This window comes from Rattus norvegicus, chromosome 1, assembly GCF_036323735.1.
Source record: "Rattus norvegicus strain BN/NHsdMcwi chromosome 1, GRCr8, whole genome shotgun sequence".
NCBI classification, from domain to species: domain Eukaryota; kingdom Metazoa; phylum Chordata; class Mammalia; order Rodentia; family Muridae; genus Rattus; species Rattus norvegicus.
Window position 1 is genome coordinate 162268697 of NC_086019.1, and position 144179 is coordinate 162412875.

A 144179-nucleotide genomic window follows, 5' to 3' on the forward strand; every position below is an offset into this window, starting at 1 on the left:
CTCTGGTGACTCAAGGGACACCCTAGCTCCCCTGGGGTGAACCTGGCTGCACACTAGTCCTGTAATGAGCTACACTATGATGCAGAGTGACGATGCTCCCACCTCCATACTCCGGTTTAACCAGGCTGGGCGGCACAGGCACTGGGGATTTTGGTAAACTCTGGTGAATCTGTCCTGCAGGCAGACATGACCGTCTGTGTGCCCAGTCTGTGGGTACTTCATTTTGTTGCCTCATCAGCAAGTCCTAGCCTGACTGGCAAAGCTGCCAGCATCTGCCCAGATCCAGACTGCTCCGATGGAGCCAGGTGAAGGCAGACAAGGTAACAAAGGATCGTTTGTCCCTGATCCTCCACCCAGAGGTGGAGCCTGTAGGCCTGGGCTGGCCGTGGACAGGGAAGGGCTGTAGGAATTTCCCAGGCACCTTTCCCAGGGTCGCATCAGGAAGTCCTCACAGATCAGTCTGTCACACAGAAGAGATGGGCGTTTGAGCCTTGGGATTCTTTTATTGCAATCTTTAAAAGCATCTATTGCTTTTTTATTTATGTGCACGTGTGTGCGCCTTTGTCGGTTTTATGTGCACCATGTGGATGAAGAGAGTGTAAGTACCTAGCGCTGGAGAACTGGAGTTAGCGGCGGTGGTATGGGCGCTGGGAACTGAACCTCAATCATGGGTGAGAGCAGTAAGTTCTCTTAACTGCTGAGCCATCTCGGTCCCAGCCCCACGATCCTAAGGTAAATCTGAAAGAGGTCAAAGAATAAGATGTCTCAAGGAAGGACAGGGCAGGTAGTCAGAAGGAAGCAAGAAAGAACAGCACCTGTTGGTAGAGAAATCTCTTCCTACTGTATGGATGTCACACCTGTCAATCAAAGCTGATTGGCCTGTAGCTGAGACAGGAAATAGAAGATGGGACATCTGATAGGCAGAGAGAGTTCTGGGATAGAGCGGTGTGTGGGAAGATTGCGTCAAGGGAATGGGAAGGAGGACACATGTGGAACCTGAGCTGAGGTAAGCTACCACGTGGTAAAACTTAGTCTAGAATAAATGGGATATTTAGTTATGATCTTACTGGGGGGGCAGCCAAAGCTATGGGGTAGGTATTTGTAAACAAATTTGGGTCTCTGAGTCGTTATTTCTGGGAACGGGGGCATGGGAGGAAAAACATATCCCTGTCACCTGTCAGCAATATGTTCTTAGGCAAGCGATGTAACTTCTCTAAACCTCACTTTCCACATCTGCGAAATGGGAATTGTAGAGCCAACACCATATTGTGTGCCTGTGCATATTTATATATGTGGTGGTGTGGTGGGTGGCCTGTGAGAAGCCACATCAGGGCTGGCCAGCATGGCACCGTGCTTCCTTCCATTTCCATCCATCCATCCACATGAGGTGAGATCAGTCCGTTCCACATCTCCTTCATCCCTTACCGGGCTGCACACACCACACTCCTGCCCCAGACCAGACCACCTGTACGTAGTTTTGCACCCGTCTTCTGTCCTCTAGACAGAGGAGCTGGAGGGAGGGGCCTGGGGCCCAGACTCCAGGGTTTGTACAGTCTCCAGCTGTAGGCCCCTTCTGAGAAGCACTGCTGGGCAAAGATAAGTATCTCAGGGGTTCTCGAGAAGTCCCTCGCACAGCGGAGCAGCTTAGGCATGCTTTGTTCCGACAGGTGTTAGGAAGTGCTCACGCTGTGTCGGGTTCTGATCTCCCTCAGACAGGGCAATCTTGGCAGGTAGTAGGCACCAAGTCCCATGCATTCCTGCAATCCCCCCCCCCCCCCGCCATCCCACCTGGTCCTGTACAAAGTCTGGCACAGACAATGCTTTGGTTAAGTGTATGAGTGAGTGAGGCCATGCTGAGAGAACTCATGAGTGTGTGAAAGCAAGCCCGAACCCCAACCCTCAAGGCAGAGAAGCTGGTAGGTAAGTACCCAATAGCATGCCTTGGGCAGCAGTCCCAGAAGCACCAGCCTCTGGCTGGGTGAGTTCAGGAGTCCAGTCAGTGATAGAGACCACCTGGAGACACTGGAAGAAAGTCTCCTTTGAATATTTTCTGTACACCAGAAAGAAGTGGGGAAGGAGTGGTTGGGAACGGACTGGCCAAGGCACACAGCCACTTAGTGGCACAGCAGCCTAGTGCCCAAGTCTCTTGCTCTCTGACCACCAGGGGTCCTGCCCTCAAGGCCAACTTACTCTGACTACTGGGGGAAGGAAGCAGAAGGTTCTGGAAACCATAACCAGGGAGAGCGGTTGGGAAGCTGGAATACAGATCAACATCTGGAGAAAACACAGAGGCTCTATGTATGTCTTCCTTCTTTTATTCATTCATTCATTCATTCATTCATTCACAATTCACTTATTCCTTTCATTCATTCAAAATTCATCTATTCAACAAACTCTCTGAAAAGTCTTCCCAGGTCACACCTAGGGCAGAGCTCCAGGGTGCAGTGCTGAATCTGACCTGCCTGCACCTGCCTCAGAGTAGCTCCCAGAAATAGAAGGCAGGACTGGTGCCAGGCCATAGTGCTGTCTGTGAGTGGAAGCTGAGGTGGGGCTGGGTGGGCAGAGCAAAGAGTCTGGGAACAGCTGCAGAGACATGCCTTCCCTGATTATGGTGGAGCATCTGGGCACCTAGAGCCAACACAGAGACCTATGGCCTCCAGGAATACAGTGAGGAATACAGGCAAAGAGACATTCGCATTCATCTGGAGGCCTGGGAGTATAGCTCGGTTGGTAAAGTGGCTGCCTAGTATGAATGAAACTTGGGTTCCATCCTCAGCACCTCATAAACTGGGCAAGACATCACACAACTGTAGTTCTAGCCCTAAGGAGACAGGGGCAGTTCAAAGTCATCCTTGGCGACATAGCTAGTTTGAGGCAGGCCTCAACTTAAGACCCTGCCTCTAACCAATTAACCAATATGATGTAATTTGATTTACAGAAAAGAAAGTCCATCTAGGACCTGTGGGGCCTGAAGTGTTGGTCAGACATCCAGTAGACTCCAGGCCAAGGACAGAATCTGAGAGGTGTCAGAATAGAGTGTGGTGATGTCCCAGGACCACTGTGACTGCTGGGAAGTGGAGGGCAGAACAGAAAGGAGAGTACAGAGCTGACAGTGTTGATGGAGAGGAAGTTCCTCCTCAGGGGAGCCCAGGCCACTTCCGCCCTCCACTTGGAGCCGGGTGGTGGATAACAGCTGGCCTCAGGCCTGGAGGCCGTGGGGCCTTCCTGCTCAGTCACACAGCACACTAAGGAAATAACTTTATTAGTTAGTGGGTGAAAAACAGGAAATGTACGCTGTGACTCGGGCACCGGCCGGGCCTCACTCACATCTTGTTTCTAGGAAACAGACATGTGGCCTCAGACAAGGTAGGTTTTTCTCAGCCAAATCTTTCTGAAAACACCAGCCTTTTCTTGGGGGGGAAAAAAACAAAAACATGTCCTGTAGGTCCTCCAGACAGTGGGGTAACAGTGACACACATCCCCAACCCAACAGAGAATTTTCTCACACAGCACACTCCAGACAAACTTCTATAAGGCCCAGGGTAACAACGGCTCTTTGTCTGAGCCCCTACTATGTGCTGTGTGGCAGAAAAAACTTGGGTCCATTTCTCACTGCAATAGCAAGAGTAAAACTGTCAAAGTAAGCTTTAAAAAAAAATCAACTTTAAGAACATAGGACAGCTCAAAGTCAAAGAATAAAGCAAAGCCTTCCAGATAGAAACTAATCGGAAGGTTGTTACTAAGTAGAACAGGTGCAGCCATTGCTAGAATGTTTACAGAATGTGGGCCCCATTAACGATTCAGTCAACCATGAAGAAACAAAACTGTTGCATTCCTATAAGACAGTGGCAACAAGGTTTGAGGGACCAAGTAAACAAAGTAGCATCTGTAAGATTTTAGCAACTGCAGAAAGAAAGATCCAAATGCATGAATATAGAGATACAGAAACAGACTGCAATGCCTGGGAAATAAGTGTGTGTGTGTGTGTGTGTGTGTGTGTGTGTGTGTGTGTGTGTGTGTGTGTGTTTATGCGCACAAGAGTACCAGTCCCACACAATCCAGAAGAGGACGTCAGACCTGAAAGGTTCCTGATCCTCCCTTCGGTTGAAAGCACGAACAGTTCACGCTTTTAACACCTGAGCAGTGGCTCCAGCCCATGTAGCCACTTAAATAAAAACACACGAAGATCTCCTCTGCACACTGATGAGGAACTAAGCTGCACCACAAAGCTAAGAAATCCCAAAGATCCAGGGTCGTGCGAATCATGCTCACTGATAAAAAGAATCAAGAGTGGGAAAACTGGAAAACGATAATTTTTAAATTAGGAAAGTAAGGGGAAAAACTATGACCTATGTCCAAACATATATTTTCAGACTTGATTAAAAATTAATATCTGTCCATGAGGATTTATAATTCCCAGCAAGTAATTTTAGAAACTTAAAATTTGATATTCCCACACAACCTCTAAAACCCGTAGCAAACACTTAACTCAATTCTCCCCATGTAGCCCAGGCAGGCCTAGAACACGGGAGCCTCCTGTGTTACTCTGCCGTGTAATGAGATTACAGGTGTGAATCACCATGCCTGCTTAATAGTACTGTTTTTCTAAAACACGAATCAGAGCTGGGAAGATGCATCTGGGGCTAGAGGTGCTTGCTCCCTAGGACCCACATGTGGAGGAGGGAACCGGTGCCTGATGTCCTCTGGCTTCCACATGTGTGGTGACAGGCACATCCACATACATACACACAAACAGATAATAAATAAATGTAGCAATCAGAAAACTAAGAATGTCATGTCTATCAACATCTTATCAGAAGCTCCAGAGAATAATTAGGGAAGAAGGAAAAAAAGTATACATGTTGAAAACCAGAAGGAAGCTAACAGTCATTTTCCAGATGATATGATTTTCTACACAGAAAAGGAAAATAATTTGAAGTCAGTTATCAGACTTAATAAGAGAGTTTAACAATTTATTTGATGTAAAAAATCAATACATAAAAGTCAATTGTGTTCTTAGACAATACCAGGGTTCTTTGTCTTGTTTGTTTTGTTTCACTATAAAAGCTACTTTAAGGAGGAGATTCGATTCTCATTATCAATGAAAATACACTCCTTGGAATAAATCCAACGAAAAGTCTCAGACCCTGAGCAAAGCCTCACTGGAAGGAGACACAGAAGCCATCCTAAATAAGTAGGATGTATACCACATTCATGGAGTTCGCCTTATGCTACCAAAGGCAGCCTTTCTCCCTACAGAGACCTGTGGAGTCTATGCAAACCACATGAGGTTCCCCATAAATCTCACATTGGAAGAAAAACTGAATGTGTGTTTGTTTCTCCAGGATCTGGGTAGAAGAGCAAATGTCCAAAGCAGGCTTCCCCAGCCAAGGACCAGCAATCTGCACATCCATAGGCACGGCAGCTAACAGATTGGTGTATGAACGATTGCATCATAATACAGACAGGAAAACCTTTACCAACCACCTTTGGAGAAGGCCAGAAACTCCTCTTGACAAACCGATGGGTCAAGACGAAGGCCCATTCACTTGCTGTCTCGCTATTTAAAGTAAACCTGGAGGAAAAGAACTCACTCACTCATAGTTGTGGAAAGGAAGTTGTTGTTTTCTTTAAAAAAAAAAAAGGAACTGTAATTAATAAATAAAGAATAGTAGAATCGGAATGTCACCATCTTTATGTTTCCTTAGAAACGTCTGGTTACAGGATGCCAACAGAGAAAGTACAAAGCCAGTTTAGAAAAGCAATGCAAGGCCATTCTCAGGGAGGGGTGGACTTTCTTAAAGGGATGCAGAAGCCAGATTGGAGCCCCTCCCAAGCCCCGCCAAGTTGAGGATGCTCAAAGCAGCACGAGAAATAACAGCGAGAGATTACAACGCCCAGGTAAGGCAGAAAACAGTCGACGCCGATGCTGTAAAAACAAAGGAATGCTTTGAAGAGCTGAGGAGAAAGACCTGTTCTTGCCTAATCTGAGTTCTTGAAACTTTTTCTGACATCTGCCCAATCTTACCAAGAATATTTTGAAAAGGCAGCCAAGGAAATTTGATATATTGGATTTGCGGTTCGATCACATAACCACTATTTATCTGCCTGGAGGGATGTAAGAGCCTTTGTCTTTTGGAGAGAGTTGGTGAAGTGAGTCAATGGTTGCTGAGGTTAAATGAACAGTACAGCACCATTCCCTGTGCTGTTCATCCTACTAGGTCTCCAAAGCACACATAGACCCACTTAGCGTGTGAACAAACTCAGTGACACAGTGTCCCATAAGCCATCATCTCGGACACGAGAAATCAACAGCAGGAGAATCTGAAAATGAATCATTTTTAGCAGCAGATTAAGGGGTTAGCATAGAAAGAGAGCCAACATAGCAAGACTGTGGGAAAACATTCTTGTTTCACCCTTTGCTATGCTTTAACTGAACCATTCAGCTAATTCATTAAATGCATGATGGTTGGTGTCATGAAATATAACGTAGTGGTGGCCAGGGTAAGGAGGTACCTGGAAGGCCCATGCCTAGGTGTCCCCCTGAGAAATCTTCCCATATGACAGACCTGCTAAAGAGAGGTTTATTAGAAAGGGAGGGACATGAGGATCTAGAGGAGGGGTAAAGGGAGACAGACAGACATAGGGCAGAGGACAGACAGAAAGAGAGTCTAGTTGGGAACAGGTGGGAACAGAGTGAGCGAGCGAGCGAGAGACAGAGAGGAGAGAGAGAGAGAGAGAGAGAGAGAGAGAGAGAGAGAGAGAGAGAACGTTGGGGCAATGAGTGGTCCTCTGTTGCTAGGTCCCTGGGAGAAGCCTAGTGGAATTGTCTGTAAGTCGAAAGTTGGTGTCTGTGTCAGTGCTGTCAGTGTGCTATGATGTCGTGGTTGGACTAATGAGCACAACCTTTTTGGAGGATGTTTTAGGGTTTCATTGCTGTGAAGAGACACCATGACCACAGCAACTTTTAGAGAGGAAAACATTTAATTGGGTCTGACTTACAGTAAAGAGGTTTAGTCAATTGTCATCATGGTGGGAATCATGGTGGCATACAGGCAGACGTGGTTCTGTGAGGTAGCGAGGAGACCTACATTTGGATCCACAGCAGGAAGAGACAGTAGACCTGGCTTGAACGTCTGAAAACTCAAAGCCCACACCCAGTGACACACTTCCTCAGATGAGGCCACACCACTACTCCACAAGGCCACACTTCCTAATAGTGCCACTCCCCAGAGATCTATGGGGGCCATTTTTTTTTTTAAGATTTAGTTATTTATCATAAATAAGTACACTGTAGCTGTCTTCAGACACACCAGAAGAGGGCATCAGATCTCATTACAGATGGTTGTGAGCCACCATGTGGTTGCTGGGATTTAAACTCAGGACCTCTGGAAGAGCAGTCAGTGCTCTTAACCACCGAGCCATCTCTCCAGCCCCCCCTTTTTTTTTTAAAGATTTATTTATTTATGGGGGCCATTTTTATTCAACAACGCAGAGGGCATTGAAAACAAAATTTATTTTTAAAATGAGCCACTAGAAACACACCAAAGCAGCTCATCAGGAATTGGTTGAGTGTGTGAGAGTATTTTTCTAAAGTATGAATCTTTGCAAATATCATCTTTAAAAGATAAGGCAGTTATTTTTCCCACCATGCAAATAGATATTTTTCTGTTTGCCAAGTAACGCAAGCTGGCCTTGAACTTGCTATGGTCTTGAACTCCAGATCCTCTTGCCTCTGCCTCCTGAGTGCTGGGTGTGTGGGTATGCATATTTTAAAATGTATCACAAATGGAAAACATTGAAACAGTATGTGAAGAAAGACATCATAGCTAATTACAAATACATTGTGCATACATTGCTGTCTACATTGAATGGAAGCTCTTCACAAAAATACATACTGAACTAGCAATCTCTTTGTTATAGCTTACAAATTTCGAAGTGAATTATTCAAATTAACAGTGATAGTAAGGTGGTACACACCTTTCGTCTAGCACTTGGGAGGATCTGAGTCTGGGGCCAGCCTGATCTACAGTCTGAGTTTCAGGATAGCCAGGGCAACACAGAGAAATCCTGTCTTGAAAAAAAAGTGATATTAATATTATTTTGTGATAAATTTTATGTAAGGAAACTGTTAAGAATTTTTTTAGGGTCGAGAATGTACTTGTCAGTGGTAGAGCACTTGCTTAGTGTGTGGGAGGCCCTGGGTGTGGTCCTTAAAGTGAAGAAAAGAGGGAGGGAGAAAATGACCATATATACACTCATCTAGATATATGTATATAATATATAATACACACATATATAAATATATGTATATATGTATGAATGACGTAACAGAATAGCAAGATGAAGTGAGAGGGCTTTGTTCTTCCAGCTATTAAAGTGGGACTTGGTAAAGCGACTGAACCCCCAGCCATCTAGACTTCAAGGATTGGCTGCGGTGTGGTGGTCATCTGTGATCCAGCTCTTGGGATGAGGCAGGAGGATGGAAAATTCCAGGCCAGCCCTGAAGACAGCTTACCACAGTAAACAGACCCAAACTTACACAAAAATTCACTCCAGCTGAATAAGACATTTGCAAACAGTAGTATTCATTTTTTTAAACAAAAAGATAGGCACCTTTCTTTCAGTGTTGGGGTTAAAAAAGAATAATTTTCAAAACAAAACCAGAAGTTCACAGCATGCATACACCCCAGGAGTTCACAGCATGCATATACCCCAAGAGTTCACAGCATGCATACATCCCAGGGGTTCACAGCATGCATACACCCCAGGAGTTCACAGCATGCATACACCCCAAGAGTTCACAGCATGCATACACCCCAGGAGTTCACAGCATGCATACACCCCAGGAGTTCACAGCATGCATACACCCCAGGAGTTCACAGCATGCATACACCCCAGGGGTTCACAGCATGCATACACCCCAGGGGTTCACAGCATGCATACACCCCAGGAGTTCACAGCATGCATACACCCCAGGAGTTCACAGCATGCATACACCCCAGGAGTTCACAGCATGCATACACCCCAGGAGTTCACAGCATGCATACACCCCAAGAGTTCACAGCATGCATACACCCCAGGAGTTCACAGCATGCATACACCCCAGGAGTTCACAGCATGCATACACCCCAAGACTTCACAGTGTGCATACACCCCAGGCATTCACAGCGTGCATACACCTCTGGAAGTGCTCTGCACTCACTCAGAGGCAGAGCAGACAGACTGAGCTGAGCTGAGCTGAGTCTGCTGCCTGTGCCTCTGTGGGTCCAGCTCTGCCTGCTTCCAGAGAGGCCAGAGACGGCATGTGGCACTCTGCCCTGTGGGTTCCCTAGTTGCAGTAACAGAGTGGCGCACACTGGAAGCCCAGAGCAACAAAATGTGCGGTATCTTCTCTTTACTCTCGGTGATTTGGAGACAGACTTTCGCTGTAACCGCCCAGGCTGTCCTCAAACTTACACAGCTCCATCCACTGCAGCCTGAATGCTGGAATCCCAGTCCGTGCTGCTCACACACCAGACTTCCCTCTCCTAACAAGAGCACAAGATGCTGGGCCTGGGGAGGGGAGGGATGGGATCCGGTTTGGTGGAATGGCGTGGGGTGAGGGGTGGGAATGACTTAGTTTCAAAAGTTTTTATCTTGACTACAAGGATCTGAATTAGTAAAGCTCTTGCCTTAAAACTTTAGGATCTGAATTCAATTCCCCAGAGCCTTCATCGAAGTGCCAAGGGTGCACAGAGGGCTGTGCTCATAATGCCAGAGCAGGGGAGGCAGAGACAGGCAGAGAGATGCCTGGAAGTCCGCTTACTGGTCTAGCCTACTTAACAAGCTCTAGACCAATAAGAAGACTTGTCTCAAAAACAAACAAACAAACAAACAAAAAACCAAGTTAGACAAAGTGACAGAGGCGGAACACGTGCACAAACAAAAACAGCACTACTTCTATGAAGCTGGGGCCCATCCTCGTTAGCTTAACTCACTCACCTCTGAAAAGGCCTTGTTTCCAGATAAGATCACATGCATGGGTGCCAGTGCTTTTGGGGAATATCCACTTTAACCTGCACCTCTAGCTTATTCTTACCTTAGTGACACTGTGCACAAGTGGCCCTGAACTCAGTGACTCGACTTACCAGTCTCCAAGTGGGCATTAGTAAGCCAGCATGGCCACATCATGGTCTTGGAGCTAAGGATGGGAAATGGGTCCTGATGACAAAATCTGAACAAAATCAACCCAGAGACCCCGGGCTCAGAAGTGAAGGCCAAGGGGATGATATCTGTGGAGGTGGCTGGTGTATGGCAGGCTCTCAGGGAAGGGAGACCTCTCACTCCCCAGGGTTCCTGAACCTTCTTGGAGGAGAGAGGAAGCCCAGCGGGGTCTCCCTGTGGCTGGGAAGCCCACAGCTCCAGCCCAAGGCAGACCTAATTCTCCCATGCTCCGTCCCTTCAATCCCCATGCATTGTACTGTCAGCGTCATGATGTCTGAGGAGTATGACCCTGAGGGAAAGGGCAGCTTGACCCCAAGAGCAAGCCAGTGGCCTCTGGGAAACCAGCATGAGTTTCCATACTCAAGTCAGGAAGCAAAGTCATAACCCCAAGAAAGGAACTGAAGGATAAAACCTGGGCTTCTCAGTAGGCGGTCTGCCGGGCCCCAGTCCCTCTTCCCTGTCTCCAGAGCCTGGCCCCATTGAGATGCAGGGATGTTTATTTGTGTGTGTGCGTGCATGTGGGAAAACAGAACAAGATAAAATATGTCGCTGCATCTGGAAAGCTATTTTGAGCCAGGCCAGCTGGGCGGCGCTCCTGGTGATGAACCCGGGCTGACCCAGGCTGGGCCCTTCCTTGCCTTATGGCCTTTCTCTCCCAGAGTTCTGACAGCTACACAGCATGCAGGACTGTAGGTTCCTGATCAAACCAGTGGCTCATTCTGGGGTGATCTTGGGGAAGCCTCTGACGCTCCCTAGACTTGATCTTCCAAAAGGGAGACAGGGGCTTCTGCTTCCCCCTCCTGGGGAAAGTTGGCAGTATGAATGTTCGCATGAACTCTGTGTGAAGACAAGAGGCCTGCCTCACAGCCTGCGCAGTCTAAGATCCCCCGGAGGTGGAATGAATCTCGCCGGGGTCCCTCTGTCTCCCCAGTGGGAGCCTCTTCTCCACTCAATGAACACATTGCCCTTCTGGCCGCAGCTACCCTGACCTGATTTCAGACTCACTTTACCTGCTTCCCGCTGCTCTTAGAAAGAAGTCAAGCTCCCCCCTCAAAGATGTACGTGTGCCAATCTGTACACGCCCCACACACACCCAATCAACCCCACCCGCTACAGTCCCAGCTCAAGCCAGTCTGTGGGCTCTTCTTGAGCCGGACCCCCGCCCTGGTTTCCTTCTTTGGGCTCTGTCCACTCGGCAGACTGCTGATGAGTCAGGTCACCTTGGAGCAGCACATGCTCTATCTGCCCCACCCCCACTGCATGCGGGTGCTTCAAGAGCACCTCCCAGGGCCCAGGGCTGGCCGGAAGTGATGTTTTCCAATGTGCCTGTCACACAATGGACCCTTAATGCTAGTTTCTTCCTTCCTTATGAACACACGCCCTCTTTTCTTTACAGAACTCCAATGGCACACACACAAATCTCACTGTGGCAGCTGCTGATGTGGACAGGCATGGTGGGAGGAGCAGGAAGCAGAGAGAGCTGGGCTCTGAGATGGAGATACCAAAGGCTGTGAGCACCACTCTCTCGCCAGCCTATCAGCATACGAAGCAGGAAGCTGTATGCTGGGCTCCCAGATGCTCAGCAGCTGGGGCTGGCTCCTACTAGAAGCAGTTTGGGAAGGGAGCTGCAGGGGATGGGGAGGATCGCTCAGTCAGTAAAGTGCAAGTTTGAGGATGTGAGATCCCCAAGACCCATATTTAAAAGCCAGGCATGGAAGACAGTGTTTATAATCCCAATGTGAGTGAGAAGGGGACAGGTGGATTTGGGGGACATCATGGCCAGTCAGCCAATGAGAGATTCTGTCTCAAAAAAAAAAAAAATGTTGGATGGCTCCTGAGGAGCAATACCCAAGGGTTATCTCTGCCCTCCACGTACACACTTACATATGTGCACCCACATGTACACATGCACACAATTTTAACACCAACAATAAAAATGATCCAAGCAGAAGGGTGGCCCCCTTGAATCAAGGAGTTTTGATAGACTCCCCAATCCTGAGAGTGAGGCAGGAGGGAGAGAGATCCCCAGAGAATGAAGCCCACGGCTCCCAGTAGTGAGTTTTGAGAACAACAATGGAGCCTGGAATAAGGAAGGGAGGCGTCTCAGAGCCGCATAAGCCACCAAATGCCTCAGCTGGTTCATAAAGCAAGGTATCAGGGCCAGCAGCAGCAGCAGTCTTGGAGCTTGTTAGGAATATAGGCTCAACCTCACCCCAGCCTGCCAGGGAGAATCTGCACATTGACAGGGTGTGAGATCACCGTGCTTTATGGTTAGTGAAGCTCACTCTATCTTGGCACTTGAGGCAGAAAAAAGAGAATCCTCTTTCCTGCTTGCCACTGTGTTAGTGACAGCCCTGAGCCTGGCAGCCCCATCCAGGGGTCCTTGAGCTAGCATAGCTACATCCTGGTGTCCCCCATGCAGGAAGTCATCCTCCCTCCATGGGGTTGTTCACTCCAGAAAAGGGTCTGGAGCCCGGTGGTGGTGCTCTGACCAACTTGATGTACAATGTGAGTTCCCTGAGCCCCAGATTCCTCTGAGGTGGGGTGAGGTAGTGCAATACCATTAGGAAGTGCAATGTTAGTTTTCTCACAGATGCCCGGTGAGGCCAGCAGATGGGATAACCCTGTTTCACAGATGGGGATGGCAAAACCTGTCAGGTAGTGACTAGAAACCCCAGGTCGTGGTCTGCACTAAGCCCAGCCTTCCTCTTTAATGGTTTTGTTAGCTTCTGTTAGCTCTCAAGGCCCCAGCTTGACTGGCTGCTGGCCCTTGGATGCCCACCTTCCAGGATTGTGATGGAGTATACACTGGGGGACCAGGATGGGGGTACCCAGAGCAATGTGCTTGGCTATGAGTCCTGAGGTCTGGCTGTCTGGGGACTATCAGAAAGCTAGAAGCCCTATCACGTCATTGATGGGGCCAGGAGAAACTTAAGTGGAAGAGTTCATCATGGTGGAAATCCAGACCCTAAGACAAGGGCCTCCTACCTCCTACTCAGGCAGGGTGGAAGAGAGGGGTCAGGGTGAACTTAGGTTCACTGGTTGACCAGGGGTCAGTTGTTGAACAGGAATACTAAGAATTCTTGAACTAAAGTCAGACCTGACTGGGGTTTTAATATAAGCTTTGTCATGTGTTAGCTATGTGGTGTGGGGACAAGTCACTGCCCTGTCTGGCCTCAGTACTTCATAGGAAACTAGTGGTGCAACCCTCCTGAGACCAGGATGACACGCATAGGCCTCCTAACAGCCATGAACTTAAAAGTACACCCTTTTAGCTCTCAGGGGCCCCAGCTGGCCTTTGGAAGCCATTAAAACAGTCCATTCTTCTGAATGCATTTGAGCTCACGGCCCGTGCAACACTCCAAAACCCACTCCTCCCACCTACTTCTGCTCTTTGATTTGGTTTCTTTCTCAATCCCCTGGAAAATTCCATCCCCACACTATCCAAACCCTTGTCATCATCTCTCCCAGTTCCTCTCTCCCGCAGTAGGCTATGCTGTGGACAGCTTGGCCTTTCCTCTAGCAGTGAGGAAAGTAGACAGGAAGCTGCAAGATGGGGGCCGACAGCCCTGCATCAGCAGCCACGTCTTATCCCAGTTGTTTCTATTAATTAAAAGACATAGTTTTAAGGTTTTATGTGAGCACACGCACATGGGTGTCCAAGAAGGCCAAAAGAGGGTCTTGGGCATCCTGGAAGTAGGTGGTTGTGAGATTTCTGATGTGGGTGCTGGGAGCCGAACCTGGGCTCTCTGGAAGAGCAGTAAGCACTCTTAACCACTGAGCCATCCCTCCATCCTCCTAAGGGACACAATTTGACCCAACAAAATTATCCAAAGAGGAGGTGTCTTGGCTTCACCAACTCTTCCTTCTTAGTTGTGAATAACTTTCCCTTACGGCAGGTATTGCAATGCCGGGCCAGGGCATCTTTCATTTTGAGGATGGAGAACTGAAAGGGAGAGAGGACAGACTGGAGCCAGGACACAGTGAGGCAGGAGAAGGAAGGACCTGGCAAAGAGGGTAGATGGTTTTCTAAGGACACAGGAAGGGGTTAGCTACCGCTCAGGAAGTAGACAGCTGCCCTTAAGGAAGGGCCAGTGCTACACAGTGCTACTGTCTGAACCTGAAGTGTCTCCCCAGAGCTCATGTGGTAAGAAGTTGGCCTCCTGGCTAATGGTGCCCCTGGGAGGCAATTGAGTCTGAAGGAAATGGAGCCAAGTTAGAGGGAGTAGGACATTGGATGTTGGGTTCACAACTACTTGTAACCCCTGTAACCCCAGTTCCAGGGGGCCCTACACCCTTTCTGACCTTCACAAACACTGCAGGCACATGTATACATGTAGGCAAAATACTCATACATGTGTGTGTGTGTGTGTGTGTGTGTGTGTGTATTGAGACAGGGTTTCTCTGTGTCCCAGAACTCAGTCTTTGGGTCATGCTGGCCTAGAACTCAGATCCACCTGCCTATGCTTCCCAAGTGCTAGGAATAAAGGTATGTGCCACCACCACCCAGCTGATATTTTCCAAAAAGACAATTGCCAATTACTTTCCAGTTAGGAGTGAAACTTTACAAGCCCCTGCCTAATTCCTGCTTGGATTTGGGCTGGTTGACCTTGTGAAGATCTTGTCCCTGCAGTCACAGTTAATGCAAGTCCATGTGTGCAACGGCTTTGTTACTTCAGGTAAATATTGTTTTGCTTTAGTCACTGTGTCCTTCTGTATCCTCTTCCTTAACGAGCCTTGAGGCTGAGGAGGAAGAGGTGTGATATAGAGGTCCCATTTAGAGCTGAGCACTCTGAAGTCTCTTATGACCAGCTGAAGGTCTCAGTATTAATGACCATCTACAGCAAAGAGAAGCTTCTCTGATGAGGGCCTAGAGATGCAGTGATCTGTATGTATAAAGAACTTAGGTGGCAATTCAATACTGTGTCCATTTAGCTCTCTCTCAGCACTTGTGACCTAGCCAGCCATGGACTTCGGACTGACAAATGAAAACAAAAATAAGAAGGGGAGACTTAAACTCACTCTTATCAATAACTGCATTATATATGGGTAGTTTAAATATATAACCAATACAGAGGTTGTCGTATTGGATGAAAAAGCAAGATGTAAGCATGTATTGTGTACAAGAAATACACTTTAGACATAGCAAGACATAGACAGAAGGCTGGGGAGGTAGCTCAGTTGGTAGTGCTTGCCTGCCATACACAACGCCCTGGGTTCCATTCCTAGCACCCCATAGACTGGGTGTGCTGGTGGGGGTGCATGTGTCCTGAATTCCAGCAACCAGGAAGAATAAGGAATTCGGGGTCATCCTGGGCTATACCAAATTCAAGGCCAGCCTGAGCAACAGGAGACCCTGTCTCAAACTAACAAACAAAAAGTAAAATATGAACAGTATCTCATAAAACATCAGCCAAGAGAAAACTCAAGTGCTTTTAAGATTTCCTCTTTATGGTTGGCCTTGAGCTGACTATGAAGTATCTTGGTATAATTTATCAAATCTTTTACTTACCTAACATATCCAATGACACTCCTGCCAGGTGCTTGATTTTGTCACCTCGTGAACAAATGCTTTGTTCATTTAAATAACAAAGAATACTCTTACCTCATTTTGGATAGTTCTTGTTATGCTATTTTGCCTACTAGTCTGAAACCTGCATCTGCTGTTATTTTTATACACAAATGTGGCTTGTATGTTGAGGTCTTCTCCGATGTGTAATTTGGATCTTCCTTTTATTCTGACCACGCCTCTACTTGACTTTCGACATAGCTAAGGCAGTTATGGTGACAGTTCCCATCCTGTTGCCTGCAGCTTTCGCATGTCAGTGCAGTCAGCTTTGATATATTTTTCTCATTGTGTGTGTGTTTTCTTGCTTCTTTGAAAAACGGATATTAAATTTTTATTTTATGTGTTTGATTGTCGTGCCTGCATGGTCTATCAGAAAAGGGCACCGGATTCCTTACACCTGGAGAAATAGACAATTATGATCTGACCTGTGGGAGCTGGGAATCAAACCACGGTTCTTTGGAAGAACAGCCCATCCCCTTAACCACCAAGCCATCTTTCCAACTATTGACAATTTTAAAATTTAATGCTAACAATTATAAATAGCATCTTACTGTGTGTTACACATGTACACACACACACACACACACACACACACACACACACACACACACACTAGAAATTTGGTCTGGGATGGTTACTTGGAAACAGTTCAATTCTTTTGAGATCTGTTTGGCACTTTAGCCCTATGCCTTCTGAAACACGAAGCTTCCTGGCTGACTGGCAGGAAGAAGCATTCTAACCTGGCCAGTTATGATTTTCTCTTACCCTTTGTGGTGTTTCTTCCTTCTTAGCTTTTAAGGAGTCTACCGATCTTAGAAGCTCTGGGTCCCTTGGATTTCTCTGCACTCAGTTCTCTGTTTCATTAATGGGGTCTGTTAGGCTTTGCCTAGGTTCTGGTTCTTGTACAGTGGAGTGAAGCTTTCTCCTATGCTGGTGCAATTATAGGTGTCAAGAATTCTAATTCTAAACCTCTATTGCTTGATGTCCAATGTCTTGGAAACCACTGTGCCACTCATTGTTAGCATGGGCAGAAGAGAAAATCTGTACACCATTGCTCTGCGTTCATCAGAAATGAAGGAGAAGGGTCCAGGGGATTATACTGAGACATGTTTATAAGGTATGGTGGTCTTGAAAGAAGATGGAGAGGAAAAAGGAATGGGGCAGACATCAACAGAGAGAGAGGAGGAGGAGAATGAAAGGGGTGATCAATGCTAAATTGAAAAGGGACCATTTGGTGGCAGAGAGATGGCTCAGTGGTTACAAGTACCTTCAGAAGACCTTAGTTCAGTTTCCAGCATCCAAACAGCAACTCACAACCATCCTTAGCTCCAGGTCCTGGTGATTTGATGCCTTCTTCTGGCTTGTGTGGGCACTGCATGCACATGGTACACAGGCCGACATGCATGGAAACACTGATACACGTAAAAGTGATACATTTTTCTTAAAAGGGACACTGTTGGGAGAAAAGTTCTTGAGCAGGCTGAAGGAATGTGTGGTGCAGAGTGTGATCTTCGCAGATGCTCTTCTTCCATTCAGCTGTAAGGAGTTCAGAGAGACAACAGGTTGACGGGAGTGACCCAGCAGACCTCCAGACAAGTCCAGACAAGCTAGTGTGTTGTTCATTCAGGAAGAGCGCCCGGGAAACACTCTTATGAAAGATGCAAAGCACAGCAGAGAGGAGGCACAAGCTAAGGAAACGTTTCCAGGAGTTACATACCTGAAGCCTGATGTGCTTGAGAAAGTCTGAGCCGGCTGAGCACCAAGGGTACTTCTTCAAGTCCCTCATGTGAAGTATTTTGTCCTAACAATGAGTAAACTAAGATACTGTGTGACTCAAAGGCATATGGAGAGCTACTCATGGTGGCGCGTGCCTGTAAGCATCATGAGGCTGAAGCTGAAGGACTACCTCCAATGTGAGGCAAGCCTGAACTAAACAGTGAGACTGACACCAGCCTGAGCTACTGTATGATACTGTATGATACCCTGTCTGCAAAAAGGAAAAGCAGGCACAGCACATTGAAGCAGGGTTAGGGTCAACCTCCCCTCCCCCCCACTCCTCCAGTCCCTAGGCGGGTCAGCTGCCTCTGCTTTAGGTCGACTATAGTCCAGGTTTTTTTTTCTGGGGATGGCTTTGAATCCTGCCTCCCTCTCATCCCTCTTCCTCCTCCCACAAGGCTGTGCTCTCATCGCTGAGTTAGGATGTTATTAGAACTGTGCTCAGCACAACAGTTCTGAAGAAATACCAGATGATGGACTCACAGGAGAGCATGAGAATGCATTTCTGAAGGTTATGGGCTGTGGTGAAAATGAACAACAACAACAACATCAACAACGTTCTGCTGCTTCGTTTATTTGTGCTGTAGTCACCGGAAAAGTCGTCAAACCCCAAATGACTCATTCCCTGAGATTCTGAATATGATCCTAAAATCACCACCCATGTTCTTCCTGTCCTTTGAAGTGACAGAACAAATGACAGCAGAGATGGGCACTGTCCCCCAGTCCGCAGTGGATGCTACATAAACATCTCACAACAATAACATCCTCATCTAAAAACAACCTGAAATAAGGATGTTATTTCTGCCATTTGCTTGTGCCCCTCGGTTAGGAAGCGCGGGTGCATCTGTAAAAAATCCAAAATCCAAGATGATCTGTGGGGTTTTGTATCGTCAGTTGATAAACTTGTTGGTGCTTCCTTTATGCAGGCCCTACTCTCAGGACAGGAGAGTGCACTCAATTCTCATGGTGAAAGCTGTGGTCCCGGAAGAAAGCAGCCAGAAAGGAGATGTGGATGAGAAGGCTAAGGGGTAAGAGTAGGAAGTGTCTTGGGAGGTGACTTGCAGATTAAAGAGGATTCCATCAACAAGCAGAGGCCGAGTTGGGGAGAGGGTGCCAAGAGCTTGGCATGCAAGCTGAGAACCTATTGGACCCCCAGCACCCATGTGAAAAAGCCCAGTGTGGTGGCCTGCATCTATAACCCTAGCAATGGGGTACAGAGAAAGGAGGACCCTTGGAGTTCACTGGCCTGCCAGCTTAGCTTAGTCAGAGAGCCAAGCCAGTTCCCAGTGAGAGATCTCACCTCATGAAACAAGGATGCATCAGATGAAGAAGAAAAGTGAGGAAAAGGTCCTGTCAGATTCTTCAAGCAAGATAACACCAGCATGATGAAATTAGAACCCCAAACAAGCAGCCCATCCACCATGTTGCTAAATCCAGATTCCTACAATGCTTTGTGGGCAGGTGGGAGTGTGACAGCTTCTAGGTGACTGCTCTAAGCCACTCTCCCTAGGACCTATCTAAGCCCAGTTTCACATCTTACCTTTACATGCCCTGGCTCTAGCACACCTCTGTTCACACAGGAAACAGCATCTGTTGCCTCAGCTCTGGGGGGTGGGGGGGTTCTTCTTCTCGACCCCCCCCCCAAATACCCACCCTTCACCTGAGCACAGATGGGATGTTATGGTAAGAGACTAACAAGAAGTTAGAAGGAAAGTTGATCAAGACAGCTTAAGGCAGAAAGACTTTTAGGATATCAGCTGTGAATACCCCAAGGCAATGGGTTTGCTCCCAGAAATCATCCTGTGTTGTGTTGATCTTACCAGAAAACTGAACCCAATCCATCTACTGAGCAATTTACTAACCCCATACAGCAATCATCTTTGAAAGTCCAGTACCAGCCAGATCCTCTCTGGTCATGCAAGCTCAGCGCATCAGTAGATCTCTCTCACATCAGAAATGCTCCTTGAATGGGGACTGCCAGGAACAATTCCTCACACCAAAACAAGACTGAGAAAAACAATAGAACCAGGGACAGTTTCAGTAGTCTGAGGCTGAGGCAGGAGAATCAATTGAGCCCAAGAGTTCAAAACCAGGCTGGGCAACAGAGTGAGGTCGTATCTCAGAATAAGCAATCACCTCTAAAACAGCTATGTACAGTATGACACACCTCCAACCCTAGCCCTCAAGAGGGTTTATGGGATTATGTATTTGAGATTAGCCTGGGCTAGTGAAACTGTCACTAAATTTGTTCAAAACTTAACTGCACTTCCCCCTCACTCCAAGCTCTATTTTGTTTACAGCACCCATGGAATTGTCTGCATTCCCCGAGGCTCTCCGTTCTCTCACAGACTTTGCCCCCAATTTCATCAGAACTAATTTCCCCAAGGTCACCAATGACTTTCTCGGGGTCAATTCCAAGGATCATTGCATTTGATGTGGCTGCAGAAATTCCTCTAGGGCTGGTGAGATGGCTTAGCTGCTGGTTAAAGTCATCAAGCTTGATGGCCTGTTTGATCCTCAGAACCCACAAGGTAGAAGAGGACCATCTCCTGAAAGCTGTTCTGTTTAAGTATAAAATTAATTTGAAATGAAGTGCATCTTTATCTATGTCCAGGATGCTAGTGCCCAGTTTCCCCTCCCACCCTTCTGGTCATGCCTTCCATCTTCTTTCTGGTTCTGCCTCACCTTGTGTGCTACATTGTCCCAGGGTTGATTCATTGAGACTCTGTCCTTCTGTCCACTTGCATCTCTATTTGATGGCCAGTAAGCATCTTAAGCTTAATGGATGTTGAACTCAGCCAGTCTTTCCCCTTTCAATGGTCATTCTACTCTTCCAAGGTGCTGTTTCAAATACTTTGTTGTTGAGTGACATCGTTAAATGTTCTATGCTCCCATCCCCCAAGAGAAGCATCGGAAACCAAACAGAAAATGTGAGAAGCAGCCTTGTTAAGAGTTCAGGAAAACGGGGCTGGGGATTTAGCTCAGTGGTAGAGTGCTTACCTAGGAAGCGCAAGGCCCTGGGTTCGGTCCCCAGCTCCGAAAAAAAGAACCAAAAAAAAAAAAAAAAAAAAGAGTTCAGGAAAACATTGAGGCTTACAGCAATGGCCAAGTACTCAGTAAAGATGATAACTTCAAGACTTCAGAGTGCTTACCAGGAACTGGTGTGTGCGCACGCGAATGCATGTGTATATGTGTGTAGGTGGGGGTCATGGGAGGGAGACCATTGTGTAAAGGATACAGTTACAGTTGGGTTGCTGGAAAAACTCTAGTGATGGACAGTGGTGGTGGTTGAACACTGTGAATGCACTAAATGCCACTGAATTATATTCTTAAAACAGTTAAAAGGGGGTAATTTCAGATTATATATATTTTGCCATGGTGGTGGTGGGGCTAGGGATAATGGCACTTTGTGACACTGCCTAGCACATGTCCTCACCATGGAATCCTGGTCTCAGCTCTAGAAGCAGCAGAACAGAGGTGCCAGGCAGGCACACTTGTCTGCTTTGTCCTACAGTCAGGAGACTGTCCTACTACACTGTGGACAGCCCACAGATGCCAAGGAGAAGACTGGCTCAGGAATTAACAAAGATCAATCTGAGCTCAGAAGAAAAGGCAGGGGAGTTTCCTGGGGAGACAGATATTCAAAGTGCATCCCAGGAGAGGGAACTTGAAAAAGCTCATCCTAGAAGACCTCAAATTGTCACCCTGAGTGGGTCCCTAGGTCCTGTGGAAGTTTGTTTAGCTCCTGGGACCCAAGAAAATCTGTTAAATATCAGTTGAACACCAGCTAGAAACAAAGACTTCAGTAGCCACAACACAAGGAAGAAAATAAACCATGAGAAGCGCAGAAAAAGAAACTAGACAAATGGATTGTCTACAGCTTTCAACAGCCAACCAGCAAAAACCAAAATCCTGAGTTCGATGTACTCAAGGCCAGCCTAGTCTACATAGTAAGAACCAGTCCCAAAGTGAACAAACACTACTACCCAGAGAAACCCGAGGTCATTTTCAATGACTTGATTTATATGACTTAAAAATTTATACAAATGTATAAAAATGATTATAAATCTGTTATTAGATACACAAAAATATACTTTGTGACAACATAGAGAGGGGAGGCTATATGGGAACAGGAGTTTCATAGGCTTCTGAAGTTACATTGGTAATAATTCAAACTGGACTGCTACATATTTAGAACATTCAACATAATTCCCAGAGTGATAAAAAAGGAAACATTTAAATATTCTAGAAAAAAATGTCTCAATGGGTGAAGGTGCTTCTCTCTAAGACTTACAACCTCAGTTAGGGGTCATTATCAGGAAAATTGAAAAAATCCGAAAATAAGGAGATGAAGCAGTAACCAACAGTAACCTCTTAACCAACAGGTCAAATAGATCACAAAGGACACTCAAAAATACCTACAGACAATGAAATCACAAAATACCAAATTTTATGTGATACAGAAAAAGCCAAGCTTAAAGAATGAAAGTAGAGACACTACTGTAATCCTCCAGAAGCTGAATAGACCAAAACAATACTCGGAACAATCAACAGACCTCTTACAGATCAAACAGGAAAATTCTAGAAACACACAAACTACTGAAATTGATGGGGGGAAGGGAGGTTAAGGAAGCTATAGAGTTTGACTCACTAATCAAACCCCCCCCCCAAAAAAATTTAAGACCAGATGTCATCATTGGTAGATTCTACAAAATACTTAAAGAAAAAAAAAATCCACACTAATTCTTCTCAAGCTGCTCCAAAAACTAACTTCCTAACTCATTTGATGAAGCTCAATTATACTATCAAAGCCAGGTAAAGACACCAAACAAAAAGCTACTGACAGAGACAAAAAGAAAGGAAGAGGAGGAGGAATCCAGCTGAACACTGAGACTGAAGAAAGACTTCCACTGCACAACACAGAAGTAGCAAAATGGCATACAAATCTATAACGCTGGTCATGGCTTTGGCTAAGAGCCCCAAGGGTCAGATTTAAATGACTATTTTAGGGAACCACTGAAGAGGTTTTTAAAATGTGTAAGGAACTGAGAGCAACATCAAGAAATGTCATTTTCTTACACACCAACACAATATTATGACCAAATCAGTTCACTGCCAGCTCTGATAACTTAGGAGTCTTTTGATTTCCCAATCTCTCTCTCTCTCTCTCTCTCTCTCTCTCTCTCTCTCTCTCTCTCTCTCACACACACACACACACACACACACACACACACACTGCCATTAACATAATCCCACCTCCACTTTTTCCTGGATGGCTCCTCCTCTTTGCTTAACTCCTTACTTATCCTTTAGCCGGGTTCCCTGGCTCTGCAGGAGTTTCTGCAGCAGCCCCACTCAGGCACTCAATGTTTCCCCATCATCATTCTTACACTCGCTGCATCAAGCTGTAGTTCTTTGGTTCCCGAGTAACCTTTACTAGCTCGAAACTCCCGAAGTCTGCAGCACCCCCACCCTCAGCTGATATGTCGAAGCTCAACATCTCCAAGGGAGCATGGAAGAGAAAGAAATGGAGGATCCTACAAAGGACCATGGGTGGCAACTTGCATATATGGCAAAGTCTTCTTGAAGGAATCAGGTACTATAGGGCAAGAACTTTAACCTCTGCAGTCTTCATTCTTTTGCAGCTTATCAGGGCTCAAGTCCAGGCTCGCCTGCCTTAAAGAAAAACCATGCAAAGACAGAGTGAGCTTTCCCACAAGTCCAAATCTGTGCCTGTTTCTTTTCTTTGCAATATACGGTTCAACGCAGAAGCTTGCAAACCACCAAAGCAGAGGCAGCCAACTTCTCACTAGCCTTTTCTGGGCAAGGTCTTGCACATACCTCCTCTTCCAGATTTTTAAAACATTAAAAAAAAAAATCAGAAAACCAACAAAAAACACTGAATCAAGGACCTCTGTGGGAATCTGCCTAAGGCTGCTGAAAGTTACATAGCCGTGATCCTCTGCCCTCCCATAGGTCAGTCCTCTTAGGTGGTACAAACGCCCTTCCGGAGAAAGCAATACACTTCCATTTGCATTCAATGTAAGTCCTTTTACCTTTAACTCCTCAGTACCTGTTATCTGGGTCACTAATGGAACAGCATGATTACTCAAAACATCCAACACCTAACTCCTTCCCTGGCATTTTTATGTTACTGTTTGCCCAGCCTTTAAGGGTCCAGAGGTTAGACTTTCTGTTATGGAAATGGAGAGACAATGTGACTGACTCAAGTTCAATAACCAGAAGACCCAAGGGTTAAACGCAGCCCTGTTTTCCTTGTACTTACTGTTTCTTGCTGCCTTCCACCCAAGCAGCCTACTATGGGAACCATAGAGAGCAATGCATTCAAAGAGCAAGCTTTCGATTCTAAGACTGTGCAGCAAAACTGTCAAGCAATGCTGCATCAGAGGAAGAACTAGAGCCGACTCAAAAAAACTTTAATAATGAATAACTTTTCTTCTAATGATAGTAATACCTCTAACACTCTCACTTGAAGTTATAAAACCACTAAAGGGACTGAAGAGATACTTCTCCAAAGACAAACCAATGACCAAGATGCTCATCACTAGCTATCAGGGAAATGTGTCATAACCGCAATGAGGTGCCTCTGTAGATACTAGGGAGACTATTTTAAAAGAGCCAATAGCAAGTGTTAGCAAGAAGCCCTCATGCACAGTTACACTGAATGCAAAACACCTGGTCTCTGTGGCCAACAATCTTGGCAGTTCCTTAAAAGGTCAAAGGTAATTAGTTTATTCAGGAGAATTGAAACCTAAGCATAACCTGTGCACAGAATTTGCAGAAACATAGGCTCATAGTACCCAAGAAGTAAAACAACACGTGTCCATCAGCTGACGACTTTTAAAGTGATGCAGCCATGCATAGAAACAGCCATAAGGAAGCACTGATACCTGCTCCAACAAGGATGAGTCTTGAGACATGACACCAAGTGAAAGCTATCACAAAAGGCCATTTACTGTATTCCATTCATACGAGGCACCCAAAGCAGGAAGTCCAGAGGGACAGAAACATGAATGACACCCTAGGGCTAGAGAAGTGGCTGTGGTGATGCTGTCTGAGGTACTTTCTTTTATTGACTGATGAATATGTTCTAAAACTGATTTTGGTAATAGGTGCTCTATCTGTGAAAAATCCTAGAAACCATTGAGCCGCACACATTACATGTGTAAGTAAGTACATGGCATGAGTACTCAGTAAAACTGGATATCTGTGAGTTCAAGGCCAGCCTGGTCTACATAGTGATTTCCAGGTCAGCCAAAGCTACATGTGTCTCAAAAACAATAAAAAAAAATAAAAGACTTTAAAACTCACCATAAGGTACACCTGCAATAGTAGGTATTTATTAGTTTACTTTAAACCAAATCTCTTTCGAGATAATATGGTAGAGAATGACTATGGCTTCACATTCTCCTGCCTCTACCTCCCAAGAACTGGAATTATAAGCATCTACCTACCGCCTTGCCTAGTTTTTCTGTGGTGCTAAGGATCAAACTCGGGTCTGTGCATTCTAGGCAAGCATTCTAACTGAGCCACATCTCCAACTCAAAACCAAATCATCAATGATCAACAGGATTCTAATGGCTTTGTAGAAGTGCATCATTATGTCTAAATATTCTTCAGAGAGAGCTTACCATTGCTTTTAATTTATGGACTTAAACATAAAACAAAGACATAATGCTACCAACTTCAGCAAAAGCATGTGTAGGGATGGGTGCAGACATGTCCTCACTGTCACTGTCAATCCACCTAGTACAGGGACTGAAGAGATGGCTCAGTAACACGAGTTATCCAGAGCCATGGCAGCTGTTCTAACAGGGCCTGGTTTCAATTCCCAGCACTCACATGGTATCCCACATTGTAACTCCAGTCCCAGGGAATCCATGGGTACTGAATGTGTATGGTGCACCAGACATTATAGTCCAACACTCAAACATGTAAAACAAGGGTTGTGGGGGAACCTGGGGAACGTGGTCAAAGAACATTACAGGCCTACACAAAAATGTCTAAGTGCTTGCCACACAAACACAAAACCCAGCACTCACATGAAAAGCCAGGCCATGACTTGTGCTTATAACCCCAGCGCTGGGGAAGTGGACACAGGCAGCTCCTGGAACTTACTAGTCAGTCAGCAAATTAACGTAGGCAGCAAGTCTATACTAGTCAGCAAGCTCCAGATCCCTGTTTCAAACAAGGTGCGGACTAGCAAGATGTCTCAGTGGGTAAAGCCACCGGCTGCCAGGCCTGACAGCTGAGTCAAATTCCCATGACCCAGCTGGTAAGAGCCGACTCCTGTAAGTTGGCCTCCAGCCTCCACACGTATTTAGACATAATTAATACACATAAGTAAAGTATATAAAAATGTAATTAAAAAACCACCCAGGAACCAGGAAGATGGCTTCCATGCACCAACTCAGGGTTGATCTCTATCCTACACACACACAGACAAAACCACTACATACGCTGAATATGTGCCAATTAAAAAGGAGAAAGAAGTCCAGAATTGCTGTTCCCCACTTCCTTCCCCAACAGAAAGTCCTGTCTGTAAGCTCCATCTATGTGGGATTTTCCATGTCCTCACTGTAATATCCTTGGTGGCCAGAGCCTTACCTGGCCCATAAAAGAGGAACGAGCATTATTTACTCATAGATTCATGCTCTAATTAGCATTAGAGTCATTCAAAGGAAAAAATAACTCTTACTTGATTCTGTGTGTGTGTGTGTGTGTGTGTGTGTGTGTGTGTGTGTGTGTGCGCGCGCGCGCGCGCGCACCACAGTAGACTCCTTTGTCATTTAAGCTGCTGAAGCACAGTAAGACTAAACTCTCAGAGACAGAGCATGGTATGCTGATAGAGGATATGGAGCATAACTTACCCAAGTTTGTTCTGTTTCCTGATCCATGTGTATTCAAAAGATAGTTTATTTAATAAAACTTACAACTGCAAGTAAGGATTGACCATAACAGAAGGCTTAACCTGGGGTACATGGATGGTCTTGGGAGCCCATAAGTCCCTGAAATTGTATGCAAAAATCTTAACACGGGTACTGGCATGTGTATTTTTTTGGTGAGAGAGTTCATAGTTTAATCAGATTCTTAAAGATGTTTATGACCCAAGAGAAGTTAATTTTTTCCTTAGCTAGGACAGTCACAAGGTGGTTGAAATATATTTGTACAGTAAAATGCTATCCAACAGCTCCACCTATGGGTGAGTGACTTTCACCCAGTAGAAATGGAGAGGCCACCAGGAGCAAAGTGTCTCAGGGGTGCTCCTGCTGAGACTTTCAGTGTCACACTAGCTAGTGTGAGTTTATTAACTACAGCATCAGAGCTTCTCCCCGTGTGTAGTTGCCAAAATTAGGACGCTACTGATAAATTCTAATTACAGTACTTCAGCACCAAAAATTGGGCAGTTATGCTGATAAATGTATATACAGTTCAACATTTGTCAGTCTTAAAATGCTTATTTATAGTGAAATTCATATAAAACCGTTAAAAACTTTTTCTATTTACACTTTTTTAAAAATGAAAAGTATAGTTTCCTTTGCCATAGCTTGTCAAAATTCTTACCCTCCCATCCCTTACCCTTCACTCTACTTGTGTCAGCAATCACAAGACCAAACCAGCATGTAAACAAACTGCGCCCTAAAAAAGTAAAGATTAAAAACATTACATTTAGAATTGTAAGTGAACACTTTCATACATTTCAAAGGGATTTAAACCAAAGTGAGTAAGTAAGAGTTGTTTTCAAAGTCTTAGTCCAACATGGATGTGCAACTTCCGTGTTGAGAAAGCATCAAACGAGCAGAGTTCACTTTCATTAACACCACTGAACATTTCCTTTGGGCTAGAAATGTCTTCCCCTCTGCTTCCTGACCAAGCCTTCTCAAATCCGTCGTCTTAAAGGGGAGAAAGGGGAGGTGGCCAGACCCGGCAATCCAGCTTCCCAGAACATGTAGGAGAAGGGATTTTAGCCTGCTTGAAAACATTTACATTAAATAAATAGACAAGTGTGGAACTCCACAATAAATTAGTATACAACCAAGGAGCACATGTACAAGCTACCCCAAATACTTCCTGGTCAACAATCTGATGTTTACCCTCCAGCAAGGACTCTTTAATGCCAGAACTTTCCTAGGTATTCATAAACTAATCATGAACTGAGCAAATGTAAAATGTTAGCCAAATCAACATTTCCAGGGATTTGCAAAAACAAAACACGATTTTTAAAAAACTGTTCAGATACATCATTTCAAAAATACAAACTCTTCACAGTCTCCTTTCTTTTCCTCTTAATGTTCTCTGGTGGCATTTGCTCAGTGGAAAGCAGCCGAGAGCCACTCGCAGGAAGTCTCTTCAGTGCAGACAAACTGTCCACTGCCCAGCACCAACAAGAGACCAGGCCTCCACGGGGTGCATCTCTTCCTTTGCTTTTTTTTTTCTTCTATTTTTTTTTTTTAAAGTACATTCCTCTGTGAGTTTAATCCTGTTAAAATGCTGCTCCTGCAGCAACATCTCAGTGAAACACTGTTTCTAGGTCCCCAGCCTAAGTATGAGCAAAGTGCTTTTTTCTTTTACCATAACAAATTGTAAGTTTCCCTGGACACGTGGTAGGTAACCAAGCAGGCTCTAAAGTGCACTCTGGTGGCATCTGCACACTAGGACCGCTCTACAGCGCTCTGAGAGGGGCTGGGCTCAGTCCCATCCTCCGTGCTGCTGTCTACATCTTGCTCCATAGCTGTCTCATCGTCGTCTAGCTGCTGACTGGTGAAGTTGTTCAATTCAAGAAGCCCGCTGGGCTCCACCACCACGTTGGAGCTGGAGTGACAGGGAATAGCATACTGGGGAATGGCCTGGAACAGAAGATGCACAAGAGAATGCTTACAGTGGAAAAGGCAACAGGAGAAGGTATCCCTCCCACCACAAGCACAGAAAACAGAAGGCTGACATGTACTGGACAACCTCCATGACAAGCACTGTGCTAGCTGTCACATGACATTCTACTGTAGCTATGACAATGCTGGGTGGAAACTATCACTTCCGTGTAACAAGTAAGGAGACAGGAGGTAAGGACAGTCTCAAGGTCACACAGCTGTCAGGGTTAATGCTGGATCCAACCTCAAATCCCACACAACTCAAACTGTGTCTTTCTAATCCCTTAGGAGGCCTCTTCTAACAAAGAAGGCCAAATTCAGAAGGTAGGCTTTTTCCCTTTGGTTCTTGTTTTGTTTTGCTTTGTTTTTGTTAGAGACAGCCGTGGCTGTCTGGTACTCCATCTGTACAACAGGCTGGCCTTGAATGCAGAGATCCACCTGCTACTGCTGGGAATAAAAGCGTACACCATCACACCCAGCCTGAATTGTACTATATTTTTGTTCCTCATCTCTAAGATAAATGATTGGTTGCTGACACACAGTGTATTTTAAGCCCCTTTGGTAGTTTAAAGAAGAAACGATTTCTTTAGTCACAGCACAATCACCTTTATAGCAACAGTGAAGATTTTCAAATGTAAGACAATGCCAAAAGTCGGCCATTTAAACAACAAAAAAATATTACTAGGTGAATATTAGTGCCTCTTGCTAAGACTTATGGTCCTATGAGATTCTTTTTTCCTCAAAACTTTTTTTTGGGGAGGGAGTGTGTCACAGAGACAGGGTTTCATGTATCCCAAGCTGGCCCTTCAACAGACTATGTAGCTGAGATGACCTTACACTTCAGGTTCTCCCTCCTCTACCTCCCACTCCCCAGTGTGGGGGTTACGACATGTACTACCATGGCTACCTTTTAAGAGGGAACATCAGTCAAATGGCACCTCTGCTCCTAATCCTCAACATGAATGAACTACATTTTCATTCCTAATCCAACACAGAAAGATAATTTTCAACTAAGCCACTCCAAATGAGTATGGCAATCTAACCTCCAGCTGGCACAATCCATTTTAGTAAAATCAGTAAGTTACCATATGTTGGACAAACATCGAAGCAGCGTTTATCTGTACTAACCATTACATAGAGTCTGTAAGTCAGGCATAACTCACTCCCACTACTGATGAGGAGGCTGAGAAGAGTGAAGTCAGCAGTCCAGCCAAAGTACTGAATAGCAAATCCCAAACAGCCTAGCCTTCAGGTAAAACACCATCAATCACAACAAAATTCACAAAATTCGCTTTTACAGATGGAAACAAAATACTTGAACAAGTCAATGGCCACTCTGACTTTCATTACGTCCCAGTTGGTTTAACAGCAGTCAATTAGTATTCTCTCATAGCTCGGAATCATTGCGAATGGAAAGCTTATTCTATGACCTCAGCAGGACACAACAGTGGCTCTCTGACAGTTCCACCAGGCCACAGTGGGCATTCAATGAACTAAATGCGCCGCTCCGATCCCTTCCAAACTATGTACTAGTTTGGGGAAAATAAAACGGCTACTACCAAGAAAAAACCCTTAATGTCTTTCATTAAGAGGTAGAAATAAAACACAGCTTTAAAGGGCTGGTCTGTACTCAGTTTTAGTTTTCAACCTTAATTTGTAACACAGATTGACTGGTGGCTTTTAGAACAAAGAAGCTAAAGGTCAAGAAGGTGGGCTGCTGACAAACTGTCCCTTTATCGTGACAACACCTTAACAAGATGATCAAAAACTGACTGACACAGCAGAGTTTAGAAACACACATGAAGAAGGTATTTCTGCAGACATTCCAGTCAACTGAAGTGCCACTGTTCTAGAGACCAGATTCAGATGAGGAGCAAGAACTGTTTACAACGTGTCCCTGAAATTCAGCTGAACAGAAGTGTAAGCAATTATGTTCCAGTCTGTCAGACTGAGGAGTCCAAAACATGAGCCTACGAAATCCCTGATCTTTTGGATGAGCTCACTCAATCAACACACTTCGAGTATGTACAGACATCAAACAAAACTGACACACACAGGCATGGCCCTTATGGTCACATGCTATGCTGTCTGACCTTGTCCACCAAGTTTCTATGATTATTTCAAAACAAAAAGACCACCACCAACAAAAACTAAGTATAAACTTGAGTATTATAATAGTTTTTAAATCTCTGTCCTTTGTTACTACTTTGAAGTGACTAGTCCTGTGACATCCCAAAATGGATCAAGCCCACAGCCCCCCATCTACCCGAGATGTCTCATTTCCTTCCAGTTCTTACCTGGATGATAATTTCTGTTGGGCTCTCTTCAGCTTTCTTTTGGCCTACATTCTGAATACGCATGAACTGGCCTGTCGTAGGCACTCCTGCTGCTTCCACTTTTCTGGTCGTTAGGGGAGGGCCAACAGCAGATGGACTTGAACAGGACTCTCTACATTTCGTCATCCCTGCCACCACCACATGGGTGGAGGGTAGAGCTCCTGCCTCACCAGTGAGCACACTGGTGGCTAGAGCCTTCTTTGGGGGATCCACTACCATATGTTCTACATTTGTATCAATCTGAGCTTCCATCAAAGACATTTGCAAAATGTCTGACACTGCTGTCTTCTCAGAGGCCTGAATGGGAGATATGCTTGTAACTGGTGACGTCAGCTTAGGAACAGAACTGCCACCAGTTATCTTTGTAACTGTGGGAGGCTGGCGCCCCTCAAATGTTATCTTTGTAACAGAGGATCCTTGGGTTATAATTGGCTGCTCCACCTGAAAACAAATTGGGGTTGTGTGTATTATAGCTACATCTGTTTGAGGAAAAACTAATCAAACACTCCAGAAAATATGGTAAAAGAAACATTCGTGCGGTATACTAGGAAGACATTTGAAGCTCGATGTTTTAGTAAGAGGGCTGGATGGGAAGGTTCTGTTTTCTTTTAAGGAACCTAGGGAAAGAGGAGGGGTTGAAAGAACCTTTGTTCAGCCAGCCAAGCTATGAGGCAGTAAAGGAAAAACAAAAACAAAACAAAACAAAAATCACAGCAGCCTAGATTCCCTTTGCAATTTACATCCCTGCACACCTTCAACCCGCTCAAATGATTTCAATATAATCTTTTTAAATTAAAGTAAGTTGGATTTCTTCAGTCTTTTGCTTCAAAGTACACTGTACAAACATATTCTCTATGTGTCTGCAATATACATACACACACATGTATAATCAATCCAGAGTAATAAGTTTTTGTTAGTAAAATTTCCTATGATTACCCATATACTTCCTCTGTTATCTAGATGGTAAGTGTAGAGGGTAAGATCGTCAACTACAGTAAAGATGTATACTAGAAAGGGAGACAGATGGTCAATGACGTTCCTTAAAAGACTGCAGTGTACTGAGCATCACTGCCCAGAGGTAAGTTTATAAGCATGGAGGTATGGAACTGCCATGTTCATGCACTGCTGGTACTGCAGAAAGTGATCCTTTAGAAACTACCTAGAAAGCAGGCTCAGAGCTGTGCTTTCCTCTGCATTAGCAGTGTACCTCTCTCCTGACACCAGTACCCGTGCAATCAGGCTTTTGGGTTCCTCTTGCCGGGAGAAGCACTGCCGACATGTTAGAGCTGTGGTGACAAACCTTTTAAAAAAAAAGAACCTCACCCACCCCCAATCCAAGAACACAGAAGTTAACTTTGCATGCTATCAAAATTCTGTTACCTGGCTTGCAGGCTGTTTCTCTGATGAAGTGGGGAGCGCCATTTGGCTCTGGGGAGCTTGGGGTTGCACGTAGATTTTTGGTTGGTTCGGAGCTTGCTGTAGTTTAGGAAGCTGCTGTGTGGTTTTTACGGCAAGAACCTGTACTACAGTCTGCGGGGGCTGTGCCATTAAGGTAGGAAGCTGCCTGTCTTTGGCCACCACGGTATGCTGTGTGTGCTGTGCATCTGGCTTGGGCTGTGCTTGTTCCTGCTGGAGAGGAGTCAGTTTCTGATGCCTGACGGAGAGCTGAGGCATCTGTGTGAGTTTGTGCTGGAGCTGGTCAGCCTGCAGGTGGATGGTCTGCTTCTGTTTGGTCTGGAAGCACTGCAGGGTTTTCACCTGCAGCTGAGTCTGTTCCAGCTGGGGCTGGCTAAGTTTTTGCTGTTTAGTTGACTGTGACTGCGTCAGGGCAGATCGGTAAAACAGACCTGTCTGAGGATCCAATGTGTCCATCTCCTCAACCTCACCCTCCTCAGTTCCAAGTTCCTCACTGTGTTTGGTAAAAGCAGTGTGACTGCTTAATGCCTAGGTAAGAGAGAGACAGGTAAGAATGAAATGAGAAAAAACACCTATAGAGTCACATCTTTCTTGAATGGAAAACATGGGGTTCATTCCAATGTTTTAGGAATCTAAAAAGATCACAGAGCCTCACAGGTTTTTAATCAAAACTCGTAATTTGAACTCTCAGACAGTAAGTACTTCAAAATCCAGTCTACTCACTGTTGTAGGGAACCCAGAACCTACCAATAGAGGAATAAGGTGACCTTACAGCTCAGAAAGAACAGAAAGGCTCCACTCAGGAGCACTCTAGAGCCTGTGCTTGAGGGATGCTCACCAGTGTAAAGACAGAAGGCAACAACTGAGAAGTAAGGCATCTAGAGCAGAACCAAGAACCTGGGCTGCATGCACGCCCTCAGTCCCAAAGGCCAGATGTACTGTCTGGAGACGTGTCTAACCCAATGCCCACAGCAGGCCTCTCTGAGGAGAGGTTGTGTCACCACAGTGTGTGAGTCTCAGGCTCACCGGACCACAGCTTCCCAAAGACCTGGTTCCTGGAAGGGAGTGAGCCAAGGGACAAGTCATTCCTCTTTGTGGGAAGAGACTGACTGCCTGGGGTCAGCTGAGATAGCACTGGGAGGAGAAATCATTCTAAGTGATACTGTTAAAGAGCCAGCCTGTCTGACCTCTATGTGTCTTGAGAAATATCAATGTCAGGACCTACCAATAAAGGACAGACTGTCACCCAGTGAAATCTTTAGACAGATGGCTTTCTAGCAAGTAAGAGGGATGATGCACCCACTCTTCAGAATCCACTGAATGTACTCACAGCTCAGAGCATGGAGTCTTATGCAAATCAACCTAACAACGAGGCTTTCTTCTTCCTCATTAGTCTTCATACCAGGCATTTCTAGCTGATATTTGTTCATTCCCTTCCTGTTGAGTCTTCTTTTATTGATCACATATAATTAAAGGAGTAAACTATTTATTTCCCTTCTTGTTCATAATGCTCTCATGATAATAGTAATAATGATTTATTATAAAGTATAAAATAAAGACAAAAACAAACTCAGCAGCAAACAAATAAACAAACCAAATATGATTTTGTTTTGAAGATCTTACTCTGTTAGTAAATCTGTATTAACAGTAAGAGACAAACAAACAGTGACCAATTCTGATGAGATTCAACCAGACAACCCCACTCTTCTGAATGCTGTTTCCAGAATGTTAAAGAAAAAAGAAAAAATACCGCTTTCCTGGTGTTTCTATTCATCTCTATTCATCCCCTAATTAAGTCTCTATTCACTCCTCACAGACGGATGAGTTACACACACACTCGACAATTCAGATGTCTTCTTTTTCAGACAGAAGATAAAACTGAACCTTACTTTGGGGATAGAGTATTATGAGTATAAGAAGAGGTACAACCTGCTGCATGATGTGGGTGACGGCTCCAGGGGAAGACGCTGGGATGGACTTGACTACCACTGACGTCTGTGTCGCAGTCTGTGACTGAGCAACATGTTGGAGCAGGGTTCGCTGAGGCTGGGAAGGCTGTTGGGGTTGGGAGCGATGGCTGACTGAAAATAGAAGAGGTGGTGATGTTTCTCCGGAAATCAGTCCAGCAACTGTAACCAGTGGCAGTCATTTTAAGCACCTGTATGAGCTTGTGTCTACAGAATGGTACTACACACTAAGAGGCAGAAGACCAGAGCCTGCATCTAGAAACTGTGGGGCTCTAATGAAAGTCTCTAACGAAACTGCTTCCTCATCTGCAAAACAGGAGCCACAGAGGTATCGTAATGATGAGGGAAATGTGTGGAGAGGCACTGTGAAAACGCCCATCATCCAGGAGGGACACACTCCTTTTGTGAACTGTTGGCTTTTCTCCCTAGACTTTTAGCTCACTGAGGTCACAGGGAAACAATGCATTTCCACAAACCCCACACATGTCATTAAGGAAAGTGGGAAAAACAATGCAGTGCCAACACTAGCAGTGCTTTGTTCACATGAAGAGAAACTGCTCCACAGCCTTAGGGATCCAGAGACAGGACAAAATGATGTGCAGAAGGAATTCTCTCCTGCTCTGCTCCAACTGTTCCAGGGAACGTGAAGCTACTTGTTTCCTACGAAAGCACTAAAGCTCAGAGACTCATTCTGTTTGCCTGTGTTTATGGGACAATAGAAACTTGTTTCTTCTTACAAGAGGCAAATGAAGAAATGGGTTGAAAATGGTCCTTAAATAAATAAAGGGTCAACAGAAAAAATGGTTGTTCTGTCACCTCAGTTTTAACTCAAGGAGACCAGCAAGAGTGAAGTTCTAGAAATCAACCCTATTTCCTCCTCTCCTGCCACAAGACTCATGCAAACTAACCATTCACATAGCTGCCAATCAGTGTCCTCTCTTACCAGCCCTGATTTCAACTTTGAAATATAAACACTTGCCACATCCAAACCTACAGAAACACTCAAATAACGTTAGCTACTGGGAAGAAAACCCATCAATCAAAGATAGGTAAAAACAAAACCAAATGTGTAAATGAGCTAAGGGCTTTGAGATTCTGAAAACTCCTCCAATGTCCCATAATCGTCAGGTTAACTTATTTCAAGTAGCACTGCTCCATGCTTAGAAACAGCTGCCTGCCCAAGACTAAGCCACGTCTACAGGTCAAAGCAGCTGTGTGGTGGTCTAAGGATGAACTACAGCTCTAACTGCAATTCCAACTGCAATTCCATTTTCTTTACACTCACAAATGCAGTGCTTGTAACTACAAATACAGCTTCCGCTCCAGGAGATCAGTCAGTATCACCTGGACTCCCTTGATTCTGCGATATACTACCTCACTGCATTTCACAGTATGCCTTTGCTATGTGCATTTTAAATTATGAGTTAATAAAATCTCCCATATATTCTCACCGAAACTGAAAATAAAGAGCCAGGATTTACATTTTAACATCTACTGAAATCATTTACAGAAGGACTAAATAGGAGAAAAATTAATTATGACATTAAACTCAAGCAAGTAAATCAATGAAATTTTAAAAGTATCATCAAAAATAAATGATTTCTGAAAGATAAATAATAATTATCAGATTATATAGACCATTTTGATACCCATACTAGCTTTTATAATTATTACAATAAGTTTTTTTTAAATATTTACTTTAAAAAAATTTATTGTATTTATATGAACACACTATAGCTGTCTTCAGACACACAGAAGAAGGCACCGGATCCCATTACAGATGGTTGTGAGCCACCGTGTGGTTGCTAGGAATTGAACTCAAGACCTCTGGAAGAGCAGCCAGTGCTCCTAACCGCTGAGCCATCTCTCCAGCCTTTAACATTTACTTTTGTGTGTGTGTGGTGTGTGTGCACATGTGCCCCACATGTATCTGAGTGCCTATAGAGGCCAAAGAATTTTATAACTTGGAGTTTAAGTTACAGGTGATTGTGAGCCACTCAATATGAGTACTGGGAACCAAACTCAGGACCTCTGGAAAAGCAGCACTCACTCTTACCTGCCCCAACAGTAAGCAGTAAGACTTTTTAAATTAAAAAACAAAACAAAACAAAAAAAAAAACAAATTGTATTTAATAAAAGATCAAATAACACCATGTAAAAATAATTCTTCAAGATCCTACACATTTTTTCATACCAAATGCCCAGAGTGTAGGCAACTAACAGCGAAACCTAAGAAAACTATCGTCTACTGCAGAACAGAGCAGGGACTAGAGCAGCTTGCTTTAGAGTCAAAGCGGACACTCAGTATGGCTGGGTATGTAAGAGGTGGTGACTATGGAAGGAGGTCACAGAAAAAATATCCACGAAACAGATGATGGACCTCTGCTGGCCCACATAAGCCCCCAAAGCAGTCATTTATTTCTGTAAACAATTCTTTTACTTTTCTAGCAAAGTGTGTGTTTTGTTGTTATTTGCAAAACAACCTTTCCTTCCCTTCACTAGTGAAGCTTACCTCCCCTCTACCAGAGCAGCAGAGCGCATCCATTAAGTGGTCCCCACAACTAGTCAGCACCAACCTCTCATTAGACTACCGATGGATGCACACCACTTACCTAGAAGGGGGAAAGCAACCTCTGTCCCCTCATCAGTGCGCTCTGAAAAGGATAAGTAAGGGAAGAAATCACAGGTCTTTTCATCTGTTTACTATCTGCTAGTCTAGGTTACGGAGACTAACATTCATTTTCTCAGCAGACTGGCCTCTACATCTGTTGCTTTTCTGCTAATATCTGTGAAGTCGATTGTTTTCTACTATCTTCATCAGATTTTCTTTCTGGGAAATTTTAATCCACCAGTCCTAGTATCTCCTCAAGTAATGCTAAAGAAATCTTTTTCTCCATGGCATCTGGAACTCTCAGATAGCTGAAGCTTTACAGTATCCTTTAGTCACTGCTTATAAAACACAAGACAGGGGCTTGCTTTATACATCAACTCTCTCACCCCGGATTATTCACATCATTACCCCTGAACTCCTTAAGATATCAAATTAATAAAGTATCCAAAGAGAAAGCAGTATTCCAGGTATGGCCTCACTTGAATGTAAGAGGAAAAATTTTACTTCTCCATGGGTACCATCTCCAAAATCTCATTAACATTTTGTTGCTGGACCACACTTAAATATCTAATCTGCTTTGTGTGTGTGTGTGTGTGTGTGTGTGTGTGTGTGTGTGTGTGTGTGTGTGTGTGAGAGAGAGAGAGAGAGAGAGAGAGGGAGGGAGGGAGGGAGATTGAGATTAAAGTCAGGGAAATAAGAGGGGGGGTTATTAAAGTTAGGGAAACCCCAAAGGTGATGTCAACCTGCTCTGAAAACAAACAGAAAAAGAGCTAGAAATATAAAGATATGTTCTCCCCCAAATGAGTACCCATGAAACCCGCAAAGGCAGCACTACCTTAACACTATGTCTTAAGAGGGCACCTACCCGTGGTGATGTACTCAGCAACTAGTTCTGACTCTACCACAGCAATGGACGGACTCTCAGGAGAATGTCTCTTTTCCTGGGTCATCTGAATAGGTACTGCCATTTGACTCAAGTCAATAGTGGGTTGTCTTGGTTTAGATTCCAATTTTTCCTTTACTGCATAAAAAAGTCGAGGAAAAGTTACTTTTATTATAAACAAGTACTAAAACCAGAGCTGTCTATGGGAATAAGGAACCAGACCTCTGGGATGCCATATCATCAGTGGCTAAGAAGACAATGACTTGGAAACTGCAGACTGCTCTATATGGTTGTCTAGACTACAAACTGTGTAGCAGCAGCCTACAATAACTCATACGCAATCACATTCCAGCCCCTATTACTCCAGGCCAGCCAGCTGTTTCTCTTTATGAACTCCTCCTAGGATGTTATTTCCTTGGTATTCAAAGTGATCCCTGACACACTCAGTTCACAGCAGCTTGGTCTGCTCTAAAGCACATCCCAGAATATCACTCCCACTGATTAGTTCACTTGACTTACTAAAAGTTCAATGGCCTGGGAATGCTACACAGATGTTGGGTGCTTGTCCAGCATACACATGGTCTTGAGTTTGATCCCCAGCATAAGGGAGGAAATTCACATAACCTTCACTGAGGGAGGAGGAGTGCTGAGTTCAGTGGGCTACATCCAGGCCAAAATGAGAGCCTGTCAGGGTATGTGTATATACACACTTGGCAATTTAAGATTCGGCCAAAAATAAAATAAAAAACCTGTTACAAGTCTTTATGACTCCTTAAAGAATAAAACATAAAGCTTTTCACTGTTAGGAAAAAATGGGTGTTCTGCTTCTGTATGTCTAAAATGTCTGATAAAACAGCCTGCAATAAATAATGGTATATGTTAAGATGCAGTTTTTAACCTTCTTACTACTTCTTCAACAAAATCTCTTCACTCACCATTTCTATCTACATGAATGATGGATAAAAATTGTTGAATTTTTCAAAGACAAGCAGCTGAAAAAGTGCCAAAGGCTAAACATATTAGTAGAAGTAATCATCTACATTTATATCAAATGTAAGAACTTATGATAAACAGTATTAAGTCACTACGTCCCCTAAAGATTGCTCTCAAGCGCAGACTATGACAAAAGCAAAACAATCATTTTAAACACAGAAACCAAACAAAGGAGTCCTGCTGGGATCTAGCAGACATGGCCCTGGCCACCATCCTGCCACTCACTGACCACTAGTCAACCTTTCTCAGTCTCAGCTAACTTCGTAAAACATGAAAGGGTTAGATAAGATCATTACTACAACCCATAAAATATCTGCATAATCGTTGCCCTATTATCAGCAAACTCGGTATAACTTACATAGAGTAGTCCTAGAATCTATCAAAGTTTTTAGTAATTAGAAACACTGACAGGACCCTATTAAACACAGACGCTCTAGTAAATAACCTAAACAAAAATAAATAAATCTGAAAATAAGATGAGGACAAATGAGAATGTTTATAAGCAAGTCTAATGGAGTTTTATGGTGCAGAATTGATCTGAGGTATCTATGAGCAAAGCGGGGCCCTGGATCTGTGCCCCAACATACCTAAATAGATCCAGCAACTGAACGGTACCTACGCTTGTTCTACACTTGTGCTTACCAGTGACAACCCACTCCCTTCTGCTGGCAAGAGGACTGTCCATTTGAACGAGAAGTTTCTGTCTACTCTACCTCTGTGTTAATGACCGCACTCCATCTAGGCTTCATACTCTTATGTACATCTTAAAGAACAATAAACTGTACCAGTAATTATAGATACATCCAGAGGGGGAGAAATTTACAAAAACTATGTAACAGTGGTGTATTTTAGCAACCCATCTCTAGAGAAAACATGCTTCATTCAGCTGAGCATGTGAGTTCATACCTGTTGTCTGTTGGAGTTCTAACAGGGCTTTGATTGTTGAAGTAGCTGATTGTGATTCACTGGATACATCCTGATATATTATGGTGGGGCTAGTCTCCATTGCAATCTCATGTTCTGACCAATCCTGACGCCGGGAAGCAATTACATGAACTACAGGCTGGGAATCTGTTTTATATTAGTTAAAAAAAAACAAACCCTATAAACAAAGTTTCTCTTAAAATAAAGCAATATTTTTGTTTATCTTTGTATTTAATGTAAACGTCAACCTTGACTTTTCTAAGACTGAAGGTCCCAGAAGGCACACTGTCTCTCACTTCTGAACTCATTTATTCACTCACTCATTTATTTTACACTAGACACCTGTGCATTGGACCCATAGATAAGGAACTCACAGAACAATCCAAGAAGGCTCAAGAAGCACACAGTCTGTCTGAAGAGACGAACATAGAAAAGGACAAAGTACAATTCAATATGCTAACTGCAGTCTACATGGGTAAGCATCTATATAGGTGAGTGCTTGTTTGTGTTGACTAAAAACAAAACACTATAGTTAGGACACTGGCTTTCCAATGCACATGAAAAGATTTCTATCTAAAACCTAAGTACTTGGGGAAATATCACACTGAATTATTGACAGTAAGAAAAGAGAGACAGTCTAGAAACATAATGACGTAACATGACAAGTATAACTGCGGTCAAAGTCAAGTGGAAGCCTGTCTGTTGTTTATTAGCAAGTTGATTCTTTGGTCTTAGCTCTCGCTGTAACAGGAACAAGGGCGGTATAATGCAAAGATAATCTGGGCTGCTGAACAACAATAACACATTCTGAGAAGTATGGTGGGCAGTGTGGTTGCTGTCACAGTATCCATACACACTCAGAGGAAATAGCTTGCTGGGCCACACGGGACACACATCCTTTTACTGTTACCATATATACATATATGTGTATGTATATATATGCACACATACAGTCCAATACTGACTGAAACATCAGTATAAGCTACGTGATCATATATAACTAAGCTTTATAAACTATAAAAGTCAGTAGGAATGAGGCTGTTGGGGATTTGGCTGAAAATTCAATTCTAAGATCTTTGGTTGATTTGAAAATAAATTTCAGCTCATGTAAATACAAAATATGCATCAGATTAAACAACACTCACTAACAGTTCTCTACAGAGCAAGCAGGTTGGCCCACTTTGTCTAAGTCATTATTTAGGAAAATGGAGAGGCAAAAAAACACGATCCCTGAGGTTAAGATCCAGATTGTAACAGGAAACAATAACCAATAGATAGCATCACATTTTGGGATAAATATCAAATGGTGAGAACAAGAAAAAGAGACTGCTTCTATTCATGCTGCTTAGCTGAAGCATCTGAACAAAAACCATATGGTGGCTCAAAATACAGGAAAAAAAATCAAGTTCACTCTCAAAGAACATTACATCTTTTAAAGCCAGGAGGATGTCCAAAAATGTTGAAGCAAAGGGAACAATTCTAATGAAACAATCTTCCGGAAGAAAAAAAATCAGTATGCAAAAAGTTCATAATATTTAATAATCATAAACTAACAGGTCAGGTGTGATGGTGGCACAGGCCTATAATTCCAGATTGGACTATATGGACTATACAAAACACATTACCCCCAAAGCAAAGATAAACAAACAAAAGCCCTGAATAGAAACCATCACAGCAGAGACATTCAATTTCTACTAAGCTTTCAACCACACATGGAGGACTGGCTGTTTGCCTGCAATGCCAAGTGCCATGTGAAGAATACTGAAGTTTTTCTTTACATAGTCTAATAAGATATGTAGAAAATTTTGTTTGCTTAGGAACAGAATCTCATGTAACTCAGGCTAGCTTCAAATTTGCTATGTACCCAAAATGACCTTAACCTCCCGCCCCTCCTTGCTTTCACCTCCCAAGTGCTGGGTCTGCAGGCATATGCCACCATGTCTGATTTATTCAGTGCTGAGGACTGAAACCAAGTCTTCATGTGCACCATGCAAGTGTTTTTCCAACTGAGATACACCCCCAATGTCCTAATATGCAAAATTTTAATTTGAGAAATGATTATACTAGAAAGGCACTATTTTATGTAACTTAAAAATAAATTTTCATGATGAACACAAGCCTATACTCTGAGCACCTCACAGTCTGGGCCTCTGTCTCAAAAAACAAATTCAAAGAGATTGAGTCTCTGCAACCTATCTCTGAGATACACTAAATAGTCAGAGTAGGAACTGCAAATGTCTCTACGGGAGTGCTAACCAAATAACGTCTCTCCAAATAAAGTCATTCCATAGGAACTGCCACCTCTTTCTGTCCACACAGAGCAGATGATGATCACCAAGCAATCCAGACAGCTGTGATACAAAATCAGTGTGAACTAAGTGAAAATTCTTTCCACAGTCTCTCCCTCTTCTACTCTGTGGGTTTACACTCAAACCTAGTGTCACAGGACTCCAGGAAACTGATCTCCTGTTTCTGTAGTGAGCATTCAGGTATCCAGCTAACATGTTTTATGTTTAACATGACAATGTGGTCTTAAAGGTATTGGCATGTCTAAACGAGACCTACTTCTTCAGGATAGTGGCCTGCCGCAGACTTTCCTTCCAGGTTCTTTAACAATTATGTACTGGATGTCTGCTACATGCTAGGTACCAGGAATACATACTTTAGTGCTATATTCAAAGGCAAACCCAGGCATGCAAGAAATGCCTTTTTTTTTTTTTGGTTCTTTTTTTCGGAGCTGGGGACCGAACCCAGGGCCTTGCGCTTCCTAGGCAAGCGCTCTACCACTGAGCTAAATCCCCAACCCCAAGAAATGCCTTTATCATAAACTGTCTATGCCATCCTCTCATAGGCATAAGGCTTCTCAATTACAGAATCTTAAAAGGTCAATGTCATCCCCCACCTTCAACCACTCCCACATGCAGGATCATCAGAGAACCCACCACTTTCTAATACTTTCTTTTCATTATTGCCTGCACAGCTGTGATATACAAAGTTTTCTTACATAAAACAGAAATAGATCTTTCTGTCATCTGTACAACAATACTATTGTCTGTCCACTTACCTACAAAGACCAATTCACTTCATCTCTATCAGAGTGCAACATGACTAACAGCCCCAGAACCACCACCCACTCCTTCCCCACTCCTTCCTCACAGAAAATGATTCCCAGCTGTCTAAGCTCCCTAAGCCATCTCCTCCAACGAAAGCCAAGCTGTCTATACTCCTTCTATGCTACAATGTAAACCTTTCCTCTGAACTAGTATCCCGTGTTCTAGACAACATCAATTCCACAACATTTTCTGGGGGGAAAAAAGTCAAAACCACTGTAGAACATTTTATATTATGTATTAGATATCTTAGTTTTCACCTTTAACAATATAAATTACTAAAAAATTAGCTAATGAAATTCTGCGAAAAGTACATTTTGCATGATCCATGTTTGCTTTTTTTTTTTCTTTAAATAAATCTTCACTCTGGCCTCCCAAGATAATGATTCTTTAGGAAAAATAATGCCAGAAACTGGGTTCTGAATTAAAACTATATCTTTATGACATTTATTTTCAAATTTGACGCATGTTCTGTTCCTTTACATCTCGGAATTCATTTCCTTGTTCTCTTCTTGTTTGCTTAATGTAATCTTGCAATCACTCCACCTTAAACCTTTCAGACGGGCGGTGGTGACTCATACCTTTGATTCCAGCACTTGAGAGGCAGAGGCAGGCAGGTCTATGAGATTGAGGCTAGCCTGATCTACAGAGTGAGCTCCAGGATAGCCAAAGCTAAAGAAATCCTGTCTCAAAAAACCAAGCAAGCAAGCAAGCAACCAACCAACCAAATCACAATCTTTTAGAAATAAAGCTGGACATAAATGAAAAAATAATAATACTTAAAAAATTCTGAGCTGGGGCTGGAGAGATGGCTCAGTGGTTAAGAGCACGGACTGCTCTTCCAGAGGTCCTGAGTTCAAATCCCAGCAACCACATGGTGGCTCACAACCATCTGTAATGAGATCTGATGCCCTCTTCTGGTGTGTCTGAAGACAGCTACAGTGTACTAATACATAATAAATAAATCTTTTAAAAAAACAAAAAACAAAAAAATCTTTGAACACCAGTAAGGATACCCTTTGCAAATGAGAAAGAAAAACCAGAAGACTATTTGGGAAGATAAAAAGCACAATGGCTTCAGAAAACATATTTTCTGGTTTTCAGTGAGTGACCCAGGCAAAATGTTCTCGATCCAATAGTCTGGGCTAACTCACTATCAATATCCAAACAAAAGCCTAGAAATGTTAGGAGAAAATGAAGAGGGGAAACAATGTTTTGGAATGAGGCAATAAAAATGAGTTTATAAACATGAAGCTTAATCACTCCCTGTTATTGTTATCCTTGGGATGCCAACAGAGAAGAAAAAATAACAAAAAGTAAAAACCAAAATGGTTAACATTAAAAAAGCAGTATGAGAAACATAATACACTGTGACAAATCCTGCCAGGGTGATCAAGATTCACATCAGGAAGATGCCGAAGGCTCTCCACTCTACCTGCTCAGAATTAAATGTGGGGCCTTCTTGTGGTGGGTATACTTAGAAACCACAAGTGGAATCAAGGCATTCCTCTGAAATAAAGCATCCAGCATGTGTAGGAAAAACACTTAAAAAAAAAAAAACCTCTTAGGTCAAAAAAAGATCAATTCTTCCTTAGAACAGAACAAAGAATAATGGACTTTAGAAAATCATCTATCTATAGATCTAGAACTTATGGATCAGTGACTTACAAGGAACATAACAAGTTTACAGTCTCAGCACCTCCTCCAAAACTGATACTAATTTCAAAGAGGAATATGTTAGCTTCAGAGTGGAAAAAGCTAGAAGCAATTATCCTGACCAAGTGACCACCGTTTATCTCATCAATGTAGTAAATAGACTGAAAGTCACTTACCTGCACATTTCCTATTGAATTAAATCACAAAGAAGAATCTCTAAAGTAATTGACCTCAACTCTTCAAAATATCATAATCAAAGGGAAAGGGGGGGGGAGGGTTAAGAGGCTATCTAGGGCAAAAAAGAATAAAGAATGCTGATGCTATCAGAAGTGACAGCTCATACACTTAATCCTAGCTCTTGGGAGGCTAAGGCGGAAAGACCTCCATGACTTTTAGCCTAGCCTGGACTACAAAATGAGATCCTGTCTCAAAAAACCAAAAAGGAGGGCCAGGCCTATAATCTCAGCACTCGTGAGGAAGAGGCAGGCAGATATATATTTTAAATTTTGGCCTGCCTAGTCTACATATCAAGTTCCAGGCTAGGCAGGATTACACAGTAAGAGGAGGAAGGAGGAAGGGGAAAAGAGAAGAGATTACAATAATGTGATAATTGCATTGTAATACAGTTGAGTGTAATGTGTGACCTTGAGTTGGAAAGTGACTAGGAGACAAAGCAATAAAGAACATCATAATCGATTGGCAGTATATCTAGATGAATTACAAATTAGAAAACAGTATTAATACATTAAATTTCTTGACTTTGGTAATGGTAATTTAGTTATAAAAGGACAATCCAACAAAGTTAGAGACCTAAAAAATATAACTGTTTAGAGATAAAAATCACAAAATACCTACAACTACCTTTAACTGGCTAAAAGACTTAAAAATTGTACACACATACAATAGATACAACAGAAAAGAGACTAGAGACAAAAGCAACAAAGCAAGGCTCTCAGTATTTCAGTGGCGGTGTGTATGTTTAGCCATGTATAATGCTATATATAGGTTTCACCCTCAGAACCAAAAATTAAAATATAAAAATAAAACTAGGGCTGGAGAGATAGCTCGATGGTTAAGAACACTGGCTGCTTTTTCAGGGGACCCAAGTTTGATTCCAAGAAGCCACATGGCAACCCACAACTGTCTGTAACTCTGCTCCCTAAGGACCTGATGCCCTCCTCTGGCCGCTTCCAAAACCAGGCATGTATGTTGTTATACACCCATACACATAAAAACTAAATAAAAATTGAAAAAAAGGAAACCACCAACTGGGTATAACAAAATATAAACAAGTAGGAATGACCAGCAGTAAGAGTCACACATTGTAACTGGTTTACATACTGATTTGCAATCAGCAGAAAGATAGAATGCATATTAGCAAAATGACTTGCAAATTATTACTATCCCTGAGAGTGGGGTGAGGACAACTATTTACTTTCTAAAATAAATGCTATATTGTTTGTTGAAATCAATAGCTTATTTATTTCTAATTAACAATCTTTCAAATACTATTTTCTACTTGTCCTGTGAATTAATGTTTCTTTTTCTTGGAGTGTGGACTTTTAGCCTATAGCCTTGTTTTGTTCACTACTGATAACAATTCGTATGCTGCAACTGTATGTGCATTTTTTTCCTAATATACTAGACTAGATTTTAAGCTCCCACAATATAAGAATTAGCCAGGTGAGGTAGTTTACACCTGTAATCCCAGGACCTGGAGATGAAGGAAGGAGGATTAGAAGTTCAAGACCATTCTCAGCTACAGAGTTGGAAGCCAGTCTGGGCTGTATGGAACCCTATCTTTAAGGGGAAAAAAAGCAAGAACTGCATTTTACTCAACTTTAATAAGATCTAACATAATTCTTAGTAAATATTACAAACCAACAGATTTATTGTTAATAACATACAGCTATGTAAACCATATAAAATTAATGTGACAGCATCATTAATTAAAATAATGAAGTGTTTGTGTAATATGGAAAAATGTGCTATCAGTGCTTTTTTAGAAAAGCAGCAGGCATATGAGCAAGGTTAATGCAGAGGCAGAGAGACGGAAGAGAGCAACAAGGACTAGGAAGAAAGAACAGTTTGGCTTATGTGCATCAGATTGCATAAGCATAAACACACACACACACACACACACACACACACACACACACACACACACACACACACACACTCACCACACGGGCTGAACAGCTCTAGCCCAAAGTACTCCATATCTGAACCTCTCTGAGCAAAGTGGCACTACTAACAGAAGATCACAGTCATACCTAACCTCACATGATGGTCATTCAAAATACAGGTGCAGGGGGGAAAACAAAACCTGTGACCTCACCCTCAGACTAAGTGTATACGGGTTATTATATGGAACATACATGAATATCACATTTAGACTAGGATCCCATCTGTAAGATGCCCCTCTTTCCTTCACATACACACAAATACAAAATCTAAAACCCAAGACAGTTCTCATCCCAAGTGCTTATGGCACCCAACAACAAAGGCAGTCAGAATAATTGAGTTACATGAACAATATGTCTCAGAGTTTCGGTTTAGACTGGGAGTTTCTATTTTGAGAGACATCCTAGAAAAATGTCATATTGACAACAATACTGATGATTATCTTCTGCTGTGGTATTTTAGCTTCTAATAAGTGAGATAACATATGTGATTAGCATCTGGAATATTTTTGAGAGTTAAAGAAAATGTTATTAATAATTACGCCAGAACAACAGACATAAACTAAGATCCCTACAAACTGGGATGTATAGTCACCCCCTTACAGCTCACTTCTGGCCACCTTGACTTTTCCTCAAGGTTCAGCAATAAGCATTTTTTAAAAAACACATTCCTTTTTCTTGTATATTTCTTCCTCTTCTTACTCACACCAAACAGGAAAAAACATAAAAGTTACCTTCTAGAAATTACAGTTGTTTGATATTGTCTACATATTAAAAAAGATCATTTAAGAATTCTACCAATGATTTGATGAACACATGAACAAGGTAATAATGGTAAGCTATGCCAAAAATAAGATTTCATCTCACTCACTAATCAGCACCCCCCAATCCAACCCAATCCAAAGAACTGGCAGTAGATGAGTTTGATTTGAAAACCCTAGAAGGAACAGTTGTTTAGAAACTGAGGGATGACATCATCATTGCTTGCATAAGCAGAAGTACAATAAGTCTTACCTTGGGAACTCTGGGAGGACTCTGTAGAAGAGGAACTACTGTCTGTGTAGCCCTGTGGTTCTTCTTTTCCTTCCTGAGCAGATGAATTACCGGCCTCTGCTACCCTGGATGCTTGCTGTAATGTTTCTGTTACCAGCTGCCTTGTTTGTTCACTAACAACTGTAGCTTGAAATGTCACTGGTTTGGGTTTAATGAGAACCTAGAAGAAAAGCAGAAACATGCCCAGATGAAATTGTATAGCCCCATTTAAATGCTAAACAAGCCATGCATGGTGGTTTATACCTATAACCCCAGAACTTGGGAGGCAGACTGGAAGACTGTCACTAATTCAAAGCCAACTTTGGCTAGAATAAAATCCTGTCTTAAAAACAAACAAACTCTAAACTTACAGGTCATTCTCCAGACACACAAATTACCAGCATGCAAACTTAGCATTACGCTCTGGGCACAGTACTTTAGTTGCTACCAACAACTAAAATTGCATAAGATGAACTAGATGAACAAGAGCTAAGGTGTGTACAATATGTTAAGTGGAATATACCAGGTCACAACAGCTCTAATTCCTTTTGTTTTTTAATGTATGTGTCTTTATGTATATGTGCACATGTATGTGGGTGCCCTCAGGGACAAAGAAGAATCTTAGATCTTCTGGAGCTAGAGTTGTAAGCCTCCCAATGTGTGTGCATGGAATGATACTCTGGTCTTCTGCAAGAACAAGCACTCAGGACCACAGGGCCATCCATTAGTCTCCCAAAGCTATGACTCTGACAAGTATTTTCATGGTTTTCCTTATCAAACTTCAGAAATTGTTTTCCAGTACTACCTATCACAGTAACAACCACAAGCTGAGTGTTAGAAAAAAGAATTAAAAAAAAAATAAAAATGCATATAAGCTAGACTCATTAGAAATTTTTTAACCAAAGTATCTGTCTGAGCTTTCTCTCTCAACTTGTATTAACAGAATAAAACCAAGACCATAATTTGTTCAAGCCACTGTTTTCTGAGTCTCTTTTAATAAGAAACCAAATGAAATTCCTGACACACCTGCACAAAGCAAACTGAAGGAGATCTAAGTCATCGCTCAAGGAGCCACAGAAGAAAACTGATACAGAGTGCTATCCACAGCAGCAAGAGGTCAACTCCTGCAAAAAGCTCAGACATTAAACAAACCAGGAAAAAAAATTCATACTGAAACATTACCCTTCAGAATTTGGATTCTAGAATTTTAATTGGATTCATGGAATAAAAATACTGATTCATATCCAATACTACCACCATTACCACAAAAAATAATAATATTGACTCATATATGAGGCTTTATTAAGTAACTGATTTCCACGAATTTTGAAAAAATGGTTTTTGCTACACTTTCCATAGTGAAATAAATGAAATCATTACTGCTAAATCCTGGCTTACAGCCAAACTAATTTTTTAAATATATAAACAATGGCTATAGTTTTGAAAGAACAGATTCCCAAAGCCAATTATGAGTTTAAATAAATTAATGCCTGTTACAAAAACTCTAGGATTCTGTTTCTCGACCAAAGCTGATATTGCTTCCTGTGATAGTCTCAGAAAAGTAGTCAGAGCACCTACAAAGTGAACGCCTACCAAGGTGAAACTATGCCCTTATCCTCAGAAACTAGTTTCCAGTGTTCTGTCCTTCCTCAGCCACCCAGTTTTCACAGTCAGAAATATCTTCAGGAAACTTGTATTCTAAGAATTCTCTTCCTTACCTTTCCTCATAATGTAACAGATATGCAGATATCTTTTAAAAGTATTGAAAAAAAAGGGCAAGTTTTGAGAACAGAATAACATGAATCTAGTTTTTTTTTTTTTAAAAAAACGTGTTTCTTTTCTTATCAGTCTATTATCTTTTCCTTGACATTTCTACCAGGTTAGGCATAGTGGTCCTATCAGATAGGATAGTTAGTCCTATCAGAGGCAAGCTGATCTCTGAGTTCGAGGCCAACCTGGTTTACATAGCAAAACTCCAAGATAGCCAGGACTACACAGAAAGACTCTGCCGACAGACAAACAGACAGACAAGATAGATAGGAAGGCAAGCAGGGAGGCAGGGAGGCAGGGAGGCAGGGAGGCAGGGAGGCAGGGAGGAAGGGAGGAAGGGAGGAAGGGAGGCAGGAGGGGAGGGGAGGGGAGGGGAGGGGAGGGGAGGGGAGGGGAGGGGAGGGGAGGGGAGGGGAGGGGAGGGGATTTCTTCCTGGGAATTAGCCAAAAGTCAACACATCTTACCACATACCTGTGTTTTCCCTTGTTGCCCATAGACAATTTTTGTCGGGATGATTTTAGCTGCTGGCTGAACTGTGGAGCCTATTCCTTTGGGCTGTGTTACAATCATTTTGGTGATGGGTCGTGTAGCAGTAATTATAGCTGGCTTTGCTCCAGTTGGCACTGTCTGAAGAGTCTTTTCTCCCTAAATTGAAGTCAATTATTAAAGAGACTTACATGCATTTAAATGATTAAAAACAAAAAGAACAAACAAAAACATAACTGTTTCATTGAAAAAGCAAAGAAAAAATTTGCCAGGATGGGAAAAGGACTGTAGATTATGCAACAAAGTACAAGATTTCTAAGTGATTAAAAAAAAATCCTGGGCTTAAAAAAAAAAAAAAATCCTGGGCTTAAAAAAAAAAAAATCCTGGGCTTTAAAAAAAAAAAAAAAATCCTGGGCTTTGTTGAAATAATATTACAAGTCATATAATCAACTTTCTAGTCAAAAAAGAAATTATTCCTTATGAATATGTTTTGAAAAAATCACCGGGGCTGGGGATTTAGCTCAGTGGTAGAGCGCTTACCTAGGAAGCGCAAGGCCCTGGGTTTGGTCCCCAGCTCCGAAAAAAAGAACAAAAAAAAAAAAAAAATTAAAAAAGAAATCACCATATTTAAGAACATCTAAGAATTTATACCATCCCATTCATAGAACACCTATATTAAAACAGAAATTTCTGGAAGGACATACACTAAAATGTTAACAATTGCTATGTCTGAGATTGTAGGTCATTTTTTCTTTTTAATATACCTGAAGTGAGTATGTAATAAAAAAAAAAAACTATGCAGTTTATCAACAGATAAACATACATATACAAAATAAGTCAGGCATATATTATAAAGACCTACAGTAGGATACTTGTATAAAGAAGCATGGGAGAGATGGAAAGATTAGAGATAGTAACATTCTTTCTAAGGTTATATGGAAGAAAGGGGGAAGAAAACGTAAAGTTCTCATGTTTTCCTAGTATTTAACCAATACTACTTTACTTATTATAAATTCAAGCCCATTAACCTTTCACCATTTTCTGAATTTTTACCTGATTTATTGTCTGTCTTTTCTCTACCTCTGTGCGTGCGTGCACGCGCGTGCATGTGTGTGTGTTGTTGGAGATTGAACCCAGGGCCTCACAAATGCTAAGCAAGTGCTCTACCACTAATCTATAACCTTAGTCCAAGGTTTTATTCTTAAGTACCTATCATTTTCTGGTCATATTTTTAATCTCAACACAGTTATTCAAATATAGTTAATTTTATTGTTAATTTTTAAATTAAAATCAATAAAACTAAGAGTTGGCAATTTTCACGTTGTCATTTTCTTAATTGTTAGCTATCATTATCACAGATCTGTAGCTTTGAAACTTAGCAGTTGGTAAACTGAGAGCAATTAAGTGAGTTGTCTAAAAACCAACCATTGAGAATTCAGCTTTAAATCCAAGTCCAAAAATTACAAACCTAACTATCAACCACAACTATCCAAAAAAAAAGCAAACCAAACCAAAGCGTCTCCAATCTCACATACTGTTTGTAGCAGCAGCATTCCCAGAAAGAGGTCTGAATGATCCTGCTGATCCGTAAATGGCTTGACAGCCTGTCCAAGCACTGTGACCCAAACAAAGCCAGCTTGCAGGGTGTCATCTGAGAAAGCTCAGTGTGGTGGGCCTGCACAGGATGCAGGTGGGGTATAAACACATGCTCTGTGTGCTGAAGATGATGGTCCCATAGGCTGATCTGCTCACTTTATTAGCACTGCCTGACAAACTACTGCTAAATATCTACTAGAAAAAATTCACACATGATCTAAGATCTCCCATAGCAGATCACAGCCTTTTATAAATCCAAATACTATGGAATCCTAGCTTTGCTGTTGACTTACTAATGTGAATTCAGAAAAAGCCTTTCCCATTATGAAAGACTGTTTCACATAAGCTTTTCTCTGTCTTCTAGTGAGGTCAGGAAGGTAAGGATGCTACTACGTCTGGGTACCAAATACCAAGAACAGTAAGAAACCAATGACTGAGAACTTCCCATGTGGTAGACACTGCTCTAAGTACTTTCAAAACACCTATCATTACCCAATGTAGACATGAAAAAATATTACACTGGTTAAAAAAAGTCACCTGAGGTCAAACTACAAAAGTGAGATACAAAGTCTAAGTGTGTCTACTTCTAACCTCTTAACGATTGCCGTCAGAAACTAAAATGGGAAAATAAAAAATAAACAACAAACCTTAAGTAACAAATCCCCATCTATGAATTTTACTTTAAATTCAAATATTTCTCTTTACTCAGCCTAATCAAACGCTTAGTTACTGATCATAAGCAAGAATAGAATTCCTCTTAGTCTTCCTGCAGCTAAGCCAGCATTTAAAGAAAACTAAACACTTGAATCATAGTAACAAACCCCCTTTAAGAGCAGCTATAAGCAATGTGCTTTTGGATTACTGTGTAAAATGGCATCAGTGTGATGACATCACAGCAGTCCAGAGTCAAGCCATTCCATCCACTATGGGGTTCTGATGTCTTTAGGGAAATGTTTGTATACATGGCCTGTAAACTGCCTAGTGGATTACGGAGTGTGTTTACAGTCTTACTTACTCCAGCATTTAGCAATGTTGTGACAACGTTTTTGCCAGGGAGGCCTTGAATGGTCGTTCCTTTTCCTGTAGTCTTTTGTACAACAATCACATTGGGCTTGGAAGTCATTGGGATTGTAGTGATTTTGGTAGTTGTTCCTTAGAGAAGGGGGAAGAAAAGGAGGCCAAAAATCAGGATTGGTGATACTTGGTTGTTTCTTTTATGCTGTATACAAGTAGTACATGTCCAAACAATGTCAACTTTAGGTGATCCTAAGGATGAAAATTGAAGACTTGGGATAGTAGCTTCTAAATCATCACAGAATGATAAATTTTAAGAACTGACTGGATTGGTTTTTTGTTGTTGTTTTGTTTTGGTTTTTTTTTTTTTTTTTTTTAACATTTTTTGAGATAGGATCTCACTAAATAGCTCTACATGGCCTGGAATTCACCATGTACACCAGCCTGACACAGAACTCAGAGATCTGTCTGCCTATCTCTGTCTTCCAAGTGCTAGGATTAAAGGCATATGCTGCCACGTCCAGCAAGAATTGAGTCTTGAAGCAATTTTTGAGAATCTAAAGATCTAACACACCAAATTCCAAATCTAAAAATATTACCATCCATTTCCCCATCAACAGTCTTTCCTGACTAGTTTAAAATTAAATAAAAAAAATCTTACTTTGTGACATTTGTTTCCTTGAAGTCTAATATTAAATTTATGTGGCCATCATGATGGAAAAACTCTTCAAAAAAGATTAGAGGCAAATATCAAAATTCACTAAATTGTAGAAAATAAATGTATAAAAAGCTGTAAATTATACACAGCCATGTGAAGTCAAGAGTATCTGTAACTCCAGCACTTGAGAGGTGAAGGCAGGAAGACTGTGAGCTCTAGGCCAGCTGATGCTACAGAGTGACACCCTGTCTTTAAAAAACCCAAAATGAATTTAAAAAGTTGAAAAAAAAAAAAGGACCAAAGTGAACACAGATATGTAGACATCAAGTAACTGTCAATGTATGCCTCTGAATGTGCAGAACTCTACAGATTCCAAGGATGAAATAGACTTGCTAACAATTAAGATCTACTTTCTTATATTAGATGAGATAGTTCAGCTTCAGAAAAACAAGCATCTTATGCTTTCCTTCCTGTCTGGATCTTCACATTTAACGTTTATACACATGAAAACAAGGTCTGTAAGAGTGCAGCAGATGTAAGAAAGGGAGGAGAAAGAGCAAAAGGTCACGTGGGAAGTAAGTGGTAAGGGGGCTACTGGGAGTAGGAGGGGAAAAGGGAGGGACAGGATGGATGGGGCACAAGTAAAGGGAAAAAATAAAAAATAATCTTTGTTTGAAAAGTGGCACAATAAAGCCTAATTTATTATACGCTAGTTAAAAGATCTACTTTCTAAATGTACATATCCCCTGACAGGAACAGTTTGTGGCCTTTCCCCTATAACTTGCTTTTCTCCCATCTGTCAAATCTACTTACTATCAAATTCATGTTCCATATTCTAATCATCCAAGTTAGAAGTCCTGGTACAAACCTTGGTTCCTGCCCTGTCTTGACTCCCTGTTCTTGCCAACAAAATATGACCTTTTCAAGCCACTGACTCCTCAATATTTAGCACAGAAGGTAGCAATTATTTTGTAATTGTTTATGTCAGTGCTCTCAGCTCATCAGTAATAAATCTTCTTTAAGAGAAATATCCTCGAAAGCGGAGTCAGCACCACTCTCCTCTGCTTCCTACTATCCCCTCCATTTCAAGCGTCTCTGACAGTTCTGATATTCCACACTAAATCCAACAGCCTGAATGAAACCTTCCTCACCAAGAATCTGAAATGTGCTAAACTGGTTTTAAAGAGTACTCCTAATCTCCACTGTACCTAGTTTAACTTTCCCTTTTGAATGTCCTAACCCTACATGTGGGCTGACAGGATGACACAGCAGGGAAAGACATTTGCTTGCTCACCATGCCTGGTGACTCAATTCAATCCTTAGGCCCCGACACGGTAGAAGGAGAGAACCAACTCCTACACGTTGTCTCCGACTTCAGCACCCCTACCACACCCCTAAATATTAAACCTATCAAACAAAAAGAGCAGCTTATACTGGATCAGGCCCTCAATCTACCAACTTGCCATATTAGTTCCTCCTGTTCACAGGAAACAGCATAAAACTGCAGGCAATTATGAGGCTTCCCACTACCAACCCCACAAAGCCCAAACTCCTGAACGGAACCTCCAGAGTTCTTGCAGATTAAGATTCATCAATGCACACCGTTCCCTCAGTGTGCTGATTTCATACTGAGCAGATTAGGCCTGGATCTATTTTTTGCTCCTATAATTTTCTGTGCCTAAGAAAGCAGGCAGATCATATTTTTCTAATAGGCCTGCAAATGATTAAGTACAGAATGGGCACTTAATAAAAAACATGCCTAATATAGTCTCAAAATATTACGTAAAGTTGTATTATCTTCCATTGGAAAAATAATAATATTCCTTATTAGAATTCCAGATTAACATATTATATGAAATAATCTTACATCAAGAATAAGAAGAGTCTAGTTCTAAGACTCATTCAGAAGGGGACAGGGAGATGGCTCTGAGGTCAAGGGCTTACTGCTTTTGCAGAGGACATGAGGCTATGTCCCAGCACCCACATGGTGACTCGTAACCATCCATAAGTCTAGTTCTAAGGGATCTTCGGACCTCTGTAGGCACCAGGCACATGTATGTATGTATGTATGTATGTATGTATATATGTATGTATGTATGTATGTATGTATGTATGTATATTCAGGCAAAACACTCATACACATAAAGTAAAATAAATCTGAGAATATTTTAAAAGAACTAATAAGAAATTCTGTTAAACTGGGGCAATCCCATTATAAATCTTCACAATACACTCAATACTACCCAATGTCTCATCAGTCCAAGGTGTCTAAGAAAGCACTTGAACCTGACAACCAGCCTTACAACTGCTTTCTCCTTCAACTACACTGTGAATGATGAGCTGTTATAAACCATAAGAGCCAAGCTGCTCATTACTTGCTTAAGCCGACTTTAACCTGAGTAATTCTAATCCCTCATATATGACTATATAGGCCTTTAGAGACACTAGAAAGTTATCAAATATTTGATGAGAAAGTGTTTCTATAAAAACTATGCTTTTAAATTAACACCAAAATATAAGGTCATTTTTTTATTAGATAAAACTTAACAACTGGCTTTATTTATATGATCTAAAATGTCTCCTTTCCACTATAAAGGACTATTCATTTAGGAGACAGCCATATACCAAGTCTACCAGTTTAACAAAAGGGAGGGCACCTGAGGTCATGGGGGTAAAGGGGAGTGTTCAATAGTACGAAATGGGGAAAAAAGACTAACAGGAAATAAGTAGAAATTATATTAAAATAGAACAAAATTGTGCTAGAACAACCAATATTAAATGCCTGAAATTCTAGTGTACATGTTTCACCTAGGTAGAGATGTATCCAAGTAAGTACTACATATTCAAACAAGAAGAAAAGCTGGCTAAGCTTTCACTGCAGTTGCTCTACATTTTGCATAGTACAAGAGACCATGCAAAAGCTGATTAGCATCTGTGATTTTCTGGTTTTTGTTGTTCCTTTTGCAGTTCTGAGAATCAAGTCTAGGGCCTTGCTCATACTAGGCAAGTGTTGCAACTCTGAGCTTCATCCACAGTCCGTTTTGCATTCTCTAGGGTACACACTGAATCGTGATGCTTAGATACCACAGCACCACACACAGAATCTGGCACTTAGAGAACCTATCTACAGATGCTATACTTTAAGAGTGAAGAAAACTCAGTGGGGCCAAATGACAATCATGTGCGGATCACAATGGGCTCTGATAATGACAATCCACTTCACAGACTTTTCTTCTTTCTTTTTTTCGGATGCGTGTAAACTTCAGAAGCAAAAGAACTAACTATAAGTTCAAAGGCAGCTTGGGCTATATGGCTAGTGTGCGGCCAAACTGGAATACATAGTGAGAGTCTGTCTCAAACAGTAACAACAAACTATGAAAACAAATCAAAACGATTATACCAGGCTTGGTGGGCCAAGCTTATACTGCTCTAGTGACTAAGGCAGGAGGATCACAAATTCTAGGTCAGCAAGAACCTGCCTCAAAATAAAACATTAAATGGTGGGGAAAGGAGCTCTGAGGAGCACTGCTCAGTGGCCCAGTGTGGCTGAGCATCCCAAGAAGGGAAAGGTTTGAACACTGTGGTATGCTGACTTAACAAATTCATTGGCTTAGGTCCTACTATCCACAGGTCTTCAATCACTCTGTCTTGCTTTCTGAATAAGGTTTTATGCTGCTTTGTTCAAAGAACGATGCAATAAATAAGGGAAAAAGCACACAAACAACAGCTCCTCGCCTAGACACTGCAAAGACTAAAGGAATTACAATCAAGTTTTGCCCCAGATTCTCAAAATGCCTTCAGGGTTAAGACAATGAATTCATCTCTGAAGGAACCAAACTTCTGCATAAAATGAGTATATTTCTACAATCAATTCTCACTAACATTCCCCAAAAAAGTTTAAATCTGAAATTATCTAATATATATGCACATAAATAACAGTTTCACTTAAAAAAATAAAAATTCAACTTTTCTAGAAAGTACTATGGAAAATTTAATCTGCCTTCTAAGGTGTTATACAAAGAGCTTCACAAATAATTTATATATGTTTACAACAGGATTATTTATAATAACCAAACAAGAAAAAAATCTAATAGTCAAAAACCCCATATTGTAAACAATCTAACAGTAAGAATCTGATTAAATTGGGCTGGAGAGATGGCTCAGCGGTTAAGAGCACCCGACTGCTCTTCCAGAGGTCATGAGTTCAATTCCCAGCAACCACATGGTGGCTCACAACCATCTGTAAAAGAGATCCGATGCCCTCTTCTAGTGTATCTGAAGACAGCTACAGTGTACTTATATATAATAAATAAATAAATCTTTAAAAAAAAAAGAATCTGATTAAATTATTGTAAAGAAGAGAATGTTATATAACCATGAGATGATGGTCAAATGCATTTACTGATATGGGAAAATATATATGTTATTAATAAAAAATAAAATTTAAAATATCCACGTAAACATTTACACAATGCATTATAGATTCTTAGCTTTGCCTGCATCTTTCTAAAGTCCCTACAATGAGAGCATTTTTTTTTTTTTTTTTGCTTTTTTTTTCCCCCAGAGCTGGGTACCGAACCCAGAGCCTTGCGCTTGCTAGGCAAGCGCTCTACCACTGAGCTAAATCCCCAATCCCAAAGTTTTATTTGTTTTGTTTTTGTTTTTGTTTTTGTTTTTTGTTTTTGGCTTTTATCTTAAAGTCTTCTATTCTTACAGCCATATGTTTGAGAATATTTTAGCAAAAATACTTTTTTGTATGGCAGAGAGAAATCAGAACCCATCATCTGCTCATAGATGAAAGCAAAAACTTATCTAAATTTGCTACAAGCTGATGATGAATAAACTTTTTAAATTACTCTACCATAATCTCAATGTCATAGGACAGCAAGAATTTAAAATAAAAGTGTTATATTGTTTAAGTAAAGATTGTGAAACGGGAGCCAGAAAGATGTTAGGTAAGCATGGAGCAGGAAGTAGCTAAAAATATTTGCCACCAAATTAAACTGTTTTAACTCTAAGTCAATATATCCTACAGTGCTGGAACCACCCACTCATGTGAAATAGCAACTAACCATGAGGTGATAGTGTGTGTGTACGTGTACATGTATGTGCGTGCGCGCGCGCGCGCGTGCATTGATAGTTAGGTATCAGATCAAATCTCTGCTTCTAGGATGTGCATACTTACATCACTCTACTGCAGTTCAGAGCTGCTACACCATGAATAAGGTCCCAAAAAGGCTTCATGACATCTAGACACACCTGCAAGCTATATAGTACTATGAACTCAGATACATGTAAGAAATCTGTTTAAGGTCATAAAACAACTACCTCCCAATGAAGGTCAACTTTCTGAACTGTGTTTATACTATTTAAAGATACTATCAAATAATAAATTAGAATTTTAACTGTGTTACTTAAATATCCACTTAAAAGCTATGGTACAATGATCCCTTTCCTCCTCAGGTTGGCAAACACTGGGTTTTCTCACTTATATGTAAGAGTGAAGCCAAAATTAACAGCTTTGAATACAGAGCTTCATGCCAGCACCATGCTCTGCCCTGCTTTTTCCACTCTGAGTTATCAGCAAATCAAATTACTGCCAGGAACTTTATCCTTTCACTTTAAAAGTGTGAGAGCAGCTCAACTGGGACAGACAAAACAGGGCTTGTCTACAACATAGTAGGCAGCTCAAATCCACAAGACTCGCTTAATCAGATCATTTACATAATTTTAATTAAAAATAATAATCAGTGAAAACAAATGCCTCATTAACATTCCACTTTAGAATCTAAAATCCAAATACTGTAAAGATTAACGAGGCAATAAAAACCAGGTACTGTTCCAACATACTAATAAACAGGCAGACGGTTAGCTTTACTATCTCAGTAAAATATTTTTAAAAAAGCAAACAACATAAATGGTGAAAAGCAAATAGATATTCAAATATCTTATGTTTAATAAGCTAAAGTGACATTAGCAACTGAAAATCCCAATTATGTTCCTAAAATATATTCGGATGCAAATTGGATTCCATTTTCCTCTTTGCAGCTTTATGTGACCTCTAAATCCACATCTCTCAAGTTGGTACAAAAACTGATATCAGTAGAGTCCTGCTGTAGAGAAACATGGCTTTTCTTCTGACCAGATAGCTCCATGCTTTTAACATAATCTAGATATACGTACCAGAAACAATATTACTGCTGATTATCTTGCCTCCCAAGGTAGCTAATGATTTGGGCACCACAGTAATGATGCTACCGCTGGTAGTTTTCACATAGGTTGCAGCTCCAGGGGTTGTGGCTACTCGACCTAAAGATGGGCTCACTGTTGGCCGGGTATAGGTTGCCTGAGTACCTACAGGAAGAAAGTAGTGAAAAGAAAAAAATGTCAACACTTAAAATCATACAATTTCACTATAGTTTAATAGTTTATACCACTTTAACTTGAAAATGAAATTGCAAGGTGCCAAGGCATTCGTTTACAATTTTATAGCCAGTTTTCAATGTGTATAGCAAGAACCAATGCCAAGTCAATTCAAATTAAATTTAGATATAAAACTTTGTGATGTGTTGCATCAAATTACCAGCCTATGGAAAGGGAGACCCCCTCACCCTGCCCCCATTATCTTTCCTCCACTAGTTTTATGCCAAAGCTTAAACGTAATCATCCTCCTGCCAAAGCATTGTAGGTGTTTCTCTTACAAATATTAAGGCCCCTGTCCGATGCTGTCCCAAAGGTAAACCCAGTATCACCACCAAGGCATTTACCTAAAATTTTATAACATTTCTGTTCTGTACCCCACTGTTCTCTAAAGAGATTTCTTCCATCTTTTAAAGGATTAGTCCATTGTTTTTCTAGCAATACAGTTGAATTGCCAGGAACAGTTTTTAGCCTAAAATTATCTATTTGCATATTTCTTCAACTTTAACTGACCCAATAGAAAAATCTATCTTTATGTCTCTCTCAAAGGATTTTATACCCTTTCCCACTATTTCGACGATCTTTCTCTTTTCCAAAGAAATATTGAAAACTAATCAGATGAGTCTTTTACAGTTTCTTATAAACCCAGAAATTCAGAAAGACTCCTCCATTCCTAAAGGAGGAAGAGCCTCAGTGAAATGAAGAGCAAACATGGAAAGGACAAGGTAGCATTAGCCAAAACTGAAATGACATTCAGAGACTCTATGACAGACATTTCTGAAATACCCACCTCGCAAAAAAATGCTTTTAGGAAGTTACTTACTTTAAAAACTTATAACCACTACAATCATGAGAAAAACATTAAGAAGAATTAAGACTAGTCACAGCATACATCTGAACCAGGAAAAAAAAAAAAAAAAAAAAAGGCCAGGACAAAGTAAACATGCTATAGGGGTATAAAGTTTGAATACTTTGAATTATAACTATTTAAAAGAAACACTTGCTGAACTATAAACTCAAGACATATAAGCCAGAATAACTATGGGTCTGGCTTTTATATAGGTTCTGGGGATTTGAACTCAGGTCCTTACACTAACTTAACAAGTGTTTTTCCTCACTGAGCTATCACCTTAGCTCCTGACTTGATATCATTAAATACTTACAAAGGGTGGTAACTTAAAATGCTCTACACTGATACCACCTCGAGCTCAGGCTAATTGCCCTTCTACCAGTCTAGGCAACCCTTACTACACTGTAATGTAACATGAGCTGAACTCTTAACCTCATAAGTAATACCCTGTGTATTAGGTATGTTTTCAGTTACCCAACAAACCCTAACCAAGCACCTACATATGGTGGCTAAACAGATTTGTTCTCTAATCCCATAAAGTTTATTGTCTAATATGAATAAAACAACAAACAACTAGATAAATAGAAATTGCAGAGGATTATGAAAAAATATATCAAAAAAGTGATAACTTCAGGGTCAGAACAGAGCAGAGGGAGTTAAGAAAGATCTTTTGAAAACTACTCGGTAGAGTGCTTGCCTCACATGCACTAGGCCCTTGGTTTGACCCTAGCACCGTATAAACCTGTGTGGTGGAGCACACCTGTAATCCCAGCTCTCAGGAGGTAGGGGCAGAAGGATCAAGAAGGAGTTCAAGGTCATCCCCAGCTGCACAGAGTTCTAGGCCACAGACCCTGTCTCTAAACAAAATTTAAAAAAGGACTTCTTTGTAGAACTGTTTCCATCTCTCTATGTGCAACGTGACACCCACGGCTGGTGTGGGAAGCTACTGATGGCATGAATGAATGGACTGATGCTTGTGGAACTTACCGGTAGGAGTAGTTACCAGTTTAGTTGTCATAATTGCACCATTACTGCTAACCACCATAATTGGGGAATTGCTACTGGTGGGTAGAGTTGCAGTCACTGGTTTGGGTAAGATTTTACTTGGTTGAACCTGCTGTGTGATGATTTTAACACCTTTGAAAGAAAAAAGATAAATCTCAGTACAAATAATTTTTAAGAAATGTCACTTAGCCCAATAGGGCAACAGTCACACACATTTACTGAGTCTTAACCTAGAAATGTCTTTTTAATACTGAAGAAACTCTAAGTTTTCATTATTCAAATTCCTCCTTTCTAAATTCCACCAATTCAAGAATGCAGCTATATTTCATTAACTGATTTCTTAAAACGAAATCTAAACTTTTATCTATGGTGGTATGCATGAGCTTTCAAACCAGTTAGCAAAAGCAAATAATCTGCTCTATATAAGTACTTGAGAAGAAAGGACTAGCATAAGACATCAAAATCAGTCCACACAGTCCTTCCAGATACTCAGCTACAAAGACTTCTCGTGACTCTGTGAACTGACATACACCGGTAAAAACTCAACAGCCCAAGAACAGTTTTTGTTTGTTTTTTTAATGACTGCCTCATTTTTCATTGTTTTGAATTGAGATAGGGTCTCATTATGTAGCCAAGGCTGGCCTGGAACTACAGATTCTACTGCCTATGCCTCCTGAGTGCTAGAATTACAGATGTGTACCACCATGCCCAGCTTAAAAAAACAAACAAAACAAAACAAAACAAAAAACCAAAAACTTTCTTGTTTTTATCTGTTGTTGGTATAGTTGAACCCAGGGATTCATTCATGCTAGGCAAGGCTCTACCACTAAGCTATATCCCAAAGTCCTTAAATAGCTTTCTGTATAAAAGTATTTTAATAACTCACTTTATCAAATACAGAACGCCAAAAAGGCCACATCGTATTGCACCTATATAAAACATGCATGTGAAAAGAACACAAAGGCAATACACAAAAGATATAATAAAAATTGTTAAGGAAGTTATGTTAGGACTTTAAAAATTATTTTATTTACAATGCTACAATGTTTACACTGACCTCCCAAATATCTTAACTACACTTTTAAACAGTAGCAACTAAAGAAGAAAAACTTAGTGTCATTTCCCCACACTGATCTTTAGAGAAAATACTTAAAAGAAGACATTTTCTTCTTCTTTTTTTTTTTTTTTTTGGTTCTTTTTTTTGGAGCTGGGGACCAAACCCAGGGCCTTGCGCTTTCTAGGCAAGCGCTCTACCACTGAGCTAAATCCCCAACCCCAGAAGACATTTTCTTAGAGAAAATTAAGAATTATAATTTTTTGATGTGGCATGATGGTATACCTTGACTATCATCAAGTTGATGGAATTTAGAATTACCATGGAAACAAACCTCTGGGCATGTCTGGAGGGATTTCCTAGATTAGGTTAAGAAGGGAAGATCTACACGCTCCATGGGCTCTGATCCTGGACTGAATGAAAGGCAACAGGAATTGAATAGAAGCATTGCCTACTCTCTGTTCCCTCACTGAAGACTCAACTCAACCAGCTGCCTCGGCCACCCTTACTTCCCTACATGATCTTCTAACGTCAAGTTAAAGGAAACCCATCTTTTCCCAATGGCTTTTGTCAGCAACGAGAAAGTAACTAATACAGGTAGTGATTTGAGCTGAGATATTAAGGAAAGAAATAGAGCTATCTACATATTTAATAGCTTTAAATAATTCTAAGCTTCTATTAACTAAGAAAGAAATTAAAAGTATGGTATTTGGGCATAATTATTTAAATAACTTTTATGACTAATTTTTATCTGTAAAATAAAAATTAATTAGTATATATATCTCATAGGGTTCTTGAGGATTAAATAAAATTTTAAAGTATTTAACACATGTCAAGAATTCAATAAGTATTGTAGAAATAGTTCTGGATATAATAAACCATAAACAGTGAAGTTATATAAAGAAAGCTCACTTCTAGTGTGTCTCACTAGTGATCCTGTATAATTCCCATGCAGAAAGAAGCTCTAAGGGGTTGGGGATTTAGCTCAGTGGTAGAGCACTTGCCTAGCAAGTGCAAGGCCCTGGGTTCCTCCTCAGCTCCAGGGGGGGAGTGGGGGGGAGACAAAGCTCCAAGAAATATCCATCACAGGGAGAAAAAAAAAATCACTAGAGACAATTTTATTCAGTCGTAAGTAAATCAAGTGATAATCTGGATCAAATAAATAACATTAAGAGAAAACATTATTTCTCAAAACTGATCATGAAAGAGAGAGCAAATCAAATAAAGTTCTAAAACACCCTCTCAGCAGGTGGCAGGCCCAGAGAGTTGCCCTCAAAAGGACTGTCATTCCAATGTCCCTAAAACATTCTGGAGAGCCAAGCCTGGTGTGACTGCAGGAAGAAATCTCCAAAACCACACAATGGAACTAATTAAAGTTAAAGCAAGCATCATTAAAAGGCTCTGGGTACCACAGAATGGCTCCACGGGTAAAGAAACTTACTGACATCATGTCTGATTACCTGAGTTCCATACCAGAGACTTATGGTGGAAAAGAAAACTTATTCTTGTAAAGTGCATCCTGACTTCTACATGTACACCACAGCACACATGCAAGCACAAACATACTCTCACACAGTACCTGTGCACATACACACATTCATTCCCACACAAAATATAAATAAAATGCAATAAAAAAGAACCCTTTAGAAAGGGGTCTTAAGGTAAATAGGGAACCAAGAAACATGTGCCCAAGCTAAGTCAAGTTCTGTGATAGCTGAACCAAAACCATTTCTTTCCCTCCTTCAGTTCAGTAAGGTTGTGATTCCACTCCAGACTGCTAGTCCTAGAGTGGAAGGACTCTTCTGCAAAACTCCTAGCCAGAGGACATTCTTTTCAGGAAAAACAGGCCTTCAGCTTACTCTCCTCATAGTTACTTAGTGCCAACTGAAATACCACAGAGAATATTTCTAATCCACAGAATCCAACTAGAAAACAATACCAAAAGGCTACTGAAACAAAACAAAACAAATCTCTAAACATTATGGAAATAAAACAGCATAATCCTAAATATATCTCGTCAATGAGGAAGCCCCAGGGGAGGTTTCAGAACAAAAATTATAGGGAAAATGACAACATATCAAAGTACATATGATGCTGGCAAAATAGTACTAAGGATTTATCAAAGCAATTATAAGTGTAGAACTAAATGCTAAATGCACAGAAATAAGAAAAGGTCTTTAATCAATAATCCACATTCCAGTCCTCAAGAAGCTAGAAAAGCAAAAGAAAGCCAAAGAAAAATGGGAAAAAATGAGACTAAAACTGGAAAATGGTCTGGGCCTCTGAATTGACTTCCTCAGATTACTTTCGGGTTGATGTATACTCGTCTTATTCTGTAGTGTCTTTGTCTAGTTTGGTTATCAAGGTGCTAGGGCCTAAAATGAGTTTGAAGTGTTTTGTTTTCTAGAAGAGATTAAGGTTGATATTAATTCCTTAAATATTTAGTTTACTTCTCCAGTGAATCAGCTGGGTCTGGAACAATAAAGCAAAACTCTATTTAATAATTATAATAAAAAAACTTGGTAAAATTGAAAATACCTAGAAAGCCTGACAAAGAAAGAGCTCATTAGTATAGACTTTGTAGCCATTTACAGGACAATAAGGAACTGATAATGATAACTAACCATTTTGACAACTTAGAAATGAATAACTTAAAAACTATAAACTACCAAAGTTCAACAAAGATGAAATAGCTAATCCAGTTTTCCAACCATTAAAAAAAGTGAGTTCATAATGTGCATGCTCCCAAAATAGAGATCTCTGGGCCCAGCTGACTCACTGGAGAAGTCAGCTAAGATTTTATGGAATTAATACCAATCCTCTCTCATCTTTTCTAGAAAGTGGAACACTTCAAACTCATTCTGACGCCTCTAGTATCTTGATAGAACCAAACTAGACAAAGACACTACAAAATAAGTATACATCAACTCAGATAATCTGAGGAACCGAGTTCAAAATCCCAGATCTACACAAATGCCAGGCAGTATGGTGTCTTGCCTGGATCCCAGCATCCTAGAGGTGAGAGGTAGAGACAAGGGATCCCTGAGGAAGCCAATCAACTGAACTAAGCAAACTGGCAAGCACTGAGTTCAAGTGAGAATCCCTGCCTCAGCCTACAAGGTAAAAAGTGATCATGGACACCAGCAGTAACCTCTGGCCTCCATGTGCACTTGTACACATGTGCACAAAAATCTTCACGCATGTCTACACGTACTTACATGTGAACACACATACACATGCCTATCACATACATACATAAAAAAACTCATACAGGGTTGGGGATTTAGCTCAGTGGTAGAGCGCTTGCCTAGCAAGGACAAGGCCCTGGGTTCAGTCCCCAGCTCTGAAAAAAAAAAAAAAAAAAACTCATGCAGAGATAAAAACTGAAACCAACGTTGTATAAAAAAGAATTATATACCATAACTAAGTAGGGCTTATTTCATATATGTAACTGGCTCAATAGAAAACCAACACATGTCATTCACCATATCAGCAGCTAAATATTAAAAAAAAAGATTAGGCCACATCACTTGAACACAGAAGAACATCTGACAGAACCTAACATGAAGTCATAATGAAAAACCTTAGGAAAGTAGAAATGTCCCATTTCAACTCAAAATGCATATACACAAATCCTGTAACAGGCTTCACACTCAACACTCAAAGACCCAATGCTTTCTACCCAAAACCAGGATCAAGGCAAGAATGTCTGCTCAATTCCTCCTGCTTATTATATATTCTAGCTAGTGAAATAAGACAAAGGGGGAAAGAAAGAAGGAAGGCAGCTGGGCAAGAATACTGATTGGAAAAGAAGAAAAGCCATGTCCTTATTTACAGATGATATAATGAAATACATCCTACATACATAGGAATCTCAAGAAATCTATGTTCTATGTAGAGACTCCCAGAAATAATAAAGTCCAGCAAGCTATAAGAATACAAGTTCAGGGACATGTTTACAAAATTCACTCAGGGCTATAACTTAAAAAAACACCTACAGACACTTCCAACTAGAAACTGAAGAAAGAAGTAAAAAGATGTAAATAAACGGGAAGACACACTCTGCTCGCGACCACAGGACCAGGCTGAGGATACCCGGCAGACCTCACCCACACTGGCCAGTTACCTGACTCCTGTTTGATCTGGATGGTGGGTTTGATACCAGGTGGCAGTGGTGAGTGCTGAGGCTGTTGCTGTTGCTGTTGCTGCTGCTGCTGCTGCTGTTGTTGTTGTTGCTGCTGCTGCTGCTGCTGCTGCTGCTGCGACACTGAGGAAGGCTGGGCCCCTGGCTGCGGTGTCTGTGGTGGCACTTGCTGTAACTGCTGCTTCGGAGACTGCTGATGCTGCTTAGGAAACTGCGCGAGGATCTGGGTAGGGCCGCTCACTAAGCTTTTGGGGGAAGGGAGTCTTGTCGACGCCACTTTGATTGCTGATGTGGATACACCTACAGAAAAGAAAAGAGGATTTAGGAAAGGGGAGGGTGGGCAGCTCAAAACAAGGAGGATTTGAACCATTCCATCAGTGTACTCTCTTAGAAATACAAAAGGTCAAATGAAAAGTCAACTATTGTAAAAAAATCTATAAAGCTCTTGTTATAGTCTTGCTTCATTAACAAGGTTCTAATTTTTCTTTAACCATCCTGCTATTTTCATTGCTGTTTAATTCTATTAGAATTGTTGGTTGCTAGTCCAATCTTTCTTTCTTCCCTCCTTCCTCTTTCTTTCTTTCCTTCCTTCCTTCCTTCCTTCCTAACAAACCCCAGTTTTTGTTCCCTTGAGAATCCTCATTCCTGGGCACTGGTGTACACTTCTGTGGAGGCTGGTCTCCATGCCAGCTTTAGAGGGCAATTCTTAAATCCCAGCTTGTCATGGCACACCACTATTTTTTCTGGGAATAAAGTAAAACTAATTATAGCCAACATGCTATGAAAGAATCTTTTCCTAGAGAACACCTACATAAGGTTTTCTCTTTTTTAGGGGTGGCACTACACAAAACGGAATTTTCTCTTCTTCCTTTGGGTACTTTCATAACTGGCTATGATACTTACAATGCACTCATCTAACCAACGATGAAGTTACCCAAGGAGGGAAAAAAATTCCTTGATGGTCCAACGATTCACCTAACTGAACTGAAGCCTTCTTTCTGTCTGATAGATTTCTGAAAAAATAAACTTTCTTACAGTTACAAACCAGTCAGCCATTCAATGCTTATTTATGAAAAGTCATTCATTGTATCGATCATCACATTTTTCAAATAGATTTAGACAGTAATACAGTCAGACTCTAGAACAATAACATGTGAATGTAACAATAACATGTACATGTGAATGCTCAAAAGAATACAGGAAACACCACTAAACAAAACACATTTTCCAAAGTCTACCTTTGAAAACATTAGGGATGAAGCTACATTGATAATTTTGACTAAATATGTGCTATGGTTTATAGAAAGCCCATGTGTTGAAATTCAGTTCCCAATGTAATGAAGACTAGAAACATCATCTGACTTAATGATTACGGTTTAAAGTAGGTAAGGTTTAATCTCTCTAGGAGATTAAAACTCAGCAGAAAAATCAGGGAGGCCCATGGTTATCGGTGGCTTTTAAGTGGAAAGGAAGTCAGAGAAAGCGTACATGTGTGCTCCTTGTCTCTTGCCATGTAACAGCTGCACACTGTCTTAAAGGTCTGAAAACGAGAAAGGCTGACCAAATGCAGTTCTTGATCTTAGATTTTCAAACCATAAGACAAAATAAAATTTTTCATTATAAATTTAAATTATAAATTTAAGGATGAAATACTTCATTGTACCAAATAAAAAATAGACGGATTACACTATAAAAGAGCTAAAAGTTGTAACATGAACCTTAGAGAAAGAAGGAAGCCCAAATACCTTTTTATATAAAAAAGTATAAATTTGGGCAAAGAGATGGTAAGTATTTGCTGTATAAGCCTGACCATCGGAGTCTGATCCTCAAAACAATACACATGAATGTGGGGACGAGGACTAACGCTACAAAGTCTTTTCCTGGCCACCACACACTTCATGACACATGTACGCCTGCACGCACACACAATATTAAAAATAAAGTGTACGTAAAGAAAGATAATATATGAAAGAGGACTGGCCATATTTTGTGTACTTAAGATAACAAAGGGGTGGTGGGGGGTCAAGAAGAAGACAACATACTAGTTAAACAGTTTCAAAGTTTTAAAAAAATCTTAGCTATTCCTGGCTGGTGTGATGGGTTTACAGATAAAAAGATTGCTTCCATGCCTACGGACCTGAACTCAATTCCTAAGACCCACATGGTAGGAGGAGAGAGCCATCCCCTCTGACATTCACATGTGTGCCATCAATGAGCATGCCCATACAATAAACACAAAGCCACATTTACACACAATATAAATAATCCTTTTAAAAAGGAAAGAAAGAATCCCCCATAATTGTGTTTTATTTTATATTGTATTATAAACAAAAATAACAAGGACTTAATATTAGCCAGACTATGTGAAGTAATCTAACACGATTGTTCAAGAAAATAAAGTGTGCACACGGACAACTCCCAGAAGCTCCCCTTTCCCACTGAAAACTCTTGCTGCAGTGATGGTGAGACCTAGTAAAAGTCACACAGATATTAATGTAGAATACCAAAACCAGGAAATAATCTGAATAATAATACATGAGTAATTAATTGTCTAACAGTAACAGAATTAAATAATAACTAAGACAGTTATAGAAAGTAGAAGAAAGCCAACGATGTTGAACTTTCAGAAAACATAGTAAACGGAGTAGGAGTTTTTTACTGCATAAACAAAAACAACACTGCTGGTGTGGGTAAAGGCTCAATATGTTAAACAGGAAGGGTATTATAATAGGGTTATGGGCAACTGGTGGACTTGTTTTACTTTTTTTCTTTAAAACTCCTGAATCCACTGGTTTCTGACTTTAAAAACTTAAACAACAAACAAAAAACCTGCTTAGATGCTAAACGTAGACCATCTCATGAAGAGTGAGATTTCTTCAAAGCCAGTCTAGGAGAACTACGGTCAGCAGAAGACTGTCATACTATGGTGAAAGGAATACACGCAGTCCATAGAAAATATAGAAAGAGGATAAATGAAAGAAAAAGGTTCTTACTAAGCAAGAAATAGAAGCAGTAGAATAAAGACGCAGTCAATCTAAGCAATTAGCAGTGTCCTGTTCTTTGATTAATCAAAAGGACAGACAACTAGACAGTCAAAAGTTATTTACAACTTCCAATTTTGAGCAAAGAACCAAATAAGAAACAGTCACTTAAAAATAAACTAATTTCACATACATGCAAAACACACCAATTTACACCTCTATGATACCAGCATGAGACTTAATACCAAATTATAAATTCCCCTTTCCAAACATTAAAGGGCACAATATGTACAATATGCTGCTAGCTTTTACCTAAGGAAAAGTTTAAATATGTATGTATTTGCTTCCACATTTACCAATGGAAGAACTTAGAAAGTAATGGGGGTTGGAGAAGCAAAGGGCAGGACAAGATGTGGGAGTTCCCAAGACAGGAACAAACACACACACACACACACACACACACACACACACACACACACACACACACACACTCTCACTCTCTCTCTCTCTCTCTCTCTCTCTCTCTCTCTCTCTCTCCCCCCCCCCTTCTCTTTCTCTCTCCCCCTCTCTCCACACTCCCTCTCTCAGTTGTCTTCATAATTCTGCCACACATGGACAGAATTGGCTGGTGGCGCACCACTCACCTTGTGCTACTGTTGACATGACCACGGATGGTGTGGAAGATACCACTGCTGTTACTGCAACTGTACTAGAAATAGATGATGACGTAGAATTGCTGTTGCCATTGCTGCTACTGGTGACCAGAGAGGCCTGGGATGCAGTTATAACAACAGGTGGCTTCTGAGTGGTGGAGGCAATGACTGATGTTGGTACAAGCTTAGTGACTGCTGCATAGTTATGGGATTTGGAGAGAATGTTGGGCACAAATGTTGAACTCGGTGATGTGGTCACTATAATCACCTAAAGGAGGAAAAGTAAGTTATTTCCATGTACCTACTATACACTATTAGTGCATTTAAGTTCATATATAATTCAAAACTAAGCTCTGCAATATGAAAAACAATTCAACAGAGAAAATAAACAATTAACTAAAAGTTTATGGACTCCTTAGCAGCAAGTATGCAAACCAGCATTTTCCAGCAAGTATTTTAAGCGGTGGTGTTCGATGTGCATTATGTTCCTCTGCAAGCATCCCAGCACACTGTACATCCCAGCACACTGTACATCCCAGCACACTGTACGCAGTCTGGGGATGACTCGCCTTACACGAGAAAGTACTGTGGACATCTATCTGTTCACCTGTAAATACTTATTGAGCATCTACTATGTGCCAGGCATGGTTGTAGATACTGAGAATAGAAGAAAAAACAAAACTTACTTGCACAGAGCTTGCATTTTAGTGGGGACAGAGCAATAAAAATACACAGCATGTAGAAACGAACGGAAGAGACAATAGACCAGACTAAAGATAAAAAGGATGATGATAGTGTTGGTTTTGTTTTTGTTTTTTTAAATATAGTACTCAGTGAAGATTTCTCTATAAAGTGGATATTTGAGTAGAAACCAGAATAAGGACAGGGTACAAACCATGTGGTGTTAACACCTAGAAGGGCACTCGGTGGCATGGGGGCTTGTTTCACTCAAGAGGCTTTAAAGAGCTAAGGGACAGATTGGCATGACACACAACTATTTTGAAGTAATCGGGGACCAGATGTAAAGCCCTGACATTTTGTGTCCTTTCATATGACGTGATACAAGTGGCACCACTTCTCTGTGATCTTCCTCCATAAAACTCATAACCCTAGTGAGGAGAAAACCATCGCGAAAATTCTAGGAATGGGGTATCTTACTAAAACACCTGACCTGTCAGTCCTAAAAAAAGCAAACAACAACAACAACAACAAAAAAAAAAAAAAAAAAAAACCAAAACAGGAAAATCTGAGAAACTTTCACACTGAAAGGTGTTTAAGGAGAGAGGACAGGGAATAGAATGTGGAATCCTAGTGAGAATCCTGGAACTGAAAAGGATAGTAAAACCCAAGGAAAGCCAGGGAAGAGGTGTAAAGTATGTAACTCTTATGAATTTCCTGTAAATATAAATCTGTTTTTTAAAGTATCTATGTGTGACACTGAAGCTACAGTAGGGCAGTGATGGTAAATAAAGATCAATTAAGAAGTTCTCAAAAGCCAAGTGTTCACGGAGCTGTGAGTTACACCTTAGAGGGGAACTAGTATGTGCTCCTAGCCTGATATAAAGAACAGATATGGGGCTGGGGATTTAGCTCAGTGGTAGAGCGCTTACCTAGGAAGCGCAAGGCCCTGGGTTCGGTCCCCAGCTCCGAAAAAAAGAACCAAAAAAAAAAAAAAAAAAAAAAAAGAACAGATATAAAAAAGAGAGAAGTCAAGGTTTATGCAGTAAGGCTGAGAAACTGTAGTTAGCTTGCACTGAATAAAAGAACCCTAGCCAGCATCACCCAATGTCCTGAAAATAATAAAGTACAGAAAGCCTACAGCAAAGAGGGTTAAAAGCAGAAGCTGGATCAAATATGAAAGCCAACCAAAAGTAAATGGATCTCATATTAAGAAGAATAAGAAGCCATGGGAAGACTTTAGCATAGAAACAAGATGTGATAAATATTTTAAAAGATTGTTCTAGTTGCCATGATGTGACAGGTGAGAGTGGAAGCTATTACAGCAGCCAGAAAAGAAGTGACAGCAGGGGTTGGGGATTTAGCTCAGTGGTAGAGCGCTTGCCTAGCAAGCACAAGGCCCTGGGTTCGGTCCCCAGCTCTGAAAAAAAAAAAAAAGAAGTGACAGCAGTTTCTTGGGCTGGGGTGTTCGCAAAAAGAAAGAAAAGTAATCAGATTCTAATTACTCTGACAAGAAGAAAGAATGATAGCCGTAGGGTTCCTAGAGCAGACCCAAGAAGAGCTCCTGGAGCTGACATGTAAGTGGGTTATCTAATTGTCCTGAATCCTACAACACAAGCGCTATTATCCTCCCCCCCCCCCCCCCCCCGTTTCACGGTCGGGAACATAAACATTACTTATGCCTTGCTGTATTACCACAGTTTTGCTGAGCGGTGAGTAAGCAGTGCTAGAGTGATATCCGCTCTTTCACTAAAATTACTTGTGCCTACCTAGGACAGAACAAATTGGTTTGAAAAAAAAAAATCCAAACAAGTTAAGAAAGAAATTCTTTTTCCTTTTACACTGCCCCTAAAGAAAGTCTAAAGTTAAATTAGTCAAAAATTTTCTGAGTGATTTTATATACTGTATCTACATCAAGGAAACTTTAACTATGCTATTAGTACATACTTTCAATGTAACAAAGAATTGAAAATTAGTACTTGCCCATTACTTTAAGGAGTCTGTTGTTTTAACAATCAATACATGCCTTGACCAGTAGACACTTGTGGAGAGTTGGTCAGTACAATCACAACTAGGCTGGATTAGCCAACAATATGCAGTATTATTGAAAACAACAAGAAACTATTACACACATGGGCTGGAGAGATGGCTCAGCGGTTAAGAGCACCCGGCTGCTCTTCCAGAGGTCATGAGTTCAATTCCCAGCAACCACATGGTGGCTCACAACCATCTGTAGAGAGACCCGATGCCCTCTTCTGGTGTGCCTGAAGACAGCTACAGTGTACTTATATATAATAAATGAATAAATCTTAAAAAAAAAAAAAAAAAAAAAAAGAAACTATTACACAAACTGATAGGTGGACCAATATGGTATTAGGGTCCTAAGTTTCAGAGTCAAGTGAGCCTCACTTAGATCATCTTGCCTCTGCCACTTTCAAATGACAGGACCCTGGACATGCTGAAATTTCAAGGCTCCAATTTATTTTTTCAACAAAATAGGGATAATAATTGTGACCATACAAAATCACTACAAGGATTAGATGGCATGATTATGTGAAGCATCCATGAGGCACATAGCAGGTGGTCAATATTTGAGAGTTAACAAATGGTGCTTACTAGCAGCTTACTCTTCCAATTTACTGTTAGATGCATGTGAGTGAAGCATCCCACTTCTATTCAGAAAGATATTCAATCTACTGTGTTTGTTTCATTAGAGACATTTTCTTTCCTTCCTATTATCACTGAGTGTACAAAGAATTTGTGGCTACCACACCCAAACTAATTAGTGTACTAAAGGCAACTGGGTTTGACTTTTATCAATCCTGAACCAACAGCCACAGCTTTCCAAGAGGCCCAATGCTGATGATTGCCATACAACAGAGGATTCACTAGGCTTGGCAGGAAAGCAAGCCAGAATTACTAAGCAATGTTGGGCACGGAAGGGAAAGAGAAGTGTACACAGTTCAAATATTTGAAATTCTGGAATGAGAGTATGGAGGCGGGGTTCTAATATTACAAAATGAATAAATCTCAGGTCTTTAGGACCATATTCTAGATTACAGATACAAATGATAAAACAGAGTTTGAGATTTCAGTACACAAATGATTTTCTGATCTATAAAAGGATTCCCAAACTAGAGATCTATCCTGGAGAAGTTGCTTTAAAGCAATTAAGAAACACTTTTAAGTTGTTTTAAAACAAAATAAAACAAGAGGGGAGATAAAAAGGTTTTGAAGCCAAGTGAACCACAGTGTTTATTCAGGCCATAATTCAAATTACTGACCTTCTAGCATTCACAAAAACTCCTTAAGAGTGCTGGGACTTGCACCCTAAGGACAAAATGAAAAATATCAATCAAGCACATGAAAGCATAAAGCTATATTCTGTTGCTCTGCTTGTATGAGTGCTGTACCAGTGTCATTTTAAATGAGGCATATTGACATAGGTGCAAATGTATCCAGGCTAAAAATGTACAACCTATTTATATGTGAATACCGTTCACAAAATCAGAAACAATTATACTTAATGTAAAGTCACTTTACCTACAATTAATTGCTAAGTTGACTTAAATACAAATTGTGAGAAATCCAAGGTAAATACAATTATGACAATGGCCTTGGATAAAAATATTTTTAATCCAATTACCCAGCAAAAGGAAAAGAAAACAGAAATGTATTTATTAGTCCTAATCATAATCTAGTTGTCCAAAAAATCTTTTAAAAGTAGATGGCAGAGAAGAGGGATGAAGAGAAGACAGTTTTACAACTGGAACACAGCAGATGCTCAGTAGTTATTTGTGGAATAAATACGTCCTTTTATTTCCCTTAAATATTTATTTTTAAAACACAAGTAAATCTAAATTTCTGAATCTGAAAAGAACGATGTGACTTTGGAAACAGATGTGCCCTCTTAAATGCATGAATCTGACAGCTTCCAATATTCTCACCTCAAATTCTGAAGGTAAAAAAAAAAAAAAAAAAAAAAAAAAAGTCGGTAAGGAAAAGAAAAAAGAGAAAGAAACCAAAGCATTCAAGTTTCACTTACAGCAATACAGCAAACCCTAAACATTTTTATGTAAGTTTACCAAAGTAAATTAGAAAGTTAATGATGTTAGGTGACACTTACTAAACATTGCATGGACTATAATCATTCTCAATGAATAACATCATCTGATTCTGGTAACTTTTTAAAAGTACTAGTATTACTTTTGCTTTAAAAGGAATAGATGATTAGCAGTTATCAGAGGGCCAGTGACACAGTCCTATGGGAAAGTGCTTGTTTAACATGACCAGATACTTGTAATTTATAACATCAATACTTATAGGCATAGTGAATAAAAACGAAACATACAACAGAAACAAAAGAATACGGACGACATGTAGGTACATTTTAGTTACAGCTCTCCTATGCTATTTCTTGAATGCTAAAATCATTTTTAAGTAAATGAAAGAAGAAGAAAAGAGAAATAGCCATAAGATCTAGCAAGGAAAGCAGCTAAAACTATTATAGTGAGATTTAACAACCAGAAACATACTTATACACTAGTCAGTTGGTGTCAACGCCAGCTCAGAAAGCAAAACTAAGAGCTAAGGATGGTACACGTCAGAGTATAGCACTTTCCCAGTATATACAAGGTCCTGAGTTCGATCCCCAGCATCACTCACATCAAAACCAAAACCAAACAAAACAAAACCTAAAATCTTTCTACCAAAAAAAAGAAATAACTCAAAAATGTTTACTTGAGGGGTTGGGGATTTAGCTCAGTGGTAGACCGCTTGCCTAGCAAGCGCAAGGCCCTGGGTTTGGTCCCCAGCTCCGAAAAAAAAAAAAAAAAATGTTTACTTGAAATCAAGTAAAAATGCAAACACTTTGCTTAATAAAGTGCAAAATCATCAAAAGCAGTTAATTTCAACATGTTAATGGATAAGCTTTAGTGAACCAGAGGATTCACATATTTAGAACAGTTCATTATTATTAGCAAATTAGTAAAAATGCTGCCTTCCAAAGATACTCTGCAAAGCAAAAGAGCTGGCATCTTCTAAGTGGATGCTCCATGGCACACCTTAAACACTCAGCTGCACTTAACCCTCGATGCAGACATCACTCTTCCCTGAGATGAGAAGACTTAGAGGCACTTATCGTCTCAGGAACCACAGCACCCTTCCACAGTTTATTCCAAAATACTGACTGGCAGGCAGGTTCACAGTACTCAAAACAGAAAACAGAAGAAAGATTCTTGCCTGATGAAGCTGACCAGTTCAGGAAAACCCTAGGACAAGTGGCGGAAGCACATGGCAGTGAATGTGCCCATTTCATATGTAGGCTGACTGCCAGACACTTAAGGTCTGAAAAGAAAAACTAACAGAGCATGAGAAAAGAAAGCCGGACCAAAAGGCTTATAAATATAATCAAATAAAAGAATATAATCATTCTATCAAAAGCCAGATGATTTTTTTTCTTTTTTTAAAAAGAAAAATAAGGACCATCTACAGGAGAATTATTAGAAATTTAAAATACGATGGTTGCCCAGTATTCTCATACCTACATGCCTGTGATCCTTAGCACTCAAGGTCAGCCAAGACTATATACATAGTAAGTTCCAGGCCAGAGGAGCTAAATAGTGAGACCCTTCCTTCAAGAAAAATAAAGTATGACAGCAAACATGAACAATTCCATGCAAGTAACATAAGATACTGACTAAGGATTCCGAAAAACGGTGAGACACATTTAACCATGTCAGGCTCTCTTCTAACAGCTTGACGTACATTATTTCTAATACCCAAAGATCTTACAGAAACACTGGGCTGTTGTCATCGTCGTTGTCATCCCCCCAACCCCTTGTATTTCACAGAGAACATCTGGGTATAGAATTTAGTTTCCTCATAGTCAAAAGGCTAGCAGCAAGCTAGAATTCAAAATTTAAAAGTCTATTTCCAAAGTCCATATCCCAATCCATTAGGGTACAGGGAGAGGAAGGGGAACCGGGAAAATAGAAATGAAAAGGTATAGGAAAATTAAAAGAGCACTTTAGCAAGTTTCAAATTTTCAAGGATCACAAAGGAAATGCAGAATGTCAGAGAGGTAAGCAAGAACTTCTGAGAACAGAAGTACAGGATAAAATCCTCTAAAGACAGAAGCCTGAGGGTCATGAAGTCTTTGCTGTTTCAGTCCTCTAAAAAGTTTCCAAAGACAAAACCAGAAACTAAAAAGAGAATGTAACTGGGTATCTCAAAAGCTGAAAGCCAAGAAAAGAATGTCTTTAAAACTCACAGGAAAAAATTTCCTTTGTCCACACACAGTCTCGAAATGTAATCCATGAGGAACTACCGAAAGGCATGCGCTAGCAACATAAACTAATGACAAGGGAAGAGCACAGAGACTCTAAAGAGGAAATGCCAGAAATGCAGGTGTAAACGTAGCCTCAGGTCATCAGAATCCATCAGTGTGAAGACTGAGGGCTGCAAGAACATAAAACTGACAGAATACCAAGAACTTGAAGTCAAAATGAACGCACAATACCATACAAAAAATAAAAAGGAAGATTTTAACAATTATTCATTTACCCATACTCCCTTTTTCTCCTAAAATACACTCAACTCTACTAGCAAAGCAAAAAGTGACTTCCTAAACATAAGGCCACATAAATAAAGACTAAAAGTTTTCTAGTTTGTTTCAAAATTACCAAACACAACGTAAGTCTAGACGTAGATCTGCTAGCTGTCATCTTGAGCACATCATCTGGCACCTGAGCCTCATTTTAAAAAGGAAATAACAACATCTACCCAGATATTTTACATGCAGAATTATACAAGAAATGTGAGCATTCCCAGCATAACGCCAAGTACACAGTAAGCCCTCAGCACACAACTGTCAACTCTAAATCACGCTGTGTATGTGACAAAGACAGAAGGACTGAGACTCCCCCCCACCACCTACCTTCTGTGTTGTGGTGTTTGTTGTCTGTGTTGATGGCTTGGTGAAAGTTATTTTCACAGGTGACATGTGGGGTGGTAAGGAGTTGGCAATGCTCTGCATAATGTTGCTCATCTTGGGACTTCCGCTCACGGGCACAGTGATAGTCTTTGAGACCGGAACAACAGCCTTTGGAACTTCCTTCAGGACAACAGGGGAGGAGCTAGAAGAGTTTGTTCGCCTGCGTTTTCTGGGTTTTTCATCTTCATCTGAGCAGCTAACACCTGAAAGACAACAACAATATTTCTACTTACACAAAACTAGCATTGCCTCTTCTGCTTCCTTTTTTTAAATGCCTGTGTCATCCTTGGCCTTTACTTTTCTTTTATACCCAATCTGTCACTAAGCCCTGACAATTTTCCCTCAGCAAAGTTATCTCTCTGAATACCCACCAGCTTTTCTTTTTCTTTTTTTTTTTTTTGGTTCTTTTTTTCGGAGCTGGGGACCGAACCCAGGGCCTTGCGCTTCCTAGGTGAGCGCTCTACCACTGAGCTAAATCCCCAGCCCCCCACCAACTTTTCTTAAACGACTCTCTAGTTGGGGCTCCTGGCCTCTTGCCTGCATTTTATCAATAACCTCTGAGAAGATACTCCTGCATCTATCTCCATCTACTCTACACTCCTACTACAGCAAGCCTGGAAATTTCTTAACTGCACAGCCTAAAATTCCCTAAATCTGTAGTTTGCTATCCTCCCAAAATCCTCACTGGACCAAAACTCAAGGACCCCTATCTTTCCAGGCACACAATACCATCACCCTGACCCTGTCCCCCTCTAAAATCTTGACAAACTGAATTTCTCACCATTGTCCAAAGATACTTCAGCCCCCTCTTATCTTCTACACCCTGCTATCATCCTGCAAGCCACTCCTCAGTGAAGCCTTCCCTTCTTTGCTGCAAAGCTAGTCCACCTCTCCTCTGAGCAAGCACGTTGTACATCCTCTTCTGTACCACTTACCCCATGACAGTGTAACTGTCTACACATCTCCATATCAGTAAACCTTTACACAAAAAAAGACTAAGTCCAACTGTTTTGTCTCCCTGGTATGGTGACTTGCACAAAGTTGGTGAATGACTAATAAAACTAGCAATGTCTTTATACAAACGGATACAGTTCTTGTTATTTGAAAGTGCATTAGCTTGTGAAATAGTTTCTTTACTAAGAGCAGTTTTAAAAATAATTGTAAAAAAACAGGTCTTCAGTGTCATTTCTAAAGACCACTTTGGTTAAATCTACAGAAACCTGAAATAAATTTAACAGTCCATATGACTCTTAACATTTTTGTAGTCTAAAACTCAATTCTTTTATAGATTTTATAAAATTCACATGACAAATACAGCAATGTAAATGGGGAATTTCTTCAGAGCATATATAAAGTTACATAGCATGACTCATGAAATTGGTAATAAAATATAAGTCTTTACAGCTTCAATTGTTAGACTCTATGAAGAACTGGCAATGACCTAGAAACCTGTCTTAAAAAAGGGAAATGCCACCTTTAAAATCTACATGAAAATCTCTTATTACTAGAGTAAGACCAATTAAGATTAAATACTAATGATTAAAACCATAGCAAACAAAAATAAAATATGAAACAATTTTAAAATAATTTTTTAAAATAAAATTAAGAGACATTAATATAAGAAAAACTGGACACCAGACTGTTTTATAGAGCCAAGTATGGCAGTGACACCAGTGAGCCGAGCACTTGGGAGGCTGAAGCAGAAGATCACAGATCTGAGGCCAGCCTCGGCTACACAGATTGTCTCAACAGACAAAAGACAGACAGACAGACTATTGTATAGAGCAGAATAGACTCAGAAGTTTAAAAATGCAAATAAAAAACTTTTGAAGATCACCAAGTAGAAATATAAAAGTAGCCTCGAGAACGAGTCACTATACATAAGAGCTGGAGGATATGCGGGGTAATCCAAGAAAATACTGCAAAGATTGGAATTCTGAGAAAATGTCAAATAAGCACATGCCTTCAGTACCTATTCATGTCTGTGTTCCACAGGAATCAAAGATGTGAATGCCTAATGGACAGCACTGTTCAAAGGCAGATTTCTCATACAGAGCAAAAAATGATGGCATTTCTCAAATCCCAAAGCTGATGAAAAAGCAAATACCTAGTCAAATATACAGATGAGAAGTCTTCAGAACCATCAAAAGCCAATCACTGAAAAGAGCTTGTGGCTCTATGATTTATTCCAGAAAACCAGATCTACTCAGAGCTCGGACTGCTGCATTTGGTCAACAGGGTCCTGGTAACACTGAGACATCACTTACTTTTGACATATACAGTACTTCCACTTGGCAAGACAACTACACTGGAGGCAGGACTGGCAGGTCTTGGAGACTTAACCGTTGCTATGCTGCCACTTGGAACAGGGGTAGAGGTTGGGGTAGACGTGGTACTTGTGTAGGAATAGCAAACCACTACTGAAGGAATGATAAAAAAAAGTCTGCTGTTAACGTTCCCCACATCTGTCCAGACATACAGAGAAATTACTTTTACTGCAGGACAACTTTATCATTTTCATATGATCAGAAGCTAAAAGCTAATACAAAGTACTACACTCAAAGGTTAAGGCTATTTTGAAAATCATCACTTAATTGTCTTTCCCAAGTATTTACGGGCTTCTCAAGAGGTAATGGCAAGTGGAGAATGGAGGTACAAAGCACCCACGTTTAAAACTTTATTGAGAAAAAGGGAAATAATTTCTCATAATGGCAGGAACTGGACACCAGGCACAAACCTGCAGTATTTTTAATAACAACAGCAGCACCAATCATGGGGGAATATAATCTCTTTTTAATTTCAGTGATTTCCAAAGGGCTTATATAGAAGGAGAACCAAGCTAGTCTGTTTAAATAAACTAATTCATCTGTCATTTGCCAACCAAGTGGTACAACAATAACTAAAAAATGACATCAAATTCCAACCTCCTTATCATTCAGTGAAAGGACACAACTTGGGAGCACCAAGAAATAGCCTAGAGTTAGTTACACCCGGTACTACATTAAATTTTTCCACTGTCACCAATGCTCACACTATACCCTGTTTTAAAGATAAGGAATCCACAGAATACAGATGCTAAGACATGCAAAGGTCACAAGGGTAGGAAATGACAAACTTAGATCCAAACATTGATTTCACTAATAGAAACCCGACTTTCTTCCCATTCTAGTAGCCAACAAGAAGAAAAGGTAAAAGCAGGGAGAAAAGAAATATAACTGCTAACAACAAAGAAAGCAGGAATCCAGTAGGGGCTAAGTATGCACAGATAACTGCTCCCCTGAAAAGTAGTTCCTTAGGCATAAAGCCAAACCTAGACAAGCGTGGAGAGTGTCTCACTCTATTCAAGCCCACTACTAGACAAAACAAAGCACTTTAGTATCACCATTGGTAAGAGAACACAAAGACTTTTAAAGCAGGTCAATTACTAGATTAAGTAACAAAACAAAATAAAACAAAAGTTACATACCAATGTCAGAAATTCAGCCTGACAAAGCTTTTTGCAATTCTGTAATTAAAATAATTTCTCTTTTAAGTAAAGAAAATTGATTTTGATGGTTACTGAAAGCCTGGCAGTTTCTAGTTTGAGAATCAAAAACATACCAATCTGATAATTTTAAGCACTTACTCTATATAGAGGAAAAGCCCTGAGAGGAATCCCCTTTAACAGCAGTGCTCCTACTCACCTTCTTTGCTTGCTGTCTCTGCAGGCACAGGAAGAGATGCATTGTGCTGGACAGCTGCATTGGCCACAGCATTCGCTGTCACAGTGAAGGCAGTCTGGGGAACCAGCCTGGGCATCAGTGGTACCAATCTACGCCCTTCGATGGACCACTCTGAAGAACTATTAGGTCCAGACATACTAGACAAAAGAAAAAATGCTGCTACAAGGGTTCACAGTTGCTAAAAAATGAGTCAAACAAACACAGCTTTTTAAATGATCAGAAGTATCCTGAATTCTGGAGAGGCTTCTCTTTTAAGCAAGCAAGATCAACTTAGAAACATTTAAATTCAAGGAATGCCACACACTGAAAGCACTAAAGTGCTTACACACTTTATTCCATAACCTGAATCCTATAATGAAGACAATTTTTCTATACTTTAAAAATAAAAACTGATATTGATTTATGAAGTTGGGTTTCATGAATGAAAACAAATATTTCTACTAACTTTTAAAACTTAATTATTTCAAGAAACTAAAAGCATTAAGAATGTTAAGAATCAGATTTCACTTTACAATAAAAGATGGAGTTCAATGAATCTTTGGAAATTTTCCTAACTGCCCGCATGGCCAGAGATTCTAAAGGCTTTCAAACATGTTAAACTGAGGCAGTAAACGAGAGGAGTTAGTAAGACGGAAAACAGCTGTATACAGCAGCAGGTGTCACTGACAATATTCACTGTGGTGTTATATTCTTACCCTTCCTGGGGTTTTTTGTTTTCTAAGAGTAGATCTGAGGATGCTAAAAGAGATCTACCACTCTTTCACTTTATTTGTCTGGTTCACCCTGCCCTCTAAAAGGCACTTGTGGCAACTGAACCCTCTCTAAGACATTATTAAATAGTCTCTCTTCCTTAAACTTCTTGAGAATATTTTGTTTCAGAAATCAGACCAGAGGTTAAAATACCAAAGAGAGCAGCCATATCTCTCACTTGGCTTCATGAAATATCCTAATGTTTCATGTTAAGGTTTAAAATTAGTCTAAAACACAACTGACTTTCTTCACTAAATTAGAAATACAAGTTTTGTGGAACCACAGATTCTATAGCCCAGCCTAGCGCTCATGACTGTATCCTGTGATTGTGCAGATTCAGAGGGCAGTGAAGTACTTCTGACGCTGACAGTGACGTGCTTAAACGTCAACTGCGGTGGGCATGGTAACGTTAGGCACTGACCCCATCTCTCACTGTGTTAAGTCAGTCCTCTCAACAGTCCTATGAAGTTGATAGCATTAGCATCTCCATTTTCTAGAATGAGAAACCGAATCACACTGAAGTTATGTAACTTGCTTAATAAACGTTTCCTTCAACAAGTATGCATCATGATTCTGTAATTATCTGTCATAACATAAACAGAAAGAATAAAAGTTTCCTGGTGGATTTTATGGGCAGGTTTACTTTATAGCAATTGAGTATTATTGCCTAATTACTGCCAATTTTTGCTGAAGAGAATCAATTACAACTTAAAAAGGATTTAAAACAGGCATGATAGCACAGGCCTTTAGCCTTTAATCCCAGCACCCCTTGGCAAAAGCAAGCAATCTTGTAAATCTCAGTGAGTTAAAGGTCAGCCTGGATGACACAGTTAATTCCAGGCCAGCTAAGGCTATATAGTAAAACCCTTTCTCAAAACGTTGAAACAAAATATTGTCTCAAAAAAGAAAGAAATAAAAGAAGGAAGAAGAAAAAGGATTCAAGTTGAAGAATCCAATTGGATTACTATAAAAATATCTATAAATTCTTTTGTAATTTAAAGCAAGTCCTACATAAGAGAAGGAAAGGTGGACTTCCTGAGGCAGCAGTGACCTCACAAATGTTACATGAGCTCCATCTTAGTACCAGCTCAGAAACAAGGAACAGCACAAACAGGATAGAGACAGAAGCATTATTACTAACTGAAATGAAAACCTCCCAAAAGCTAGTATGTTCTTGTTAAACCCCTATTCTGATATCATTTTATTGGACTATCACTGATAACCTGTTTGGTATGAGTTTACCACACACTTAAAGTGACTTCTACACTTACCTGGTGTACTGTTTAAATGGTGGCAGATATTATAAAATCAAAAATATGAAGCTCATGGACATATGCTACTGAAAAGATGAAGCTTGCAGTGCAAAAAGACACAACTGCAACTTTTAGGAAGAATTATGTCTTCCAAATGTCCACTCATGCAAGCATGCTCAAATATTAAGTGAATGAGAAATGAAGTATCATGTTAGAATTAGGTCAAAAGTTCCTTTTGCTTTAGTGATACGGTTGTAAACATCTGTTAGCTGAACAAGCCATCTAAGTGAATTTAGAAATTAAGTATTGTACCTGACGGTTTCACAAGTCCCCTCAGTTTGCACACTTTCCTGGCTCTCTAGTCATCCAAAGACCACATGGAAGGTGCAGACCCTACTCTGCTCCCTGTTCTGAGAAAGCCACATACTAATGAGCTTCAACAGGCAGCAGTTAAGAAAAGCTGCATCCTCACACAGCAACACAGCATCCTGGGAATGCCTGACAGTTGGCAGAAGTGCCAAGATCTGATATTCCAGATCACCGTTTTAGTCTAATTGTAGAGACATGAGGACTGGGCTAAGCAAAGCATGTGAAGCATTAATATTGATGTAACTAATAACTCAGGTTAGAGTAACGAAGGACAAGCACCCTCCCAATGAAGCCTTAGAGAGGAAGGCCTTTAGCACGGTTCTCTTGGTCCAGGTCCCTTATTCCTCTTGTTCCCCTTCTTTCCTGCTCCATCCTCTCAGCTTTCCCACCACCTTTCAGGTATATCCCTTTCCAAGCCACAAAGCAATCTCAAGTGCGGGAGAGAGGCAGGAGGAGGGACTGCAGTCAACTCAGAGGCATTCCTCTAGCCGTTTTCACAGACTAAACCCCCCATAGGTCATCTTTAAGTCTAGGCTCCACTGCTATATCTTAGGGCAAGAAAGTGTCACCAATCCCCATTCCCTAACTTTTGGCTCAACAAATAAATATAGTAGCTAGTCAAACTAAAACCACAATATGAAATATTAAAATTGGAGTAGAGAAAGACCTAAGAAGCTTTTTTAAAAATTATATACTGAAGTAAATTCTTTTCAAAAAAGGCAATTAATATATTAAAGGTATCAGAAAGAAAGGGGAGGGCAGAGAAATAGGTGAATAGAAGCCAACTCTCAATTATCCATGCTAATGGAGAGAGGAAGGAAAGGGAGAGGTCACACAGATTAAAGAAATCCACATATTATCCAAAAAATATTTTAGCAAATACTAGTAAATTCTTGTACCCATTTTTTTTCAGGCCAACTAACAAGTTGTGAGATGAGTTATACGGACTTTCACCTCCTCTCCCTTCCCACCCTCTGACTAGAGATACTCCCAAGCAGCAAAAATGGCTAAAGGTTGGGCAGTATTAGGAAGGTGAGGGGGAAGAGAAAAAGCAAGGGGCATGGTTAATTCATAAATGGAGTATGTGCCCCTGAATAATTGAGAGCGTCAATTTGGAAATAAATACAAGAAAAAGCCTGAAATAATAATAACCTATTTGCATACCTGTAACTTGGTCTTTCACCCAAATATAAGGATAAATTCATTCTTAAAAGGGGAAAAAAGGAAAAGGAGACTAAATAAATGTTATCCTTTAAGAATGACACTGACGCATCAACTTACAACTCATTGCCCCATAATACAATTTGAATGCATCTAAGGTATTCATTGTCTACTTTATCATCTATCGCAGTTTCCTATGACAGCCCCCAAGTTAGAGTGCGGACCCAGTTTAAAGTATTCTGATTCAAAAGTCTGAAGCAAATTCAAAAAGGGACAAATTAAATTTGAAGGTTTCATCTATGCTAAGCTGACAGTGAAATACTTGCCATCTCTATAGAGAACGTCTAGGTTTCTACCGTACAAGTCTACCACTGAAGAATCTCAAACTATGCTGTTAAAGAGGTGAGTGCCCCATTCTGTGTGTTAAGTAAAATGAGGAACAGTGAAGTACAAGAAGCCAACAGACTGTGTAATCAATTCAAATTCTATCAAATGCCTTATGCCATCACATTATGGTAATGCACTAAGTTCTTTTTCCTTTAGTTTTATATCATATTAAAATGTAAAAGTTAAAACAAATGGAGGATACTTTAGCATTTCATGAACTATTTCTATTATCACTGAAAGGATTCCTCCCTGGTCCTTTCTGTTCTTCAGGAGGCAGGCACTCCCTCTCTAGCTAATGCCTCGTTCTGCTCGAAGTCCTCTACCACCCTGTGCCCAATCTACCAGTTACGGTGATCTGAAAACAATCTCATAAGAAGCCTTTATATTTTATTGTGTTTGTTTTTTAAAGTACGTTAAGTTATATTTATACTTCTTTAAAAGAACATATTTTATAATTTTTCTAAGTCTTGAAATATCTGAGCCATATAAAAATTATAATGCCTATTTATAAAGCAATATCCATATCAAATACCATTACAAGAAACCTCTAAGCACCTTTCAATTTTAGAGGTAAACTTCATTACTGAGTTGTGCTTCCTATAGTCTTTGATTATACAGAGATTACCTTGTAATAGGATTTGACCTAAGTACTTTAAGCTTCCCTAACAAAATGCAAAACAAAAACAAAAAGTAATCAATAGAATAAACAGTAATTGCTATGGGCAGGGTCTCTGAGTGTAGAGATATTAAGATAAAAGACTCAGGGACCTGCCACACAAAAGGAAGACTGTCTCAAAACTACTTTATACTACATCATTTAAAAAATCAGGGGTGGTAGACTAATGGCTTACTTATGTGCAATTGTTGTTAACCGTTCATCGTTTACTGCTCTCCGAACTTCAGCACGGTGGCGCTCTGTTGAGATGCTATGAGAAAAAATAGCCATTATAGAACTCTGCCAAGCAGGCAGCTCTTCTCTACACTTTTATTAATGTTTAAGTCAACATCTTTTTGGGGCTGAGGACTACTTTGCCTAATGTGTAGCTTCAAATGTTTCAAATTCATAGGAAAGATTTCATATTGATTCTGTGTAACTGAGGATTATGTATCTATAAATCCCAGAAAGACAAATGCAGCCCGATATGCAGATTTTCCCGTCTGTGAAAGAACAGGTAGCACTTCCTTAAGTAGCATGGAAACAGGTGCTCAAGGAGCTCCTTATCTCAGGACTGCCAGCAGCAGGAAGACTGAGCACTTAGAAGAAAGTCTTCTAAGGTCTGTTCCTAAGGCTTAAGAGTCTAGTAATTTTATGTTCAATGAATATAATAAAAGCAGTAAGAGTGGCCAGATAATGTTTCTTGTGAGTACATGCAATGAAACGTGACTCAACCTTAGCTACGTGCCTTCTACGTTAGGTTACCAATGGTAAAAATGTACATATCTTAAACACTGATCAATGAAACAATTTTAAAGACATCCATTATATTTATAAATATCCAATAAAGTAAATACCACTCTTCTTACATTCTTTAGTACTTAACGCTAAATTTATAGCATGGATCACAACACTTAAGAACTAAAAGCAGAATTTATGAGGAAACATAAATAACAAAAAATAAAAAAGACTGAGAATCTACTTAGTTACACTCCTATATTAATATTAATTATTAAGAGCCTCTTCCATTATTTTAACTTCTAAAAATAAAACAAAATTACTTCAAATGTAGAAAGCAAACTTGAGTTAAGCAGATCATTTTTTGAGAAAGCACAAGATATAAAAATGGATCCAGACAAAGCACCGAGGAATCTCTTTCTCTAGAGTTGCTGGGTGAACTCAAGCTCCACCCTAGCTCAGATAAAGGAGTCAGTGATTTCAGGCAGGGACTCCATCCTGTAGCACCCACTCACACGGTGAGGCATCTGGCCTCCACTCCTCTTTTCCTCCCATTAAATGCCACTCTATATCCTGATACTCAGCTGCACTGGCTCCTCTTTCTTTCTTCTATGTCAAAGGTCCTCCCACCAGGTAACATCTACCTCAAGCCCTTCGATTGGCTTGTATGACAGAGACTAAGTTTCCCCATTTCCTACAGCAGCAATCGAACAACTGGAATAGAACCTCTAGTACCCAACAAACTGGTCTTCAACTTGAGAGTGAAAAGAAGTAAACCCCACAAATTGAGACTTCTAGTCACATCATCGAAACTTTCATGACAAATTACCTAAGGACTTTTGAGAGTTCTCCAAGAAGATCTTTCTTTTCCTTGGTGAGGTCCCCTTGTGCCCGAAGTGCACTGATAACTCCAGCATATGCCTCCAATTCTAGAAAAAGAAAATTATTTTATCAAGATAAGCCTTTAATTTTGAATAATGTGGCTCTGCAATATTAAGCTTTAGGGTAAGAAATCCCAAATCAACCAAATGCAAAATTTAAAATTCCTTTCAAAAATGTTATCAACTAAAAAGATTAAAGTGTCAAGTTCATCATTTATATTGCTTTGTTATACAATGTCTCAGGGAAGTCAAGGGTATAAAATGCTTAGGAAAGAAAATCTCTAACATATTACTGAAGAACATTTAATCTAGCTAGGAATGGTAGATCTTTACATCTACAAAAACTACCATCCAAGAAAATAAAACACAAAAATCTGCCATCAAAATAACTAATTAGTCTAGTGTGCGTGCCTCTAATTCCAGCATACACAAGGCTGAGGCAGAAATATGGGGAGTTCGAGGACAGACTGAGACACAGAGCAAGAAACTGACTCAAAGAAACATAGGTGGGAGCAGTGACTCAGCCCTGAGTTTGATCCCCAAAATCTACTTAACAAAATAAAAGAGAAAGCTGGCAGGTGGTGGCACACTCATTAATCCCAGAACTCAGGAAGCAGAGGTAATCTCAGGTTTGTGAGTTCAAGGTCAGCCTGGTCTATAGAATAAGTTCTGGAGAGCCAGGGCTATACAGTAAAGCCCTGTCTTGAAAAACAAAAAAAGATGAAAAAAAGGAGATATGGTAGTATATAGTTGTCACCCCAGTGTTGAAGGAGGCAGACAAGAGGACTCCCCTAGGCTTGCGAGTCATTAAGCCGGCCCAGCCTACTGAACTGAATAAACTCTAGGTGACAGACCTTACCCAAATAAAGAGTTATCTAAAAAACAGAATTTTTTTTAAATAGATGATGCCAGAGGAACAACATTTGACGTTGTTCTGTTTTATGCATACATGTCAAGGAATGTACAAATACACACACACACACACATGAATGCAAAAAGATACAAGCAAAAACTCAGTAAATGTGGGCTAACTAATGAGATGTTAAGCCTGCAAACTTCAAACTACCCAATACATAAGCAGTAGTACCATGTGATTCATAGTGTCCTCTGTTAAAGGGAGGCATTAGGCGACAAAGAGATGGCTCAACAGTTAAGAGTACTTGCTGCTCTTCCAAAGGACCTAGGCTTAAATACCAATACATACATAATGGTCCAGAAGTATCTGTAACTCCAGTTTCCCGAAAACCAACATTCTCTCCTGGCTTCCCTGACCACCATGCACACATGGTGCATAAACATCACACAGGCAAAACATCCATACATATAAAATAAAAATAAGATCTTATTTTTTAAGGAAGCCTTATACAGAAGGCTGAGTAAATGAAGCAGAAATGTATAGTTCCACTGAAATAGCCTGAGTGTGAACATCCTGTGTATCGAGTGTGTATGCCCTGGACACCATGCAAAGTATCTCAAAAGACAAAGCTCTGATTCTCCAAAGGCAAAAACTCAGTTCCAAGAAATACATTTCAAGTATGATCAGCCAAGATTACAAAAATGGTACTAGGAATATCCATCTAAGAATCCAGTATATTAAATGTTTATGCCCCAATAAACTATTTATGAAGTATTCTATTCAACAAATCAATGTTGAATCCTAATACACATACACTGAAGAGTGTTAAGTTCTGCCCTCAAGTATTTAACTGCAAATGTCTTCAGGCAATTATGATGGTTTGCATATAGTGATAGAGGAACAGGAAAAAACACATCATCTGGTTTGGAAAAACAAGCTTTAATCAAGAAAAGAAGTGTCTATATAGACAGTGGAGGATGAACTCCTGCAAAAGGAATAGAGAGCAAGAGAACTGAAGACGTCTCTCAGTACTTCAGTCACTTCCAGTAACAATAACTACTTTTAGGAGTTTTACATTAAAGGTAGTCAAATTATCTTTAGTTGAATAGTCACTAATTCAAACCAAATTAACAGAATATAACACAGAATACCAAGGAAACTATATAAATATTTGTAGGTATAAAACAAAGTCCCTATTCTCAAAATGATTAAAATCAAAGTCTACAAAGGATATGTGTAGGTTAGCTAGATGATTGAGTAGACAGCTATATCCTGAAGGCTTTACTTCACACATGTAAGAAAACTGAGTAAAGGGGAGACAGAAGCAGTCTGGGGTCAGACTAAGGAAATCATAACCCTAACCTAAAGAGTTATTTGCTAAAACTCAGTAATTGATTGTAGAAAGATTCTGCAAAATGCTTAAGAGAATGCCAATGCCATAGAAAGAAACAAAAGATAAGAGGGAAAGGGTGGCTTGAGAAAAAGACACTATTTGCATTTCAAGTTTTACTGTATGCTTCTGAGACATGAACCTTGTTTTGAGACTAGTTTAAATCCTGACCCTTTTGCCTCCACCTCCTTAGTGCTGAGATGACATGTGCTACCATGCCTGACTTACAAAGAATTACAAAGAAAACATAATTAACTGAGGAAACATGACAGAGCTGGACAAGCGGTCTCAGCAAGTAAAGGAACTTGCCACCAAGCACCGTAGTCTGGCCTCAATCCCAAGAACCCACGCAGAAGAAAGAGAAAACTTGACTCCTGAAAGCTGTGGCCTGACTTCCTCGCATGCCCCAGAGCATGTGGGCAAGATCTTTCGTGCACAGGCACACACGCAAATAAAATAAAACAAATTTATTTAAAACGCGATCTCTTTTTTTCTCTTTTTAAGACAGGGTCTTACCATGTAGCCCTGGATGACCTAGAACTTCCTACATAGAAAGGCTGGCCTCGAACTCAAGAGAACCACCTGCCCCTGCCTCTTGAATGCTGGGATTAAAGGCAGGTGTCACCACACCTGGCTAAAATGCAGTAAAAAAATTTAATATGACAAATATTTCTGACATTTCAAGTTTTATTTGAAGCCAAACTAAAAAGCTATTGCAAATTCCAAAACAGCCAAGACTACACAGAGAAACTATGTCTCAAAAACAAAAAAAAATTTTAAAAAAATGATAAATTCACATGAATGCCACAGAAAACAAAAGATGTATCACACTACTTTTATAAAACTCTAAACTAGGTCCATTTTAAAAAATCATATTGGGGTTGGGGATTTAGCTCAGTGGTAAAGCACTTGCCTAGGAAGCGCAAGGCCCTGGGTTCGGTCCCCAGCTCCGGAAAAAAGAAAAAAAAAATCATATTATACTTTAGCCATAAATCCCACACAAGTCAGTTAAGTTAGAGCTCAAAAGTCATAAAAATAAGGCAAGGAAGGGGCAGCCAAAAAGTATCAAGCACTTGCCTACTACTAGTACTATAAGTATATTATAGACTGTCTAGACCAATTTCTTTTTTTTACTATATGTGAATATTTTGCTTGAATGTATGCCTTAAACACAATGTGTGTGCCTGGTGCTAGAAGAGAGCATGGATTCCCCAGGGCTGCCATGTGGGTGCTGGAAACTGAACCTGGGTTCTCTAAAAGAGCGGCCATCTCTCTAGTCCCCTAATTTCCTGATAATTGAAATGTTTGACATCTCAGATTGAAACAATTTATAGTTGTTTCTAAAGCAACCAAGTTTTAAGCTAATGACACTTTTTAAAAAGAGTGTGCATGTTGGGGGGGGCGGGAGAGGGAGAGGGAGGGAGAGAGGGAGGGAGGGAGGGAGGGAGGGAGGGAGGGAGGGAGGGAGGGAGGGAGGGAGAGAGAATGAGGTACCAATGCCATGTGAGTGCAGATGTCCAAAGAGGCCAGAAGAGGCATGAGATACTTGGCACTGGAGTTACAAGTAGTTGTAACTGGCCTGACCTGACTGCAGAGCTCTGGAGAGCCCTTAAGCTAGTGGGTCAAGACCCCTTTGGGTAGAATATCAGATATCCTAAACATCAATTTTACATTATGATTTGTAACAGTAGCAAACTTAGAGCTATAAAGTAACAATGAAAAAATTATGGTTCCAGGATCACCACAACATGAGGAACTGTATTAAAGGGTGACAGTATTAGGAAGGTTGAGAACCACTCTTCCAGCTAACAATTCTTAAAGATGGCATCTTCTCTAGACTTTGAACCTCAAAGTCATGATAGTAACCCAATGAGTGAAAGAAATCTTTTGTCAAATTGCTGTCAAGGTCCACCTTCATAAGTGCTACTGGAGAAGCAGGGCATAGGCAGTGGCTATTTTCTTTAGCACAGAAGCAGTACCCAGCATCTCCCACACAGTCTACCTTAAACTACAGACACATTTATTGCTAGTTATTTATTACTTTTTTCCCACACCCTAAGTCTTTATTTCTTCAGTTTCTTCTAGGGTATCTTTTTCTATGCAACCTCCTCTTCTAAGTTAAGAACAATTTGATTCTCTTCAGTGAGTCAATCACATGTTTGGGGCAAGGGGAACCCTAATATATGGGTCAATCTGACCCTGAGTTCTGAAAGTCCACCAACACATCTTAGGTAGTTCACCTGTTTATCTGAATATAGTCAGTAACTGAGAATCTGCATGTAAATCCAAGGGTTAAGAATTACTCTCTACATTTTAAATGATGTTAGCACTCTTTGAGCTATGGTTGCTGCAACCAGACCCACTGCTTGGCCTGAGAATATATTAGCCCCATCATGGTAACAACACAATGGCACGCATTGCTTTTATAAAGTGGCATCTTCTGGGTAGCTGATAGCTCTTCAGACATAACCTTGGTGGCTTGGGCTGTTTCATGTGCTTTCATTCTTGAACGCTAAAACTTTAACCTCTTGATGTGTGTGATTTTATAGGATTTTAGGGTCAAGTCATTTCCATACATCACCTCAAATCACTTATGGGAAAAGCTAGAGATAAAGTTACTAACTTTATATTATAACATAAACCCTTGAGTCAAGGCTCCCAAAACCCAGAAACCTCAGTCCAATCTACTGTCTTTGTGATCTATTTATCTAATATTTTTAACTCTGAGAGAAATGGAGTTCAACTTGATAACCAAGAGCAAGTTACATTAGTGCATGTGGACAACTTCAAAATAGTGATAAAAGTTTACATGTAAGCTTTAAAGATTATCCCCCTCAAAGAACCCTCTTCAAATATCTAAGACAAGTTTACATAGTTTGAAATCCTCAATGGGTTATTAGCAACAGATCCACAGTAGCTACAATTTTATCTGATCTACATATAAGAATTTGCAAAGATTTCCTCTGAAGGAAAATACTAGTGGCCTACAAATATGTCTGGAAGAAACTGCTTTAAACACTGCATCATCAGACATCAGCCACAACGAGAGGCTTTTTACTTAATTAATATTCATAACCAAGACACTGATGATCCTTTCCAAATTATCTGTCACTTCTTTCATTTAGTGCAGCAGCCTCAGGCTACGGTAATAAATAAGCCAGGGCCCTTATGGTCTAAAACCGCATATTCATGAATATTCATTTGAAACCAAAGATTCAAATGATTAGAGTAACTCTTTTTCTCAATATTCCCAAGAATGGATGTGGCTAACACCACCCTACACACATGGGGAAGACATTAGTTCCTTCCTAATATGCCTTAGCATTAGGGCTTGCTTCTCTCTCTAAATGCTTGTTGACAAGAGCTGCTATGGGGGGAAAAAGAAGCATTAATCAAACTTAAATATAAAGGGTATCTTACCAATTACAATAAGAACTAACTAGGCAGCTTGCCTTAACTTAATCCAAAAAAGGCATGTTTCACACACACCCAGTTAGTACTATCCCAACATATGCAAAAAACAAAAAACAAAAACAAACCCAACATTGCATAGAGCAGCAGTTTTCAACCTGTGACCACAACCCCTTTAGAGGGCAAATGACCTTTTACAGGGGTTGCCTAAGACACAGATATTTACATTAAGATTCATAACAGGAGCAAAATTAGTTAGGAAGCAGCAACAAAATAATTTTATGGTTGGGGGGTCACCACAATGTGAGGAGCTGTATTTAAGCGTCACAGCATTAGGTTGAGAAGCACTATGCTAGAAGTCAAATACTGACTACGTGATTTACTGTGAGTACTGTCTTAGGTTTAAAGTTCATATGCAAAAAGGGGACCAAACCAAAGCAAAACAAAGCAAAGCAATTGCTTTGGGGCCTGAGTGTCATGTGTACAGTATAAGAGAAGGTTTCTCATTCGTCATGGCTCTTTGAGTCATCATTCCTCCATATCATGTACAAATCGTGCTAGGTCCTGGGACACAGTGGGAAAGATGAGGACTATGCCACCAACAATCATGACCCTCACAGAAGAAAAGGGTCAAAGAGAAATATAAAACATCAAAAATAAAACAGGCAGGCATGGCAAAACACACCTGTGGTCCTAGCACTTGGGAAGCTGAGGGAAGGAGAGCCTGGGCTACATGGTAAGAGCCTGTCTCAGAACAAAAGCAACAAAAACCATACCCAATTTTCGAAGAATCCGTTTGCATTCATCCCTGCTGAGATCCAAAAGGGTTGGCCACACAACAGGCATTGGTGCTTCTGTTTGGTAGCCCCAAAGAGCTTGTTCTCACTGCGAGAAGAGAAACAAATTGAATTGCCAATGATATATGCAAGGATCTGGAAATCCTTCGCTTGGCTACAGGGATTGAAAAGACAACTCATTAGCATTTTCACACTCCAGCTCCTGACAAACGAAACAAACCACAACTTGAGAACACGCTGATCCAGCTCATATTAACAGGGGAGAATGGGTTTTAAAATCAAACACTTCTTGGTTCCAGTTCCAGCTTTTCAACATAGTTAGTTGTTTCATCCTAGTGAATTGGCCTGTCTGAACCCAATTTGATACCTTTATTTAAAAAGAAAGTAATCCCACCCAGTTTGTTATAAGTATTCGAGAACAGGGGATGCCAAGTTCTTTCATAGTGGCTGGCATATGACTTGCCAAACAGATTCTACCACCTATGCAACCTTGGACAAGTGACTTGACAGTTTCCTTAATAAGTTACAATATAAAATAAGCAAAGGGTAGAGCATGTTATTTGGATAAATGGAACTCAATAACTCTTTTCTCAAGTTTTGGCAGTAAAAGTCATATCCACCAGTTACCAAAAGTCTAAAAGCCTGAAATTTCTCACTGTGAATTCCTTGGTCACACAGAACCTGTAGTTCTCACACTACAGGTTGAGAACTCAGTAGATTTTCCTTAACATCTGCTAAACTGATAAATGGATGGTCAGCAGGAGAGTAGAATGAATGAATGAATGGGCCAGCCTAAGAGTCAAACACTAAACCGACATAACTCTTCTATTGAGTTCCAGGCTCTGGGTTGCTAACTCCAACTCTTGGCCTCAAGTGGAGCCCCCTTCCCCCTACTTCCCATCGTCCTCTGAGCTCAGAACCAACCCTGAGCAAGCCGAACAGGACGGCGCGCCCCAGCTGGCAGGATGACATAAAGAAAGGGGGTGGAGAGGAGGAAGGGGCAGAGCCAAAGGAATCCGCTGGCTCCCCAAGCCAGTCCCCGCCTCCCGGTAAAATCTCGGAGGCGGCCGGCGACTGCCCGAATCAGGCACCACGTCACGGCATCCCAAAGCATCCCCTCCAAGGAAGCCCACGGCGGGGCCGCACAGCAATGGAAAGCCGGGCGACAGCAACCGGAGCATGCTCTGGGAACTGGGGTCGCACCGACTATGTCCCCCGCTCAAGTGTCAGCAGGCAGCCCGCCCCGCCCCCTCTCTAAACACGCACTCACAGCACCACAACAAGAGCAGCCCGCCCGGCTCCTCGCCCGCGCGGCTCAGAGCTGGTTCCAATGTCAAGCCCGCGCCCCCGCGGCCAGCAGCCGGTCTCGGGAACCCTGGCCAGCGTCCGCGCCTCGCGCACTCCTCAGCAGAGAGGACAACGGAGAAAAAGCAGGAGCGCGGACAGATAGCCAGACGGTCCAGAGTCGCCTCGGGGCTCCTAGACCTCAACCTCCGGTGTCCCATCACCAGGCGTGCCGGAGTACCCCTCAGTCCACTTGAGGGAGCCCCGCGATCCCGTTAGGAAACAACGGAGGATGGGGCTGACCGCCTCAAGCCAGGCTCCCCATGCCTGGCCAAGCGCTCCCCTACCCTGGATAGCCTGCCAGCTTTTCCCAGGACCCTGCCTGAGAGACACCCACCTGCCCGGCCTTTCGGGGCTCATCTAAAAGGCTCCTCCGCCAAGACTAGGGGACACCAGGAATTAGGTTTGTTTGCGGTGCCTCAGAAGGGGCAAGATGGCGACAGATACGAGAGCGCAGGCGCAAGCGCGCGCGGCTCGACGGGAGGTGTAGTTCGCCTTTCCCGCCTTTTGAGAAACGAGCACTCAAAAGCCTCCATTCGTTCGGTCTCTTCAGCTCCGCGTTTTGAAAGGAAAGGGCGGATGGCGCGGGGCCTGTTGGGAGTTGTAGTCCTAGTTCAACCTCGCTCCTCTTTCTCTCACTGCTTGCTGGTCACATGCGCAAAGAAGTCTGGGAGTGTAGTTCCTTTAGGCTTCTACATTACCCTCCAGTCTCTAGCTTCGCGCGCCTATCCTCCGGCCTTTCCCAGCCAATCAGCTGCTCTTTCAGCTATACGTGTAGCGTCACACGTAGCCGGCAAGATGGCGTCAGTAATAGGATCTGAGCTTCGACCTTTATCAAGGGATGAAAAGAACACAGCTTGGTACCCGATGCCCGGTTGAGGATTAAGATCTGGTTCCTTAGACGCTTGGGAGCAGTCATCAACGTCCTTCAGCCACCCAAACGACAACTCAAGAGAGGCTTTCCACTACGGAGAGAGAAGACCTCACAGTGGCCGGTACACCATTCTCAGTGTTAGGAGTTGCAAGTCGAGGAAAGGAATCCGAGCGGCCTCCGCTTGGGGTTACGCCTGTATGAAGTAGGAAAGTAGTGCTGTCTCGTGTTATATCTGTCAAAGGGAAGAGGGATTTACTTGAGGCACTACGACTTGGTAGGCTCACGCTCGGCCTTTGTTATTATTTAACCACACAATGTTGTGGAGGTCTTGTGCCCCTATTTTACAGATCGGTAGGGACCCAATTTCTAGTATTGTAAATCTCATCAAATTTTGTGGTGTCCTCCCTCTAAATGAAGAACTCTGGTAGCATCAGATGCAATGAAAGTGTACAAATCTAAAGGAACTGTTAGTATGTATTCTGCTGTTAGCAAATTCCCGTGAAAACTAGGGTAACCAATGAAAGGACATCTAGCTCAATGATAGATTGCTTGTACAATATGGGCAAAACCTGAAGCCCTGAATTTGATTCACTAAGGAGTGTGGGATGGACACACGAAAAAACTACCCCGTTTTTTGATAGACAGTGTGGATGAAAGCTCTTTTCCTAGTTCACAATGAATTACATTTATAATCCCAGCAGTGGGGAAGTGGAAGAAGGAAGATGAGGAATGCAAGGTCAGACTGGACTGCAAGAGGCCCTGTGACAAAATAAATAAGTAAATAAAAATTTAAAAATTTAATAAGTTGTGAACCACTGCATAACTGTGAGTCTATTTGTGCTCCTAAATGGAGCTGTAGGTTAGTCAGAAATAAAACAGACCATTTCCTACACATGTCTCCTATTGGACACCCTATTTTAAGGTCAGTTTCTGAAGAATACCTTATAAGGTGGTAAATTATGTTTTCTCAAGACAGGGATCAAAGGTGTGCACCACTACCACCTGACTGGTAAATTAAGTCTCAATAGGAGACTTTGTAATTTAACAGACAGTCTTTGATTTGATCCTTGCAGCAACTCCATGAGACAGGTGTAACTAAGCTTTACCACTCTAGGGATGGAAAAGCACAGTTGTTCAGGAACTGGTGAAAGGAGTTCACATAGTAGAAGCCTGTCTCAAAAGAAATGGCTCAGTGGTTAAGAGCACTGGCATCGCTCTTCCAGAGAAGCTGGGTTCTAGTCCCAGCACCCACATGTGGCTCACAACCATAAATTCAGTTACAGGAGTACCTTAAGCCCTGGACATATGTAGTACACAGACATGCACACAGGCAAAACACCCAGACACAGAAAGTAAATCTTTTAAAGAAGACAACAAAAACATGACTTTTACAGTAAGTCAAAAATAAGTGACAAATTGTTGGAGTTGATTCTCCATTTCTTATGTAAGTCCTTACAACTGTCAGGTATAAGCCTAGTTAAAAATAAGTCCCTGATGCAGGTTAAAAAGCATCCCTAAGGTCCCACATAACTAGATGATAAAAGAAGGATTTCAGTTCTAGCAGCTTGGAGTTCAGCAAGTAAAGACAGGTGTCTTGCAAGCCCTGTGACCTAAATTCAATCTGGAGTGATAGCGGGAGAACTGGCTTCACAAAAGTGACCTCTGACCTCTAGCTTGTATGCACACACAATGAGGAAATTCTTTACTTCCTAGAAATGAGGGCAGCTCAGTCCTAGAGTCTACCTTCAGCCAGCAGTATCTCACAAGCTTTAATGTTAGCAGGAACAAGTGGAGAGAGGTCCTGGTAGAATGCAAATTGTTGGTTCTGTAGTTTAGGGATAGCACCAGTTCCTGTTTCTAAGGAATTCCCAAGTCCCAACGCTGCTGGCACCACATACCATGTTACAACTTCCCCTTTCTCCTTGCCACTTTCATTAGTGGGGTTTTTGTTTGTTGCTGTTGTTTGGAGTCAAGGTCTCATCATGTATCCTAGGCTAGCCTCAAAATTGAGATCCTACTGCCTCAGCCTCCTGAGGATTACAGGTATGAACCAAAGTCCCTAATGACCTCTCTTAAGGATCAAGCTCAAACTACAGTTCTCCCCTATATCACGTGAAATCCTGGCCCAACCAGTCCCGTGTCTGTTCCCACACTTAACCGTGTTATACAGAAAAAAACAAAAAAAACAAAAAACAAAAAAAAAACCCAAGTTACGGTCATTTGAAAATTCCCAGGCTAGAAAACAAGCTCTCTATGGAGAGGAGCCAACCAGATATATTCATTTTTTTGTGTGTGTCTGGTACACAAAATAATAGCTATATTAAAAATAATTGCTAAGACATACACGTGGCTTTTTCTATTCTAGTTGCTTTTCCGTGTATCCTTTTCCATAATCTATACAATTACCGATAGTATGTAGTAACTATTACTCATTGTTCTTTAGAGGAACAGAACTGATAGAATGAATAAATAAATGTATATATTTATATAGATGGGATTTATTAGAGTGGCTTACAGTTTGTGGTCCAACTACTCCAACAATGGCTATCTTCCGACAGAAGATCCAGGAATCCGGTCATGGTTCAGTGTGGATGTCTCAGCTGGACTACTTTAAAATGTGGATGTCTTCAGTATACTCTAAAATCCTGAGGAAGTAGGCTGTAATGCCAGTGAAGGAATAGACTTGCTAGAAGAGCAGGCAGGGAAAGGAGCAAGCTTCCTTCTTTCTGTCCTTTGTATAAGCTGCTAGCGGATGGTGTGGCCCAGGTTAAAGGTAGCACTTCCCACCTCAGTAAATATAGCTATTGTATTAATATAGTTAATATAGCTATTACTTAACCTCCAGATTAAAAGTGACTCTTCCCACTTCCAGTGATCTGGTTAAGAAAAAAAAAAAATCCTTCACAGGCGTACCAAGCCACTTGGGTTTTAGTTAATTCCAGACATAGTGAAGTTGACAACCAGGAATAGCCATCAAGAAGCCATGTTTGTGGATGAAGAGAACAAGGCACAAGTTCGATACCATGCATAAGATAACAGATTAGTAAAGCAGCAAAGCTATGATTTCAGATGAAGTAACTTCCAAGGGAGAAACAAGACCTGCTAGACCTTAGTGATCATAATGACCTAGTCTGGGAGAATGCCTAGGGGTAGATAAAATACCTGCCTTCACTATCCCTTGCTTAACTAAGCAGCTAAGTATCAAAGCTGACTTCATCAAGGTAAGAGGCCTACCATGAGGCTAGACATGGAGCTCAGAAGCTTAGAGCACTTGCTACTCTTGTAGAAGACCACGGTTTGATTCCCAGTACCCATGTGGTGGCTCACAGCTATCTATAACTCCAGATCTGGAAAATCTGATATGCTTTTCTGACCCTAGGCACCAGACACACGTGATTCATGTACGTGCATGCAGGCAAAGCACTCAAACACAAAGTAAATTAATCTAAAATGGGGAGAATTGTCTTTTTAATTATGTGTGTGTGTGTGACTCTGTGGGTTTTTTACATGAGTGCGGTACCAGTGGAGACCAGCAGAGGGCACAGAGCCCCTTGGAGCTGGAGTTACAGGTAGTTGTAAACTATCAGACAAGGAGCAAGGAAACTGAATTCTGGTCCCCTGCAAGAGCAAACACTTAAATGTTGAGCCATCTCTCCAACCCCAACATGGCTCACTTCTGCATTTAAGGAGAAAAGAGTCCAAAGAAGTAATGCCAGGACCGGGCCTTCTGGTTACTGTACTTTTCACTGCAATGCTGCCCTTAGATCCTTACCTTGATGTTTGCCACTCTAATGCAGCCAAGAGATATACTGGAAACTGGACTATTGAGACCAAAACAAAATAAGTAAACTATGGGATAATAGATCAAGGTAAGTAGCTTTGGGGACTGAAAAGAAAGGAAACAAGATAATTGATAATTATAATTAACATTCCTGGGATCAAATAGTATCCAACATCTTCAAACAATCTAGAGTGGCCAACATTTTGTTGAAGTTACCACTAAAAGCTCCAGTTGCTTGCAAGCAGACCAGATAAGTTACAATTCTAACATCTTCTAGACTACGCCACTTCTTGCCCTGTCTTAATGTCTGTCTAGCCCTTAGCTCAAGTGTACTGCCTCCCTTGAAGTCCCTTCTCCCTTCTCTAGAACTAAGTAACAGCCAGCGTTCATCCACATGTCCAGAAGCTTCGTCAGGCCCTAGCTTTCACCGTCAAGCAAAGCTGCCCTGTCCAGTCTGCCACTCTGAGGAAGATCTTTGATGGTCAGTCTACTGTCATTGGCTTCATCCATCCCATTGTCTCCTCTTCTCTTGCACCATTGTAAAAGCCTTTTGTCATTGCTGCTGGCCAGGTCCTCACTTCTGTGACCATATCTTCCACTTCATTCTTCCAAGCTATTTCACTGAAACCAGAGACCAAGCTATTCCACGTTCTCAGGTTTCTTATTCCTTCGCCCTCACCAAACCTGTTCAACTTCAGTGACATTTGCAGGCTTCCAGTTTGATTCTGCTTCCTTCTCCTGTTTTGACTGTCTACCCTGAACTACACATCACTCATTTCAAGCTCAGTCTTCTCGCCAGCTTCCATTTGTCTCTGTCCTGTCCACCAGAGACAGCCTTACATACTTTTCACCAGTTTGTTAACCATTAGTGCTTAATGAATTCTCACAAAGCCCAGTCTTGAACAATAAATATGTTGTTTTAATTCAACTTTTAGTTTCTAAAAGAGTCACAAGTTACTTAGCTGGGTGATTTTTGGGGGGAGAGGGGAAGGGCAAGGTTGAGAAAGGGTCTCATTCTTATACTGCAGGCTTGCCTCGAACCCACTACACAGCCAGGCTAGCCTAAATCTTTTGGCAGTCTTCCTTCTTCAGCCTCAAGTGGCCTGATTACAGGCACAAAACTGGCAGCTGGGTGATCACTGGCCATTTTTGAAAATACCCAACTTCCATGGTCCATAACTATTTACATCCTGGTTACCAGTCAAAACAACTCACATCCCTCCCACACGCCTCATTCCTCCACTCAAAATTTCCAGCTTCTCTTCATTATAGAAACAGGTTTCTGTGTTTGGTTCCTTTTTTTTTTCCCCTCTCTTTTCAATTAAATAAATAAATGAACTTCATGTATGTGTGTGTGTGTTTGCCTGTGTGTGCACACATGAGCACCATATTCACACACATGTACTGGCATGTGGAGATATACTCACAACTTTTGGGAGTAACTCTTCACCCTGAGTTCTGGGGGTCAAACAAAGTTCCTTGGCCATATGTAGAACATGTTGTTACCCTCTGAGCCATCTTGCCAGCCCAGCCTTACTCTTGACCACATTTTGTCATCCTAATCTGATCTAGCTACATTTACTCTCAAGGTAGCAAATTGTTCTCCCTGTATGTCTAATGGTCAATGACAGCAACAGGTTTAGAATGGCAACCACAAACTTCCGTTCCAAACTGGGGAAAAAATGAAGACCAATGGCACAAGCCATAATACAACCGGAGGAAAACCAAATTAGGATTGCCATGCACCAGCCCTCAAATTATTTCTCTGACCGAGGCTCGGGTGTTTGATCTTAGCCCCTGACCCCACCCTCAGGACTCTGAATCTGCTTTCCTGCCCATTCTTTTCTAGTTTAAAACAAAACAAAATCATTTTCAAGCCAAATAATTTTTCACTTGGTTCCTACTCATCAAAGCTCAGGAGTCCAAAGGCCTATTTTCATTTAAACCATCCTGTTTCTTTTCATCTAAATTTGTAATATATGATTCTTAATTTATTTCTATTTCATGTGTGTTGGTGTTTTGACTGCATGTCTGTCTGTATGAGGAAGTCAGATCCCCCGGAACAGCTGTTACAGACAGTTGTGAGCTATCATGTGGGGGCTGGGAATTGAACCTGGATTAAGAGACATCTGTCCAGCCCCATGATTTTTTTTAAATGTTTAAAAGTTTCTAAAGTATTGTATTCTCCCTTATATGTTTGATTAATTAAAAGCCACATCAGCAAGCTTTATCCAAGGAAACCCTTCCCTGTTGTAGTCTTCCTGTTAGAAAGGTTTGCTGTGGGGTAATCAACTTAATACTCCCAGATTTATATTTACTTATTGAGAACAAGGGTCCTATCTAATTCAGGCTAGCCTTCAGCTGGTTGATGTGGCCAAGTGTGACCTTGAACTCCTGATCGGCCTGCCTCTATCTCCCTATTTCCTGGTATGCTCCACCACCCTGAGCTTCTATTGCTTTTAAAGATGTTGAAGTATACTGTTGGGATGTTTAAAGGAACTGTTGTCTGTTTGCACCATGGTGAATCTGAGCTCTTTATAAAGGGTTTTATAGTCACCTTTAACTTTGTCTTTAGACTTTGTTACCTGATAGAGGCCAAGTTTCACCTCTATCTGCAAGCTGTTTGATTTTAACATTATTTGGCACCTGCAAAAACTAGGGATGAAAAACAAAACCTTTTTATTTTCTTTTTTTTTTTTTTTTTTTTTTTGGTTCTTTTTTTCGGAGCTGGGGACCGAACCCAGGGCCTTGCACTTCCTAGGTAGGCGCTCTACCACTGAGCTAAATCCCCAGCCCCATTATTTTCAAAATTATCTTAGTCCAGGTCTCTTGGTCTTGATGGGTGGTTCTTTACTTTTTCAAAAAGCCAGGTCTTGCTTGTAACGCTGCTTGGAAAACACTAGGGAACATATTAGGTACCTTTTTAGTTTCCCTGACATCCCTGGTAAGCACTAAAATTTCTTCTGCTATGTATTTAAGATTCACATTCATCCCACTTCCAGTAAGATTTTCTTCATTTCCTCTATGCTCTCACAGATGCTGTAGAAACCTCAGGCTTCTGCTGACAGCCCTTTTGAAGCCTGTTAGATCAGCACTAACACCAGTCCCCAAAACGCACTTAAAATTCTGGTATAGCATCCTACTCTGAATCCCAAAATTTGACCTGCTGATCAACTACTACATAACATCACCACAAAAACTTCTGGCTAAAAACAGTAAGATTTATTTTCACTCATGAATCTGCAATGTGAGTCGGACTTGGCAGGAACATTAGCCATAGTTAGAAAGAACAAATTGTTATGATCACACCCAAATTTAAACTCAGTTCCAACTCTTAAAACAAATGCTTTTCTTACTGTATCAGTATGATACTGTTGTCCAAGATGGATGAGTATTAAATTTAAAACCCACAATGATCGGTGTGCAGAAGAGTTAAAGGAGAAGGGACGAATATGAAAGCAAACCACGTAATGGAGCGGCCACAGCTCCATTAAAAACAAAATCTGCTGAGGCTGTGCACAAGAGTTTACGCCTTATCCTCGGGAGGCTGAGGCACGTTGATCTCTGAGTTCCAGGACAGCCTGGTCTACATAATCAATAATCTTGAACCCCTGGTCGCCCTGCCTGTTGAATACTGACTGCAGGCTGCTTGGGCCACCATCCTTGGCTTGCAGTCATACAGTTTCATTTTGTTTGGGTTTTAAGATAGGGTCTCATTTAGCCCATCTAGCTTTGGCCTTACTACAAAGGTGAGGATGACCTTGAACCACTGGTCTTCCTGTTTCTACTTCCTGAGTGATATTACACTTATGCCACAGTGCCATCAGCTTTATGGGATAGTGGAGATCCAACTCAGGACGTCATGCATACTAGGCAAGCACTGTACTAACTAAGCTACCCACCAGCCCCCAAATACACAAGGTCTCGAGGAAAAGGACATAAATATTAGCAACCTCAAAAAGCAAAGTTGGGGACGCTAAATCTTAGTAGTCCTCACTGGGAGTGCTGGTCAGAATAACATGGAGAACATTCTGGAATGTCAGAAAGCAGATGAACAACCATGGAGGAAAGCCTTAGATGGTCACCAAGGTGGTGTCTCTGCCCTAACAGTTTCTAGGTCTGTGACTCCCACTGTACCTCATGACAGAGTACCAGACTTAGTAACACGAATCATTGCCATTTAAGCCACAGTGGACGCCAAGTGGCAAAGCACTGTCTGTGCTCTAGACCATGACTTGACACTGATGAATGGCTCGATTATCCGACAACCTAGGAGGATTGCAAATGAAAATAGAAACAAAGACATAGTCTCACACATTCAGTTTTTTACCTTACTCCATTTTGGGGGAAAAAAGAAAAAGGATTTTTTTGAGGTTCTCACAAGTGCTAAAATGCCTCAGGTGAGGGACTGATGATAGTCTGCAATTATCCAAGGCGAGGTCCAAGGTGGTTCCTAAAGATGGAAATAATAACCCTGTCAGATGTAGAAATCAGCTACCATGGGGGAGGGGACGATAAATCCAAACATACTATCCAGCTTGTCTTCACCTCAGAGAGTTTCCAGCTGCTCGTGGCGTTCTGCTGTGACTTTGCCAGAGATGAAATGAAAAAAAAAGACTCCACTGGAGCCAGCTGGAGGAAGGGCTTGGAGGCATATTCTCTTTCAAGAAGTGCTGAGAACTTGTGAAGTCTGCAGAGAAATATAGAAGGTGTCCTTTTTCTTGTCAGTTCCAATTAAGGTCTTTCCCTGGCAAATCCCAGAGTACACTGTTGTTTCCTGAGTGCACTAGTGAAGATCAGGTCAGGCCCCACTTGGGTTGAAAGGGCTTTGTTGTGATACCATGGGCTTTAAGCTTGTCACTTTAAGGTCAGTGGTTCAAATCCATGTCTCACTGAAGGTTACGGTAATAAAGGAACACAGGCTTATGGTGAGCCCAGGGAGTGTGTATTGAGACTTGGTTGTGGGAAGGAAATGAACCACATAATGTTCAATTGAGCATGTGCAAACACACACATATGTGCGTGCACACATGGCCTGACACATCACGAGGCAATCAGTGGTAAGCAGTTCTTTGATTCAGCAGATCACAATGAGATTGACAGCGGAGCCTATGACCTTGGGAGCTTGGAATCTGTTCTGAACAATGAATCATTGCAAGGGGCAAGTTGAATCTGAGAAAGCATAGCATGGGCATTTCAACACAGAACCCACCTCTGCTTTCTACAGCAGGCCTTGCACCTCCCCGCTCGTTCTTACTCCACCAGCAGTACCTTTGTCCTTTCCCTCCTCCCAAGCCCTTATCTTTCTAAGTGTAAGAAACATCACATATTAGTCTTTCCCGTCTTACAGAGTAAAACGTACTGACAAGGTGTTCAAATCATTTTATCTCTTCCACCTTGTAAGACTTCCATGGAAATGTTTCTCACACACAATAAATCTTTCGTTTATATGAAATAAGTAAGTGGCCTACCCACTTCCCTCATTTTCTTTGCACTGGTTCTTTTAAAAGGAACCAAAAGACTCCAAGGTCAGAGCCCAGCCAGTGGGGAAAAAGACAGAGTCATCACCTGCATCAGACTCAAAGCTGGGTGACCTTCCTGTCCCAAGTGTACTTGCTAGCCTGGATATGCACTGGTCTGCTCACTTTGAAATTCTTTTTGCACCATGTACATGCAGTACCGACAGGTCAAAAGAGGACATTAGATCCCCCTGAAACTGGCATTCCAGAGGGTTGTGAGGCACCCAGTGTGGGCACTGAGAACCAAACTCAGGTCCTCTGCAAGAACAGCAAGTACTCTTAAACACTGAGTCATCTCTCCAGTCACTGAACACAGTTTTCTAAGCACAAATGAGGAGTAGGAAATGGTTGTGGAAATCAAAAGAGATCTGAATTTGGATCCAAATCCTTCCATTTTGAAGGCTTTTTTAAAGTTCTATCACCTCTCTTGTGCCTTACTTTCCTCCATATGAAATTTTCTGTGCTGGGATTATATTCATTGAAGCTAAAACTAGACCACTGAATTACACAGTGCCTGCCCTCCTGATGGGTAGATGTTTCTTCCGAAATTTAAACATTCCATCTTAGAGGGCAACTTCTTGACATAGGATGTAAAGGAAAGTTAAATGATATTTTATGACAAGATGTTTCCAAGGAGGTAAAACAACAGGATGTTCTAAGAAGAGGTAAAATATTCCTTCCTACAGAGATGAAATGTAGCAACTCAAAATAACTTCAGGAAGTCCCTGAAACTGACCAAATTCACTAGGCTCCTTCTTCCCTAAGAGTATATAAGCAGTAAAGACTGCTAAGAGGGACTCTCAGATAGGCCAAGCTCCAAATGGACTCTCAGCTAAGTCCAAACCACCTAGAGGAAGCAGAGACTGGACTAACACCCTGAAAGAGTAGAGAACAACAGAATTGACAAAAGAAACAAAATCCAACCAAGCTATCTAGAAGAGGCTCACAGTGCCTGTAGTTGTATAGTACACTCTGGGTCTCCAGCTTTTTAAACTGTTGCCCATGCATGGGTGGGCATGGGTGATACCGTCACTCCTGTCCCTGTAGGCTAACCCTCAGCCATATTTTTGTAAGTAACCAATAAAACTTAGTGATTCATGACGTTGGACTTTGATGTTACCCTTACTTTGGTCTGCCATCAGCTCTTTACCTGAGGTAAGTAAACATTTGTTCATGTCTCCTCAGGAATGGTGTCGCATAACACCCCATATGGGATTTAAAAGGATAAAATGATATCCCGTGACAAACCATGTAAAGTTCCTACCTCAGTAATTGGTACAAGGTAGATTATTCATGGGGAAGTGTTGATTTATTCACCGATCTATGAAATCCAGCTTAGTAAGTGTCCATCTCCCTCCCTGTCCATTCTTCGTCTCTCTTATTTCTTTCCTTCATTCCATAACTTTAGCTACTTTAATTCCATACAGCCTTGTGCCTTTTCCCTAGGTCTTTAGACGTGTGTGTATCCCGGCAGGTGAAAGCCAGAGTTGATACCACTTGTCTTTCTGTACCACTCCCCATCTTAATTTGAAACCAACTCTCTCACTGAGCCTGGAGCCCACCAATTCAGATAGACTGACTGGTCCACAAGCCCCAGAGATTCCCCTGTCTCTGCCTCTCTCCCCAGTTCCAGGATTACACACATGTGCCACCATGATTCACTTCTTTTTTTTTTTTTTTTTTTTTTTTTCGGAGCTGGGGACCGAATCCAGGGCCTTGCGCTTGCTAGGCAAGTGCACTACCACTGAGCTAAATCCCCAACCCATGATTCACTTTTTAATGCGCATGTTGGGGACAGAACTGGAGTCCTCATGTTTGTGCAGCAAACACTGAGTCATCCAGAACCCCCTCCGACTTCTCCAGGGCAACTGCTCCTCTAACTCATCCCCTTATGTAAGAGGAAAATGTCTCAAGGGATCATCTCAAACAAGCCTAGCTAGGGATTGTTTTAGGGAAGGCATCTCCTGATCGATTGTCTAATTGAAATAACACTTAATCCTGCTTTCCAGGAGACAGACGAACATGTTTTATCTTCCTGCAGCATAGTGCTGAATGGTGGCAACAGCAAGGAATAAACTTCCCTACAATTAAGTGGTTCGCAGTTGATCGCTGTCCATCCAGCCCAAATGCTCAGAGCCTCTAATTCCAGATGTCTTTGTTCCACTTCCAGCCTAGTCAGACCAGAGAACATTCCTATAATCCCATGAGAACATTCTTATTCCCAAAAGTGTAACCTGATATATCTTTTTCTGCTGATCTGATTACAGAGTAAAATGCTTTCCTTGGAAAAAATGCACAAGTGAAGTTTTCTTTTCTCTCTTTTTCCCTGCCCCCCCCCAAGTATAGAAGGCTCTAGAAAGTGAGAAAAACCAAAGCCAGAAGGAAAAAAACCTGTTGTACTGTAGTCAATGAAGAACACATGTAGTCGACATAACAGATGTCCTAGGTTTAAAACCTTAGAGCCTACGCCATAGCAGACTATCTACATCCTTGAATTGATCCTTGGAAAGGAAACAGAACCAAGAAAATAGATGAAGGACTGAGGAAATAGATGACTCAGTGGGTAAATTTACTGTGCACGCATGAGGACCTGAGTTCAAATTCCCAGAATCCACATAAAAGCAGGACAGAGTTGCATTCACATCTGTAATCCCAACAACCCTATGGCAAGATTAGAGGCAGAGAGATGAGAATCTTCTAAAGATACACAACGGCAAGCAACAGGGAGACTCTGCCTCAAACAAGGTGGAAGGTGGACTGGCACCAGAGAATGCACTCTGATTTACACACACACTCAAGTGCACATATGAGTGCGCGCACACATCAGTAAGGAAATCTAAGAAGCCACTATAGCCTGTGTCTTTTGTAACAGTTCAGAATTGGAAGTAATCTAAAACCTCAATATAATTCGTCCACCACTCTTTGAAATCCAAATTCAGGGCACTGGGGTTACAGAGATACTGGTGAAACCAGACTTTTTGTCTATCGTTCTGAGCTCTGTTATTGGGAAAAATCATAATGTTCAGCTATGGACACAAAACAACTGTGACTTAAGATGTATGGAATTATTTTAGGAATTCGGACTTTGGGGCTGAAGAGAAGGCTCAGAAGAGAAGGCTCAACAGTTAACAATGTGTCCTGCTCTTATAGATGGCCCAAGTTTTGTCCCCAACACCCAAGTTGGATGACTCACAACTGCCATAAGTCCAACTCTAGGGGATCCGACACTCTTCCGTCCTCAAGGGCACCTGCTGTCACATGAGCAAGTCTATACACAAAGACACACATTCATTTTAAAAATGAGTAAAACTTTAGCAACAACAAAGAATCCAGACATCCACAGTTGTGGTTACAGCTAAGGAAATGCTGATCCAAAGGTAGAGGGAAGCCCATATCAATGGAGCCCCCAGACAGACGTACCAGCGGAATTCAAGAGTACCCACATTGCATAAAAGGGCAAATAGGCAAATTGGTGGAGATTACTTAAAAAAAAAAACTGTAGGTTGACAGCTAAATGTCTGGCATCTGTCTGAAAGCCACTAATGATCAGAAGACACCCCCCCCCCATATAGCCCTGCTATTTTTTGTTTGTTAAGACTGGGTCTCACTATGTAGCCTAGGCTGGCCTCAGACTCAGGTCGATCCATCCCAGCCTCCTGAGAGCTAAGATTACAGGGATGGGACACCCCTAAGCAGAGCAATGCCTAGGTTCTACCCCAGGTTCTGTTCTTAGCCAGATGTGTGATCACTTGGGTCATTTGTGGGCCTCGGTGGGTCAGGAGAAGCCCTTCCTTCCGCAGGCGCCACACCTCTCTCACAGATCTGAAACTTGTGAATTCCTTCTCACTCACCAACCTGAGGCTCCCAGAGAGGAGTGACTTTTCATAGCCTCTGTCCTGAAAACATAGATAGGAAATATGCCAGCAAAGTAAAAGTAGTGTGATTGGTGGGGAAAATGGGAACGCAGACTAGAGAGTGTTGGGATAATCTCGTACAGTGCGTGAAGGTGTGACCCTGTCCTTCCTCACCTGCCTAAGACACCTTGACTTGGTTTAACAAAGAGCCTAAAGCCAGGCAGGAAAGGATAAGGTGGGACTTCCAGGCAGAGATAGGAACTCTGGGAAAGAACCAGGCACAGGGGATTTGCCAGCCAGACATGGAGGAAGTTGGAGTCGGATGAATGGGGACTGAAGTAGAGGTAACAGGCCATATGGCTAAGATGAATTAGTATAAACAGGATATTACGTTATACGAGCTAGTGGGAACGGGCCTGAACTATAAGGCCTACGCACTCATAAATAATAAAAGATCTCCACGTCGTTTTTCTGAAGCTTGCAGGTCAAGACAGTCAGGCAATAAGGCAGAGATGGAGCTTGGGGATTTGAAGCAGTAGGAGTGAGGGCAGCTAATGAGTTACCAGTGACAGGCCTGGAGCCAGGACGATCCAGATGGGTTCAATATTGTGAATGGTTCGTGACAGAAGCTAAGGATGAGCCCAGGGTATCTGGATGAAGTAGATCCAGAGTATTGTATGAACCGAGAACGCATAAAGAAGACCTAACCTTGCAGAGGGCAGGGCGCGTACCAGAAGGAAGAGTGTGGCCTGGGTCCATGAGATGGTACAGGAGGTTCCTGGGCAGACAGGCTCTACTACAGAGACCAGCAATGCTGAGGGCAAAGATAGGAGCAGTCAGAATCAGAATGTGAAAGCCTTCAGCTCCAAGCTAAGAGCTTAGACTGACCCAGGAGGACAGAGGCTGTAGGTTATCCTCACGCTTCAGCGTATGCTCTTTGCTTGCCCCCCAAACAGGTTTTAAATGGTTTGTTTTGCTGACATTTCAGATCCGGGCCTGGCCACCTCAGGCTCTCATTCGGGTTATACTGAGGGCTGTTTGTCCTACGTGCTATGCACAAGTGTTTTGTGACCACAGACTCGCCACACCCTTCTGTCATGTGCTCGTGTTCTCGGTTGTTAAAAAGAAATATATTTCCTAGTATCAGTGTCTCACTGTGGTTGACACAGAGGTCAAACCATCACCATTGGCATTTCAGGAAATGGGGAACAGCAGGCCTCTGTAAGGAAGAAATGAAGTTTGTCCCCAGGGAGAGAGCAGATTTCTCCTACGCCTGTTCCCTTTGCTTGTTTGTCATCCGCAGGGTTTGCTGTGTAAAGCATGATGACTTCATGGGGCCACCTCACTTTCATTAAATCTCTTAGTGCTCACAGGGCATCAGGAAGGAATGTGCAGGGTGGGCTAGTTTTAAAGGTGTAGAAAACATGTCTGGCCAGGGCCGGTGGAAGAGAGGCCAACACTGACTCTAAGTGCCTCAAGTAAGCAATGAATCAAATAGGAAGAAATCAAAAGGACACAGAGAAAGGGTTTGTCCGGACCCCAAAGGCTGCTAATGGCCAGAGTTCTCTGCAGCCAGTAAAGTCACAGGGGAGATGTAAGAGCAGATCCGCCCACACCCCTATCTAGGGCCAAAAGACTGAAGTGCACTTTAAACGCAGGGGCTTGAAAGCTGGCCTAGCTAGCTGTTCAGCAAGATGGTCACTAGATCCAGCCATTCACATGCTAGCCATCTCTCCTCACATCCTAGCACTGCCCTTCCCGTCTAAGTATCTGAACCCTTCAGTTCTCCTAGAGTCTTAGATTCGGCTTTTGAGCTCTGAACAGCTGTGCAGAGGAGGCTGCCTCAGCCCCATGGGGACCTCCTGTCTTCAGTGATGATTCTCCGCAGCGCAGCTCTGGCAGTCTGGCCTCCTCTCCCCGTGTAACTGATCCCAGTCCTCTGGTTCTGTCAGCACCTCTTCTGTGTACACTATGACATGTGTGAGCCCCCAGCTGGGCGGCAACCCTCAATGAAGTGTGAGTTTCCTCCCAACTCACACAGACTGCCTTTCAGCAGAAAGCCAGCCGCCTGGGACCTACTAGTCTTAGAAACGATGCTTTCACTGGGGGATCATGGAGAAGAGCTCCCCTAAGCCTTCAGATTGACATCCCTGCTCGACATCGTCTCCCACAACCATTCTGCTTATGCCTGCAGAATTAATATGTATAACAGCGCAATGCTGTGTGTCATATTTCAAAATTCTTCTGTGGCTTCCCCTTTTCTACAAAATTCAAAGCAAGCTATTTGTGTTAGCCTGTGGTACCTTCCCCAAGAAAATCCCCAAATGCTTTTGATTGGCTTTCTCCACTCCCACCACTATGAACAACAAATGCTCCATCTGGAATGGTGCATGCTATGGTTTTCAGACAAGGAGCTTGTCCTGTCTCTCTCCTTCCTCCTCTCTTGCCAGGCATAACCCTGTGAGTCTGTAATTCCAAGGCTAGAGAGGAAGAGACAGGTGGATTTCTGGGCCTAGCTGGCCAGCTAGTCTAGCTGAATCCATGGCTCCAGGTTTGGTGAGAGACTCTGCCCCAATAAATAATGTGGAGATTGATAGAGACAGATACTTAATGTTGAACTATGGCTTCCACCTGCACATATAACAATACAGAGAGGGGGAGGGAGGAAGAGGGAGAGCGAGAGGGAGAGGCAGACACACACACACATATATACACATAATACCTAGGTATCAGCTATTAAATATTTGGCCATGTGCTTTAGAAACTAGATCACAGAAATCAAGTAACATCTATAACAAACACCAAGGCCTGGTAAAGATGTTCAGAAATGTTTATAAGAATGATTGCCCCCTCCATCCTGCCATATTATTTGGTAGATTTAGAAAAAGGTCTTCCTGGTATCTCTTGCGATCTTAGACTCTTCAGCATAGGAATGGTTTTTAAGTGTCATTCTGTCCATTCTTGTGTTTGATGACAAGAATCTCTTTAGAGTGTCCCTGGTGAGGACATGGTGCCAAGTGATTTCCCACAGGAACAGCTGGGAAAGTGGCCAGGCCCATCCAGGTTGAAGTCAATGCCTGTACCAAGAGATGAATTTCCCATGCCAAGATACCACAGCTTCTCTCTCTCTCTCTCTCTCTCTCTCTCTCTCTCTCTCTCTCTCTCTCTCTCTCTCTCTCTCTCTGTTAGAGATTTATTCATTTATTATATATAAGTACACTGTAGCTGTCTTCAGATACACCAGAAGAGGGCATCGGATCTCTTTACAGATGGTTGTGAGCCCATGTGGTTGCTGGGAATTGAACTCAGGACCTCTGGAAGAGTAGTCGGGTGCTCTAAACCGCTGAGCCATCTCTCCAGGCAACAGCTTCTCTCTTTATGGCACAGATTTTCCTTTCTGCCCACTGTGTTCTCAAGCCCAAGTAACAAAAGCTCAGCTTGCTGGTAATAAGGGACCAAGGTCATGACACTGTGTGTCACTTGTCACCATTCTACACTGCATCCTATGTCTGCCCCTTTTCATTCTCATAGGGGAGGGGCATTCTAAGCACCACATATAAAGATCCAGGAATCTGGCCATTTTAACCCAGAAAGGGGGAGAAGATGAAATGTAAATAAAGTTCATGGTCTTTGGAGCCAGCCAGGTGGGGAGTGCAATTTCCATTGTCTGGCTAAGAACAGATTCTGAATGGCATTCTGTAATTCCCTATCTTCGTTACTTTGGCTAAAACACCCAACTTCTCTGAGACTTCGTTTTATAGTATGTAAAAGAAAGAATGCCAGTGGTTTCACTGGTTTATGACAAATAAGAAAATGCACAGGCATCGGGTAGGGAGTCTTCAGCTTCTAGTGATAAACAAGGACCCAAAATGGCTACCACCATGGTGGGAATTTTATAAGCTTACCTAACAAGAAGTCCAGAAGTAGAGGAGTTTCGGGATTGGTGAGTTCCTAAAGGACCCAGGCTATTTCCATTCTCTGCTATCCTCAGCATGAAGCTTGGCTAGGCAGGATTCCCACAGTTCAAGGAATCACATTCACAACCTCTACTACACAGCAGCAGAAGAGAGAGCACAGCGCGCTCTGTCTCATTTAATGAGAGTGAGAGAATCTTTCCTAGAAGCCCCTCACTGATTCTTGCCCTCACATCTTTGACCAGACCTGAGTAACAACTCATGCTTTAACCCAACAGCTGACAAGGGAGATTAGGATCACCATGATTAATCATAGTGGAGATCAAGTTTATTGCCCAAGAGATAGATATCGGAACAACAGAATTCATTTAGCAGAGAAGGGGTAGGGTGGATATTGGGAAAGAACCCAACGGTGTCTGGTACATGTGTAGTTGTGTGATAAACATTATTCTGGATATGTAAGTTTACTACGTGAACTTATTGGTGATAAATCCAAGGCCCCAGTTTCTTCTCCTGAAGGATGGGGATGTAATTATCTGGTTTGGCAATAGTGGAACACACCCTAATCTCAGCACTTAAAAAGTGCAAACAGGAGGGGCAGGAGTTCAAGGTTATCCTCAGCTACAGATTAAGTTAAAGGCCAGCCTGGACTACATGAGACCCTGCCTCAAAATAAAAAAAAAAACAAAAAAAAAAAAAACAAAAAAAAAAAAACAGGGATGGACGATGGTAGCACATGACTTTAATCCCAGCATGAGGGAGGCAGAGGCAGGTGGGTCTCTGTGAATTCAAGGTCAACCTGGCTTACAGAGCTAGTTCCAGACAGCTAAGACTACACAGAGGAACCCTGTCATGAAAAAACAAACAAACAAATTAAAAATAAAATAAAAAAGATTAAATTAGATAACATATAAAGCCATCAGTGCTTAATAAAGACCTACTTAATAGTTGTATCTAATTATTGCCTGGATACTTAAGCTCTTATAAAGGTTCCTAGGGTTGGTCCCTGTCTGCAAAACTCAATGATCACTAGGAACAGTTTATACTTAGCATTCTCTAACTGCAATTCTGCATGTTAATTTGTCAGCATGTAATACTGTAAGCACAACCCTGTATACCCAATAGTTTTCTCTTTGTGAGAGGGCTCCACTGTCATGATGCCTTTGCCCCTAGACAGCATGAAAAGCAATCTTGCTTCCCCTACAGAAGCCTCTGATAGATAGCCCAAGGCCAGTAACTCCAACCATCCTGGGAGGAGATCTCATTTTTGGAGGGCAGAAAGCATTTTTTGTTTTCTTTGCTCCTCCGCAGCAGCCACCACTATGTCAGGGTTAAGATCCTGTGACCGGTCCATCTCCACTGCTTATGATCTGTGTGACGTTAAGCGAAGCATTTTACTAGTCTATAAATAGCTTTTACCATACCTGCAAGATGGGAAGAAGCCTTACCTTTCTTTGCTTTCTCTCATACTCAGCCTGTGGTGACTTGGAATGACAGGTTACTCCTGCACAACTGTCCATCTCCTTTTGAAAGATCAGTGTCAACCCCACCCCATCCTCTCCTGGGTTAAGGTCTTCTTCCGTTACCTCCTTTCCACAGCCTCCTTTCCACAGCACAAGGACCCTAAAAGACCATGCTCTTGTTTCTAACTTTGCAATGGTCTCCTAGGACTGTGACTCTCTCTAACTCTTGTCTTCACCTCTAGATAGTGAGACCTTGAGCTGAGAACAAGGTCATCCTTCAACACATGGGCACCACTTCACTCTCAGGTGAGTCAGGAGTGACCAAAGTGCTGTCACTGCGGTGAGATCGTCTCAGTACATCAAGACTCTGCATTGCTAGTGAAGTTGCCATGCACGCTTGTGGAGCCCCCAAGCGTCATCCCTGGAATCCAACCACGGCGAGATAGCATGACGACTTCCTTCCTGGAAAGACTATCCCAGCAAACGGAGCATTTCAATAAACAAATAATAAAAGCGTAGAACAAATGGGAGGGGAAATGTAGGGCCCCAGGAGGAGCATGGATGGAATCCGACTTGGCAAGAAGCTGAGAAGAAAGACATTCAAAGCCAGAGATTTATGACGAGGAATTTTGTTTACACATGGCCCTGCCTGCTCCGGACCAGTTAGCAGACAGGACAGGACACAGTGCCAGAATGATTTGGAGGAAGTAGGGCACCTATATTCATTTTCCTTGGAAAGAATTCTGAGTTTGTGCATTCCAAGGACCTTTTAGAGTTGCAGTTACTAGAATGTACGCGTGCCCCCATCCCCCACCTCTGCCCCGTCCCAATATGCAGGGATTCATCATTTGATGATCAGTGGATAAAGAGCTTGCTTTGCAAGTCTGAGGACCTGTTACATCCCTAGCCCGGGGATTCATCATCTAAAGCCCGGCATGGTGGTGTGTGCCTGTAATCCTAGCCATGGGAGACGGGAGATGGAGAGAGAGGTGGAAATAGTGACCGCAGTGAAATCCCAGGCCACGGAGAGATTGTCTCAAACAAAAGGTAGAAGGTACCTGAGGACCAACACCCGACATCGTTCTCGGACTCGCATTCATTCTTTATATACATGCAGACCCCACGTTTTGGATGTCTGTATGCCCACATGTTTTTAAAAGATCATACTCGGGCTGGAGAGATGGCTCAGCAGTTAAGAGCACTGACTGCTCTTCTGTAGGTCCTGAGTTCAATTCCCAGCAGCCACATGGTGGCTCACAACCATCTGTAAAGGGGATCCAATGCCCTCTTCTGGTGTTTGAATACAGCTACAGTGGACTCATATACATAAATAAATAAATCTTAAAAAAAAAAAAGATCATACTCTCATGCTTCCTAAAGCCCAAAAATGAATTAAATGCTTTTTCCTCCTAGGATTTAAACTTTCCAGATGCTTGTTTGGCTGAGTTGAACTAAATGCCTTCCTTTTAAAATGTTGGGAGCCATTCTTCTCCATCCCGTGTCCTTTCACATGAGAAGCCTGAGGCATCTGGTGGCTCTGCTGGTCTTAATAACTCTGTGCCAGCAGGATCAAGGTTTAGTATGCGTTTAATTATACTACTACTAGTTGGGTTGGAGTTAGGCTTGTGGCTCAGTGGTAGAGAGCTTGTCTACTATGAACAAGGGCCATGGGTTCAACCCCAGTGTCTGTCTGTCTGTCTGTCTGTCTGTCTGTCTGTCTGTCTGTCTCTCTCTCTCTCTCTCTCTCTCTCACACACACACACACACACACACACAGAGAGAGAGAGAGAGAGAGAGAGAGAGAGAACTCAGAGCTACTAATAAAACTCTGGCTCTCAGAATGTGTCTAGAAGTTGGATTTTAGAACTGTAAGCTTCTAATATTATCCTAGTGAAACCTTCAACAGTCAGAAGTCAATCCACCTTAAAATCCTTTACAGAGTGGAGACTCCTCCCCCAATACACCATAATTAATTACAGTTCCTATCTTTAAAGTCCCTTCCAGCCATCACTTGGTCTCCCAAAGGCTCGTCTGCAGTGAGCATCCAGGTACTCAGGAGAGGTAGTTAAGCAAGTCTTTCCTGTTGCTTGAGCATTAGCTGTTGAGAGATGCCATCCAAAAGAGTCCCAAGTTTGCTGTATGCAGCCTGTCAAGTATGCCAGCTGGGTAGGAATTAGCCATTCGCTATACCTGACTCACTTCTATAGTTAGTCATAAAGGAATGGGGCAGGTCAAAGGCACCCAAGCATTGCTTCTATGTCAACAGTTCACTCCCACAGAGGAAGGAAACGGGCTAATTGATTGCTTACCATAAAAGCTTCTAAGCTCTTGGCCCCGGGCACCTCAGCACTCCCACACTGCCTGGGGAGCTGCCATCCCAGCCATTGACTTGGCCCCTAAGACTTTCAGGCAGTGAAACTGCTCCACCAGGCTGTGGCCCTGCTGGCTACTGTGCTGCAGAGGAAAGTTTCTCCATCAAACTGTCAGTGTGCTGAGGGCCATGGTGTCTTCACAGACTGGAGACTCCTCCCCAAACCACCATTTCATCTTACATTGGCAGGGTATCGTCTCTGAAGACCAGACCAACCAGGCACGCTCTCAGAGTCCTATCTCTGAGGGTAAGATCATCACCTGTGCTTTATCTACCCAGTGTCTGTCTCAATGAATCACTGTAGACTGTTTTCCAATATGGCAGCCATTGTGGCTGCTCACCTTGAAATTACTAAAGGAAACTGAAATGCTAGTACCTTATACTAACTCAGTATTCCAAGAGCCCAGTCTGCATCTGGCTAGGGTGCAGTGTATTGGTCAGCAGTTAGGCTATTTCTACTACCACAAAGCATTCTATTGGGTAACACTGCTGTAGATTAATTAGTTCAGGAACTAGTTTGCAAAGATGTTGGATGTATAGGAGGAGCCAAAGGGGGGTTGCACTTAGCTGGGCTAGAAAAGAGTGAAAGGGGCAGGTGCAGCCATCATTCATCCACCTGCCCATCCATCTATCCAGCCAGCCTCCAGTAACACTGGTCACCACTCCTAACACACTATCTTAGGAGAAACCCAGGGCTGCTGCTGCTGCTGCTGCTGCTGCTGCTGCTGCTGCTGCTGCTGCTGCTATTTCCAGAAATGCCACCAAAACACAGGTCAAGACAAGAGCCTCTCTGTCCATATGCCTTTTTGTATCCTGACAAGCATAGTCTACAAGAGGATGAGGAGGAACATTATCATTTGCAAGTTTTCCTCATTGCCTATGATACAGAGTGGAAAGGAATTTTTCTTTTGTTTTCAGTATTTCTATTCTTTGATAACTTCAGGCACACAGTGTATCTTTATCATATTCACCCCATTACCCTTTCACACTCCCCTCCCACTTCCAATGAACTTTTTCTTCAGAACCTCTCCCTCCATGCCCCTCTCTCTGGCCCGTGAGTTCATCTAGGGTTACTTGTGTGGACATAAGCAAACGTCCAGTCTAGCGGTTACACCACTAGAGAAATGACCCTTCTGCACCACCCACCCCCAGCAATCATCATTGCCAGTAGCTCCTCTGGGAAGGATGGGGAATGAACCGTATAATAAGTGGGCAAATAGCCAACAGCGGAGGGGTTTATCTGTGACACTGTAGGACAGGCAACTTGGAGCTTCTGTCCATCTCCTCAGTGGTAGCCACTACCGCTTACCTTGGCCCTGAATGTTCTTACCTTTTCACCGTGCCCTGCCTCCAGAGGATCTTGCACTCCTTGTTCCTTCTCTTCTTGGGGCTAGCTGCTTCCATGTTCCAGATCACATGTTCAGCATTCTCTTCTCAGAAAGACATTTCATGACCTGACCTTGCCAGTATGCCTAAAATAGCCTCCCGCTGCACTTCCTGCTCACCCTTCCCGGCGACACCACTGTTGATTTTCCTCGTTTTGTTTCTATTGGAAATCATCTTCTATGTTTCTTTTCCTTCTCCCCTCGCTAGAATGCAAGCTCGGAAAAAGCAGGCAGCTTGCTGCCTTGTATTGCTAAGTGCTGTATTCTCAGCATTCAGAGTGGTCCTTGATAACTGGAGTGCCTGAAAACATTGTTTCCATCTACTCTTCAATTATGCACACTCTTTCCTGTCTCCCTGGGTGAGGGGTTTCTGCTGCGAGTCCCCAGAGGACCACACATTCTCTCATTATAACACTTAATTACAATTACAGTTGGCCCTCTGACAGAACAACACGGTGACCGAAACTGTTGGGCAATTTATCATTTCCAGTCAGATGTAAGGCTGGTACTGGGAATTCAGCTATGAGCAAGACAGACATGGTCTCTGTTTTTACTCACATTATAGGTTTATAATTTCTACCCCTACGGGTTCAGCCAATCAAGGACTGAAAACAGACAGGGAACAAAGCAACATCTGCACTGAAAATGTACAGACATGGTCTTCTTGTCATTAGTCCCTAAGCAGCACAGTAAAAAGTGTTTACACTGCACTTGTATGTGGTAGGCACTGTAAGCACTCTAGATAGAATCTGGAGTGTGTGGGAGGATGTGTATGAGCTATGTGTAAATATTATTCCATATTAAGTAAGTGGTCTTAGCATCTGTGGGTCTGGGTGACTGCTTAGGGAGGCAGGGGTGTTCTAGAACCAATCCCTCACGGATACCAAAGGAATAGTTTGTACTTACCCCTTGCTACACAATAAACTCAGTGAAAGCAGGGATCCTGTCTGTCTTGTTTCTAGGTAAATCCCCCAGAGCCAGCACAGCACAGTACTTGCAATATTAACTGGACATAATAAACTACCTGACAGATTCAATCAGTACATTGTCCCGTCAGACGGTCAAAAAAAAAAAAAAAAAAAGGTTTAGTGATGGGTACACAGAAACTAAGCAAAAGAAAACAAGACATAATCACCTCCAGGAAAAACTAAAATCCAAACAAGAATGGAACTGAAATCATACAGCTCCACACAGCTTGACTGCTAATTACGTGAGGCTGTGCTAGTTAAAGAACTGGAGTAGCTGTCTCTCTGGTTAGTTAGTGGCTACCCAAAGCTCCCTCACCTGAGTATCCCTGATTCTGTATCTCAGAACTTCCAGACTCAGTAACTAAAGAACCCGAGGCACACTTTTCATTTCAGCACTCAGGATACAGAGGCAGATGCTTCTCTTGAGAATGTGAGGCCAGCCTGTCTACATAGCAAGCTCCATGCAGCCGAGGTTACATAGTAACACGGCCTCTATACACATATCAGTGTATATCGCTGATCTTCTAAAAACTCACCTGTCAGAAACAATCTCTGGAAAGGGACTCTTTAGATGGGTTAGAGTCCTCTTCATGGCTCCTTCACAAGGTTCGCACCAGTTCAAGAGAGAGGAGCAGCTGGACTGCATGAACTACTTGCCTCTGGGATCTAGTGACACACTCTTGTCTCTGCGTCGTTTCCCACTGCCATCCTCTCCTCCCATGCCTTTCAAGCGCCCAGACTACTCGGAACAACTTCCTCCCCTCCCTCTACAGCATCGTTCTCACATTCTCTGTGCTGCTATACTTCCTACTACCAACCTTTCCCACAAATTCCCTGCGGTTAAGCTCTCCTCTCACCATAGAGCTCAGCCCTGTGGAACTGGGCACGTTTGTCCAGAAGTCGGTTCAGACACTCTCTCTTCATGAACTCCTCCTGAGGAGGGTTAGTCATCCTTGCTGTGGGTGGTACCTAGGGGAACTCTTGGTGTCCAAATCCTCACTAAGGGGCAATCACCTCTAACCCGAGTTATGTGCACCAGTCTCTATGATTCTCTTTCTCTTCATCTTCCATTACCCTTTTGCCCCACCTGGTTGATCAGTTAATCTCTGCGAGTGTTAATCTTGATTGTCAATTTGGTGGAATTGCCACAGAAACAAGTCTGGGATTACATCGGGGTGGGAGGGGCGTGGAGATTGTTTCAACTGGGTTAGTTGAAGTAGGAAGAGCAACCTTAAATGTGCGCAGCACCATCTCGTGGGCGTGGGTCTGGTCCTAAACAGAAGAGCACAGGCATTCGCTGCCTCCCACTGCCTGACTGAGGGGGAGGTGTGACCAGCCACCTCCTGCTCCTGTCCTCAATGGTGGACTATATTCTGTAGAACTATAAACTGAAATAAATTAACCATTCTTTCCTCCATTTTGTCAGGGTAATCAGTCACAGCCATGAGAAAAATAACTAATACAATCTCTTGGATATCTTTAGCTCTGATCAGCAATGTCTTAATCATTACCTTTGACCAACACCTTTTATCAGGATTCCTGCAGCAGTCTCCTAAAATAAATAATAGTAATAATGATACTAATAATACTTTTCAGCTGTCAAATTCTAAGGCTTATAAAATACTACTACTACTGCTACTGCTACTGCTGCTACTACTACTACTACTGCTGTTGCTGCTGCTGCTGCTGCTGCTGCTGCTGCTACTACTACTGCTGCTGCTGCTGCTGCTGCTGCTACTGCTACTGCTACTACTACTACTACTGCTACTATTACAAATAACAACAACAACAACAATAATAGTAAATAGCAGGCTCCCACCATCCTAGAGACACTGAACCACTTTTTGATCTCTTCAGCTGTCTTTTGATATGTAATTTCATTTTCCAAATGAGATATGCACACTATTCATTAATTTTAATTCAAACATTATTTACTGACTTTGAACAATGATTCTTCTGATACCACCTTCTCCTCTATCTGCCGATATAATTAGATCTATAATTATATCACATTTTGGGTTAAGTCATAAACAGTACTTAAATATTATAATAAGGATAATCATTGAAAGTATTTGCCCTCTAAGATGCCATCATCCTTCCCAGGGCTCTGTCTCCTTTTTTTTTTTTTTTTTTTTTTGGTTCTTTTTTTTGGAGCTGGGGACCGAACCCAGGGCCTTGCGCTTCCTAGGTAAGCGCTCTACCACTGAGCTAAATCCCCAGCCCAGGGCTCTGTCTCCTTATAAGGTCTTGCACTTGGCCCTGCTGGGCAGGAGAGACACGTAGGGACAGAGCCTGATATATGTGAGGTGAGATAGGCTGGCTATCGGCTCCTGGGCCTAAAGAAGCCCTGAACGGTATCCAAACAGGATACCTGGACAGGTGGGTGTAGCAAGCAAAGCTAATAGAAAGCCTTCTGCAGGAGCCAAAGGCAAGAGCCCCAAAGAAACTGTAGAGGCTGGGGATTGGCAACGGCTGACAGCTAAACAGATGCTGGCCTCGTGGGCAGAGCTCTGGAGCCCTGGCAAGGACTGCACTTAAGATATTGCTTTTTTAAGGAAATATTTTAAAATTCTGTGTATATGTGTTGGCAGGTGGTATGTGCATGTGAGTGCCCGCTAAGTATGGAAGAGGATGTCAGATCTCCTAGAGCTAGTTACAGGCAGTCGTGAGCTGTTCAACATGAGCACTGTGAGCGGAACACAGTGTCCTGTGCAAGAACAGCAAACACTCTTAACTGCTGGGCCAGGTCCTGAAGGTATTTCCTGCACCGTTATTAGAAACACTAAAACACTAAGAAACAACACAATTTCCATCAGGGAATACTTCAGTGAGAGATGGCACGCTTACCGATGAGTATGACCATTAAGCCAGTCAGAGTTTAGGCAGACTCACACAGGAGACCTGCTGAGCTTAGTGGTGAAGAGAAAAATTCAAGTCAGGCAAGAAGGAAAAAACCCCAGGGGACTCTTAGTCCCATCAAGGGGAGTTCCCATTTACTGAGCATTTCCAATTAAAGGGTATTTTTCCATTCAAACTTATTTTCCCTTTATTAAAGTCCAACTTACTATTACACGGTCTGATTCTCAAAGGCAATTTTGTTCAAATAAAACATTTCCAGGTGGTTGCTTCCATCTAATACCAATGGCAATAGAGGCTTTAGAAGCCCACCAAGGGGGCTTTTATTGTTCGTAGGCACAGTTCCAGAGAGGTAGATTTCCTTATGAGGTCTTATTTGTCCTTAACAAACTCCAGAATGCAAGCAGGACTAGCAAAATCATTATGCTTCCAGAATGCCTGCCAAGTATCATCAGTGATTTGGGACTTGAGAACCAGATCACAGCCAACGAGTAGGTTCAGTCCTTTATTCAATCTCCAGGTATCTGTCTGGCTTGTTTAGGTGTCTTCCGGCTAACATCAAACTCACCCGTGTCACGTGACCCATGAGAACAGCCATGTTGATTGGACAACGGAGGCAGAGCTTGGGGTAGAGGTTACTTGTAGGAAGCTTGGAAGTGTATGGCTGTGGTGAGTAAGAGAGGCCAACAGCCAGCATGACGAGGCTAGGCTTCAGGCAGGGCACTGGTTGAGGCTGGAGAGAAGACAATGTGTAGAGGAGCACCTAGGAGACTTAACTTTTTAGTTTTAACTATGTGCATGTGCGAACATGAGTGCAGCACCGGTGCAAGCCAGAAGAGGGCGTGGGATTCTGAGGGAGATGAAGTTAGAGGCCAACGTGAGCTGCCAGATGTGGGTTGAGGGACTTGAACTGGACTCCTCAACGAGAGCAATGACTGCTCTCAAGCATTGAGCCATCACTCCAGCCCCAGCACTCCCCCCCCCCCCCCCCCGGAGCTGGGGACCGAACCCAGGGCCTTGCGCTCCTAGGCAAGCGCTCTACCACTGAGCGAAATCCCCAACCCCAGCACTCCCCTTCTGATGTCAGGACTGACACAGCAATCCCATGGTGGTGGTACTAATACCGTTCTCCTTTTACAAATAGGGGCCAGAGACTCCGAGAGATGGCATGATCTGCTTAGAAACAGCTGGCCTCAGAAGAGAGACGCTGAGATCCCGACTCAAGTTAGCGTGAAGGCAGAGCAGTGTTTTGCCTCTGTGACATAATGTTGTCAACATTGAAGATTGTGTATGTCTGTGAACTTTCAGGGTTATTACCAAAATACGTGAAACCAGTGTCAAGAGAGAACCAGGTTATTTTCAGTCTGTGGTCAACTGGCTCCCTTAGGAGCTGAGGTAGGCTGAGCGTCATGACCCTGGGAACATGTGAAGGAGGAAACCATTCACTTCCTGATGGACAGGAAGCAAAGAGATAAGAGACCATGGACAAGATCCCCCAAGGACCCTAGCATAGTAACTTTTTAAAAAAATCTATGTCCGCTTCCTAAAGTTTCCAGCATCTGTCAAAATAGGACTACCATCTAGACCAGTCATTCAATAAATTAGGGTTTTTTTGGGGGGGGGCATAGAGTCATGTCACACCCAAACCATAACATACATCTGTGGTACGTCTTCTTTTTTTTTTTTTAAGATTTATTCATTTATTATATATAAGTACACTGTAGCTGTCTTCAGATACACCAGAAGAGGGCATCAGATCCCATTACAGATGGTTGTGAGCCACCATGTGGTTGCTGGGAATTGAACTCAGGACCTCTGGAAGAACAGTCGGTGCTCTTAACCGCTGAGCCATCTCTCCAGCCCTGTGGGACGTCTTCTTAATACATCTGTTTATTCTTGGAGGATTTTCATACACATATTATGATTGCTCCGATTTCTTCCAGGCCACTCCTTCATATCCCTCTTCTAGCTTCACATTATGTTTTGTTTTATTTTTTTGAGACAGTGCCCTATTATGTAGGCTAGTCTGGCTTCAATCTAGCCACCCTCCTGCTTCAGCTTCCTAAGTGGTGGGATTAATGCCTGGTGTGGTCTCAGGGAAAACTTGTGTGGATAGCAGTGGATAGAAAACTAAGAGAGGCCACATTGATATGATGCTGGGCAATAAAAAGAGAACATAGAGTGTGCAAGTGTGCAAGTGCCACAAGTGAAAGCAGAAGCTATTCCTGGACGGTGGAGGGCAAAGAGGAACACACACACACACATACAGACTCACACTCGCACATGCATGCAGACGCATGTGCTCACACACACACACACACACACACACACACACACACGAGCGGCTGCTCTTCTTTCGTTTGTGAGTTGAGTTTTCTTTCTCACCACTGTGTTATTTGCACAATAAGAACAATTCATGGAAAGTGTGGGGACACATGAGTTCCTACATGGCATGCCTGGAGTCAAGCATTAGACCCATCTTCCGGAGCCATCCTGACAGCAGCACTTTTGTAAAAGAAGCTGCTTCCAGACAAAGAGAGGAGAAAAGGTTACCATGTGGTCCAGGCTGGGAGGATTGGGTTGTGAGTTGCCATGGTCTAAATGGTTGCCACAGCCAATGAGAAGTTCTGACCTGGGCTGGGAAGTTCAGCTGTGACCTAGCACCTCCCTAGGGGTTTTTACACTTGATGGTGGTTGCTGTTCCCTGGTCATTTGTTGCTGGATCTTCCTGGCGGGGGCTCCAGTGTGACCCTGCTAGAGGAAGGCCTGTGTGAGATGACTGAAGGACAGGGACCAAGGTGGCCCCAGCCAGCAGACACGGAAACTACAGCAACACCTGGGTGTCGTAAGCCCCTCGGTTTTAACTATGTTTATTCAGTTACCAACACTTTCCAGATGCTGTCCATCCTCACACCCTTCCCTCTACCTGGAGTATTCTTTCTTGTGGTTCCTGACACAGCTAACCTCTGCCTGTACTACAATGCCTCATCCTTTTGCTTTCTTTTTTTTTTCTTTCTTTCTTTCTTTTTTTTTTTTTTTTTGGTTCTTTTTTTTGGAGCTGGGGACCGAACCCAGGGCCTTGCGCTTCCTAGGCAAGCGCTCTACCACTGAGCTAAATCCCCAGCCCCATCCTTTTGCTTTCTTTCTTTCTTTTTTTTTTAATGCAGGGTTTTGTGGAACTCAGGTTGGCCTTCAGCTTCCAGTTTTCCTGCTTCCATCCAGAGTAGTCAGACTGTGGGTCCACACCACCACGGCAGTTTATGTGGGACTGTGGGTAGAAAGCAGGGTTCCGAGGTTAGGTGAGCACCACCAACAGGGCTAATCCCCTGCCTCCTGCCACAGTTCAGCTCCTTTCTCCAGCCTCCCTTTGGGGAATAAGTCGCTTCTTCCCTCCTCTGTCTCCAAAAGCTCTTGGTTTGCATTTTTCTCGTGATGGTTGTATTTTCTGCCATGTATTATAGTTATTCATGTCCATGTCTGGTTCTTTCACTGAGTGCTGGGCTTCTCTAGGTGGCCAAGGAACTTCTTTTATCCAACTCTAATTCCCCACACAGCATGGCCGTGTCTGGCATGTGTATGTGCTCAGTCACTAGGCGACAATGGGAGTATTCTTCCTCTTTATAGGTCATGGGCTTTCTGGGGAGAGTATTGAGATTTTAGGCAAGTGAGCAGTTGGTTTTATGTACCTTGCTTTCCTGTGCATTCTGGAAGAAGCAGGAAAAGGAAAAGAGTTAAAGGTATCTGTGGGTCCATATTCTGCAGAGTTCTGCCAGTGCTCCTGAGAGGGGGAAATAACAGGAATAATAACTGACACCCGCAGGCGCTCCCTCTCTCACCTCCATTAACCCTGCCAAGTCTCACGAAGCTCTAGGAAGTATCCCAGGAAGAAGTATATGGCTGTTGCAGCTGAGGAAACCCAACCTCAGAAAAAAATGAAGCAATCTGCTCAATATTAAATCGTCTCAACCCAGCTCTGTTGACTTCACATCCCCTTCCCTGGAACTACGGGGGTCACAGAGACTCTGCCTAATCCCCCTCCCATAACACTTTGCTAATGAAGGAAAGCAGGCTAGACTAGAACTTTTCATAAGTGTTTGCTCTGGGCCCCACTCATTAACATCATGCATGTTTACCTGTGTCCGCTCCTTTATTTCTCTGTCCAAAGCTCAGGACTCTTGCAAGCCCCTCACTTTTACTGGGTCTTGGTTTCACTTCAGTAAACAGAGGCTGAGCTAGAAGTCACATTCACTCCGGGACGGAACAGCATTTCTCTCACCCTCCTGGTGGACAACTCCCGGCTCCAACACTAGAGGCCTCCCAGACTCCAGCTGACATGATGAGGTGTGTAGCCAACACTGCAGCCTCTTCCCAGGCTGGCTGTGGAACCCAAGCCTCCTCTAGACGGCAGGGCCGCTCTGCACAAATCAAATCCAGAGCCTCATTAGTCATGTCAGATGACATAGTTAACACATGGGGAAGGCATAGCCAGTTCATCAAAAGCCCCTATGTGCTGGCTCCACCACGGAGGCTGAGGGACTACTGTATACTGAGCAGCAGCACATCGGAGGCGCAGCGCCAGAGTGCTTCCACACCGGGTTTTGATTAATCACATAGACATGCCTTTGATCGGTGCCAGGGTAGTGACCAGGGAACTTATGGGAAGGCAGGATGTTATGCTTTCGTTCCCTGAGGTCCCATAAAGCGATGAAAGATGAGGGACAGAATCACTGCTCGTTGGACATTTATTGACCATGCAGACCCAGAAAACACAAATAATTACCTGAATCAAAACCTCTTTTTCCCAACTCACTGCAAACCAGGCATGTTCCCCTGTGTCCGACTCGCCTGCATGCCTGTCTACTGAGGCATACAGCTGAGCGAAAGATGTAAGTTCTAAAAGTTCCTTGGCACTGAGAGCATCCTCAGGCTTCCTCATCCAAAGGAAGAAACCTGGAGATAACAGGGAAGGTACCCACCCTCAAAATCTCCCTGCCTCCAGCCTATCACTGCCCTGTGGACTGATGTCAGAAGTATCTACTCTTTTCAATTCAAGATACATGGAGTGAGCCAAGCATGGGGACATATGCCTTTAATCTCAGCATCTAGAGAGCTGCTGCCTGTATTATGGACACAGCTTTAACCCCAGCACTCCAGAATTTTAAGGCCAGCCTGGTCTACACAGTTAGTTCCAAACCAGCCATGGCTACATAGTGAAACCTGTCTCAAGAGAGAGAGAGAGAGAGAGAGAGAGAGAGAGAGAGAGAGAGAGAGAGAGAGAGAGATCCCACATAGCAAGCATTGCTCTGGTACCATAGAAAATAGAGTACGAGGTCAAATAGAGCCTTCCCCTGGGGAGTGGCAGGAGAAAAGACGGTGGGTCCACAAAAGGAACTGATATGTAGCTAATAGCTTCAAATCACATAGAAGTCAAAGCATCAGAATATGGTATCAGGAGGATTTGGGTTTAAATCTCAGCTTTCAGAGGCAGGAGAGATAGTTGAGCAGACAAGAGCACTTGCTGCTCTTGTCTCAACAAGGCAAGAGTTCTAATCCCAGCACCCACACTTGGAAGCTCACGCCACCTGTAGCTCAGGTTCCAGGAGATCTGGTGGGCTCTCCTGGCATCCTTGGGTGCCTGCACATATGCATGTGTAACACACAGGCAAATATGCGAGCACATAACTAAAAAAGAAAAACACATCTTAAAACATTTTACTTGTTAATCTCAGATGGCTGGAGAAATGGCATAGCATCTAAGAGCACTGCTGTTCTTCCAGAAGACTCGGGTTCGATTCTAAGAACCCACACAGTAGCTCACACCCATCTGTAACTCTGGTTCTAGGATTCCCTCTGCAGGCACATCACCCATAATCCATAGACATAAAATAAAAATGAATAAAAACAAAAGAATTTTTAAAGTCTCTCATTTGTATTTATGACCTTCCCTTGACTGAATTTTAATGATAGTATATTATATGGTCCTGTATGTGGCAATTGTGAAGTCCAGGAAAGTTAGCAGGCTGGAAAGTACATAGCACAAGGCTCAGCACTGATCAGGTCTAAATTAAATAAGCACCATGTCTTAGATAGGCTTTTAAAAACTGCTGTGAACAGGCACCATGACCAAGGCAACTCTTATAAGGACAGCATTTAATTGGGGCTGGCTTGTAGGTTCAGGGGTTCAGTCCATTATCATTAAGGTGGGAGCATGGCAGCATCCAGGCAGGACTGGTACAGGAGGAGCTGCTAGCAGAATTAGGCAGCTAGGATGAGAGTCTTAAGCTCACACACACAGTGACACCCCTACTCCAACAAGGCCACACCTCCCAATAGTACCACTCCCTGGGCCAGGCATACACAAACCATCACACACCAGGAAGTTGGCTCAATAGTTAAGAGCACTTGCTGTTCTTCACAAGACCTGGGCTCAGTTTCCAGCACCCACATGCCTTACAATCACCCATAACCCCAGCCCCAGTGGACCTGGTGCTCACTTCTGACCTCTGTGATTACCAGGCACACATATCATGCACATACATACCAAAGGTAAAGCATGTAAAATACATGTAAAATTAAATAAAATTGCCAACTGTAAAGTTCTGATAGGAAACTAATAAGCACCAATCAGAGGCCCTATGCTAGCCTCTGTTTTAGACACTGGACACTTCTATGGTGTGGTGATTTGAATAAGGTTTGGCCCCCATAGATTCTCGTGTTTGAATGATTGGCACATAGGGAGTGGCACTGTTAGGAAGTCTGGCCTTGTTAGAGTAGGTGTGGCCTTGTTGAAATCAGTGTGGAGAAGTGTGGCTTTGTTGTCTCCTGTGCTTAAGCTACCCCCCATGTGAGACAGTTCCTCCTTACTGCCTGCGGACCAAGAACTCTGAGCTCCTTCTTCAGCACCATGTGTATCTGCATGCTGCCACGCTTCCTGCTCTGAGGATAATGGCCTAAACCTCTGAAAGTGTGAACCAGCCCCTTACAACAATTGCCTTGGCCATAGTATCTCTCCACAGCAATGGAAACCCTAACTAAGGCAAAAGTTCTTACCAGGGTCTGGGGTATTTGCTCTGATAGGCTGGGTCACGTTTTGGTTTGAAGGAGTGCGATTCTGGGATCTGGGGTTAGAAAAGCAACAGAATGCTTTAAGTACAGCTGAATGGGCCAACCTAGGAGACGCATGGAAGACAGAGGTGCTGAGGGTGATTTGAACTGTGGAGGCCTGGCTCATCGTGAGGTTTCAGAGGAGAATGTTAGTATGTTGCCTAGAGATCGTTCTTGTGACATTTTGGTGAAGAACGAACGTGGCTGCTTTCGGCCCTTGTACAAAGAGTCTGCTTAAAGCTAAGACGAAGATTAATTCCGTTGACAAAGGAAATCTCAAAACAGCCAAGCATTGACTCTGTTTTATGGTTCACTCTTAAGAAGAGTATTTTGGCCCAAGGATCAAAATGGCAGTAGGAAGTGGAATGGACCTAAATCCTGTGTCCAAGGAGATAAACAGATTAAAGATATTAAATGGAATTAAGGAAGTGATGACTTCAGGCCAAGATCTTACCCAGTTAAGCTTCCATCTTGTGAAAAGTTTACTCCCCATGGGGCATTGTCACCTACTGTGACTTTCCAATGTGTGTGGTTAGAGGAGGGATAGTTATACCAAGCTCTGCGTTATTATGACCTGGTTCTTGTCTTCATTTAGACATAGGAGATGATTGTGTGTCAGCCGTGTTGATAATGGGTGAAGATGGTTGTCGACTTGACTATATCTGACTGAACTGCAAATCAGAAATGGGGTGCACATCTGATCACATGATCTTGAGGCAGGAGAGCAACATGCCTTTGATCCGAATCTTTTCTTTTTTAAAGGTCTTATTTTTATATTCCAAGGTTAATTCTGGCTTTCCTGAGTAAAGCTATCTTTTTTTAAACATTTATTTATTTTATTTATATGAGTACACTGTAGCTGTTTTTTAGTCATACCAGAAGAGAGCATCCCATTACAGATGGTTGTAAGCTACCATGTGGTTGCTGGGAATTGAACTCAGGACCTCTGGAAGAGCAGTCAGTGCTCTTAACCGCTGAGTCATCTCTCCAGCCCTGATCCCAATCTTGAGGCTGGAAGACAGAGGCTTTTGATCTAGATCCATACACACCTTTAATCCAGACCTTGAGGCTTAGTGGTGCTTATAAAGATCTATAATGAAAAAGACTTAAAGAAAAGCTTATGTTCAAGCATGGTGGCGTATACCTTTGATCCTAGCACTCAGGAGACAGAGGCACACAGATCTCTGAGTTCAAGATCAGTCTACAGGGCAAGTTCCAGAACAGTCAACCTTAGGCAGTGAAGGAAACCATTGAAAACAGAAAGCTGGGGAAGATGTAATTGAACAAGGGGACTATATGAGGGCCCCAGCAAGCAGCAGAACGTGGTAGCTCTGGCCATGTGGTACTGGCTTTAGAATCAAGGATGGAATTTCCCTCTGTGGCTTAGGAAAGCTGCTGAGGCCAGAGATGTATCAGGGGGGTCCCTGCTTAGAGGTCTAGAGAGTCACTGAGTGAAAAAGGTGATGAAATTTCCCTTGGAGACTAAGGAAAACAGCTGATGCTAGGCATGAAGGCCTAGAGAGGTCACTGCCTAAAGTTGTGAAGGTGAAACCCGGATTATCTTGGAGACCCAAGATGTTAGAAATGACAGAGCAGTAGGATCCCTGCCATGGAAATCTGCTCACAGAAAGTAGAACCAGCCCAAGGGGAAAACGTACTGCATTTCACAAAGCTGAAAGGAGTTGGAGATCTGAAGAGCATGACGTCAAACATGGGGATGCAGGGTTTGGAGTTTGCCCTGCTGATTTTCAGTCTTGCTTTGGGCCAGTATTTCTTCACTATGCTCCTTTCCCTTCATTTTAGAACAGTAATGTGTATCCTGTGCCATAATACGTTTGGAAGTATGTGATCTGCTTTTTTGATTTTATAGGGGATTACAGTTAAGAGATTCCATGAATCTCAGAAGAGACTTCGAACTTTGGACTTTTAAACATTTGTTGAGACTGTGACAGACTATGGGGACTTTTGAAGCTGGACTAACTGCATTTTTGCATTATGTTATGGCTACAGCCCTGTGGGGAGCAGAGAGTGGAATGTGGTGCTTTGAATAGGTTTGGCTCCCATAGATTCATGTGTTTGAAAGCTTGGCCCATAGGGAGTAGCCCTGTTAGGAGATATGGCGTTGTTGGAGGAAGTGTGTCACTGTGGGAGTCTTCCCAGTGTGTGATGTTTCCTCCTCGCTGCCTATGGATTAAGATGTTAACTCAGCTTCTTCTCTAGCACCATGTCTGCCTGTGTGCTGCCATGCTTCTTGCCATGATGATAATGGACCAAACCTCTGAAACTGTAAGTCAGCCCCAAGTAAATGCCTTCTTTATAAGAATTGCTTTGGCCATGGTATCTCTTTACAGCAATCAAAACCCTAACTAAGACACATGGGACCCTCAGGCCACCCTTGAATGAGACTCCTGCCTGTTGGGGAATAGTGGTGACCTAGCACAGTGAGTAAAGTAAGGTGAGCATGGTGGTGATGGTGCTCTAATTCCAGCACCAAGACAGGAAGATTCAAGTTCAAGGCCAGCATGAGGTAGGTGTGGAACCAGCCGAGGCTACGTACGCACTGGGACAGTCTCAAAATCAGCCAGTCAGTAAAAATAATGGCAAATTATTACAGGCCTATAGCCACAAGTCTATACAGGGTTAACAAGGAGGAAAAACAAAGGTATTTCATCTGGGAAATCAGGACAGACTTTCCTGAAGAGGTGGTGCTTGAGCCAAAGTTGAAATATGAGAATACGGTAATTTCAAAGAAAGAAAGGCACCCCATGCATGACCACACAGTTCCCTTCTGCTGTAGCTGGAGTTTTTGGGTCCCCAAAGGTTCCCATGGTAAAAACTTAGCCCTTAGTGTGGATGTATTTAGAGGTGGTACACCTTTAAGAGATGAGGCTAGCAGCTCAAATACCAAGAGTATTTGTGTAGCATTCCCTAAGGTCTTGGGTTTGAACCCTAACACAGAAATAATAATAGTGACCTATTGTCTCCTTCTTGGTGTTTATGAGCTGATATTTTCTTATTTTTTAATTTAATTCTATATTTCTCATAACAAAAGTCACTGGTCCAGCTAGGCTTAGTGGAGTATGACTGTAATTCTAGGACTTGGAAGGCAGAAGTAAAAGAATCAAGAGATCAGTAGCTCAGGGGGCTGAAGAGATGGCTTGGTAGTTAAGAGCAAGTGCTGCTCTTGTAGGGGATCTGAGGTCAGCTCATGAGCATCTATAAGTACAGCTCAAGGGGATCTGATGCCTCCATCTGGCTTCTGCTCATACCAGACAAGCATGGTGCCCTCAGGTAGATGAGGGCAAATATATACATAAAACAAAAGTAAATCTTTAAAAGTTAGGGGAAATAAGAACAAAAGATCAGCCTCAGCTATTTGGAATCTTTGAGGCCAACCTGGGCAACATGAGACTGTTTCAAAAAACCAAATAAAGCCAAGAAGAGTACAGACACCTTGAATCTCAGCACTGGGAGGCAGAGACAGGTGATCTGTGGGTTCAAGGCCAGTCTGGTCTACAGAGTGAGTTCCGGGTCAGCCAGGGCTACAGAGAGAAATCCTGTCTTGAAATAAAACAAAACAAAACAAAACACTAAATAAAATAAATGCCCAGTCCAGTCCATGGGAGTCTGAAGTCATGGCCATCTTTTTCTTCATTTCTACACCTAGAACATATCTTCTACAACGTATTTTGAGTGTCCAGTATGTGTTTATGTGAGTAAAAAGGAAGCCACACTGTAATCAAGAGGCTAATGTGTCCTGTCACCGACACAGAGGGTGCTCTATTTTCCCATAGAGGAATTGAAGTGAAGGTTATTAGAAGGGCTCTAATCTTCACCCTGAGGCAGAAGAGTGTGACATGATGGGGACCCCAGGGAGGGGACCAGGAGGATTTGATTAGAAAATGTTAATCTGTAGCCACCCATCCTGTCCCTGGCTCATACTCTGCTCTCCACTCTGCCCTGTCTGGAGGCCCTAAGACATCTAATGCGTCATTTCCCGCCAGGGTAAAACACAGACTGATGTGTGATACTTGTTCTTAGTTTTTACCATCCCCCAGGTATAGATGTCTACATCAATCAGGGTGGAGGCCTTTCCACAGGGTGGCGTTGGGAGGGGTGGGGGCTGGGGGCTGGGGGCAACTGCTTCCCACTCATAGCTTCCTGGCTCAGCTCCCAGGTGATTTTATAGCCTCTGGTTCTGAATCTGCATCTTCTGGATGCACCTCAGTTCACTTGCTACAGCATTGATGTGTGACTGCTTAACTGTGGCTGTTTCCTGGCCCAGGGATCCTGGGCTTTGGGGAGCATGGGAAAGAGACAGGAAAGAGAGCTTTCTATGAGGTAAACTTGACAGCAATAACCGAAGACCAAGGACCAACTTACATTTATAGGGTGCTTAACCATTTACAAAGCTCCAGAGAACTCTATTCATCCTTACGAGTCTGTGCGGATGTCACCTCATTTTACCAAAGGACAGCTCTCCCAGGCAGAGTGAGTTGATCCTTCCACCCACACTTGGTAAAATTTCCATTATCATCCTTATTGCCTTGTAAGAAACTTATTTGTGTGTGTATGTCACCCTCCGGTTAAGTCACCAGCTCCTTGGAGGCAGATCACTTTTCCTGTCATAAAATGTGCATTTTTTTTCTAAGAAAGTAATTGTAGTGTTTATTATGCACAAATGTCTCATTAGAAAAGTAATATTCATAGTTACAATAAAAATAGTGTACATAGGGTCAGCTAGATGCCTCTAGGGTACAGAGGTGCTTGTCAAACCTAACTACCTGTGTTTGGTCCTCAGGAATCACATGGTGAAGGAAGAGAACCTACTTTTACAAGCTGTCTTCTTAACTCCACATGCATACTGTAGAGTGTGTGTGCACACACACAGAGTAAATGCAATTTTAAAATAGTATGTAAGCCAGGTATGGTGGCACACACCTTCAATCCCAGAATTCAGAGGGGCAGGGGCAGGAAGATCTCTGTGAATTTGAGACTAGCCTGGTCTACATTGTGAGCTCCAGGACGGTCAAATGCCAATCTCTGGGAGCCAGTCAGTGACCTCCAGGATCAGTGAGAGACTTTGTTTCAAAATTCAAGGTAGTAATTGAGGAAAACACTGATCTCTGCACCCAAACTCCCGGTGGTAAGCAGGCTGGTCACTCTACTCAGGAGCCTTCTAACTAGAGCAGAATATTCACTCCACAGACTGTGCCCCAACACCACCTCATACTGACTGCCTCCCTCCCTCTCCCCCTTCCCTCTCCCCACTCCCTCTCCCTCTCCCTCTCTCTCTCTCAGCTTCCTGTTTTTCTGTTTGAAACATGTTACTATAGAAACATTGTGGCACGATATAGTGGGGTTTATAAGTGAAGTGTTAAGAATTTTTAGAACCTGCAGAAGTGCAATGTTGGCATTCAGGGGATAAAAGCTAAAATTATGTGACAGTATTCATGACTTCACATACTGTGTCATAAGTACTAACATGGAAACATGAGCCAGCGCTGAAGAGATAAGTGGGCACTTTACAAGATTTATGTGCCCGGGTTTTAAATTTTTCATGGGCATGTCCATGAGAAATATTAAAACCACAAAAATGCAACATACAACTTGGGAAGACCTATGGAAAAGGCAGATGACAGAATGCCAGCATGGCCTCATAAATACACATCTGTGAAAGGACTAGGGACCTGGACACCCAGAGGAATGTGGGAAACATCTGTACTATGTTCTGGGTGGTGACCATATTCCTTAAAAACTGTCTATGAATCATTCTTATTAGACATTCAATGCAAGGTACCTAAAGAACAAACATTTTAGTAAGAGAATTATTACCAAGGGCACAATAGGAAAAACAAAACAGAACCAAACAAAAGTCACCTCACTGGCTTGGCTGGAGTTAGGTAAGTTCAGGCTCCTTTGTTGTTATCCCAGCCCTGCCTGCCATCAGGCAGGTGTGTGTGTCAACACGTCGTCCAATCCCCCTGGCTCTATTCCTCATCGAACCTGGGCTTCAATTCTGAAGTTACTTATTAAGTTCTTTTGTGTGCTATGGCCCACATATAGAGTCAGAGGATACATTGTGGGGTTGGATCTGTATTTCCATCATGGGAGTTCCAGAGATCCAGGGATTGACCTCAGGTCATCAGGCTTGGCAACAGGCCCCTTTACCTCTCATCAGCACCACTTCCTAGGTTCTTAAAGTGAGGCCTATGTCCAGTTTCTTCCAGGAGGTAATATTATAAACCAGTTCCTTGTGGCCAGTGCTTGGGGGCTGTTCTACTTAAGAGGAACTAGTAACGGCATGAGCCTAACTATTGTCATCTCACTGCGTACTCTGCCTCTTCACATCCATTTTCTTATTTATACAATCGCTTTAAATGTGACGATTCCAACTTTCCGTTTTCTGCAGTATAAAAGTTAGGTTCTTATAATTGTGCTCTGGGAAAGATTAGTCTTCTAAGGCAAGAGCCCACAGTGGGTACATCTTGCCGCAGTTGGTCATTTTCCTCCATCCCACAAAACTAGGCAGTAGCCAAGGGCAGGGGCTATAGTGTCTGTGTCTACAGACCAGGCCCAAAGAGATTCAGTAAGTGGCTCTCTGCTAGATAATTTGAAGGGAGGAAGCTGAGGCAGTTATGGGGCTGATGAAGGCCCCCAGTGCTAGGGGGCAAACTTCTGTTTCCGTAAGCATTTCTTACCTTTCTAAATTTTCAACAAGCAAAAATATCAACAAAGCACATGTTAAAATCTTTTTCCTGGCTTTCTGTCAACACCCTTGTCTCCCATAAATAACACAGTAGTCGGTTCTTCTAGCATTGTAAGTACTGCTTGCTTCTCCAGTGTCTAGAGTATAGTTTTTCTTAAAAAGAACAATCATTAAAATTATTGTATAGGTTGTGCTCAAAGGACAACAGCACTGCATCTGTGGACCTAACACCTGCCATCTAGTTCCATGCAAAGACTCCTAACAACTAGCTCCAGAAAAGGTCACCTTTAGGGACTCGGGTCCCACGTGGATTCATCTGTCACTCTAGAAGTACAGTCAGAATCATGGGGCATGTAAGGATTTGTCTTGGGCAAATCTGGGTTAGGTACTAACTAGCCAGAGACTGAATGTGGTAATGAATGGGTCACACTTTGTGCTGCTTTCTAGGAGCTGTAAGACAATGGAGCACTTAGCTACATGCCAGGTCTTCTGCCCTGCACCTCCTGTGTTATTCAGCCTAAAAGTCCCATCTAATAACCATGAAGATGCTATATTTTTTACTCATTTTCCTCGCTTAAATGTATGCACATACATATTTTTTTGTGTGTGTGTGTATTACCATATGCCTGCCTAGCACAGTGTCAGGTTCGTATGAGCATGAGTATTTGCTGAATGGGAGAAATGGACAATGCCCTAAGATATATGGCATTCTTTCCCTCACAAATGAGTAACTGAGGCACTCTGGGTGCAGATAAAACATTCAGTCCAGGGCCGGCTGAGGAGCCGGAATCAAAGCCTGAGCCCCACCCTTGCTCTTTCTAGACACAGCAGGATTGATACTTAGGCAGTGAGGAACTGATACAGTTCACGGGACCTATAACCTGCAGAACTCTAAATCACAGTGCTCTATGCTGTGTGCTCCTTTAAGGCTTGGAAGTTCACTAAGTTGATATAACAAGTATTTACTGGAGCGATGACAAAGGGCACATTTAATTTCATCCCTGGGCAGACATTAGCTACATAATTTGTCACTTAAAATTCTACAGCCTAGGGGCTGAAGAGATAGCTCCCTGGTGAAGAGTGCTTGCTGCTCTCACAGAGAGCCTGAGTTCCGTTTCCAGCACCCACTGCACGCAGTTCACAAGCACCTGTTCACAACTCCAGCTCCAGAGAATCTGACCTCCCTTTCGGCCTTACACCCTGTCTGTCACAGGCACCCATACTCATATGCGCAGCTCAAAGCTATGTTACCTGCACGTCCTAAGGGTGGCAGCAGACTTATTAGCACATTGAAAGCTATTCTTAGCACTAAAGATGATCTGGGAGAGGCTCAGAGACTTTCCTCTTCAGGGCCACTTGTACCCTCGTGTCTTCATAACTACTTTGGCTTTTTGAGAGGTCCCTGTCACACCCTTTCAGGGCGTGGGCCCTTTTCCTTTCTGTCCCACTCTGGCTGCCACCACACCTCCATGCAGCCTCCATGTGACCAAGCCGGTTAATTATTCATGAATCAAACTAGCGGTGGAGCCTCAATCTCTCAGCTGCCAAGTTTTGATGCTATTTTAACTGTTGTACTCATGTTAGAGAAATATCTTTTAAAAGCCTATAAACAACAAAAACCTTCAACAACTCAAGGGTTAACAAATCCTTCCTAGGCATTTAAAATTTTTATATATGTGTGGTGTTGGTGGTAGGGGTGTGGGTGGGGGCGTCTGGAGAGATGGCTCAGTGGTTAAGAGCACCGACTGCTCTTCCAGAGGTTGAGTTCAATTCCCAGCAACCACACAGTGGCTCATGACCATCTGTAATGGGATCTGACGCCTTCTTCGGGCACACAGGTGTACTGGCAGACAGAGCACTCACACATGTTAATTAAATGAATCTTTAAAAACAAGACACCCCGACTGTTTTGGATTTATGCATATAATTGTTTCACCTCTTTTAAAGCATCACAGGCATTTCCACTATGTTGCTGAATACTCTTCATTAGCATGACAGCATGCTAGCCTATTATAGTCAGGCAGTAATTTATTTAACCAATTTCCACTGTTAGACTTTCAGATTATTAAGCATAAATTTTGCCCGATTTTTAGACTGTTTCCTTAGGACTGATTCCCAGAAGTGGACTTAGAGGATCAGGGGACACAAACTCTCTAAAGTTCCCCACAGATACTGCCAAACTGCCTTTCAGAAAGCTGTTGCCAATTTACACTTCCAGCATTGCCAGCATGGTTTTTTTTCCCTCTACCAATATGGATCTGTGTAAAGGATAATAAAATTTAAGTGGGACATACAGTCCTTGGGTTATTAATGAAGTTGGAGAGGCACAGTGACTTCTGGCACAGAGACCTGTGACAGGGGTCATCTCTATTTCCAGGTATGCAGTTAACAGTGAGTTAGTGTGAGCACTCAAGACAGCAGACTTCAGCGGGGAGGCAATCAGATGTCATATGGCCAAGTCTAAGGCTGGACGCACTTCTGCCACTGCTGTATTCCACTTCGAGGGCAGTGCCTGGCATACGCACCGCTCAGAACACATCTGCTGAGTGAATTAACACAGAATCTTCTTTCAGATGGCTGCCAGAGGGTTTGGTCACTTCTGGTTCCTGGGGAACACTGACTTTCTGACGAAGCAATCTTGTAAAGGTCTGCTCAATCCTGAAAGTCTACCACAGCAATGGAAAAACAGTTTCAATGAATGCAACACAGTAAAGCTCTACTTAGGATAAACACAAACAGACTCATCTATAAAGGCGCGCCCTAGACTGGTCACAAGTATTTATACAGTTGGGTTTCTTTTAATTTGCTTGCAAAAAATATACCGTGGTGTAATGTCGCCTCTACAGCACATGCTTCAATAGGTGATGACATCAATGTATTCTAATGCTGCCCATGGTCAAGGCATTTCTGGAATGACTAAAGTTCTCTTTCTTGCTGCCCATTACAACATGACATCACTTTCGGCATTGCCAAATAGGTTTGGAGATAAAACACAGGAATAATGTAGATGGTAGCCTGTTTAATACCATTTTTAGTGAAAAACAGAATAAAATTCATTTTGTGACTCTGAATGTGGGCAAGCCTGGGGTCTCCTGGTCACATACTCTTTCCAATGGGCCATATTTTCTAGAGAGGAAGCTGTGAGACCGCCAGCCTGACTCGGCATGGACAGTGTTATTAACAGACAACAATCACTCACTTGTCATTCTTAGATATGTACTTTATGCACACTAGACAAGGACATGAAAACCATGGTCCACGGGCCAATGTGCTTTACCACTCTTTTCCTCTGGTTCCCACTTAATTTTTTTCTTTTTTACATTTAAAAATGACTTAGGGGAGGAAATCAAAATATTTTATGAAAACTATGAAATTCCAATTCCAAGATCCATTTATAGTTTCACTGGAACGCGGCCACACTCATCTGTTTCCATATGAGCTCTGTCTGCTTTTGTACTAAGAGACTGGATGGCTCACAAAATATAGTGTTCCCTCTACATAGTCTGCTGACAACTGCACTAGGCCCAAGTGGATCCTTGGAAGGCCCCCATCAGGTTTGGTTGTAGATATTAATATGGGATGAAGTGTGATACAAGCTGCCCCACTTGACTAGGACCACAGAACAATGCATGGCTGCCTGGGACGAGATTCGAGAGCCTAGAAAATCGAGGATGGCTGATCAAACTGAAGCTTCATCTGGAGACCGCAGTGTGAGCAGGCACACATTTCAAAAGCTAAGACCTGGGACCTGGTGAGACTCTGTCCCCAGAGCCTAGCGAGACATGCTGGCGACACGTGTGGAAACCGCAGGCAGCCCGAGCAGTGTGTGCAGCACAGTGGCAGCTCCCCAGCAGCACTCTGCTCCTCTCCTAAGTGTCTTCAAGACATTTTCCATCCAGATCCTTCCAGGAATCTCCATAGCAAATGTGGACTAAGAACAGGAAATGGGTCTAAAAGGAATCCTCTAGAAAACAGGATGTGGGCTACAACCTTTCTCCCTAAATGAGAGGGCTTCCTTTTCTCCCTTCTTTCTTTTTTGAAACAGGGTCTTTACTATGTTTTCCAGGATGGATTCAAACCCATGCTTCTGCCTCAGCCTCTTAGCGCTAGGACTGCAGGCGTGCACTGCCGTGTTCATCTTGATGTTGCCATTTCAATCACTCGGCCAGGGATAAAGTTCAGGAGACTACAGAATGATCTTTGTGTTTTTTCCAAGTCACAGATTTGGTAAAGAGGTGGGGTTTTTTTGTTGTTGTTTTGTTTTTGTTTTGTTTGTCTGTTTGTTTTTTGGTCTTTATTGTGGGGAGCATAGGGAGCAAGATGAGGTGATGGAAGATGAGAAAAGCAGATAGGACCAGAAATAGATGGTCTTTCCTGAACAGGATCTATTCCTCCTAGACTGTTAGCAGAGGCACAGGAGACTACATGAATAGGAGTGGAGGTGAAGATGGGGAGTAAGATCAACTGGAAATTCAGATTAGCAAGCGTGAGGAGAGTCAAGGTATGCAGATGGCCAGCTCTCTTGACAACCTCAGACAGCCAGGCCCGATTGATCTCACGCTAGGGAAAAATACAGCTGTTATATAGATGTTGCAATTCGGAAAGGCTTCCTGACTCAGGTTCTAGAGGTAACTAAGTCCTGAGGAACTGGTAATACTGGTTATATTTGGCTTGCTAACAGTGGCTGCTGGGCTTGGCCACCAGCCCCCATGCCATCCCCGCCTATCCCGTTTCTGAGTATAGGAAGACAATTTGGAGCCAGAGCTGAAGAACTCTCTGCTCCAATTGGAGCACAGCTTAAGTCATGGGCAGGAAGAAGGGCCAAAAAGTCAGAAAGGAGAGTCGTGTGAGTGGAACTGCGCACCAAAGGCCCAAAGCAGACACACCTGGAGGGGTGGCCCAGAATCAGAAAATGAACAACATCCGGGAATCTGAGAACCAAGAACAAGCTAGCCAGGAGTAAAATGAGTGTCTGCAGGGACAGTGAGAAAACACTGATATGGGATCATGGCTCAATCTGAGTTTACCAGATTAGGAACCCAAGACAGCTTTGAAGTAAGGTGCAGGACAGGACAGCAGGTAAGAACTTCAGGAACACTGTTAGGTGGGAACTCTTCTGGTACCTAGGCCACTATGTCAGTTCAGTGACGAGACACAGTCATTTCAAAATGCTTTGCTCCTCCTGACTAAGTTAGGGTAGCAATTCCACTTCCCTCAAACCTGAGACACCCTGCTGCTGCTAACTATTTCTGGGAAAGTCTTTCAAAGCAGTAATGGGCTGAAATGGCAGTTCAAACTGACAGCTTCTTGGGACATGACTTCAGGTGATAAAGTACATCCCTTTTCTTGAAACCACTTGGAACAATCTGAATCCACACTACCAATTACCCACTTCTGGGTATGCTGGGTATTCTAGGTCTACACTGTAATGAGACCATTTTACTCACTGATGCCAGGTCCACTCCAGCCCTATTTACAGGATGAAATAAACACAGAAAGAAGTTCTCTCAGGACCTGTCTTATAATAAGTGAGAGCTGGGAGTCAGAGCACACGCCTTTAATCCCAGCATTTGGGAGGCCAAGACAAGTGGATCTTTGTGAGTTTCAGGTCAGCTGGTGCTACTGTCTCAAAATAGTATAGTAAAACAAAATAAGATGGATAGAAGACCTGAAGTGGTGGTTGTGGGATCCTGGCCTGTGCCCAAGAACACACAATTCAGCAATGTTTACAACAAAGACCAGAGCAAAGATCAGTAAATGTATCAACAACGCTGCAATAGTGGTAACTTCATTCTAAAAACGTGGTTCCCTCGGTGGCAAGCACTTGTGGAGGATCCAGGATTCACCTCATAGGAAGATTTAATGGTCTAATAGAGTGTCTTGAAACTAAGCAAGTAGAAAGTCTATAAGTTGCTCCTTGTTTTAAGAGGTTTTTTTTTGTTTTGTTTTGAAATATATATATTCAATTTATTTACTTTTATCTCATGTGCATTGATGTTTTGCCCGAATGTGTGCCTGTGTGAGGATGTTGGATCCTCTTGAACTGGCGTTACAGTGGTGAGCTACCATATGGTTGCTGGGAATTGAACATGGGTCCTCTGGAAGAACAGCCAGTGCTCTTATCCGATGAGCCATCTCTCCAGTCCCCTTTTAAAAGATAATGTCTTTGTGAGACAAGATCTAGTTTTCAAGGAACTTCCAAACTGATGGGTATTAAACTCAGAGATCCCTTGTCTGCTTTCCAAGTGCTGGAATTAAAGGTATGTGCTACCATGCTCGACCTTGAAAGCCAGAGAGACAGTAAAGAGAAGAACTACATTGATCAGTGTCTTATGGTTTTGTTTTTTCTTTTCTTTTCTTTTCTTTTTTTCGGAGCTGGGGACCAAACCCAGGGCCTTGCACTTGCTAGGCAAGCGCTCTACCACTGAGCTAAATCCCCAACCCCTTGTCTTAGGGTTTTATTGCTGTGAACAGACACCATGACCAATGCAAGTTTTATAAAGGACATCATTTAATTGGGGCTGGCTTACAGGTTCAGTCCATTATCATCAAGGTGGGAGCATGGCAGCATCCAGGCAGGCATGGTACAAGAGGAGCTAAGAATTTTGCATCTTGTTCCAAAGGAAGCCAGGAACAAACTAAGCATCCTCAGGCAGCTAGGCTGAGGGTCTCCAAGCCCACCCCCACAGTGACACCTCTACTCCAATAAGGCCACACCTTCTAATAGTGCCACTCCCTGGGCCAAGCATATGCCAACCATCACAACCAGTGATAGGCAAGACCATCAGCCAGTATTATTCACTTCTTTATGAATAAGGAGGCATCAAGTGTTAGAACTTTTGGGTAAGGCAGATGCTAGCCAGAGCTGTGAGATGCTACTGCCTCCCTTTCCTCTCCTCTCCTCTCTTTTAGGCACCCTGGAGATACTGAATCTGTACTGAGTACCTGCCACCCACCCATGACAACTTTCATCCCATGAACTCTGGCAGGGAGGTAGGAAGAGACTGTTTCAATTTGTACAGCCTGCTTGGAAGGTAGAGGTGGGGTGGGGGGTAATGGGAAATTAACTACTCTTACAAGTGCATTATTATAAATCTATCTGTAGACATCAGGATAGCAATTTATAAATGACTGGCATAAAATTAAGGGCAGAAGAGAAGCAGCAAAATATTTCGAGGTATTCATCTGCAACACCATTGCCCTCCTGTGTAGCCTTAGCAATTTTAGCTGAAAGTGCCATCATTTTCTATTTATACAGGTCCCAAGCCTCATGCGGTACCACCCCTGGGAAACATTCTCTAATCTCCCAGATCTTTGTCTCACGTTTCTTCATGGACATGGTTTTTAAAAACAAAACAAAACAAAACAAAAAAAAACCCCCACCTCCTCCATAAAGTCAACCCACACCCAGAAATCTCACTTGGAGTTTTGCATTGTTGATGCTCAAAACACCTGATAGTACTGGGGCCTCAGTCAATAAATGTACGTGTGGATGGGCACTGACTCCCTTAATGTAGGGGCTAAGGAATCACCTGATCACTTCATGTGATTTCATGGTCTTAGTCTCATGGCTAAGGAACACCCAAAAGAGTGGTGGTCTGAAGTGAGGGGGAATGGAACAAACCTAGCTCTCCTGTCTGAGGAACTCTGTAAGGTAAGTATTGGTGGCCAAGCCCAAGTCATTTGGGCTAGATCACACTACTCAATAAATCAGCACACCTGTGCCTTCTGTAACATACTTCTCAGGCCCTGACTATGAAGCAGGCTGACTATGTCAGACTTCTTTTGGGGTCCTCTCAGAAGAGTATGAC

General features: G+C 42.2%; 1 protein-coding gene and 2 long non-coding RNA genes across 37 annotated transcripts; 1 reads left to right on the forward strand and 2 right to left on the reverse strand.

The window, feature by feature from the left end:
- Nucleotides 1-3065: 3065 nt before the first annotated feature.
- Nucleotides 3066-5683, forward strand: LOC134484908 (uncharacterized). Its single transcript, XR_010062718.1, has 2 exons — nucleotides 3066-3366; nucleotides 5346-5683. It is a non-coding gene; the product is annotated as an uncharacterized LOC134484908 (long non-coding RNA).
- Nucleotides 5684-26470: 20787 nt separating this feature from the next.
- Nucleotides 26471-96046, reverse strand: Emsy (EMSY transcriptional repressor, BRCA2 interacting). 35 transcript variants are annotated; one of them, XM_039101091.2, is made up of 22 exons: nucleotides 95908-96046; nucleotides 94206-94314; nucleotides 87721-87820; nucleotides 86350-86424; nucleotides 85115-85156; nucleotides 81540-81715; nucleotides 80124-80273; nucleotides 77800-78059; nucleotides 70176-70452; nucleotides 66533-66850; nucleotides 61335-61484; nucleotides 59261-59431; nucleotides 52421-52557; nucleotides 49794-49967; nucleotides 47534-47732; nucleotides 39553-39717; nucleotides 37636-37791; nucleotides 36772-36813; nucleotides 34122-34273; nucleotides 32157-32720; nucleotides 30738-31217; nucleotides 26471-28419 (listed from the first exon to the last, which is right to left on the reverse strand). In XM_039101091.2, the coding sequence occupies exons 2-22, from the start codon at nucleotides 94273-94275 to the stop codon at nucleotides 28225-28227; spliced, it is 4053 nt and encodes a 1350-aa protein (XP_038957019.1). In that variant the 5' UTR covers nucleotides 94276-94314; nucleotides 95908-96046; the 3' UTR covers nucleotides 26471-28224. The 35 variants fall into 35 exon arrangements, with proteins under 35 accessions (XP_038957019.1, XP_006229864.1, XP_038957020.1 ...); XM_006229802.5 differs by having other exon boundaries at nucleotides 80124-80276; XM_039101092.2 differs by lacking the exon at nucleotides 85115-85156.
- Nucleotides 96047-124215: 28169 nt separating this feature from the next.
- Nucleotides 124216-126965, reverse strand: LOC134483759 (uncharacterized). Its single transcript, XR_010060675.1, has 2 exons — nucleotides 126689-126965; nucleotides 124216-126259 (listed from the first exon to the last, which is right to left on the reverse strand). It is a non-coding gene; the product is annotated as an uncharacterized LOC134483759 (long non-coding RNA).
- Between the last annotated feature and the right edge of the window lie 17214 nt (nucleotides 126966-144179).

What these genes read in the sequence shown, in the direction of transcription:
- Emsy (XM_006229802.5), bottom strand. Translation starts at nt 94,275, where the DNA reads ATGCCTGTTGTGTGGCCAACCCTTTTGGATCTCAGCAGGGATGAATGC. An exon ending in CATGTCAACAGTAGCACAAG is followed by an intron (nt 66,851 to 70,175) that starts GTGAGTGGTGCG and finishes TCTTTTCTGTAG; the next exon opens with GTGTATCCACATCAGCAATC. An exon ending in GGTTGCTTTCCCCCTTCTAG is followed by an intron (nt 34,274 to 36,771) that starts GTAAGTGGTGTG and finishes TTCTATTTTCAG; the next exon opens with TCAGCCATCGCTCCCAACCC.